Source organism: Pseudophryne corroboree, chromosome 2 (assembly GCF_028390025.1).
Source record: "Pseudophryne corroboree isolate aPseCor3 chromosome 2, aPseCor3.hap2, whole genome shotgun sequence".
NCBI lineage: Eukaryota > Metazoa > Chordata > Amphibia > Anura > Myobatrachidae > Pseudophryne > Pseudophryne corroboree.
Window position 1 is genome coordinate 589104898 of NC_086445.1, and position 144179 is coordinate 589249076.

Sequence of the window (144179 nt, forward strand, 5' to 3'; positions counted from 1 at the left end):
GCACCAGTTCCCAGCACCTTTGCTCCCTAAACCTGGAAGGCCTCACACCGCAAAGCACAGCTGTATGACCTAATGCCCTAGCATGGCATAAAACAGAAACTGCTGTCCTGTACTCAGAAATACGGGTGGGTAAACAATGACACTTTTAGGGGCTACATTGCTAAGGGTCATGAATAGATTCCTATAAGATACCACTGTTTACCACTCTCCACTCTTGCAATCACCCTCCTAGTACCAGTGTGTGCAGCTGGCATAGCCATCACTCTGACTGTCCCAGAGACCCAGGCACTGCTAGTAGCGAGATGATAGATACATGGTGTGTGTGCAGTGCAGTAACAGCCCCAGCAGAACCGCGCAGTCACTTTAGATTGTGAAACGCGGCAGCAGCAAAGTACAGTAATGGGGACAAGTTGTTTATCTTCTCCCTAGTAAGGGCAGCTGCAGCATGTCCGATGCCGATAGGTCCCCGGGCCTCCCATAGCTTCCTCCCGCCCCCTGTGCTGTCACCGCCGCGCCCCCCTCCGGCCGTGGCCGGGACTCGGTGCACGGGATGCCGGGATGTTTGCCGCCCCGCTACCGGCTCCTGGACCTGTTGCTCGCCCTGGTGGGAACCTTCGCCTTCTTGGGGGACCTCTGCGCGGACGTGTGGAGCGCCCTGCGTTACTACCAGGCCGGGAACCCGCTGTGGGCAGCGCTGCACCTCGGCCTTTTCCTCCTCTCCTCTGCCGTGCTGCAGCTGCTCAGCTGGGGCTGGTTCTGGGCAGACAGAGCGGACTGGACGCGGCACGATGAGGATGTGCCAGTCTCGGAGATAAGGAGCAATGGTACCAGGCACCAGGAGGATAGCACGGTGCCCAGTGCCACAGAGAGCGCGTCCAGCGCCGGGGGATGCTGCACAGACGGGGCACTGGCCGCCGGGAACTTGGCCGGAGGTTTCCCTGAAGACATGACGCCTGCCAGTGCCGGGCACTCACCCCATGCAGCGGCTCTGCCCGCCGCCACCAGTAACGGAGAGACTGTCCCTGTCCAGCCGGGCGCCTGTAACCCGGCACCTGGCGACCCGGGTACAGAGAAGTGGGTGTGCTGCCAGCCTGGTGTGGATGCGGAGTATGAGCACTTCATGGGGCACTTCCAGACATCTAAAGTCATACTGAGACCCTCCTGTCTCCTAGTACCGCACATTCTCCAGCTGGGTTATCTGCTCAGGTGAGGAGGCTGCGCCCTGGTTAGTGGGGCATGTCCCATGCAATCTCTATAAATGTTGCAACTTCTATGGGCCCCATTTATCAACAAGTTTCCTTGCTGGAAACTCGTTTTAAGTGGCAAGTGGGATCAATTTCTGTTTAACAAGGCTAATAGCGCTGTTAACGAGCAGCGCTATTAGCCGTTCATTTTCCCTATACTGCTGCACACTAAACTGTATTTAACAACGAGCGCTATTTCTGATATAGCGCTCGCTTACCTAAAATTGCTTCGTCTGCTCAGGCCAGACGTTATGGTTGTGTCTATGTTGCCTTCGTGCTAAGGACCTGGACGTGACAAAGGGGTCTATTCCAGAGGCGTCACTAGGGTTGGTGTCACCCGGTGTGGTAACTCATGGTGTCACCCCCCATGGACGTCCTCCTGCTTTACATGACACGTAATACTTAGTAGAGATGTGCGCCTGGCCATTTTTCGGATTTTGGTTGTTCTTACAGTATTATTAACCTCAATAACATTTATTTCCACTAATTTCCAGTCTATCTTGAACACCTCACATCTCACAATATTATTTTAATCCAGTTTAGGCCAAAAGGTTGCACCGAGGTTGCTGGATGACTAAGCTAAGTGACAGAAGTAGGTGGCACAAACACCTGGCACATCTAGGAGTGGCACTGCAGTGTCAGACAGGATGGCAGTTTTGGAAACTGCCCAAAAAAATGCTCCAGGGAGCACATAACGCAAAGAAATAAGGTGCAAGATGAAATTGTCCTCCCACCCTCCCTTATGTTGTTTATATTAAACAGGACATGCACAGTTTAACAAACCAATCATTACAGTGACAGGGACCGTCAAATGATTGGTTTGTTTGGAGCCCCACAAAACAATTTTTTTAGAAGGATTTCCTCCATTAAGAATTACTCTGAGGATGTTGATGATGTGTTAATTGCATTATAATCTTGTTCAATAAATTTCACGTCTTCGCCGCAAATGACAGAACATGGTGTATGAATGCATGTATACGCCGTGCGAAAATTTCGCTAGACAGTTGCAAATCTGTTTGCAACTCAATCACCATCAAATAATTTTTCCAGTGTGTGCAGTCTGTACGTAGCCCAGGACTTAATCCTACAGTGCAATAGAAACAGGCTGATAAGGGCCAGAGCTGATGTCAGACACCCTCCCTGAAAATGCTTGGGAATGCCTGCGTTTTTCCTGACACTCCCTGAAAACAGCCAGTTACCACCCACAAACATCCGCTTCCTGTCAGCTTACGTATGCTTTGTGATAAAATTTTTTGCACCATCCTGTCGCTGTTTGGCAACACGTCTGCGCATTGCGTTGCATGTGCAGTCATTTGATAATTGGCTACTGTGCGAATTCGCACAACATCGATGAGGTCTGAATCGGGCCCTTAGTACCCCTATCCCACCACTATCATGCAGCAGCTCAGGAAGGTGCATTGTTTTCATTAAATAGCGGATGTCATCTTGTTAGAGCAAGTAGAGCAAGTGACTATTGTACAGGGTTTCAGCAAAATACAGTGGATCAGCACACACAGATTACAAGTGAAGTAACAGATAAATTAACACAAATACTGAATACACAAAACACTAAGGTCCATCTCACAGCCCCTCCAGCTCCCCTTATGTCCAACTCCCATCACCTCCGGCTATCTCATGTCCACCTCATAGCACCAGGCACCCTCATGTCCACCTCATACCACCCCAGGTCCCCTCATGTCCACTTCATACCATCCCAGGTCCCCTCATGTCCACCTCGCAGTCCGCCCCCCGCCCCCCCCCCCCCCATAGCCAGAAAACTAACTTTACTGCTGTCTTGGATGTTGACAGCAGTTTGCTTCCCTGCACGGATGTTATGGACTCAATGGTGGCTGATTGATAGAGCAGAGCGACCGAGGTCCGGGAAGCATACACTTGCTCTCTGCAGACATCCCACAGCCAGCCGCTCTGCCGGATAATCGGAGATGGCGGATGAGGCTGGCGGGCCACGGGCCCCCCCTCGCCCGTCCACACCCATGCACCCCGCCACTGCTACCCGCTGCATACTGACCTGCCCGATCGGAGCTCCGGACCCGGCCGCAGCGGTGTTATGCTGGCGGGTGTGCGGGCCTGTGTGCTGTACTACCGCTTGGTGCCAGGGAGAATGGGGTGTGGTCGGAGCCGCGGTGCGCGGACCTGGTAATGTCAGTGGATGGATTGAGGGTGCGGGTGTGAGTGCGCGGCTCGTTTTGGTGTCACCCCATTGAAGGGTGACACCCGGGTGCGGGCCGCACCCCCCGCACCTCCCTCATGACGCCACTGGTCTATTCATGTAGAAAACGAAAACAGAATTGCCACTTATCACTATACATCGCATCGCTTCGATGCGATGTATAGCTGTGATAAGTAGCAATTCATGTATACTTACCCTTCCGACGATGCGCTGCGGTGTCTGGGGCTCCTGCGGTGAGGTTATCTCCAGCGGTCCTTCCCAGCGATGTGCGGGGTCCAGCGGCGGGTCCCTTTGCGCATGCGCAGGGTGTTGACCTCCCGGCCGGCCGCAGTGGTTGCTGGGAGGTCGGGGGGCGGAGCCAGCGCGAGGTGCGGAGCCAGCGCGAGGTGCAGAGCAGCGATCAGGGAAGCATTGAGCTTCCCTGATGTCTCCGCACCACAGTTCAGGTTACGCCGTCCTGAGATGGCGAACCTGAACTCCATGGAGAAGCGGAAAGCAGAGCTTTCCGCACCTTCATGAATCGCACTCACCATACAAAGGTATGGTGATGCGATTCAGCCACAGAGCGGGGGTGCCGCTGGAAAAGTCAGAGACTTCTCCACGGTAACCCGCTCTGTGAATTGCGGTAAGCAGAGAAAAGCCCTGTTTAACGCAAAACAGGGCTTTTCTCTGCTGCATGAATAGACCCCAAAACGAGAAGAGAATCTAGACGCTACCCAGACGTTATGGACACCGCTGCCGCTCCCCCCCTCCCGCAGCAATCCCGGCATGCATCACGCCTGCTGGGTTGCTATAGTGACAGAAAAGCAAAAATGGCCACCGCGTCCGGAAATCACTACCGCGCATGTGCCAGGAATTAGCATAAACCGGCGCATGCGCGGTAGGAGGCCAGTCCGGGGACACAGGTCATTCGTCAGCGCTGATGTAAGTTAAACATCAGCGCTGATGCGGCAAATAACGCTTTCGCTCGCCATGGCATATGCTCTTCTTAAATAGAAGAGCGCGATGCCACTATAGCACGGCGAGTGAAAACGGTATTTACCACTTCACTAGCTGCTGCTTCATAAATGGGGGCCTATGTGTAATATTTCTTATGCTTAAATCGCACACTTATATCTGGGGAATTGTATACAGTGTTTATGCTTCAATAAAAATATAATAAAAAAAATTGAAAAATACAAAAAATATTGCAACTTAATTACTACGTGTACCCATTGCAGCGTAGAATTCCATGTACAGATCACTGACACATAGGGGTCTATTCATGTAAGAATGCGATGTTTATGTTTAACTTATCACTAAACATCGCATTCTTATTTCAGGTTTTTTTTCAGATGTTTAACGCAATTCATTAATACCTGTTCCCTGATGCGATGCGGTATCCGGCTGTTCCGCGATCCCGGCTTCCCCAGTCTTCTCTCTTCATACCGCGGCTGGGATCTTCTGCACATGCGCAGTGTCCCCCTCCTGCCTCCAGATGTAATCTGCGCATGCGCCGGGGAAACAAGACCTCCAGCGGCGGGCAAGGGCAGCAAGGAGGAGGTGACCCGGCATATGCAAATGCATATGCCCTGGGCTCCTCTGATTGGCTCTTGTCATGGAAGGGGGCGGGGAGAAGGCAGGAGATGGACGTCTTCACTGCTCTTCTCCTGTACAAGCCTCCCCATCGCCTGTCTGAGATGGCGATGAGATTTTGCGAAGGGTAACGGAAAGCTGGGCTTTCCGTTCCTACATGAATTGCAGTCACCATACAAACGTATGATGATGCGATTCAGCCACAGAGCTGGGGTGCCGCTGGGGAAGTCAGGGACTTCTCCACGGTAACCCGCTCTGAATTGCGGTAAGCAGAGAAAAGCCCTGTTTACCGCAAAACAGGGCTTTTCTCTGCTGCATGAATAGACCCCATAGTGAGGAATAACACGTGTTTTGACCTTTCCTTCTCACTTGCGCTTGTGGGCCCACCATTGGATTAACATCAGGGTGATTAATCTAATCAGGGCCTCCTCACATAGCTACATTACCAATGGTGATCTGGGGTTTCTTGGGTGGTGTAAGTAGAACTGGGGGCACTACTTTGTGTTTAATACCTTTTGTTGTGTAGGGAGTATGTAGACTATGGGGTCAGTTCCATTGATTGTGAAGTGAATAGCGCCGGGAAGGTGCTCCTGGTGCCATTCAATTCAGCATGCTGCTTTGGGCAACTAGCGGATTTCTTCTCGCAACCAATGGGGGTGCAAGCAGAAATCCAACAAAACTAGGCAGCGGAAACAGCATCACGTCAGGGCACTTATGTCAGAGAGTGTCTATTCTCCCGCCTAAATACCCTGTTTAAGGTACGAGAACAGGCATTCTCTGATAAAGCAGCTTGCTAAATTGAATAGCACTGGGACCTTCTTCCCAGCGCTATTAAATTTACAATCAATTGAATCTACCCCATTGTCCTTTTTTAATACATCGCCAGGTATAGCTTATTAAGAATTTTATTGGTAGGTTCCCGTACGAACCTTAATTCAGCTTCTCATGTGCAGAATAACATGAACAGAAGGGATGGGTGGAACATCACACCTGCCGAGGGGGGAAGTGACCATTAATTGATGGCGATGCTCTCCTCATATTCTAGAACAGTAAACACCATCTCTTTTTTATTTTTTTATTTATCATGCTCCAAAAAGCTAAGCGCAACTCATTGGGCCTGACTGCAAATTATATGAGAATTATGGGGACCATCTCTTGCATTTAGCTTTCAGTAAATTGCCTCATTAGTAAAATATTCGTAAATATAGAAACAATAATTACCTCCATATAATTCCCCTTTAGAACGTAAGCTCTCACGAGTAGGGCCCTCTTCCCTTATGTGATTTATCCTTTTCTTTAATAATCCTCAACTGCCCAAATCCTGCAGTTCTCGGTCCCCTTGATACTTACCTCAGTGTCGTCTACTGATGTAGTTATGCTTAGTTACTCTGTACTTGTCTTATATTGTCTTCAACTGTAAGTCACTTTTTTCCTGTTTTGATTATGTGCATACTGTATGTACGCTGTAATTGGGCGCGGCGGAACCCTTGTGGTGCCATAGAAATAAAGGATGATGATAATAATAATAGGTTTCATAAATAGGTCCCATATAGCACCATCCTGCAAATAGTCATTCAAAGCGTGTGTGCATTTATGTATGTACACTTGTAACTCACATTTATTTTTAGTTTGTAAATTACTGTTATGTAACATGAGATCAGAATGGCAAGCAACTAATATGGGAATGCAGTATATGCAAAAAATTATTGGCAGAAATCCAATTTGTGTTTATTCCTGGATTTTAAGTACTATTTTTTTTTTTTTTATATTGTTGTATATCTATGACAGGGCTTGAGTGTTTCAAAAGAGGTTGTTCTATTTAGACACTATTAATGTATGAAAGAAATGCAGTCACAATCCTGGCAGTCGGGATCCTGACAGAAGACAGACTGCGGGATCCCAGTGATAAGTACTGTGGGGTTAGAGTAAGAGTATGGTAGGAGGCCAGTCCGGGGACACAGGTCATTCGTCAGCGCTGATGTAAGTTAAACATCAGCGCTGATGCGGCAAATAACGCTTTCGCTCGCCATGGCATATGCTCTTCTTAAATAGAAGAGCGCGATGCCACTATAGCACGGCGAGTGAAAACGGTATTTACCACTTCACTAGCTGCTGCTTCATAAATGGGGGCCTATGTGTAATATTTCTTATGCTTAAATCGCACACTTATATCTGGGGAATTGTATACAGTGTTTATGCTTCAATAAAAATATAATAAAAAAAATTGAAAAATACAAAAAATATTGCAACTTAATTACTACGTGTACCCATTGCAGCGTAGAATTCCATGTACAGATCACTGACACATAGGGGTCTATTCATGTAAGAATGCGATGTTTATGTTTAACTTATCACTAAACATCGCATTCTTATTTCAGGTTTTTTTTCAGATGTTTAACGCAATTCATTAATACCTGTTCCCTGATGCGATGCGGTATCCGGCTGTTCCGCGATCCCGGCTTCCCCAGTCTTCTCTCTTCATACCGCGGCTGGGATCTTCTGCACATGCGCAGTGTCCCCCTCCTGCCTCCAGATGTAATCTGCGCATGCGCCGGGGAAACGAGACCTCCAGCGGCGGGCAAGGGCAGCAAGGAGGAGGTGACCCGGCATATGCAAATGCATATGCCCTGGGCTCCTCTGATTGGCTCTTGTCATGGAAGGGGGCGGGGAGAAGGCAGGAGATGGACGTCTTCACTGCTCTTCTCCTGTACAAGCCTCCCCATCGCCTGTCTGAGATGGCGATGAGATTTTGCGAAGGGTAACGGAAAGCTGGGCTTTCCGTTCCTACATGAATTGCAGTCACCATACAAACGTATGATGATGCGATTCAGCCACAGAGCTGGGGTGCCGCTGGGGAAGTCAGGGACTTCTCCACGGTAACCCGCTCTGAATTGCGGTAAGCAGAGAAAAGCCCTGTTTACCGCAAAACAGGGCTTTTCTCTGCTGCATGAATAGACCCCATAGTGAGGAATAACACGTGTTTTGACCTTTCCTTCTCACTTGCGCTTGTGGGCCCACCATTGGATTAACATCAGGGTGATTAATCAGGGCCTCCTCACATAGCTACATTACCAATGGTGATCTGGGGTTTCTTGGGTGGTGTAAGTAGAACTGGGGGCACTACTTTGTGTTTAATACCTTTTGTTGTGTAGGGAGTATGTAGACTATGGGGTCAGTTCCATTGATTGTGAAGTGAATAGCGCCGGGAAGGTGCTCCTGGTGCCATTCAATTCAGCATGCTGCTTTGGGCAACTAGCGGATTTCTTCTCGCAACCAATGGGGGTGCAAGCAGAAATCCAACAAAACTAGGCAGCGGAAACAGCATCACGTCAGGGCACTTATGTCAGAGAGTGTCTATTCTCCCGCCTAAATACCCTGTTTAAGGTACGAGAACAGGCATTCTCTGATAAAGCAGCTTGCTAAATTGAATAGCACTGGGACCTTCTTCCCAGCGCTATTAAATTTACAATCAATTGAATCTACCCCATTGTCCTTTTTTAATACATCGCCAGGTATAGCTTATTAAGAATTTTATTGGTAGGTTCCCGTACGAACCTTAATTCAGCTTCTCATGTGCAGAATAACATGAACAGAAGGGATGGGTGGAACATCACACCTGCCGAGGGGGGAAGTGACCATTAATTGATGGCGATGCTCTCCCCATATTCTAGAACAGTAAACACCATCTCTTTTTTATTTTTTTATTTATCATGCTCCAAAAAGCTAAGCGCAACTCATTGGGCCTGACTGCAAATTATATGAGAATTATGGGGACCATCTCTTGCATTTAGCTTTCAGTAAATTGCCTCATTAGTAAAATATTCGTAAATATAGAAACAATAATTACCTCCATATAATTCCCCTTTAGAATGTAAGCTCTCACGAGTAGGGCCCTCTTCCCTTATGTGATTTATCCTTTTCTTTAATAATCCTCAACTGCCCAAATCCTGCAGTTCTCGGTCCCCTTGATACTTACCTCAGTGTCGTCTACTGATGTAGTTATGCTTAGTTACTCTGTACTTGTCTTATATTGTCTTCAACTGTAAGTCACTTTTTTCCTGTTTTGATTATGTGCATACTGTATGTACGCTGTAATTGGGCGCGGCGGAACCCTTGTGGTGCCATAGAAATAAAGGATGATGATAATAATAATAGGTTTCATAAATAGGTCCCATATAGCACCATCCTGCAAATAGTCATTCAAAGCGTGTGTGCATTTATGTATGTACACTTGTAACTCACATTTATTTTTAGTTTGTAAATTACTGTTATGTAACATGAGATCAGAATGGCAAGCAACTAATATGGGAATGCAGTATATGCAAAAAATTATTGGCAGAAATCCAATTTGTGTTTATTCCTGGATTTTAAGTACTATTTTTTTTTTTTTATATTGTTGTATATCTATGACAGGGCTTGAGTGTTTCAAAAGAGGTTGTTCTATTTAGACACTATTGATGTATGAAAGAAATGCAGTCACAATCCTGGCAGTCGGGATCCTGACAGAAGACAGACTGCGGGATCCCAGTGATAAGTACTGTGGGGTTAGAGTAAGAGTATGGTAGGGTTACAGTGAAAATACTTACCAGCACCCGTTGGGATTCTGGCTGTCAGGATCCTGACTGCGGGGATTTCGTGCCCATCCCGTTTGAAAATCCAATCATTGGGCAACAGCTGAGTCTTCACCATTAGAAATTACACCTTTGTTCAAAACGTCTGACGAAGACACTAATCTAATATTCTGAATGGTATTGTATAGAAGTAACAATAAGAGTGTAAAGGTTGATGCAGTATATTACTTCCCGAAAACTTTGTGATACAAAGGACTCTATTCAGCAAGAAAGTCAATATTGCCCCGATCATTGGCCCTCATTCCGAGTTGTTCGCTCGTTATTTTTCTTCGCATCGGTGCGATTTTCCGCTAACTGCGCATGCGCAATGTTCGCACTGCGGCTGTGTCAAGTAAATTTGCTAAGAAGTTTGGTATATTACTCACGGCATTACGAGGTTTTTTCTTCGTTCTGGTGATCGGAGTGTGATTGACAGGAAGTGGGTGTTTCTGGGCGGAAACTGGCCGTTTTATGGGTGTGTGTGAAAAAACGCTGCCGTTTCTGGGAAAAACGCGGGAGTGGCTGGAGAAACGGGGGAGTGTCTGGGCGAACGCTGGGTGTGTTTGTGACGTCAAACCAGGAACGAAACTGACTGAACTGATCGCAGTGGCAGAGTAAGTGTCGAGCTACTCAGAGACTGCTAAGAAATTTCTATTCGCAATTTTGAGAATCTTTCGTTCGCAATTCTGCTAAGCTAAGATTCACTCCCAGTAGGTGGCGGCTTAGCGTGTGCAATGCTGCTAAAAGCAGCTTGCGAGCGAACAACTCGGAATGAGGGCCATTATCGGGCAATATCGGCACAAAAATAAATAAATAATGTTAACACTTTTTTTAATCAGGCTACTCCGCATATTACACTAGAGAGAATATTAGCAAAGCTGGTGTCAGGAAAGGCTGTGTTTGTGGACCGAAGGAGCAGATGCCCCTGAGTGCTGGAAACAAGGAGGACGAAGATAATTAGTTCTCATATGTTTATTTAAGACAACAGATCAGAATGAGACTGTAGGAAAGCTGAGGCAAAAGTTCAGGATTTAGGGAACTGCAGGGAATGAAGTCACTGAATAATACAAGACGTGGATGAAGAACTGTGAAGACTGGTTTGCTGGATGATATGGAGACGTGGATGAAGAACTGTGAAGACTGGTTTGCTGGATGATATGGAGACGTGGATGAAGAACTGTGAAGACTGGTTTGCTGGATGATATGGAGACGTGGATGAAGAACTGTGAAGACTGGTTTGCTGGATGATATGAGGATGTGTATGAAGAACTGTGAAGACTGGTTTGCTGGATGATATGGAGACGTGGATGAAGAACTGTGAAGACTGGTTTGCTGGATGATATGAGGATGTGTATGAAGAACTGTGAAGACTGGTTTGCTGGATGATATAAGGACGAGGATGAAGAGCACGGCTGAAGCTAGTGAACCGCCACGAGAATCCTGCGGAATCCGAAGGCACTGGTGGGAGAGTGGACGACTGCACACTGATGAGCTTGCGGGCGATGTGCAGCGAGAGTCGGCTGAGAAATCGGAGATCCTGATGGCACGAATTACAAGAGATGCACAGAACAAACTGCGGGAGCACAGAGCTAAGGCACAGAGTAACCACAACAAAGCACTGGCACAGAATGCCAAAATCCTAGCCTATTTATAGGCAGCAGGAAAACAGGATTGGCTGGCACTCACCCTTCACGCTAATTGGTGCTGCCCTTGGTCTCCAACATGGCCGCTCCCAGCACTGCAGACACGCCAGGGAGCTGCTGGCCACTAGGTCCTGCCTCTAGCCCCCAGTAAGCCGTTACTCATGCCGCCGACCCAGCCGCATCCCCGTGCGGCCACAGAACGCCGCAGGCAGCTCACCGGTAATGGATGGACCGCGGGACCCGCAGCGGTAAGCACACGCTGCGTGACAGATGGCAGGAGTTGACAATTTGTTTTATATACTGCATAGATTCAGACAAGATGTAAAACACCTCTGTATGTGGAACACCATATAGGCAGAATACAGGAACCCAGCATCAGAAGCAGTGTATCTATAGATCCCAGGACAGTACTTCTCACTAACAATATGAGTTGTTAAATATTAATTGCTACATTAATAATGACATTATTCCCAAAACTCTTCCCCAAACTTTGAGTAAAAAGCTCTTGAGGAGATGCAGATACTTGCCCTGCTGCAAGGGTTATAGCTAAAACCAAGTTGGGGAAAGGACCTCTGACGTCACCAGGGGGGGGAGCAAGGCCAGAACATGGAACCTGAAATGTATCCTTGTGTGCTTGCTGCGCGCCGCTCCACTTCGCCTGCCACCAGGTTACTAAAGGTAGTAGTTGTCATGAATAGTGAAAGTACTATCCCGCCCAACCTTGCTCCTCCCCCTGATGTCGGAGGTCCTTTAGCCCACTTTGTTCTAGCCTGTACCCTGCTGCAAGGGCAGACGGATAACTTTATTTACATAGTAACATGACATCGTTTCTGAGGTTGAAAAAAGACAATTTATCCATCGAGTTCAACCTGTTAGTGATCTCCTACACTGTAATATTTTTAAGACTGATTTTAACTGTGGTGAATGCTTAGCCGTTATGTCTATTCCTCTATTTATTTATTTTTTTGTATTACTGTAGTGCGTGATTTACTCATCATAACCTTGTATATCTTTATCCATTAGGAATTTATTTAGCCCATTCTTAAAAGCAATGGCCGAGTCCCCCCATACTACTCTCTCAGACAGGGAATTCCAGATACGTATTGTCCTTACTGTGAAGAAACCTTTCCGTCTCTGTGTGCGAAATCTCCTCTCCTCTAACCTAAGAGGGTGTCCGCGTGTCCTTAGTGTTGGTCTTACTAAAAACAAATGTCCACTTATATATTTGTAGTTGTTAATCATGTCCCCTCTTAATCTCCTTTTTTCCGTTGTAAACATGCCTATCCTTGCAAGCCTTTCCTCGTATTCCAGCATCTCCATCCCCTTTTGTGGAGCAATATTTAAAATCTCACAACGTTTTTGTGCTCAGGACTTCACAGCAGACCCACATAACCAGCGAGGATGAGTTGATGATCTCTACCAAGTATCTGACATGAATATTGCTGTTATTTACATATATTAGCAATATTCAATTTTAATATTATTGACCTTCAAGCAGCAATTCTACATAATTTACTATTTAAAGAGAAAAAAAACTTAAGAACCTTTTAAGCATGCATCAGTCACTTTTCTTAGTTACAAACCATTATCTCTGGCAAACAGTATTGGCTGTCAGAGGATCACAGCTCTTTCACGTGAGGCGAATCTGAGAACCTCTGTCTGTGTAGCAGACTACCACTTTTACACCAAAACCCAGGTTCGACCCAGGTTTCCAGACACATTTCCAACCAGGGTCAGACCCTGTTTATACCCATTTCACACCGCACAAATAACCCGGTATCGACCTGGCATATTGCCGCGTTGGCATGCGGTGTGAAAGCGCCATAGTTGAAATCCCGGGTTGCCTGACCCGGAAATTCAACCCAGCAATAAAGCAGTGTTATACCCGGGTTGAATACTGGGTCAGTGGCAGCGTAAACGGGCTCCCACTGCAACAGGGAGAGGCGGCGCGGAGATGATCTTATCTCCCAGGTCCGCTCTGCCCCTGCTGCCAGCTCCGCCCCCCGCTGCTATGGCAACTCGCCCGTCATATTGCCGGGTCGGGGAAGCCAGCAGTAGCGTCCAGTGCCGGATCCCACCTGGGAAGGACCCGTTTACAATTCCCGGGTGGGATCCGGCATTGGCGATGTGAAAGGGGTATAACACTGCACATTGGACGCGGGTAATTCCCGCTTCAGTTCAATTTACACTGAACCTGGGTCTGCCCTGCATGTCACTCACAGACTTAAGGCGGACCACTACATACACAGTCAATCAGCTGCTTTTAAGCATAATCGAGCTGTTTACACTGCATCATTACCTGGGTCCAAACCTGGTAGCTACCAGGGTCGGATTCCCTGGTCACTCGACCTGGGTTATATTTCAAGGACCCTTTTACATCAAGCTGTGACCTGGGTAGACCCATCAATAACCCGGGTCAAAAGCTCAGTGAAAAAGGGGTATAACTGATTGTCGGCATGTAATGTGAAGGCAGAAAGTGGAGAAGAAGTAGGAGATTGTTCAAAGCTTCTGCGTTAACATTTGTCAAGTGACTGTGGTAGCTATTATAGTGGGAAAAAAAAATCGTAATAAATATTAACTAGGTGATTCAACGCGCCCTACGGGCACTCTTCACACCGCCGTAAGGTAAGGAGCTACGCCTCCTTAACCCTTGCACGCCCCTATGGCGTGCAATATTTTTATTATATGAAGTATTACCTCCAATCATAATTGTGTGAGTAGTTAAATATTGCACGGACAAAGGGCATGCAATGGTTAAGGGGCCGAAGCCCCTTGCAATGGCGTGAACAGCGCACGCAGGGCCTGATGAATCACCTAGTAGGTGCTGTGGTTGGGGGATTGGCAGGTGCGGGGGAGAGGCGAATGGACTCTGGGGGTGCCGTGGGTGGGGGAGGGGCGGTTGCGGGTGTGTAGCGGGTGGTGGAGGGGCTGGTGCTGCGGGTGGGGGTCTGGAGCCACTGCGGGTGGGGGAGGAGCGGTTGCGGGGGTGCCTCGGGTGGGAGAGGGGCGGGTGTGGGGGTGCTGTAGGTGGGGGAGGGGGTCCGAAGCCACCGCCGGTGCTGGAGGGGGTGTGTGGGGGTGTCGCGGATGGGGCTCCATCTGGAAGCGGCTAAGCTGCTGTCCTCCCTTTGGCAGTGGCTCTCCCGGAGACTCGCACAGCAGCCAAGCAGCCAGTCACTATTAGCATCGGTGTCCAAACGCGCCGCATTACAGGGAAGAAGATGCACTCAATAAACTACAGCTCTCAGCAGCCCTAAGGACTTCAATGCTTTGGCGCTAAGGGCTGCTGGGAGCTGTAGTTTATTTAGTTTGTCTACTCTGTAATGCAGCGAGTTGTGACACCGGCGCTAACAATAGTGACTGGCTGGCAGAACTGACTGACTGGCTGGATCAATGTAAAAGGTGAGAGTGCTGTGCAGTGTCAGTGACACTGCACACCCACTGCACTGCACGGCATTGTCACCTTTTACATTGATTCAGCGTCCAGACATTATCCTCCGCGATATCACCCACTCTATCCATGACATTAGCCATCGTGGGGCTTCCAGGCCGGCAGCCCAGGTGCTGTGTTGCGGAGTCAGGGCCTGTGGGGATCTGGGCGTGGCTGTGGCGGGGAGGCACTTCTGTGACATCACGCGCAGAGGAGGCTCCGGGGCTCAGAGAGTATGTGGCGCAGGGAGGGCTATGTAAGGCTTCTGCTGCGCCGCTTTCATACACATTTATGCCGGTGGCCGCAGCAGCTTTTGTTCCACCAGCGCCGCGGCTAGGGAGGGGGGACTGTTGATGCCGGAGGGGGCAGGCGGACTGGCAGCAGGACATAGGACGCTGCAGTAAAAGGATTTTTTTCCCCCTATCTACAGCGCAGAGACTTGCTGCAGATGCAGTGGCATACCCTCCAGCTGTACCTTTTTGGCAGGTACAGGACCTTTTTTTTTTTTTTTTTTTTTTTTTTTATGGTCTGTACCAATTTTTGGCTCTCCAAACTTCCATTAAAAGTATAGGAAAAGGGGTGTGGTCACGCCCCTTTTGGAATTTGTAGTGATTTTTATGTGTAAATTGTTGGAGGCTAGGTTGATGCAGATGCAGTGGGCCTATTTTAGCGTGTGGGCCTGGAGCTGCAGCGCCATCAGCCCCATTGTTAATCCTGCTCTGGGAACACACAGCAGCCAAAGGGCAGAGCCTCACATTGGATGTAACCTGTGTGGGAGAGCGTTTCTCACCCAATCAGCTGTTGACTGAGTGTGATAGACATGCTGCTAACCCAATGAGAGCTCTTAGCCACGCCCAGCGTTATCCACACAGGCACAGAGTCACAGATCTGGGCTATTATATAGGAGATTGCAGTCTGAAGACACATACCAAGGGAAAAACTGCTTCTTGCAACTTCCTATAGTAACGTGTGGATATAAAATATATATATGGAGGTCTGGATTTGGAGTCACACTCAAAATTAAAGTGGAAAAACACAATACAGGCTGATCCAACTTTGATGTAATGTCCTTAAAACAAGTCAAAATGAGGCTCAGTAGTGTGTGTGGCCTCCACGTGCCTGTATGACCTCCCTACAATGCCTGGGCATGCTCCTGATGAGGTGGCGGATGGTCTTCTGAGGGATCTCCTCCCAGACCTGGACTAAAGCATCCGCCAACTCCTGGACAGTCTGTGGTGCAACGTGGCGTTGGTGGATGGAGCGAGACATGATGTCCCAGATGTGCTCAATTGGATTCAGGTCTGGGGAACGGGCGGGCCAGTCCATAGCATCAATGCCTTCGTCTTGCAGGAACTGCTGACACACTCCAGCCACATGAGGTCTAGCATTGTCTTGCATTAGGAGGAACCCAGGGCCAACCGCACCAGCATATGGTCTCACAAGGGGTCTGAGGATCTCATCTCGGTACCTAATGGCAGTCAGGCTACCCCTGGCGAGCACATGGAGGGCTGTGCGGCCCCCCCAAAGAAATGCCACCCCACACCATTACTGACCCACTGCCAAAACGGTCATGCTGGAGGATGTTGCAGGCAGCAGAACGTTCTCCTTGGCGTCTCCAGACTCTGTCACGTCTGTCACGTGCTCAGTGAGAACCTGCTTTCATCTGTGAAGATCACAGGGCGCCAGTGACGAATATGCCAATCTTGGTGTCTGGCAAATGGCAAACGTCCTGCATGGTGTTGGGCTGTAAGCAGAACCCCCACCTGTGGACGTCGGGCCCTCATACCACCCTCATGGTGTCTGTTTCTGATCGTTTGAGTAGACACATGCACATTTGTGGCTTGCTGGAGGTCATTTTGCAGGGCTCTGGCAGTGCTCCTCCTGTTCCTCCTTGCACAAAGGCGGAGGTAGCGGTTCTGCTGCTGGGTTGTTGCCCTCCACGTCTCCTAATGTACTGGCCTGTCTCCTGGTAGCGCCTCCATGCTCTGGACACTACGCTGACAGACACAGCAAACCTTCTTGCCACAGCTCGCATTGATGTGCCATCCTGGATGAGCTGCACTACCTGAGCCACTTGTGTGGGTTGTAGACTCCGTCTCATGCTACTACTAGAGTGAAAGCACTTCCAGCTTTCAAAAGTGACCAAAACATCAGCCAGAAAGCATAGGAGCTGAGAAGAGGTTTGTGGTCACCACCTGCAGAACAACTTCTTTATTGGGGGTGTCTTGCTAATTGCCTATAATTTCCACATGTTGTCTATTCCATTTGCACAACAGCATGTGAAATTGATGGTCAATCAGTGTTGCTTCCTAAGTGGACAGTTTGATTTCACAGAAGTGTGATTGACTTGGAGTTACATTGTGTAGTCTGTGTTCCCTTTATTTTTTTGAGCAGTGTATATTATATATATTTATATAATGTAGTGTTAGAGTAGGTTTGGATACCAGTACTATATATTTTAGTGTGCCTCCACCTAAGAAGAGGATGTGTAAAAAGAAGCACAAGGAAATTCAGTGTGCTGCCTGTGATAAAATCTTCTCTTCTGTGGAGAATACTAAATTCTGTGAGAGATCGTTTGTTACCAAGCAGCAGCTGTCTGAGTTGCAGGGAAGTAAAAGGTCTAGGTCTTTGACTAGCATTGATTCAGTGGAAGATTCAGTCTCACATGATTGTAGTTATGATGACGAGTATCAAGTGCTTTCTAGCACGGATTCAGAAGAAAAACAGGAGGAGGATAGAAAATTAAATTTTGAATTGGTGGACAGTCTGTTAAAGAATATTTCTAAGACTATGATTATAAAGAGCCTGAAGAAAAATGTAGTGATGAAGATATACTGTTTGCAGAGTGTTCGACAAAAACTAGGAGTTTTCCAGTTCACAAAGCATTAAAAGACATTGGGGTATATTTACTAACATTCGTAATTTTCGGAAAAAGGTCAAAGTTCAATCACGAATGACATCGAAAGTGTAAAACTGCAACTTTTTGAATTTATTACGCCTAATTTACTAAGCTGTCGTATTCGGATTTTTCATTTGTTCCGATGTCGATGTCATTCGTGTTTTTTTCCCGTTTTTTACGGCAGTGATTAGCAAAACACTGCCGACTTTATCACAATGAATCTCGGCCGGATCTGTGTGATCCGTGCTGGGGTTCATTTTTTTTTTTTAAATACTGTAAAACGGAGAAAAAAAATGCGTGGGGTCCCCCCTCCTAAGCATAACCAGCCTCGGGCTCTTTGAGCCGACCCTGGTTGCAGAAATATGGGGAAAAAAAATAACAGGGGTTCCCCCATATTTAAGCAACCAGCATCGGGCTCTGCGCCTGGTCCTGGTTCCAAAAATACGGGGGACAAAAAGAGTAGGGGTCCCCCGTATTTCTAAAACCAGCACCGGGCTCCACTAGCTGGACAGATAATGCGACAGCCGGGGGTCACTTTTATATAGTGCCCTGCGGCCGTGGCATCAAAAATCCAACTAGTCACCCCTGGCCGGGGTACCCTGGGGGAGTGGGGACCCCTTCAATCAAGGGGTCCCCCCCCCAGCCACCCAAGGGCCAGGGGTGAAGCCCGAGGCTGTCCCCCCCATCCAATTGGCTGCGGATGGGGGGCTGATAGCCTTTTGTGAAAATGAAAAGATATTGTTTTTAGTAGCAGTACTACAAGGCCCAGCAAGCCTCCCCCGCATGCTGGTACTTGGAGAACCACAAGTACCAGCATGCGGCGGAAAAACGGGCCCGCTGGTACCTGTAGTACTACTACTAAAAAAATACCCAAAAAAAGACAAGACACACACACCTTGAAAGTAAAGTTTTATTACATGCATCCACACAAACATACATACATACTTACCTTATGTTCACACGAGGGTCGGTCCTCTTCTCCAGTAGAATCCATGGGGTACCTGTTGAATAAATTCTACTCACCAGATCCAGGGTCCCAGGCTCCTCGGATAATCCTTTTGTAATCCACGTACTTGATTAAAAAAAAAAAACGGAGAGCCGAGCCACGCACTGAAAGGGGACCCATGTTTTCACATGGGTCCCCTTTCCCCGAATGCCAGAAACCCACTCTGACGTCTAAGTGGGTTTCTTCAGCCAATCAGGGAGCGCCACGTTGTAGCACCCTCCTGATCGGCTGTGTGCTCCTGTACTGTCTGACAGGCGGCACACGGCAGTGTTACAATGTAGCGCCTATGCGCTCCATTGTAACCAATGGTGGGAACTTTGTAGTCAGCGGTTGACCGAAAGTGACCTCACCGCTGACTACAAAGTTCCCACCATTGGTTACAATGGAGCGCATAGGCGCTACATTGTAACACTGCCGTGTGCCGCCTGTCAGACAGTACAGGAGCACACAGCCGATCAGGAGGGTGCTACAACGTGGCGCTCCCTGATTGGCTGAAGAAACCCACTTAGACATCAGTCAGAGTGGGTTTCTGGCATTCGGGGAAAGGGGACCCATGTGAAAACATGGGTCCCCTTTCAGTGCGTGGCTCGGCTCTCCGTTTTTTTTTTTTAATCAAGTACGTGGATTACAAAAGGATTATCCGAGGAGCCTGGGACCCTGGATCTGGTGAGTAGAATTTATTCAACAGGTACCCCATGGATTCTACTGGAGAAGAGGACCGACCCTCGTGTGAACATAAGGTAAGTATGTATGTATGTTTGTGTGGATGCATGTAATAAAACTTTACTTTCAAGGTGTGTGTGTCTTGTCTTTTTTTGGGTATTTTTTTAGTAGTAGTACTACAGGTACCAGCGGGCCCGTTTTTCCGCCGCATGCTGGTACTTGTGGTTCTCCAAGTACCAGCATGCGGGGGAGGCTTGCTGGGCCTTGTAGTACTGCTACTAAAAACAATATCTTTTCATTTTCACAAAAGGCTATCAGCCCCCCATCCGCAGCCAATTGGATGGGGGGGACAGCCTCGGGCTTCACCCCTGGCCCTTGGGTGGCTGGGGGGGGGACCCCTTGATTGAAGGGGTCCCCACTCCCCCAGGGTACCCCGGCCAGGGGTGACTAGTTGGATTTTTGATGCCACGGCCGCAGGGCACTATATAAAAGTGACCCCCGGCTGTGGCATTATCTGTCCAGCTAGTGGAGCCCGGTGCTGGTTTTAAAAATACGGGGGACCCCTACTCTTTTTGTCCCCCGTATTTTTGGAACCAGGACCAGGCGCAGAGCCCGATGCTGGTTGCTTAAATATGGGGGAACCCCTGTCAATTTTTCCCCCATATTTCTGCAACCAGGACCGGCTCAAAGAGCCCGAGGCTGGTTATGCTTAGGAGGGGGGACCCCACGCAATTTTTTTAAAGAAAATAACCACTTTCCCACCCCTTCCCACTGATATACATGCACGGATCTCATGGATCCCTGCATGCCTATACAATCACGGATTAAAAAAGCAGGTCTGTTTTTTTTTAGCACTTTTTTACGAGTTGTAATTTTTCACGGCAGTGTTTTTTTTTAAAATTTTTTGCTTTGCACTTCTTAGTAAATTACCGAGATTCATACTTAAACAGCCGCGTTTTGACCGATGGTGTATTCATTCGTATTTTTTTTGTTGGACTTCCAAAAAATTACGAATGCCCTCATCACTGCCGTGATTATTGCTTAGTAAATTACCGAGATGACACTTTGATGAAAAAACGGCATCTCGGTCAAAATCGTGACCTTAGTAAATATACCCCATTGTCATTAAAGAGTGGCAAAATATTGATAAAAGGCTTGGTAATATTAAAAAGACTGACCGTATGTTTCCTATTGAGGATGAGCAGGTTTTAAACTGGTGTATGGTACGTAAAATTGATGCCGCAGTTGCTGAGGTAGTTTCAAAGACTACTATTTTGTTGGAGGATGGTACAGTTCTAAGGGACGGTATGGATAAACAGATGGAAAGTGCCCTAAAAAAGCTACATATTTCCTCAGCGGTGTCGTTAGTCAGGTGTAGCAGTTGCATCAGTAACCAGAGCATTAAGAGTCTGGGGGTCGGCAATGTCTACAGACTTAGAGGAGAAAATGTCAAGACAATGTCTATTGAAAAGTTTGAATATAATGATGAAAGGAGTAGAATATCTGTGTGAGGCCTCCTTAGATGTTCTAAATTTCGCTGCAAAGTCTATGGCAGCAGGAATAATGGCAAGTAGAGCGCTGTGGCTTAGACCGTGGGCAGCAGATACCCATTCCAAGAATAGACTGGTGTCCCTACCATTTGAGGGATCATTGTTATTTGGCAATAAATTGGAAGCCATTATACAGAAAATGTCAGAAGATAAATCGGCAAAATTACCTCAAGATAGGAGGAATAGATTTCCTGTTCCCTCCTCCAGGCAACAATTTAAAGAGGCCAGGAGCTATAGGCCAGGTCGTGGTTACATGAGCAGATATTCGTCAGGGACGAATCATCACTCCTTTCGTCAGTCCTACAGAAGAGGTCGCAGACAATGACTATTGTGGAGTTCTGGACTCCATTCCAGTAGGGGTCAGACTTCGGGAATTTATCAGTCATTGGAGAGAGTCAATTCAAGATATGTGGGTGTTGGATGTCATAGCCAATGGTTACAGAATAGAGTTTTCAGTAGTTCCAGACAACAACAATTTTCTGGTATCAGAAACACCTTCTCTGGCTCAAGAACTAGAAGCCCTAAGGGACAGATTAAAGAAATTGGTCAGAGCAAAGGCATTGGAGGTTGTCCTGAAGTCACAGATAAAAAGCGGATTCTACTCAAGAATATTCCTAATAAGAAAGCACTCTGGCGAGTTCAGAACTATTCTAGACCTCAGACGCCTAAACAAATTCATAAAAACAAGAACATTTCATATGGAAACCCTAAAGTCAATTCTGATAGGGGTAAGGAGGGAAGATTTTATGGGGTCCATAGACCTAAAGGACGCTTATTTTCATGTACCTGTAGCCAGTCATCACAGAAAGTATCTAAGATTCTGCGTGCTCGGAAAGCATTTTCAGTTTACTTGCCTTCCGTTTGGTCTAAAGACATCCCCAAGGGTGTTCACGAAAGTCCTTACATCACTCCTGCCGGTCATAAGAAATCAACAGGTGGCAATTTGGTCATATCTGGACGATCTGCTAATATGTGGGGGATCGGAAGGAGAGTGACGGTGACGTTGGATAAGACGTTACAGATTCTTCAGAGTCATGGCTGGCTGATAAACTGGGAGAAGAGCCAGTTAAAACCAGAATAAAAAATTCAGTTTCTGGGAGTACAACTGGATACTTGCAGCTATGTAATAAGTCTGTCGGAAGAGAGGTGCAGAAAAATACAGGAGCTGGCAGTTCTGGTAAAAAGGTGCTGTCACGATCCGGGTATCTGGACGCCATTACTTACCTTTCAGATGCCTTCTAAGGCTGGCTCAGCGCTCCAGGACCGGATCCCATCTGTTATTCTGATGTCCACATTCCTGCCTCCTCTCCTGTCACTCTGAGACGCTGTCACAGCGGCGCCATGTTACATCCTGAATGGCGTCTCCCGTGGCCTCCGCCGCCGTCCCTGAGTTTCTGCATGCAGGATGTCAGAGTGGTGCTTACGTCAGCCGCGGCCTCCGCTGTTGCCCGCGTGGTTCAAATGTGCACTCATCAGTCTGGCGTCTCCTGTTTACTGTTAAAGTTCCCACATGGATTACAAACCAATCTTCCCTCCAAGTGTCTGCATGGGCGCAGCCATGTTGGATTCTGTCACCTGTTCATTTCCACCAATCTGTTACCATTGTAATCTGCATAATTGCCTAGCCAATCCCTTCCTTGCTGCAGGTATAAGTATTCTGTGCCTGAGCAAGGAAGGCGTCAGTGCTTTGGTTGTCAAACCTAGTTCCAGTTTGTCTCTCTCTCCTGTGGTTGTTTTCCAGGTTCCAGTTACCATCTCCAAACTTCCACTAAAGAGACCCGCTCCAGTTTACCATCTGCGGTGCAGCCTGACTCTCCAGTCCTCTGGGACTCATCTGTTTCCAGTTACAGAATTACCTGCTTCCAGCCTAGCTTCCAGCAGAGTTCAGCTTTTCTTAAAGTGCCGGTATCATTTCTGCAGATTACCTCTCACCACCGGTACTATTATTTCACTGCTCTCAAGCTCCATATATCCATCATATTTCATCGCTCTCAAGCTTCATTTATTATTTGGCTGGTTCCATCCAGCAATCCACTCCGTGCTAACATCAGTCTGGTTCCAGCCAGTACCCACAGCAGCCATTTTACCCACAGCAGCCCAGCTTTTCCAGGAACACCAGCTGGTACGATCCTGGGCTATCTCCATTGCTACAGTCGGGCCTGGTAAGGATTTTCCAACTAGAAGATAATAAGAACTGTCTCATACTACCAGAGCCCTGTGGCCCTTGCCACCCTGTAGGACCCAGGAACTGTATTATTTCACTGTTGATTTTATGTTTTCCTTTTATTGCTGCTGTGATACGGAGTATGTCATAATAAACATCATTGACTTTTATTCTGGTTGTCGTGGTCACGCCTTCGGGCAATTCTTCTACGTGTAACTTACATGTCTAGGGGTCTGATACAACCTCCCAGGTTCCACTACACCTCAGCCCCTACAACTGAGGCTGCCTCCCGTCAGCTCAGGCCCTCAGTTGTGACAGGTGCAACACGGTGATGTTACGTCAAGCGATGAGTCTGTTAGGAGTGATGGCGTCCACCATAGATATAGTCCCTTGGGCAAGATGGAGAATGAGGAAACTACAGATGGACGTTCTCCGGTTCAGTTGAAAAGGCTGTTCTCTAAACTGTCGGATAGGGTTGCGTCAAGACACAAAGCGGTCCCTAGATTGGTGGTTGGAGGCGGAGCTGGTCGAAAGAAGCATGTCTTTGGCCGGACATCAGTGTCTAGTGTTAACAACAGACGCAAGCACAGTAGGTTGGGGAGCACATTTGTTGCAGCTAAATTGCCAAGGCCAGTGGAATCAGAAAGAGAAGAGACTATCTTCAAATCACAGAGAAATGAGGGCAGTTTGGAATGCAGTAATATTTTTCCGGAATCAATTATGTGGGAACCATCTCAAAGTGTTTTCGGACAACGTAACGGTGGTGGCCTATCTGAATCGGCAAGGGGGCACCAAGAGTCAAGCACTAATGGTGGAGGTGTCAAGGATACTTCAGTGGGCAGAGAGCCACCTTCGGCTGGCATGTTCCAGGCGGAAAAAATCTGGTAGCAGATTTCCTCAGCAGACAACAGGTGCTAGCAGGAGAATGGGAACTAAACGAGGTAGTGTCCTGGGACATTATTCAAAGGTTTGTACAGCCTCAAGTAGACCTGATGGCCACACATATCAATGCGAAGGTGTCCCTGTTTCCCCCCCGTTATCATCTACCAGGAACAGGGGGAGTTGATGCCTTCTCCCGTGGAATTTCAGACTGGCTTATGTGTTTCCTCCGTTTCCGATGATTGCCCGGGTAATAAAGAAGATCAGGGAGGAGAATGCACAGGTGATAATAATTCTTCCCTTATGGCCAAAGAGAGTTTGGTTTCCCTCAGTGATGAGAATGGCGGTACAAGGACCTTGGATACTACCTCTGAGGAGAGATCTGCTACACCAGGGGCCACTGCTACATCCGAACCTTCAGCAGCTTCATTTGACGGCATGGAAATTGAACGGCAATTGCTTAGGGAAAAGGGCCTGTCCGAACAGGTCATCGATTTGCTAATTCAGGCAAGGAAGAAGGTGTCTTCAAATGCATATTATAGAGTCTGGAGAAATTTTATTTCCTGGGCTAGTTCAAATTTCGACACTCAGAAAGCAGATACATCTCACGTTTTACAGTTCCTGTTCGAGGTCTTTGAGAGAGGTCTGGCGGTGTCGACTATCAAAGTCCAAATAGCAGCACTCAGCATGTTCCTTGACCGAAGGTTGTCGGAAGACGATTTAATAAAAAAGTTTTGTCAGGCGATAAAGAAGATACGCCCTAGAGTTAGGTCAATCCTTGCGCCGTGGGACCTAAATTTGGTATTAAATGCCTTAATGGCACTGCCTTTTGAGCCAATACAGGAGATCTCAATAAAGTTGTTAACATGGAAAGTGTTTTTTTTAGTGGCTATTACGTCGGCCTGGAGAGTTGGTGAGCTACAAGCCCTGTGGTCAGAAGAGCCTTATTTAAATTTCCTTCCGGATAGAATTGTTCTTAGAACTAATCCAAGTTTCTTACCTAAGGTTGTTTCAGAATTTCATTTGGGTCAGGAAATTGTCTTGCCATCCTTTTATCCGGAACCACAGAACAAGGAGGAAGAAAGGATGCACAATTTAGATTTAACCCGAGCAATCTCGTCCTATCTGGAAAGAGTGAAGGAGTTTCGGAAGACCAAACACCTGTTTGTGCTGCATTCAGGACCAAAGAGAGGTGACATGCCTACTAAGCAAACCATTTCCAGATGGATTAGGGAACTGCTAATGTTCGTGTATGAGGAAAGTGGTCGTGAAGTTCCAGGAGGACTAAACGCACACTCTACCAGGGCTGTGGCAGCTTCATGGGCTAGGAAGGCTCAAGTGTCGGCAAGGGACATATGCGTAGCAGCTACCTGGTCATCTATACATTCGTTCTCTAGTCATTATGCGTTGCATGTTGGAGACTCCCACTTTGGGAAAGAAGTCCTTGAAAGGGCTTAGGAATAAATAATTATTACTATTCAACATTAAACTGTAGTCGCTTTCTAATTTGTTACCCTCCCTGTATTGAGCGTTGGTATATCCCAGAGTAATGGCTGCCATGAAGGAACGCAGAAGAAAAAAGCAAATTATACTTACCGATAATTTCATTTCTTCAAGATACTTCATGGCAGCCTATGATATACCCTCCCTATAGTTTTTTTTTCACAGAAAGTGTTGGTAAGGAGACATTCAAAAGCCTAGGGAGGAGGAAGAGGAGGGTCACTTTATACCCAGAGTGGGCGGTACTTAGCTGCTGAAAAAAAACTACCTGTCTAATTATAGGAGGATGGGATACAATCTCAGAGTAATGGCTGTCATGAAGTATCTTGAATAAATGAAATTATCGGTAAGTATAATTTGCTTTTTTCCTTAGCGTCACAGGCAGCAGGGCTTCCAATGACTGGGCACAGGTTCTACCCCTCACCGTGCACCGCCTCCCTACATGCATTGCTCGTTTACACTACTGCTCACAATGCAACCCATCCACACATACACTGCTCTTCTACACTATTGCTCACACTGCACACACTGCTCTCCTACACTACCCCTCACCCTGCACTCGCTCACTGCTCTTCTACACTACTGCTCACCATGCACCACATCCCTGCACATACTGCATTACACTACTGCTCACCATGCACCACATCCCTGCACACACTGCATTACACTATTGCTCACCCTGCGCCCCCTCCCTGCACACACTGCACTACACTACCCTTATTCTTGCACCCACTCCCTGCACTCCGACACTATCGCTCACCATCTACACTACTGCACACACTGCTCTCCTAAACTACCTCTCATCCTGCACCCCCTCACTGCACACTGCTCTTCTACACTATTGCTAACCATGCACCCCATCACTGCACCCACTCCCTGCGCACACTGCACTCCTACACTACCGCTCACCATTCACCACATACCCACACACTGCTCTTCTACACTACTGCCTACACTGCACACACCTGCTCTCCTACACTACCCCTAACCCTGCACCGCCTCCCTGCACGCTGCTCTTCTACACTTCCACGCACCCCATCCCCACACACATTGCTCTTCTACACTGCTGCTTACACTGCACACACTGCTCTCCTACACTACTGCTCACCCTGCACCTCCTCACTGCACACTGCTCTTCTACACTGTCGCTAACCATGCACCCCCTCCCTGCACACACTGCATTACACTACTCACCCTGCGCCCCCTCCCTGCACACACTGCACTACACTACCCCTATTCTTGCAGCGACTCTTTGCTCACCTGCGCTCCTACACTACCGCTCACCACGCACCCCATCCTCACACATACTGTTCTTCTACACTACTGCATACACTGCTCTCCTACTCTACCTCTCACCCTGCACCGCCTCACTGCACACTGCTCTTCTTCAATACTGCTCACCATGCACCCCATTCCCACACACTGCTTTCCTACACTACCCCTCACCCTGCACCCCCTCACTGCACTTACTGCGCTCCTACACTACCGCTCACCATGCACCCCATCCGCACACACACTGCTCTTCTACACTACTGCACACACTGCTATCCTACGCTACCGCTCACCCTGCTGTCCTACACTACTCCCTCGATGCACACTGCTCTTCTACACTACCGCTCACGGGAGTTTGGACGCCTAAAGCAGGACTTTAGACTGGTTTAGCTGTTTTACACGGCTAAACCCAGTCTGTTTGGGCGCAACATGCGTGAAATGCATGTGCGCCTAAGGAAACATTTAAATTGTTACAATTGTTTGGCCATCTAAACAGTCCCGTTTTAAACGGGAAAATTGGGTGCCCAAAACAATTCAATCAGCCCCATAGTGTTTGACGTGAGCAATTACAGAAAATTCCTAAATTTGCACTTATTCAACAAGTAAAAAAATATATATAATCTTTCCTCTTTATTTCTTTGTTCCAAGTGTTATATTTCTGGGCTACTCCATCCTCCCCATACCTATTATATGTACCTTGCTGCATTACATAGGTGAAACTTATTTTGCAAGTCCTGCTTCCATTTTCATCTAGCGATTGTTGTAGTCACTGCTTTTATTGCTGCATAGCTTTGCTCCCTAATCATGTGCTGTTTGCTTTATGGGGGTCATTGCGACCTGATCGCACGCTGCTGTTTTTCGTAGCGCAGTGATCAGGTCACTACTGTGCAAATCAGATCGTTGTTGGGCGATGGATTTAACAAAGAATCCATTCGCACAGCCGATCGCAAGAAGATTGACAGGAAGAAAGGCGTTCATGGGTGTCAACTGACCGTTTTCAGGGAGTGGTTGGAAAAACTCAGGCGTGTCCAATCGATTGCAAGGCGGGTGTCTGACGTCAATTCCGGGACCAGACAGGCTGAAGTGATCGCAGTGGCTGAGTAAGTTCAGACTACTCAGAGACTGCACAAACTATTTTTGTAGTGTTCGGCTGCACAGGCGTTCGCACACTTGCAAAGCTAAAATACACTCTCCAGTGGGTGGCGACTATGCGTTTGCATGGCTGCAAAAAGTAGATAGCGAGCGATCAACTCGGAATGACCCCCTATGTTTGTTGCTGTTGCTACTGCACAGTTTTGAAACTTTAAATAAAATATATTTTAAAAAAAATCATCTGTGATTTGTAATGGTTTGTTTGCACATAACCTATTCACAGTAGTATATGAGAATTACACATCTCATGAGAGATTTGTTTCAAGAACAAAAAAATATTTTGATATTCCTCCATCACTCTCCAACACCTGTTCCATGCAAGAAATGTTTCTTTTTCTGTTTATGTAGTAATAGCTAGCTTGTATTTCTCCACAGGTGTATACATTCGCTAGAAGTGGGTATAGCAGCATACAGAAACCCGAAGTCCAGCCAGTATCAGGACTATGCCTACTTCCTGACTCATGATATCAGCATGATGCGACTTGTAGAGACCTTTCTGGAGAACACACCTCAGCTCATCCTAGTGTTGTATATAATCATCCAGCAAGAAATGGTACACACCTTTCAATGTGAGTACACAGCACAAATTAATTCATTTCCAATTTAGGGGTCTATTTACCAAGCTGTGGGTGGAGATAAAGTACCAACCAATCAGCTCCTGTCATTTTTCAAACACAGCCTGTAACATGGCAGTTAGGAGCTGATTAGCTGGTACTTTATCTCTGTCCACTTTATCTCCATCCAAAGCTTAGTAAATAGATCCCTTAGTTCTTTCTTTGTTCCTCACTAAAGCAGGATGCTCTCTACCTATTGTTACAGCTTGTGCTTTGTGCTCTCCGGAGTATCCTGCATTTACAGATTGCTGTCCTTTCTATCTAATGAACACTTCCCTATCTAGTTTCTCTCATTTTGAATCCCATATTTTACACAGAGAATGGAACAGCTGTATGCAGGAAAAGCAGGATATTAAGGCTAATGTTAGCAGCATGGTTACATGCTTAGGTAGAAATTACGCACACTACGTAGACGCACATGAAGGCACTGCTGCTGTGTTGCAATACCTCTGTCACTCATTCTTTCCACTACCTCCCTCTTGTGTATAATGTATAGACTGCTCATTGGTGCAGGCATAATGTCTTCATGTTGTCCTGATTTGCTGTAGATATAGCTGTGGTTGGAGGTCTCAGAACATGGTGGAAAATATTTTACATTTCCTATTTGATCATATGAAGTAATGGTCGATTCAGTACAAAATGTGTGTATACTGTATAGCAGTGACGGGCTACTTGCAGCCTCTAGCTCCATAATGCTTTGACCTACTTGTACTTTGCTACTTTATATACCACACACTTCACAGGTCATATTATCAGTGGAGGAAGATCAGTGAATCATTAAACAAAGAAGAATCCACATCATGGGACTTCCTCCACCCTATGCAGGGAGGTCAGAGAGCACCACCAGCATGTGTTCTTCCCCCTTCCTCCACCAGAAATAGCTGTGTGGTTCATGCTTGCTTCATTAAAGCAATGCCAGGATATTGTATAGATCTACTGTTATACACCAGATTGCTGCAGTGTATTTATATTTGCTCCATAGAATTGTGTGGTGTATTTTCCCCCTCCTGACATTCAAAAGCTGGTAAAAAAAAAAAAAAGCTCAAGTCTTCTTGAAGTGTCAGATTAAGAGACATTTCTTTAAGGGTGAGAAGCCGACTATCTGGTGACCCCTGGCCCCCGGCGAGATCCCCCAATAACTTGAGACCACAACGATCTTGGGCAAACTTGGTCACAGCTTTATTGAAAACACACCAATACAGAATAAATCGCAGGGCAAGGAAAGAATGAGTGAGCAAGGCTCTTATAACCATGATCGTAAAAAAATGGGTGGAGGCGTGCCCGGCCCAACCGCGTGGGCGCGCCACATCCCGCCCCCCCCCCCCCCGTATACCTATGGGTGGAGGCGTGCTCGGCCCAACCGCGTGGGCACGCCACATCCCGCCCCCCCCGCCTACCCGTGTATGTGGGTGCGTTCGGCCCAACCCAGTAGGCACGCAACATCCGCCCCACCTGGGGACCCCGACCCCATGTGCATACCACCTTGAACTGGCACGCAGCCCGTGCGACCCAGCCGTCCCAAGTCGTAGCCAGGCGTGCGGCCTGGTGAATATGACTGGCCGTCTGCCATCCCCTTACGTAACATTCCATACCATGCCTTGCTCATCACTTTCCCCACGCCACACGAGGCCCCCGGCCCACCCGGGGCCGACGCCCCACCCTGCGACCCCACCCCTATATGCACACTCACTCCAACGCCTCCTGCAAAGCGTTGTTAAACAAATCCAAACCCACGTCGGACACCTCTTCCTGGCCTTTTCCACTCCTGCCCCTGCCCTTGCCCCGCGCCAGGCCAACCTAGGGATTATGCTGGACCATAGAATGTGCACCTGGCTCCACCTTTCCCTTAGCCATTCCAAATCCTCCCTCATCCACCTGATTATGTCGAGCGACTTCACCTTCCCTAGGTCGTTCCCTCCCAAATGCAGTACCACTACCTCTGGGGCCTGGCCCGCCGTTGCCTCCGCCCTGAGTACCGCTTTTCTCAGCTGCGACCACCTCATGCCTCTGACTCCAAACCATCTCACTGCCCAATTTACTTGCGGCAAGCCCAGGTCACGGCCGTAAGGTCTGGCGGCGGCCCGCTCTTCTGCCCAGTGGATGAACGAATGACCCATAATCCATACTTGCTTAACACCCGCGCTGCCTAAAAAGAAAAATGGGGAAAAAGACGGGTGGGTGTGAATGACAATGCACCAACCTATTCGCAGCCCGAGCTTTTAGGGACCACGGGCCTAACGTACCTCTTGTAACAGCTTGACTTCCACCTCCCCAGTTTCTTAATATCCTCTACACTCCCCCCCCCCCCCCCTCCGCGGCCGCTGACGTGGCTGCGCCTATTCTGAAGGAATGCGTGCCATATTTACTCGCGTCCCAGCCCAGCGCCACCACACACCTTTTAAAAACTGCGCTGAACTGATGTTTCGTTAATGCCGCTGAACTACTGTGCACCAGGAAATTACCGCCCCCGGGCGGCCTGCGCTTCGCGAAACTCTGCACCGCCACCACTGGGCAAACCCCTGGATCCGCCTGCTTCCTCAGCTGGATCCACCTGCCCCTGCCTATCTGGTCAGTCTTTGACCTGTGTATCCTACAGAGGACCGCCTCCTTTGACCGCACCACATTCATGGCCAGCAACCCTGTACCTTCACTCCTGCTTGACTCTGCCACAAGCTCCCCAATCCTGAAAGCCCCAGCAAATGCCATGATAAACGCCGTCCTAAAGAGCGTAATCTCATGCTCGTCGCTACACACCCGCTGCGCAACACTCACCAAATCCCTCAGCCTGTCGATGGTGACTGGCTCGCGCATGTCCGGGGCTCTAACCTCTGCCCTGGCCCACCCCCTCAAAATTGTGCGCGCTAGGAAGTCTTTAGTGTAGTCGCTTCTGCCCTGTATTTTTGAGAAAAATGAGATACCTGCCAAGGTGGAACTTGCCGCGGCCCTTGACACCCCTTCCCCCTTTAGCTTACTCAAAAAAGACAAGAGCTGCTGCCTGGTGTCATTTCGGCCACCTGCTCCTCCTGCCTGGAACTGCCTCCATCTCCTCCAAGCTGCCGCATAAGCTGCCCACGTCCTTGGCGCCAGGGATTTCCTCACCAGCTCCCCTAGATCGGCTCCACTATCTGCCAAAGATGAGATGGGCAAGTCAGGCCTACGCTCTTTGCCAGCGGCGCTTCTGCCCTAAACAATCCCCACTTCTGCCGTGAGAGTGCGTCGCCTATGACGTTCTGCACCCCCGGAACGTGCTTGGCCCTGAACGTGACGTTGTGCCGCAAGCAAGTTAAGACCAACTGCCTCAGTAACCTGATCACTGGAGGTGATGCTGCGCTCTGGCTATTTATGGCCTGCACCACTCCCATGTTATCGCACCAGAACTGTATGTACCCGTTAGCCAACTTCTGCCCCCATATGACTACCGCCGCCACAATTGGGAACAGCTCAAGGGCTGCTAAGTTCCTTGTCAGGCCCTTGCTTCTCCACCTCTCTGGCCAAGCCTCTGCGCACCATTCGCCTTGCAAGTAAGCACCAAAGCCTACCGCCCCCGCTGCGTCTGTGTAGAGCTGCAGCTCATGGTTCGGCGACGCCTTGCTGGGCCACAGCCGCACCCCGTTGAAATCCTGCAAAAATCCCTCCCACATCTGCAGATCCTCCTTCAACTCCCTGCCCAGCCTGATGTAGTGGTGCCTCCTCTTTACCCTTGCCGTGGCCCTCTCCAAACGCCGCTTGAAAATCCGGCCCATGGGGATGACTGGGCAAGCAAAGTTAAGGGAACCTAGCAATGACTGCAACTGCGCCAGTGTAACTTTCTTAGCCCCTGCGCATGCCCTGATATCCACGCCCAGTTTCTCCACCTTATCGGCGGGCAGCCTGCATTCCATCTTGAGAGAGTCAATCTCTATGCCCAGGTAAGCCATTACCTCGGCCGGGCCCTCGTTTTTTTCCTTTGCTACGGGGACTCCGAATTCCTCTAACAAGACTTCCAACTCCCCCAACAGCTGACCGCACTGGCCGGACTGGGATGGCCCCACTAGCAAAAAATCGTCCAAATAATGCGCCACCGCCCTCACCCCTGTGTGCACTTCTAGGCACCACTGCAAAAAGTAGCTGAAGGTCTCGAACAGGGCGCATGATATAGCACAACCCATAGGCAGGCATTTATCAATGAAGAATGCCCCCTCGAAATGACAACTCATTAGCTTAAAACTATCGGGATGCAAGGGCAGCAGCCTAAATGCCGACTCGATGTCCAGCTTTGCCATCAGGGCCCCTTGCCCGTGTTTCCTGACAATCTCTACTGCCTGGTCAAACGACTGATATTGCACGGAGCATTGCTGCTCGTCTAGTGACGCCCCTTCTGGGAAGGACAGGTGCTGAATGAGCCTGAACTTCCCGGGCACTTTCTTGGGTACTAAACCTAGTGGCGAGATAACCAAATCCGTTATAGGGGGGCCCCAAATGGGCCTGCCATCCTGCCCAGCTCCAATTCCTTAGAAATCTTTTCCCTTGCCTCCGCTGGCATCGCATCAATTGAATTCAAATTCCTATTGCACGCTGCTGGGGGCACCTCTTTTTTTACCGGAATCCTAAACCCGTCCCTAAACCCCTCATATAACAGCTGCGCCTCCGGCCGTTTGGGATACTTGGCCAGCCATTACCGTATCCCAGCCAGACTCACCGGGCTAGGTGCTTTTCCCAGGTACGAGCACTCCATTAGCTTTCTGCGCCTGGCTTCCCTTTTTTTTAAAGCAATCCTTGGCCGGGTGGCTTCCGTCGCAAAAAGTGCATGCGTGTTTGAACTTGCATATCGCTTGCGTGCACTGCGCATCGTTAAATGCGAAGCACCTGAGCTTGTCCTGCTTGTGCGTACTAGGCCTCCCTGCGCCTCCCTTAGCCTCTGGGCCGCCCTTGTCTTTGTCAAGAACGGTCGCCTGCGCTTTGAACCACACGTCAACGTCCCTGGTGCAAAACTTAATGGGTTTTTTACCCTGAGATTTCCCTCTAAAGGCTTCATCATAAACCCGCCACAAGGATCCCCCGTACTCCCTGTACACTGAGTGTATAAAATTTATGTACTTCAACATGCTGACTGCCATGCTCGGATAAGCCTCTATGTAGCACCCGGCATAAGCAAACATGCCACTTAACCAGTTATCAAATGTCTTATAAGCTTCCACTAGCGCTGGGCCCTTTGTGGCCCACTTCTCCTTGTCTCTCAGACCCGCCGCTGTAAGCGTGCAGATGTCCACCAGCGCCCCTTTCTCTATCTCCTTTCTGATCTGCTTCGGCAGTTGCTCCGCCAGTTCCCCTAGCGCATAATCCCAAGAGCCGCCCTGCGGCAAAAACCCGCTGTCCTTTTTTTCTGCTATCTTTCCCAACTAACTACTTAACGTATCTACGACGGGAGCGCTAGCTTTCTTTTGCTTGCTAATTGCTCTTGCTGCGCGCAGCTGCTCCTTAAACGCCTTACATGCTACCTCATCCTCAGAGTCCGATGAGCTCAGCGCGTCCTTGCTAGCCGCACACGCCGCCTGCGCCCTTGTATTCCCAGACACCTCACCCCGCAAGCTATCATTACTGCTCAATTGTACATCAAAATTATTAACGTTATTGCTATTATTGTTCTCACCATTCCCGAGCTCCTGGCCTGTGCTGGACGAGGTTCCCAGTGCCGAAGCGATGGCCCTCCCTGCGCTGGACGGCGCGACAGGTGCTCCCGTAAACGCCCTCGCTGTGCTGGTCCCGGCGACAGCTGCTTCCGGCCTTGTCCCCGCTGTGCTCGTCGCGGCGACAGACTCGTGCGTAGCAGCCTTCTGTACGATGCATTTGTGCGCTGCGGCATGCTCTTGGATACTGTATCCTGTCCTTGGAGTCTGCTGCAAAGCCGAAAAACCCCTCGCGTCCTTGTCGTGTGCTAGGGGTCTATGAGTCTGGCCTCCCCGTCCTGAAGAAACTGCGAGCCACTCCTGGGTACGATGTCCCTGCTGCGCGTTGGAGGGCAAATCATGCTGGACATCCCCGCATTGACTGTGGCTGCTCCCTGTAGGCGACGCCAGTTGATATCTTCTCCTTGGTGGGGACCTGAACAGCGGCGAGCGAGCCATGCAGCTATGCAGAAGTTCTGCGATGTGCTCTGCCATTTGCATGGTCGCTCTATCCTGCCGCTGTGGTGTGCAGCTGGGCTCATGGTGCTGGCTACTGAGGGGTTGCGTATCCAACCCCATTCCCCACGATCCCTGCTGGTGCCGGCCCGGGTTTAGGCTGCTTCCGCCGTCCCCTGGGCCCCCCCTGCCTGCTGTGCATAAGTGATGCGTAGATGGTGTCTGTGCTGCAATGGGGAGGGTAATAGTGTCCATCTGCTGCATAATAAAAGTCTGCTCCTCCCCCTCTGCACCCTGGCCATCTGACTCTGTCCCCTCCGGTATCAAGCCCCCATAAGCGTACTGCTGTGCACTCACCCCGTTCAGGTAGCCGCCTTCGTATTGCTGCACCGCACGCTGTGTTCTCACAAACTTCCTGCTACGATCTGGTGCTTTAGCCTGGCTGGACTGCTTCCTCTTGTTCGACCTCCGACCACCAGGTGGAGCCCTTCCTGCTTTCCTCTTGCTCAGCTGCTGCTGCTGCTTCTCGTCCCTTCCTGCTGCCGACTGTTGATGTCCGGACTGAGCTTCCTCCCCCTCTCTAAAACGTGCTGGGAGAGCCCTTCTCCTCTCCGGGCGCTCCAGGCATGGATCACCCTGCTGATCTCCGCGACTCCCGTTGGCAGCCTGGCGCTGCCTCTGCTGCTGCATGCTGATGCTGTGTATGCTGAGCAAGAAGGAGGGAGTCCGCACTGCAACCTTTCCGGTAAGAAGTGACTCCTCTCCCTCCTGCTTGCTCCTTAAGAATGCTGCGCCGGCACTGCCCCCCTGCCCGCGACCGTGCTGCCCCACTGGTCCGCTGGCTACCGTAGGTGCCAAAACGGGGACGGGCTCCCCTGCCCGCCCCCCTGCCTTTCCCGCCGCCAGCCACTCGCCCCCCCGCGGCCCTCCCCCTTAGCCGGCTCCAGGCGCCATTTTGGCGTCCTTTGCACCTATTAGATTGCCTGCTGTGTTATTACAGACTTGTGTCCCTTTCTTTAATTCAGTGTTTTGTATTAGCATTTTACTGAGATTACAAGTGACGCACATGTGGCAATTGCAGTACTGTATATCCAGTTTCCCATCACTGGTATAGATCAGTTTGGAAGTAGTTTTTCAGACTAGCACATACTTTGAATGGTATATTTTCAAGATATCCAGCTGTCGGGATCCCGGCAGTTGGAATACCAATGTCAGAATCCCAACCGCTTGAATACTGAAGGTAAGTATAGGTGCGAGGGCTGGGGTTTGGCTGCTGGGGGATTGGTGGTTAGGGTTAGACTGCAGAGAGGGGGCTCGGGTGGGGAAGTTAGAATACTTACCTCGCCCCTATCGGGATCGTGACCATCTGGATGCTGGTGTCGGTATTGTGACTGCCGGCATCCCGTCCGCCGGTTACGCATACTTATCCCCTTTGAATAACTTGCCTCACAACATCTTCTGTATTCAACATTGTGCGGGTACAAGCACTTTCTTTCATGTTTTAATGTATTTATTCATTTTATGGTTTATCGTCATATTTTCTCTTGCGTCCTAGAGGATGCTGGGGTCCAGATTAGTACCATGGGGTATGGACTGGTCCACCAGGAGCCATTGGCACTTTAAGAGTTTGAGAGTGTGGGCTGGCTCCTCCCTTTATGCCCCTCCTACCAGACTCCGTTTAGAAAATGTGCCTGGAGGAGCCGGTCACAGCTAGGGGAGCTCTCCAGAGCTTTTCTAGAAAAAGTTATTTTAGAGTTTTTTATTTTACAGGGAGGCTGCTGGCAACAGCCTCCCTGCAGCGTGGGACTAAGGGGGGGGAGTAGTGTCCACCCTGCGGGGTCTGAACCACTTACTCCGCTGACAGGACATTGAGCTCCAGAGGGGACAGATCGTCCCACGCCACAGGGGATTGCTCGCCCAAGCAGCATGCCGCCACCCCCTTACAGAGCTGAAGATTGTGGTGAGTAAGACACCGACCCCCCCTCGCAAGCGGGGGGCCGGTGTGAAGATGGCGGCAGTAGGGTAGGAGCGCAGTATTAACTGCGCTCCGGGATGACTCAGTGGTACATAGTGCGGCACATAGAGGGGCGCCCTGGGCCAGCGCTTACACCCTACACTGGCCACAAAGCCTGTCGGGGTCCCAGGATCTCAGCCAGCATCAATCCAATTATTATAATAGTAGTACAGTGCAGCATTTTGGTGACCACCAGTATAGTAGTACCGTACAGTAGTCCATTGCTGTATCTTGCAGCTCCGTGTCACTTCAAGTATCCATATCTGTGCTGCATTGTTTGTGAGCAGTATAGTAGTACAGTGCAGCATTTTGCGTACCACCAGTATATATATAGTAGTACAGTACAGTAGTCCATTGCTGTATCTTGCAGCTCCGTGTCACTTCAAGTATCCATATCTGTGCTGCATTGTTGTGAGCAGTATATATAGTAGTACAGTGCAGCATTTTGGTGACTGACCAACAGTATATAGTTGTACAGTACAGTAGGCCATTGCTGTATCTTGCAGCTCCGTGTCACTTCAAGTATCCATATCTGTGCTGCATTGTTGGAGCAGTATATATAGTAGTACAGTGCAGCATTTTGGTGACTGACCAACAGTATATAGTTGTACAGTACAGTAGGCTATTGATATAATAATATTACAGGCATATAATTCCACACATTAAAAAATGGAGAACAAAAATGTGGAGGGTGAAATAGGGAAAGATCAAGATCCACTTCCAACTAGTGCTGAAGCTGCTGCCACTAGTCATGGCAGAGACGATGAAATGCCATCAACGTCGTCTGCCAAGGCCGATGCCCAATGTCATAGAAGAGAGCATGTAATATCCAAAAAGCAAAAGTTCAGTAAAATGACCCAAAAATCTAAATTAAAAGCGTCTGAGGAGAAGCGTAAACTTGCCAATATGCCATTTACGACACAGAGTGGCAAGGAACGGCTGAGGCCCTGGCCCTGGCCTATGTTCATGGCTAGTGGTTCAGCTTCACATGAGGATGGAAGCACTCATCCTCCCGCTAGAAAACTGAAAAGGGTTAAGCTGGCAAAAGAACAGCAAAGAACTGTGCGTTCTTCTAAATCACAAATCCCCAAGGAGAGTCCAATTGTGTCGGTTGCGATGCCTGACCTTCCCAACACTGGACGGGAAGAGGTGGCTCCTTCCACCATTTGCACGCCCCCTGCAAGTGCTGGAAGGAGCACCCACAGTCCAGTTACTGATAGTCAAATTGAAGATTTCACTGTTGACGTACACCAGGATGAGGATATGGGTGTTGCTGGCGCTGAGGAGGAAATTGACAAGGAGGATTCTGATGGTGAGGTGGTTTGTTTAAGTCAGGCACCCGGGGAGACACCTGTTGTCCGTGGGATGAATATGGCCATTGACATGCCTGGTCAAATTACAAAAAAAATTACCGCTTCGGTGTAAAATTATTTTAACAGAAATGCGGACAACAGGTGTCAAACCGTGTGTTGCCTTTGTCAAGCTGTAATAAGTAGGGGTAAGGACGTTAACCACCTAGGAACATCCTTCCTTATACGTTGCATTCATCAGAAGTCATTGACAAGTTCAAAAACTTTGGGTGACAGCGGAAGCAGTCCACTGACGACAACTAAATCCCTTCTTCCTCTTGTACCCAAGCTCCTGCAAACCATACCACCAACTCCCTCAGTGTCAATTTCCTCCTTAGACAGGAACGCCAATAGTCCTGCAGGCCATGTAACTGGCAAGTCTGACGAGTCCTCTCCTAACTGGGATTCCTCTGATGGATCCTTGAGTGTAATGCCTACTGCTGCTTTCGCTGCTTTTGTTGCTGCTGGGAGTCGATAGTCATCCCAGAGGGGAAGTCGGAAGACCACTTGTACTACTTCCAGTAAGCAATTGACTGTCCAACAGTCCTTTGCGAGGAAGATGAAATATCACAGCAGTCATCCTGTTGCAAAGCGGATATCTCAGGCCTTGGCAGCTGTGTTGGTGTTAGACGTGTGTCCGGTATCCACCGTTAATTCACAGGGACTTAGGGAATTTCTTGAGGTAGTGTGTCCACGGTACCAAATCCCATCTAGGTTCCACTTCTCTAGGCAGGCGATACCGAGACTGTACACATACGTCAGAAAAAGACTCACCAGTGTCCTAAAAAATGCAGTTGTACCCAATGTCCACTTAACCACGGACATGTGGACAAGTGGACAAGTGGAGCAGGGCAGACTCAGGACTATATGACTGTGACAGCCCACTGGGTAGATGTATTGCCTCCCGCAGCAACAACAGCAGCGGCAGCACCAGTAGCAGCATCTAGCAAACGCCAACTCGTTCCTAGGCAGGCTACGCTTTGTATCACTGCTTTCCAGAAGAGGCACACAGCTGACAACCTCTTATGGAAACTGAGGAACATCATCGCAGATTGGCTTACCCCAATTGGACTCTCCTGGGGATTTGTGACAGCGGACAACGCCACCAATATTGTGCGTGCGTTACATGTGGGCAAATTCCAGCACGTCCCATGTTTTGCACGTACACTGAATTTGGTGGTGCAGAATTTTTTTAAAAATGACAGGGGCGTGCAAGAGATGCTGTCGGTGGCCCGAAGAATTGCGGGCCACTTTCAGCATTCAGCCACCGCGTGCCGAAGACTGGAGCACCAGCAAACACTCCTGAACCTGCCCCTCCATCAGCTGAAGCAAGAGGTGGTAACGAGGTGGAATTCAACCCTCTATATGCTTCAGAGGATGGAGGAGCAGCAAAAGGCCATTCAAGCCTATACATCTGCCTACGATATAGGCAAAGGAGGGGGAATGCACCTGACTCAAGCGCAGTGGAGAATGATTTCAACGTTGTGCAAGGTTCTGCAACCCTTTGAACTTGCCACACGTGAAGTCAGTTCAGACACTGCCAGCTTGAGTCAGGTCATTCCCCTCATCAGGCTTTTGCAGAAGCAGCTGGAGAGATTAAAGGAGGAGCTAAAATGGAGCAATTCCGCTAGGCATGTGAGACTTGTGGATGGAGCCCTTAATTCGCTTAACCAGGATTCACGGGTGGTCAATCTGTTGAAATCAGAGCACTACATTTTGGCCACCGTGCTCGATCCTAGGTTTAAAGCCTACGTTGTATCTCTCTTTCCGGCAGACACAAGTCTGCAGAGGTTCAAATACCTGCTGGTGAGAAAATTGTCAACTCAAGCGGAACTTCACCCGTCAACAGCTCCTCCTTCACATTCTCCCGCCACTGGGGCTGCGAGGAAAAGGATAAGAATTCCGAGCCCACCCGCTGGCACTGATGCAGGGCAGTCAGTAGCGAGTGCTGACATCTGGTCCGGCCTGAAGGACCTGCCAACGATTACTGACATGTCGTCTACTGTCACTGCATATGATTCTGTCACCATTGAAAGAATGGTGGTGGTGGAGGATTATATGAGTGACCGCATCCAAGTAGGCACGTCAGACAGTCCGTACGTATACTGGCAGGAAAAAGAGGCCCTGCACAAACTGGCTTTATTTTACCTAAGTTGCCCCCCTCCAGTGTGTACTCCGAAAGTGTTTAGTGCAGCTGGTCACTTTGTCAGTGATCGGCGTACGAGGTTACTTCCACAAAATGTGGAGAAGATGATGTTCATCAAAATGAATTATAATCAATTCCTCCGTGGAGACATTCACCAGCAATTGCCTCCAGAAAGTACACAGGGACCTGTGATGGTGGATTCCAGTGGGGACGAATTAATACTCTGTGAGGAGGGGGATGTACACAGTGAAAGGGGTGAGGAGTCGGACGATGATGATGAGGTTGACATCTTGCCTCTGTAGAGCCAGTTTGAGCAATGAGTGATTAATTGCTTTTTTTTTTGGTGGGAGCCCAAACCAACCAGTCATTTCAGCCACAGTCGTGTGGCAGACCCTGTCGCTGAAATTATGGGTTTGTTAAAGTGTGCATGTCCTGTTTATACAACATAAGGGTGGGTGGGAGGGCCCAAGGACAATTCCATCTTGCACCTCTTTTTTTAAAATGTATTTATATTTGCATCATGTGATGTTTGGGGACAATTTTTTTAAGTGCCATCCTGTCTGACACTGCAGTGCCACTCCTAGATGGGCCAGGTGTTTGTTTCGCCCACTTGTGTCACTTAGCTTAGTCATCCAGCTACCTCATTGCACCCTTTTTTTTCTTTGCATTATGTGTTCTTTGGGGCCTAGTTTTTAAAACTGCCATCCTGTCTGACACTGCAGTGCCACTCCTAGATGGGCCAGGTGTTTGTGCCGCCCACTTGGGTCGTTTAGCTTAGTCATCCAGCGACCTCGGTGCAAATTTTAGGACTAAAAATAATATTGTGAGGTGTTCAGAATAGACTGGAAATGAGTGGAAATTATAATTATTGAGGTTAATAATACTATAGGATCAAAATTACCCCCAAATTCTATGATTTCTCTGACGTCCTAGTGGATGCTGGGAACTCCGTAAGGACCATGGGGGATAGACGGGCTCCGCAGGAGACTGGGCACTCTAAAAGAAAGATTAGGTACTATCTGGTGTGCACTGGCTCCTCCCTCTATGCCCCTCCTCCAGACCTCAGTTAGATTTCTGTGCCCGGCCGAGCTGGATGCACACTAGGGGCTCTCCTGAGCTCCTAGAAAGAAAGTATATGTTAGGTTTTTTATTTTACAGTGAGACCTGCTGGCAACAGGCTCACTGCAACGAGGGACTAAGGGGAGAAGAAGCGCACCTACCTGCTTGCAGCTAGCTTGGGCTTCTTAGGCTACTGGACACCATTAGCTCCAGAGGGATCGACCGCAGGACCCATCCTTGGTGTTCGTTCCCGGAGCCGCGCCGCCGTCCCCCTTACAGAGCCAGAAGCATGAAGATGGTCTGGAAAATCGGCGGCAGAAGACTTCAGTCTTCACCAAGGTAGCGCACAGCACTGCAGCTGTGCGCCATTGCTCCTCATACACACTTCACACTCCGGTCACTGAGGGTGCAGGGCGCTGGGGGGGGGGGGCGCCCTGAGCAGCAATAAAAACACCTTGGCTGGCAAAATAATCACAATATATAGCCCAAGAGGCTATATATGTGATAATTACCCCTGCCAGAATCCATGAAAAAGCGGGAGAAAAGTCCGCGAAAAAGGGGCGGAGCTATCTCCCTCGGCACACTGGCGCCATTTTCTCTTCACAGTGTAGCTGGAAGACAGCTCCCCAGGCTCTCCCCTGTAGTTTTCAGGCTCAAAGGGTTAAAAAGAGAGGGGGGGCAATAAATTTAGGCGCAATATTGTTTATACAAGCAGCTATTGGGGAAAATTCACTCAGTGATAGTGTTTATCCCTACATTATATAGCGCTCTGGTGTGTGCTGGCATACTCTCTCTCTGTCTCCCCAAAGGGCTGTGTGGGGTCCTGTCCTCAGTCAGAGCATTCCCTGTGTGTGTGCGGTGTGTCGGTACGGCTGTGTCGACATGTTTGATGAGGAGGCTTATGTGGAGGCGGAGCAGATGCCGATAAATGGGATGTCGCCTCCTGTGGGCCGACACCAGAGTGGATGGATAGGTGGAAGGTATTAACCGACAGTGTCAACTCCTTACATAAAAGGCTGGATGACGTAACAGCTATGGGACAGCCGGCTTCTCAGCCCGCGCCTGCCCAGGCGTCTCAAAGGCCATCAGGGGCTCAAAAACGGCGCTCCCTCAGATGGCAGACACAGATGTCGACACGGAGTCTGACTCCAGTGTCGACGAGGTTGAGACATATACACAATCCACTAGGAACATCCGTTACATGTAGACTTCTCCTTACTACTAGAACCAACGGCATACCATCTCATCTGTTCGACCCTCATGAGCTCATAATTATTATTATGGACAAATTCTTAAGTTCTTCTACACCAAAACCCCAAAGATATAGGAGTGGTAGTAAACGCGGGGAACCAAGCACTAACTCTCCACCACTGTCCTCTCATCCTGTCTGCCTAGACATCGCGGTTGAATCATCACCTACCATGGCCCCAAAGGCTCCCCCCGCCCCTCCTTCCTATTCGGAAATAGTGAAAGCGATTAAGGAAACCGTGAAACCTCTATTACAAGCTCAGGAAGATAAATTTATGACTGCAGTATCAGACCTGAAATCAGAACTTGGGTCTATGACCCGCAGAATCTCGGTGAACGAGAATAGGATTGGAGTTAACTTTAAGGAAATTGAGGATCTTAAAGAACAGGTCATATCCTTAACATCTTCGCGCCAACATATGATGATGAAGATGGACGACCTAGAAAATCGTTCGATACGTAACAACCTGAGAATTGTGGGCCTTAAAGAATCATTGAAGGGCCCTGAATTTCTAAAATTTCTCCTCTCCGACTTGCCGGACCTCCTGGGTATATCTGAAGAGCTCTCTTCGTTGGAAATTGAACGAGCTCATAGACTGGGTCCACCACGTGACTCTAACCAATCTAGACCCCGCCCGGTTATCTTCAAATGCTTAAATTTCAAACATAAAGAACTGATATGGTCTGCGGCTCGGAACAAAGGCCCACTTCAATGGGATGGCCAACGACTGTTTCTCTTCCAGGACTATTCCGCGGAAGTCTCTAGAGCCAGAAGGGAAATGTCCCCGATATGTTCTCAGCTGGTGAAAAGCGGTATCCGATTTGCCCTCCTTTATCCTGCGCGGCTGCGCATTTTCACTCCGCAAGGTCCGAAGGATTTCACTTCAGTGGACTCGGCTAAGGGCTTTGTAACGGAACTCGGAGGACCCATGCGGTCGCCCTCGACCTCACATCCATCTTCTCCAAGCAGAGCTGATGATAATGATTGAAACCTGATACCGGGACTTAATACATGTTCTTATGCTGGTTGCTATAGTTTATAATCCTCCTATATTGCGGGGTGGATTTGGTTTAACTCCTACCATGATAATATAAGAAATCGCTTCATTTTCTTTCTATAAGGGTCATTATGATGTTTTCTTTAGTTTATTATCTTGGTACTGCCTGTTGGTCACTTTGTTATTTCTTTTTGTTCTACATTACAGCAGGCCCACGCTGAAAGTCTATACTGATGTATGCTGGTATGGACGCTCTCATATATTGTCTTTATCTTAATCTTTGTCTTTACTTTTCTTTCTTCTTTCCGACTTTTTTTGCCTTCTTCTCTATTCCTTCTTACTTGAGGATGCTTAGCCGATTGGGGTGGGGATTGTCTATGTTCATGATACTCTGGATTACTTACATAAGGATGTTTCTCATCTCAAGACCTGTTACTATCCTTCTGTATTCCCCTGTTGATGTTGTAAATGTCACAACTTAATATAATATCGTGGAATGTCAGGGGTATTAATTCTCCTATCAAACGGAGACGTATCCTTACCTACTTAAATAAGATAAAAGCTGATGTCTCTATGCTCCAAGAGACACACCTGACCCCTGCTGAACATGCTAAACTTGCCATGCTTAGACAGGAGGTTGCAGCATCTTCTTCATTCTCCTCTAAGGCGAGGGGGGTCGTTATCCTTATCCGTAAGGGGGTGGTGTTTGACATTCATCATCAGATTATAGATCCCCTAGGTAGATACATTGTTTTAGATATCACCTTGGAGGGCACCAGATTAACCTTATGCAATGTCTATGCCCCGGCTGTCTATGATAAATCATTTTATTTGGAGATAACGAATACTCTCCGCCCGTATTCGCATACCTCTCTCATTGTTGGAGGAGATATGAATATGGTGTCCTCTTTGGTTTTGGACAGGAAGGGTGCCTCGTCACAGAGGACCCGACTTCCCAGGATCAACCTGGATTACATGTCTGCACAGCTGGGACTGGTTGATATATGGCGTCTCCATAACCCTGTGGAATTGGAATATACTTACTACTCTTCATCTCATAATTCCTTCTCACATATTGATTATTTCTTTGTCTCCACCGATCTGTCCCCCAGGATCACTGAGGCAGCTATTAACCCCATAACTATTTCAGACCATGCCCCTATATCACTTGTGCTTCAGGGTAGACTCACTTTGGGTACCAATTCACATTGGAGATTCCCTGCCAAGATGGCGGCTTCTCCGGACTTTAAAACTATGTTGATGACTTCCTGGGACTCTTATGTTCTTACCAACTCTGACCATACGTCTGACCCTGCCTTATTTTGGCAGACTGCTAAAGCTGTTTTACGAGGGAATATAAAAGCATACATGGCGAAATATAGGCGGGACCAAGACGCCGCATATAGGGCAACACAATCTATACTCACTTCCTCATTTCAAAACTTTAAATCCTCTCCTACGTTAGCTAACAAGCAGAAATATAGGGACGCTAGGACCCAGTTTGAACATACTCTGACACATATGGATAATAGATTCCTTATTGCAGGTAAATATAAATTTTTTCAATATGGAGATAAGCCGGGCCGAATGCTTTCCAATCTACTTAAATCCGATAAGGGACCCCAACATGTGACAGCTTTGAGGGATTCGACCTCCGCTGTGCAATCCGAAGGGAAGGCGATCACTGATATCTTTTACTCCTTTTTTAGCGATCTTTACTCACATAGCGATGTTGACCAACCTTCCAAAACCTCCTTCTGGGAAACATTACAGTTGCCTCAGATCTCTCCAGATCAATCAGATTCCCTTACGGCGCCTGTTACTGTCACTGAAGTGACAGAGGCTATTAAAGCCCTTAAACCGCTGAAGACCCCAGGCCCTGATGGTTTATCTGGGGAATTCTTTAAATTGCTCTCCCCTAAAATAGTGGACTCTTTAACAGCCTTTTTTAATTCTATTTTCTCTAACTTTGCTATCCCACACTATTTTAACTCGGCCCTGATTCGGGTTATACCCAAACCTGGTAAAGACCCGCTCCTCCCGTCTTCTTACCGCCCTATCTCCTTACTTAATGTGGACTACAAATTGTTTACTAAACTGTTAGCAGACCGACTAAAATTTATCTTACCTGAAATAATCCACGAGGATCAAACCGGTTTTATCTCAGGCAGACACTCCGTGACCAATATCCGTAAAGTCCTGACAGTTCTACAATCCCTGGGGAGGGCGGAGACGGGTGATCCCACTCTCCTATTATCATTGGATGCTGAAAAGGCGTTTGATTTGGTGACGTGGGACCACCTGTTTGAGACACTCCGACGATTTGGATTTCCTGACCGATTTGTGGCCATTATACGCACCATATACCATAATGCATCTACACAAATTTTCACTAATCGATATCTGTCTCAACCCTTAATGATTCATAGGGGGACTAGACAGGGCTGCCCCTTATCCCCTTTGCTTTTTGCGGCAGCTTTAGAACCACTGGCTATAGCATTGAGACAATTACCGACCTTCTCGGGGATCTTAGTAGGAGGGAGGGAAGTTAAACTTGGACTATTTGCAGATGATATGATCTTATTTGTCTCTAACCCCCGTACTTCGATACCAGCTATTTTTGACACTATACACTGTTTTAGTACCTTCGCTGGTTATCGCATAAATGCCCATAAATCTGAATTACTCCCTCTGACTAACATAAAGGACCCCCTTCTCTATACAGACTTCTCTTCCCAATTCACGCTGACTCCTACTATACTAAAATACTTAGGTATTTATATCCCTTCGGAACTCTCCCGTCTGTATCTCTTTAATTATACACCCATTATTCAACAAATTAAAACACGTTTAGAATCCTGGAAAGACCTCAAACTTTCTCTGCTAGGCAGGATAGTGGTGATAAAGGCTGTTATTTTCCCAAAACTGGCTTATTTGCTTCAAATGCTCCCCGTCACGATCACTAAGCAAGACTCTCTACTTTGCTCGCAAATATTTTCAAAATTTATCTGGAAAAATACAAAGCCTCGCATGCCCAAAGCCTGAACTTATGTTAACAAACGAAAAGGCGGACTGAGTATGCCCAATGTGACGATGTTTGCTAGATCAGCACTATTTAAGTTTGCCTCAGACTGGCTCCTTCGGTCAGATCTATTCACGAACCTGGAACTGGAGGAGGCACTATTTTCCCCATACTCCCCTGCAGCATTGCTTCACACGCCACTGTCTAAACTACCCCAGGAGGTTAGGACTAATATTTTATTTTGGGATACTTATAGGGCCTGGACCTCCACTCATAAACTATTTCGTACTAACCCTTTTGAGTCACCATACATACCCTTATGATGGGGTAACCCCAATTTCCCCTCTTCTTTAGATAATCGTCATTTTTACACATGGAAATGTAAGGGGATATACACTATTAGGGATGTCTTTGATCCTGGTGGACAGATGCTCTCCTTCATGCAACTACGTGACAAATTTTCTTTACCCCACTCCAACTTCTTTATGTATCTCCAAGCGCGCCATTATGTTAACTCCCTTAGTGACCCCTTAGGCAAAATGGCCTCTACTCGAACAATTCTCGACACTCTCACGTTTTGCAGACATAATCCATTCAAGATTCGCTACCTTTACAATGACCTGATTGAAGCGTCAGCCCCCTCTTGGTTCCCTCTCTCTGATTCTTGGCGGCGGGAGCTCCCGGAGGCACCCGAGATGGGCGAGATTTCTGCGAACACTGAATTAGTCCTAGAGGCTCTAAAATCCGCAACATTACAAGAAGTACATTTAAGGATTGTGAACAGGATGTATGTGTCCCCCTCCCAAAGACAACACTTCCGCCCTGGTGAGTCGGGCAATTGCCCTAAATGCTCCATCCCTTGAACACAATCTCTGGTTATGTGGGAAAATTAAACGGTTCTGGTGTAAAATTCTCCAGTATTTATCCCGTCTACTCAAATTAACTCTTCCTGGAGTAGTGGGCCCGTTACTCTTCGCAGACTTCTCGCCCTGGCTGTCACGGTTTGACCTCGCCCCTGTGGTCCCTCTGCTAACTGTGATGGTCACGGTGGCGAAACAGGTGATACTGAGACATTGGATATATAAAACTGCTCCATCGGTAGGAGAATGGGAATCTGCTTTATTAGATGTGCTATTTAGTGAGAGACGAATGGCCACTTTCCAAATTGAAAATGGGAGTTATACTTTTCCATAAAAAGTGGGGAATCTATATAGAAAGTTTACCCCTAGACAGACGCGAATGTATCTGGAAGGTATTCCGGGATACAACGTGGTATTGGACTAGTCGGATAGCGGGAACTATTATTTGACTTTCTGTAATTTGAAGAGTAGGGTTACTTGGTAGACCTCATTTATAACGTCGACTCTCCAAAATTGTGGTACTACATACTACAGTGTTCACTCCAAAACCACGACTTAATCTCCTCATCCAGAATATATATTTGACCAATCCCCCCCCCCCCCCGGCAATATACACGACCTATCTATAGTATCTCTGTACTATTTCTTTTTCTTTACTCTCTATCTCTATCCCTTTTCTTTCCTGTCTCTCCCTCTCTCTAACAGCTGTGATATTCAGTTCACGTTTTATGTCTATTGCTTGTTGTTGGGGACAGTGGTACACCTAGGTGTATCATGCCCCCTATTATTATTGCTAGACAGCTGCGTTTGTATTACTCGATGTGAAATGTTTCTATTTTTTCTTCTTTTCTTACTAAAAAACAAAAAAAGCTGTACAGCCTTCAATTTTCTGTATTCTATTCATTATCAAACTTGATTATTTGTCACTGCTGAACATTCTTGTTAGTTGATTCCTGGTAATTTATGTTGTGACTTTATGGCTGTCTAATAAAGAAACTTATTAAAAAAAAAAAAAAAAAAAAGCAACGGGGCCAGACTGCTTTTGTAGGATTTGTAAAAGTTAGCTGGATAACCATCAGGACCCGGAGCCTTATCTGCTGGCATAGCATCAATAGCCGCCTCCACCTCAGAAAGAGACCAGGGAGCGCACAGGGATCAGCAGGCGGCCAAGTCCAGGGCAGGCAGGCCCAGTCCGTCCAGAAACGCATCAACACCAGAGTCTAATGGCTAGGGGGTATTGGGGTCTGTACGCAAGTTATAAAGCTGGGAGTAATATTCCGCGAAGGCATTAGCAATTTCATAGGGGTCCGAAATTTTACAGCCTGTGGAGTTATACACATGGTGTACCCGTGCTTTTGCGCGTCGTCCTCTCGGTTTCCTGGCAAGAAGGCGACCAGCCCTGTCACCGAAAACATAGAAGCGCTGATTCAGCCGTGCCAAATTCCGTTGAACCTCTTGGAGAGCAAAAGTATTGACCCTTTCTCGTACCTGTAAAAGAAGCTTGTAAAGCAACTTATCTGAGGGGTTCGCTTTGTGTGCAGTCTCCAATCTAGCAGCTTCACTTTCAGCCTCAACAAATTTAGCTCTGTACGCCTTTTTAAGTGTGTCTGCCGTTTGTATGGCCGATCCACGTACTACTGCCTTAAGGGAACACCAGTGATTAAAAACGTTCGTCTCCTCGGGGCAGTTGGTTTGTAGAATCAAAGAAATAGAATTCTGAATGTGCTGCTTGGCCTCTGGCTGAGCTAAAAGGAATCTACCAAGTCTCCAAGGGCCCGGGGTGGCTCTACGGGACACTAAGTCCCAGTTGACAAAAAGAGGGAATGATCAGACCAAGTCATGGGCAGTATATCGGCTTATAGACGGCAGAGTCCATTTGTCTGTCAACAGTAAGTCTATTCTCGAATATGTATGATGGACATTCGAGTAGTAGGTATAGTCCCTAACCGTCGGATGTTTTGAGCGCCATGCATCATATAGTTCAAATTCGCCTAATAAGGTAAGGAACCCCGAAGCAGATTCCGGGGGAGCTTTAGGTTTCAACGCCGTAGATCTAGATCTATCAACCCGGGGATCTAATACCAAATTAAAATCTCCAAGAACCATAACAGCTCCTTTAACATGTTTCTGGAGAACCGCACAAAAGTTCCTACAAAAGGGGAGTTGTCTGGAATTGGGACCATAGTAGGAGGCTATAGTAAAGTAAGTGTCCTCAAGTCGCCCAACCAAAATCAGAAATCTCCCCTCAGGGTCAGCATATTGAGAGGAAACTACAAATGGGCAATGTTGAGAGATGAGAATAACAACTCCTGCTTTCTTAGTGGGACCATTAGCCATATAACAGTAAGGGAATCTATTGTCAAAGAAGCGGGAGGGGGGGGTCTACATTGCGGAAATGCGTCTCCTGAACCGCTACAATCTGCGCTCTCATCTTATGAAAGGAGGATAGAGCCACCTTCCTCTTTTGAGGCGAATTCAGGCCTTTGGCATTGATGGAGACACAGTTAACCATAGTGTAGAATTAGAGATGCTACCCAAGTGAAGCTATCACTATGTGTGCACTTCACTGACCAACACTTAATCCAAATGGGGGAAGGGAAGGACGAGACAACGGACACATCAGGGGAAACATATAAAGAAACGAAACAAATACAAAAATCAAAAGGACAGACTTCAACAGGAGTCATAGCAAGGCGTCCAGCAGTGAACGCCTCACCCAGGAAGAATAGGGGGGTAGTGACCCACCTCCCCCGCACCCACCCAACAAACCTCAATCCAACACGCTAGCCCATACCTGGAAACAGTAGGAAAAGTCAACGGACGCCCTACATTCCTATCAACAGGGAGAAATTAAAGAGGGATGCTAGAAAAATCTTACCAGCAGTAACCACGCTGACAGCACCACAAGAGCAACGCCCCGAAGGTGTCAAACATAATAGACATTACTAAATAGGAATTAGAACAGACTTATATGGAAAACAGAGCATAAACAGAGAATTCCTAGCCAACGGGAATGTTCAGGTACGCTTCCCATCCATCGCCCAGTCCTGCTGAAGGCGGCGGTCGGGTGGAGAAGTTCTCGAATTGCTGGAGAGGCTCCATCTGGTAAGGAGCTTCATGCCATCTTCAACCGTAGCAACTGCCACGGTGGAGCCTTCCCGGGAGATTAGGAGCTTGGTCGGGAAGCCCCATCTATAGGGAATGCCTTCTTTCCTAAGAACAGACGTGACGTGCTGGAATGAACGTCTCTTCTGTAGAGTAGCCTGAGAGAAGTCCCCAAAGAGTTGGTGGTGTCCCAATATTTCCTCCGAGTGTGACGATGGTCTGGCAGCCTTGAACAAAGTTTCCTTAATATGGGACAAATGTATCCTCATTAAGACATCGCGAGGGACCCCGTCCGGGGCATTTCTAGCTTTGGGCAATTTGTGGATGCGATCAATAAGGAGATCTGATGCAGAAGCAGACGGGAATAGCTTCCGAAATAGCTCTAGAGCGGCATCATGTAGACTACTGTTCGAAACGGTTTCTGGGACTCCCTGCAACTTGAGGTTGTTTCGGCGCGATCTGTCCTCGATATCAGCCATTTTGTCACGAAAAAAGGCCACTTTACTCTCCAGTGCCTCGTGGGAAACAATTTGATCATTATGAGAGCCCACCACTTCTCCCATCTTAGATTCTAAATGATCAGTACGTTCACCTAGATCATCTGTGGCATGTTGACAATCTTGGAGCGTTGCATGAAACTTTGTCCCTGAACTGTGCTAGCAAGATTTTCATGGTGCTGACCGTCAAGGCATCACTCTCGCTCAGCTGCAAAGGCTCGGCAGCGCTATAGGCAGGGGTCAGTGATATATCTGCAGCTGGGGGTGGGGGCGGGGGGGGTGGACGCTGTGCCAGTATTCTTTGCATTCTTCACCGCTGTAGTTGCTCGAAGAGGCGAAGGTTTGAAAAAAGCCACCTGGGACACAGACTTGGACACTTTCTGTTTCTTCGGAGGCATAATGCTGACAAATATAGGTAGACACAGAAAAGAAAAAAGAAAAAAAAGGTAGAAGGCGTAAGGTAAAATTGTCTCTCAGGCAACGCTGTTAAGGCGTCAAGGCATCATTTAAAGCATATCAGAGCATGGATGAGTGCAGGGGAAGGGATAGAGGAGCCAATGAGGGAGATAATCACATTTGGAGCTGAGGTGGTTTCAATATTCCAGCCCACTCAGTTCCTCTAGGATCGGGCACAGCAATTCCCCAGAAACCAGTCACAGGTTCGTAATAATAAAAGGGGTAAAGCTTGCTGTGGCTGAGTGTAAGGATGAATCTACTGAGAGGAATACCAGCCCTAAAGCCACTAAGTAGGGGCTTATATTATCTGCTAGTCTGTGTGCACATCTGTTATTGCCAAGTATATGCAGCCTGTAGTGCCCACAGTTAAGATGGCCACCGCAGCTTCAGCAGCCTGTAGTGCCCACAACTAAGATGGCCACCGCAGCGTCTGCTTCTTGGCCTCTCCACAGACCCCCAGCCACTCACCGGCTCCAGGCAGCTCCCTCACGCGGAACGAGGGCCAGCGTGAACCGCCGTACCCAGGCAGAAGCCGCTGCGCTCTCCGGCTCTCTCTCCTCTGCCGGATCTCCACAGCGAACTGTGGAGAAGTCAGATACCGCCGCGGCCGCTCCCGCCACCCAGTCCCCGACTCAACAGGTGAGGGCAGGCCGCAACCCGCAGGAGCCCGAAAACGGGCTCCCTGATTCCGCGGACCCGCTCAAACCCCGCAGCGCTTCCCCCACAGTGTAGAGGGGTAGTGTATGGGCGTTAGGGAGGGTCTTCAGCAAGGCTAGATCCCGGTTTAAGCAGTGAGAGTACGGAGCTCTCACTACAGGCAGCCTCTCACTATGGCGTCCAGGCCACGCCCCCAACATCTACTATTTTTAAATAATTTAACATATCCTGTGCCGGAGAAACACACACAAACATGTAGTTTGGCCCACTCTTCCTGAGCAAACTGCTCTAGCTGTCTCTGGCTTCATGGGTGCCTTCTCCAGACTACATGTTGCAGGTCTTTCCATAGGATTCAGATCAGGGCTCATAACAGACCACTTCAGAACAGTCCAATGTTCTGTTCTTATCCATTCTTGGGTGCTTTTAGCTGTGTGTTTTGGGTCATTATCCTGTCGGAGGACCCATGATCTGTGACTGAGACGGCTTTCTGATACGGATTGTATGTTTCACTCCAGTATGCTTTGATTTTTGTTGGTTTTTAGATTTCATTGTGCCCTGCATAGATTCAAGGCATCCAGTGTCAGACATAGTAAAGCAGTCCTAAAACAAAGGGCCAAATTCAATTAGCTGAGAAAGGGTGGTACCCTGAGCTTTAATGCTTTGCATTCCATTTTTATCTCCCATTAAAGTAACCTGTTTTCGGGCTTTAACACACAAAATCCAGGATAAGTTCCCATGCCTATGTGTAAACACTGTGCAGTACCCGAAAACAGGAAAATTATACCCTTTTCAGGCCGCCAGCAATATCCCGGGGTTATTGCACATGAACGAGCAGCAACCCGAGTTGCGGCACAGTCTGAGAGGGGCCAGTTGAAATAACCCGGTATTAAAACTCAGCACCCGTTCACACTATAGGAAGCGCGGCCTCTGCATGTGACTCAGGGACGTCCTCGACCTGGCAAAAAGCTGGGTCGGGGCCACCAGTCTGAAAGGGGTCTTAGGCGGGTCGCTCTCGGTTGCGACCTGGCAGCTGCGCTCTGAAAGTGGTATTATGGGGATTATTTTTTGCATCTGAAAATAAATCGCTGTTAAGTACTGCCTGTGGGCTGGCTTCAGGGACTAATTGAATAGCCCAGGGGCATCAATTAGCCAGCGGTAAATTGATGAGGCTAATTGAATTCCTCCCAAAGTTTCCTCCATGTTTCATATTCCCTCCTTCCCCCGTTTATGAACAAAAGAGATAATGTGATTTTGCTAAAAAAAACCCCAAAAACAAACAACCTCTGGTTTTAACTCATCTGTTCAATGGACATTCTCCTAGAAGTATTGTGACTTGTCAATGTGCATTTTAGCAAATTCTAGTCTGGCTTTTCTGTTTTTTTTTATTTGTTTGTTTTTTAAAGTGGAGTCCTACTGGGACTTCATGGAGCCCACTATCTCTGAAAAGCAGTAGGTTATATGATATACACACTGACCTTGGAGTTAGTAATACTTCAAAGTGATACCAACAAATCTGTTCAGGCCATTTTTTAATATGCTTAGAGAATAAGCAAGTAGTGAAAAGCCCTGTTTAACTGAAACAAGGCTTTTCACTGCTTTGTTCTATTCAAGAAGGGGGTTAACGTGGAGAAGTTCCTGACTGCTCCATGTCTGGATCGCTTCCCCATACAGTAGTATAGGGAGAGCAAGACATAGAAGAACAGAACGTTCAGCTTTCTGTTTCGGTGCTGTGTATAGATTCGCCATCTCAGTATGGCGTAGTCTGCACATCAAAACAAAATAAAGAGAGCAGGGAAGTATTCAATTCTCCTGCTTTCTGCCAGTCACTTGCTACTTGCTCCGCCCCCTTTTCATAGACCAGCTCACAGTGCAGCAGCTATGTAGACGGTTGTAGTATGGGGGATCTCGGCGGCCAGCATACCGGCGCTGGGATACTGACCACCGGCATACCGACAGCTGGGCGAGCGCAAATGAGCCCCTTGCGGGCTCGCTGCGCTCCCCACGTGGCGTGGGCCCTCAAGAGGGAGAATAGTTGTCGGAATGCTGGGTGTCGGGAGACCGGCGCCGGTATACTGAGCGCCGGGATCCCAACAGCCGGCATACTGAATACCACCCATGTAGAGACCTACTGGAAACAGATTAATAGGGTTTTTACCTCCATTCCCCCCAAATAACTGCAGGCTAATGTTAATCTATCATATAATTATATACATAAAAAAGATTACATTATAAAAAAAAATAATATGGTGCATTTCAGCAAATGGAATTGGGGATTAGGTCAGGATTAATTGTGTCCTCAATGCTGAGAAATACAGGCAGGTACTTATCCATCATGCAGTACCATAAGGGAGGCTCCACATTTATTCTACAGCAGGACAACGACCCCAAACATACAGCCAATGTCATTAAGAACTATCTTCAGCGTGGGGGCATGGAGTAGCACATAAGGTGCAGAGCTCTCCTGCCTGAATCTCCTGGCAAATATCCTGTAGGTCCCCCTGGGGTCTAAAAGATGGCCCACAACTGCCCAACGGTGTGGTGAACCTACCGGAGTAATTCTGGCCTGGACAGCCTCCGAAATAGAGAGCTTGCACCGGCAGGACTGCTCCGGCCTGATGATTGCCATGCCACGTGGGATACCCGTGACGGCGGAGCCTTGAGCGCTGACGCTGCCTCCCCTGGAAAGCTGCCATGAGGGACTGTACGGTAGTGTGAAGGGGGTCCCCGACCTGTCGCTGCTGCCCTGAATCGCTGCGGTAAACGGGGCTCTGGTCCTCTCAACACGCTATTTCCAGCCGGCTACGATCGGGGATGGGGCCTGAGCGGTCGGGCTGGGAGCCTGCTGCCGGACGCCAGGCTGTGTCTCCTCCTTCCCGTTATCTACTGCCTGCGGTTCGCGCAGGTGGAGCCGCGCTTCCTGCCGCCCTGGATCTCCTGCAGCACACACAGGAGTACTGAGAGGGGAGACAACGTCAGTATACCTCCCTGTAATCTTCTGCTGCAGCCTTTGTACACCGCTGCTGGAACTCTTACACTGAAACTTCCTCCCACCAGCCTGCAGGTACAATTCTAAAGTAGGGGTGATCCTCTATAAGGTGGCCCCAATGTGCCTTTGAAATTGGGTGGTGGGACAAACAGAACAGAGGACCCCCTTCCTCTCTTCTCCTTATTTCTCTCCTGAACTAATTGGAATTCTCAGGAGGTGAAGGAAAATGTTTCACCTCTCTGGATCTTTCGGTAGTGCAGTATTGCCTGTGCGAGGGCTCCCTGCTGCAGTAGGAATTTAATGTTGTGACTTTTTCTCCTTTCATTATATATATTCAGCTGGAGGCTTTATGCCCACCATTCGTGTGTTTCTTGATTTGTTGATAAAATACTGACTCTTCTATATTGCATGAGACACTTTCAACTTAGTTCTCCTGCAGTGCAAAAATATTGTGGCATTCTGCATATGTGAACATAGGGGGTCATTCCGAGTTGTTCGCTCGTTGCCGATTTTCGCAACGGAGCAATTAAGGCAAAAATGCGCATGCGCATGGTACGCAGTGTGCATGCGGTTAGTATTTTAACACAAAACTTAGATTTACTCACGCCCGAACGAAGATTTTTCATTGTTGAAGTGATCGTAGTGTGATTGACAGGAAGTGGGTGTTTCTGGGAGGAAACTGACCGTTTTCTGGGAGTGTGCGGAAAAACGCAGGCGTGCCAGGGAAAAACGTGGGAGTGTCTGGAGAAACGGGGGAGTGGCTGGCCGAACGCTGGGCGTGTGTGTGACGTGAAACCAGGAACGAAACCGACTGAACTGATCGCTATTTGTGAGTAAGTCTCGAGCTACTCAGAAACTGCTAAGAAATTTCTATTTGCAATTCTGCTAATCTTTCGTTTGCAATTCTGCTAAGCTAAGATACACTCCCAGAGGGCGGCGGCTTAGCGTGTGCAATGCTGCTAAAAGCAGCTAGCGAGGGAACAACTCGGAATCACCCCCACAGTGTCCCTAGAAGTCTCTGTTTGCTCTGCCATACATTTATACGTCAGTACTGAAGCTCCCTCTAAGAGTGAATATATAGAATACTAATAACTATGGGGAAAACCCAGCAGGCTGTGGCCAAGCTGGAAAAATTCGCTAGAAATCCACCTGCACAAAATAAGAGAGCGTAGGGGGTTCCTCTCCCCCTTCTCCAGCTGTGAGTGCTAGCTCCAGTCCTTCTGATGCTTCAGAGGATGCAATCCAAACAGTCCTGGACGCAGTTAATGCCAGTGAAAGCAGGCTAGCCGAGAAGATAACTCAAGTGCAAACGGATCTATCAATAATTCATCAGGATCTGCAACGAGTTAGAGAGAGAGTGGGGAAGGCGGAGACCCGCATTTCTACCGTTGAGGATACTGTGGCTCCGGTTGGCCGACGCACAACTACTCTTGAATCCCAGATGACTGAGGTGCAGAAAAAGTTAACCGATATGGAGGGGAGTCTGAGGAGAAATAACGTCCGTTTTGTGGGCCTGCCTTAGAAGGAAGAGGGTGATGCACCTGAACAATTTCTGGAGAAGTGGCTTAAAGATTTCTTCGGGACAGATGCTTTTACATCACATTTTGCAGTGGAATGTGCACATAGACTCCCTATGCGGCCACTACCACCAGGGGCTCCTCCTCGTACATTTATAGCGAAATTCCTTCATTACAAAGATCGGGATATGGTTCTTACACTGGCACGTACCAAAGGCCAACTTAAGTGGAATGGTACCCGAATATCATTTTTGCCTGATTTTGCGGTTGATATTCCGAAGGAGAGAGCCCAATTCCTTCCAATTAAGAGACGTCTCCGGGACCTCAGTATCCCTTATGTTATGCTTTTTCCTTCAAAATTGAGAGTGGATGGGGACGGAGAGAAAAAAATTATTTTTGACCGCACGTGAATTGGCGGCGTGGCTTGACCGGCACTTCCCGGTAAGGCACTCTCTGGCAAATTACTGATTACTACTATTGTCCGCTGTCTGGGCTGATATGTATGTAGATAAGTATAAATGTGGATAAATTGTTGCATTGATTGTTATGTAACTTTCCTTCTTTTTTCAGGGATAATATTGATCCCACTGTTAGTGTGATAAATGCTACACTTACTATTGGGCCCCTGAATACTTATGTGTTGAGTGGTTGTTGACCCCAGAGGGGCCAGGTTATGGCAGGGGGGAAACGAGAGGCCTCTGGTCACTGTATTTTTTGTCCTCTTTACAAGTTTTCTAGTTCGTGGGAGGTTATTTGGGATTAGGTATTCCACAGTTTGGGCAGGTATACAGGGTGGGGGGTTGTATGGGGGGTGGAAAGGGTTCTGTTTGATGTTTCTTAAGCATTACTGTTGTGACATGTTTGGTGTAACCTTTTTTGATAGGTTGATTTTTTTAATTTATTTATTTGGATTCACAACGACATTCAGAACGGATTTGGCACCTCATACTATTCTATATCCATGGCATCGCTTAATTTTTAAATTTTGTCCTGGAATGTACGGGGCAGTTATTTTGGAAATTTAATTTGTTTTGGCTTTCACAGATGGGCACTGGAGCAGAGCTTGAACTTGCATGGCGGAAGTTCCTTGAGCTGAACGGGGATACTGCTGGCCCAACAATCCTATGGGATGCATTTAAAGCATTTATACATGGGTCTTTAATTAGAGAGGTTGCCACTTTAAAGGCTGGTTATAAACGCCAAGAACTGGAGCTTGAGGCTTCATGCAGGTCCCTAGAAATAAAATACAGGTTGAGTGTCCCATATCCAAATATTCCTAAATACGGAATTTTTGGAGTGAGAGTGAGATAGTGAAACCTTTGTTTTCTGATAACTCAATGTACACAAACTTTGTTTAATACACAAAATTATTCAAAATATTGTATTAAATAACATTCAGGCTGTGTGTATAAGGGGTGGTCTTCTGTTTGCCGGCGGTCGGGCTCCCGGCGCTCAGTATACCGGCGCCGGGAGCCCGACAGCCGGCATACCGACAATTATTTTCCCTCGTGGGGGTCCACGACCCCCATAGAGGGAGAATAAAATAGTGTGGCGCGCGTAGCGCGCCACCGTGCCCGTAGCGTGGCGAGCGCAGCGAGCCCGCAAGGGGCTCATTTGCGCTCGCCAAGCTGTCGGTAAGCCGGCGGTCGGGCTCCCGGCGCCGGGATGCTGGTCGCCGGGAGCCCGACCGCCGGCCAGCCGTAGTGAACCCGTGTATAAGGTGTATATGTAACATTAATTGTGTGTATGTGCACAAACTTTGTTTAATGCACAAAGTTATTAAGCATATTGGCTAAAATTACCTTCAGGCTGTGTGTATAAGGTGTATATGAAACATAAATGCATTCTGTGCTTAGACTTAGGTCCCATCGCCATGATATCTCATTATATCTCATTATGGTATGCAATTATTCCAAAATACGGAAAAATCAATATCCAAAATACTACTGGTCCCAAGCATTTTGGATATGGGATACTCAACCTGTATTTACATGATGGGCTGGCATCATCTAAAGAAGCCTGGTTGCTTGCGCAGTCCAATTGGAGAGATTGTTTGTCTGATAAAGCCAAATACCGTTTACTGCCCAACATTCATACTGTGCTACAGGTGACAGACTTGGTACTTATCTAGCGCATTTAGCTGCGACAGATAAAACTTCTAACACTGTACTTGCCCTATGCGGGGATGATAATGTTACATGTATATGAAAACCCCTGAAATAGCGTCCCAATTTGTTAGTTATTATAAAAGCCTGTATAGTATGAGATTGTCGGCTGATTTAACAGAAATAAATAACTATCTCGATGGTATTCCACTGCCTTCGCTCTCTAATGAGGCGGCTGAATTGCTAGATTCCCCTTTGTCATTGATGGAGATTGATACAGCTATCAAAACATTTCCTGGAGGCAAGGCACGAGGGCTAGACGGAATACCTATTGAGCTCTATAAAAAAGCATATAGACTTCTGTGGGCCCAAACGGCTTACTCTGTTCAATGACTTATTGGAATTCGGTTCACTGCCTGATTCTATGACAGAGGCTTTGATAATAGTGCTTTTAAAACCAGATAAAGACCCAGAGAAAGCGGACTTGTATAGACCTATCTCGCTGCTATCTACAGACATCAAGATCTTAGCAAAGGTCCTGGCATTTAGGTTAAATTCTGTTATAACTCAAATTATTCATATAGATCAGACAGGTTTTGTGCCGGAGCGGTCCACTCTAACTAACCTAAGGCGTTTATTTACGCATCTGTAGGGCCCTCGCGAGGACGCTGACACTTCTGTTATAGTGGCTCTTGACGCTGCTAAAGCTTTTGATTCAGTGGAGTGGGTGTTCTTGTGGGGGTCTATGGCCCGCTTCGGCATAGGACCACGCTTTATACAATGGGCCAAGTCAAGTTACTGTATTCAACCCCCTCCGCCAGGGTCTGGGTAAACGGTTACATTTCCTCTGCTTTCTCTCTGGCCAACGGGTACAAGGCAGGGCTGCACGTTATCCCCTATCCTTTTTGCCTTGGCAATGGAGCCATTAGCATGTCTGGTGCGTTCTGACTCGTAGGTGGAGGGCTTCCTGGTGGGCCACATCACGGATAAAATTGCTCTATACGCAGATGATATCCTGTTTATATCAGACTATTGCAATACCATGCCATACATGTTGCGTATTATTGACACCTTTGGCAGGTACTCTGGTTTGTCCATCAATTGGGATAAGTCTTGTATCTTGCCCTTTCGTGGTGCTTGTCCCAGTGTCCCTCTCGTGGCCCTCCCTCTTCGCTGGGTAAACTCATTTAAGTATTTGGGTGTCTGGGTCACAAAAATTCCCTCTCAATAGTTCTCCTTAAATATAAAACCTCATATGGATTATTTGCAATTGGACATCCTCACACACCTGCGTGATTCTGGGGGCCTGGCCCTCCCTAAATTCAGTTTGTATTATCTAGAGGCACAATTGGTGCTCATCAGTAAATGGTTACATGATCCTGATAGGGATCAATTGATTTCCCGAATTCTTCATGAAACAGACCAAAACTGTACCCCAATATAACTACTGCTATGTAACACTGTGTCACTTCACAAACTTCCAGTTATCAAACAGGCAATTCTAGTTTGGAGACAGATGCATAGATTGTTACAAGGAGAGGGTTGGGACCCGGAAACACCCTTGGCATACACGCATACCTTAATGAGTTTGCTTCATTACAGGTTAGGGAGGTCTGGCACCGCCATGGGGTACAGTCTCTTGGACAATTATATCAAATGGGTATATTTAAGTCTTTCCAACAATTCCAGGAGGATTATAATATTCCTAGCTTTTATTTTTATCGATATTTACAACTTCACCACGCTTGTCACACTCAATATGCGGCTGCCCCCCTGTTGCTCCGGGACACACCCGTTCGTGAACTATTTTCTAATACCCAAAATTGTACTATTTCAATATTCTATTCGACTCTGCTCCATGCCTACCATGATGTAGCCCTTCCTTCTCTTAAATCTAAATGGGAGGGTGATCTGGGGCCCATTTCAGATGATATTTGGGGGTGATGCTCTAGGTGCCTCTAGACCAGAGGTTCTCAAACTCGGTCCTCGGGGGCCCACACAGTGCATGTTTTGCAGGTAACCCAGCAGGTGCACAGGTGTATTAATTACTCACTGACACATTTTAAAAGGTCCACAGGTGAAGCTAATTATTTCACTTGTGATTCTGTGAGGAGACCTGCAAAATATGCACCGTGTGGGGTCCTGAGGGCCGAGTTTGAGAACCTCTGCTCTAGACTGCCGACCACAACAATTCGATATCAGCAGGTACATCATTTAGTTTTACACAGAGTCTATATTACTCCTGAGAGGTTACTGAGATTCGGAGAGAGAACGGATTCTAAATGTCCTAAGTATGCTCTAGTAGGGAACACCTGTCGGATAGTTAATACATTCTGGCAGGATATACTGTCCCCTTTTGTGTGTGTGCTGGCAGTGGTGGATGAGGAGTTGCTAGATGCCCCTTCCAGAAGTTGTTATAAATTGATGTGCTCTTGCACAGGTATCTATAGCCCGCTCGTGGATGGCACCTAATGGCCCAGATATTGATTCATGGATTGCCCTAGTGAATACTACGATGGCACATGAAAAATTTGTCTACATATCCAGGAAAGCCATCACTAAATGTTATAAAATATGGGATAGATGGCTATCTTCACCATATGCTAAGGGTGCTCACGTCACTATGCTCTAAGATACTGGATCAGTTTCCTCATAGTATTTTATGTTGCTGAATATTATAGAAAGGAAAATGCATTTAATGTTCGTACAGAAATAATGTTTAATATAATTCTCATCCAGGTTAATAGTTTATATAGCTGTTACAAATGAACAGTGCATTATTTGTTTGGTGCCATACATAATCATTATCGCTGGAAAACAATGTACTTTCCCGTCTAAACTCCTTTATTTATGCATCGCTCAAATGTATATGCTAGTACTGGCCCTCATTCCGAGTTGATCGCTAGCTGATGCTGTTCGCAGCGCAGCGGTCAGGCAAAAAATCTGCAATTCTGCGCATGCATATGGGACGCACTGCGCTTGCGCGTCGTACTTTCACAAAAGCCAATGCAGTTTTACACAAGCTCTAGCAACGCTTTTCAGTCGCCATGCTGGCCACAGAGTGATTGACAGAAAGTTGGAGTTTCTGGGTGGTAACTGACTGTTTTCGGGGAGTGGGGGATATCCAATTATCCCCGTTAAAACATCAGGTCCCAAAAACGGCCTGTGTGTTTTCGGGTGAAACAGCCCCGTTTTCGACCACAAACGGGACTGTTTCTGGGGATTCTGCTTCGCCTGCCGGAGGCGTGGCTGGCCGAACGCAGGGCGTGTTTGTGACGTCAAAACAGAAACTAACTGAATAGTCTGAAGTGATCGCTAGCTAGGAGTAGTTCTCGAGCTACTCTGAAACTGCACAATCTTTTTTTTGTAGCAGCGCTGATACACTCCCAGAGGGTGGCGGCTTAGCGTTTGCACGGCTGCTAAAAGCAGCTAGCGAGCGATCAACTCGGAATGAGGGCCACTGTCCAAACAAGATAATGTAAGATCTAATGTTTTGCTAATTGTTGTTTAATTAATGTTAACAACAGTAATGCTCTTAAGTTGTGTTTTAATGTTATGTAACCAAATCAAACTTCAATAAAAATTGTCTAATTTAAAAAACAAAACACAAAAAAAAAAAACCTGTCTTCAGCGTAAAGGACAAGGAGTACTGGAAGTGATGATATGGCCCCAACAGAGCTCTAATCTCAATACCATTGAGTCTGTCTGGGATTGCACAAAGAGGGTGGTATTCATGTGACCGCCGGTCAGCTGACCGACAGTCACATGACCCCCTCCACCAGCCCGACTATCCCGATGGTCGGCATGCCGACCAACAGGAACTATTTCCACTCGTGGGTGTCCACGACACCCATAGAGTGGGAATAGAACCCGTGGCGACCGCAGGTCGCCACCGAGCCCGCAGCGTGGCGAGCAAGGTATGCTGCCGGGATCCCGGCGTCGGTAAGCTGACTGGCGGTCTCCTGACCGCCGGTCAGCAGTACTACACCCGCACAAAGAGACAGCAGGATTTCAGCAAGCACAGAAGATCTGTGGTTCGTTCTCCAAGAGGTTTGAAACAACCTCTCTGCAGAGTTCCTTTAACCACTTAACTGATGATTTATTTTGCAGAAAACCTCTCCGAAATTTTTTTTTTTTTTTTATGAGTGAATTAGGTGAACATGACTTTAACCCTATCCCAAATGATTTGTTTAAAAAAAAAAAAAAAGGAAAAAAATATCTTTTGGATTTTTTTTTGTTGTAAAAATTATTTCCCCCAAACATCGAAACATTGATCGGGTACACCGCGACCATCGGAACATCGCGGCTTTCATTTTGAAAGCCGGTAAAAATAGAGGGGGGGGGGGGGAGGGTCTGGGGGTGGCTTGGGAGGGTTAATTTACTCTCTCCAGCGGCTGCCATTGTCTGCAGCCACTGGAGGGGGGAGATTCTGCTGTGCTGACCGATCAGCAGTGATCGGCAGCACGGCAGACACGGGGAGAGTGCAGGGAGGCAGAGGGACCTTCCGGTCCCTCTGACAGCAGCAGCGGAGGGACGTTTCTCTTCCCTGCCGCTGCTAACACTCTCTATCTGACTGGTCGCATCCTGTGCGACCAGGTCAGATAGAGCACTTGCAGGCATGGTCGCATGTGATGCGACCATGCCAGGCAAGTGGTTAAAAACTGTGTGCAAGTTTTGCACATTTATGCTGTTTTGAAGGCATAGGGTGGTCACACCAAATATTGATTTTATTTAGTTCTCTCTTCTGTTCGTTCACTTTGCATTTTGCTAATTGATAAAAATTTTGCACAGTATTGTACTGTGAAAAGTACATGAATAGACCCCAATTTCTCTTTTCACAGTTTGTTTGCTTTATTCTGTTGCATAGCAAAGGCACACATGTATATATGAGACAATAGCTTTAAATTCAATCAACTTTTTAGCAGGAATGAAGCATTGTTTCAATGAGCTGTCAGGGTGCCAACATATTAGTCCATGTCTGTATTTGCAAAGCAGCAGAGGCTTCTTCTGGTCAGTTTGAACTTGAACGCTACACTAATTAAAAAAACAAAAAACACACACACACACACCAGGCTTTGCAATTATTATTGCTGATTTTAAACCTGCGACATTGTAAATTTTCCTCATATAATTATAGGTCATTAGAATTGTTGCACTTAATAAGTTCCACTGTGTATACACACACACACACTGAACAAACCACATATTTATTTCTGCATTACTATTCCTCTTATCCTGCAATCAGCCGGGAATTGGCTTTGCCTTTTTATTATGCCTAATTAATAGCATTTGCAGATCCATGGCAGCAATACGCTAGAACTGTGTATACCAATACTGAGAGAAACTTGGGGAACAAAAGAAAATCCTATACAACAATTGGAAACATTGTGTTGTGAGAAACCTTTTAATTTAAGTTGAATTTGCATAGAAGTGTGTGTTCCTATTTCTCTGATGTCCTAAGTGGATGCTGGGACTCCGTAAGGACCATGGGGAATAGCGGCTCCGGAGGAGACTGGGCACAACTAAAGAAAGCTTTAGGACTACCTGGTGTGCACTGGCTCCTCCCACTATGACCCACCTCCAGACCTCAGTTAGAATCTTGTGCCCGGCTGAGCTGGATGCACACTAGGGGCTCTCCTGAGCTCCTAGAAAGAAAGTATATTTTAGGTTTTTTATTTTACAGTGAGATCTGCTGGCAACAGACTCACTGCAGCGAGGGACTAAGGGAAGAAGAAGCGAACCTACCTAACTGGTGGTAGTTTGGGCTTCTTAGGCTACTGGACACCATTAGCTCCGGAGGGATCGACCGCAGGACCCGACCTTGGTGTTCGTTCCCGGAGCCGCGCCGCCGGCCCCCTTACAGAGCCAGAAGCAAGAAGTGTTCCGGAAAATCGGCGGCAGAAGACTTCTGTCTTCAACAAGGTAGCGCACAGCACTGCATCTGTGCGCCATTGCTCCTCATGCACACCTCACACTCCGGTCACTGATGGGTGCAGGGCGCTGTGGGGGGGGGGGGGGGGCGCCCTGAGGGCAATATAAGACACCTTGGCTGGCAAATCTACACCATATATAGTCAGGAAGGCTATAGAGGTGTAAAAATACCCCTGCCAGAATTCCAGAAAAAGCGGGAGAAGTCCGCCGGAAAAGGGGCGGGGCCATCTCCCTCAGCACACTGGCGCCATTTTTTCTTCACAGTGCAGCTGGTAGACAGCTCCCCAGGCTCTCCCCTGTAGTTTTCAGGCTCAAAGGGTTAAAAAGAGAGGGGGGGGGCACTAAATTTAGGCGCAATATGTGTATACAAGCAGCTATTGGGGGAAAAATCACTCAGTTATAGTGTTAATCCCTGCATTATATAGCGCTCTGGTGTGTGCTGGCATACTCTCTCTCTGTCTCCCCAAAGGACTTTGTGGGGTCCTGTCCTCAGTCAGAGCATTCCGTGTGTGTGTGCGGTGTGTCGGTACGGCTGTGTCGACATGTTGGATGAGGAAGGTTACGTGGAGGCGGAGCAGAGGCCGATAAATGGGATGTCGCCCCCTGTGGGGCCGACACCAGAGTGGATGGATAGGTGGAAGGTATTAACCGACAATGTCAACTCCTTACATAAAAGGCTGGATGACGTAACAGCTGTGGGACAGCCGGCTTCTCAGCCCGCGCCTGCCCAGGCGTCTCAAAGGCCATCAGGGGCTCAAAAAACGCCCGTTACCTCAGATGGCAGACACAGATGTCGGCACGGAGTCTGACTCCAGTGTCGACGAGGTTGAGACATATACACAATCCACTAGGAACATCCGTTGCATGATCTCGGCAATGAAAAATGTGTTACACATTTCTGACATGAACCCAAGTACCACATAAAAGGGGTTTTATGTTTGGGGAGAAAAAGCAGCCAGTGTTTTGTTCCCCCATCAGATGAGTGAATGAAGTGTGTAAAGAGCGTGGGTTCCCCCGATAAGAAAATGGTAATTTCTAAAAAGTTACTGCTGGCGTACCCTTTCCCGCCAGAGGATAGGTCACGTTGGGAGATATCCCTTAGGGTGGGTAAGGCGCTCACACGTTTGTCAAAAAAGGTGGCACTGCCGTCTTGGGATACGGCCACTTTGAAGGAGCCTGCTGATAAAAAGCAGGAGACTATCCTGAAGTCTGTATATACACACTCAGGTACTATACTGAGACCTGCATTTGCCTCAGCATAAATAGTGCTGCTGCAGCGTGGTCTGATACCCTGTCAGATAATATTTGCTAACAGAGCATATTAAAGACGTCGTCTTATATATGAAGGATGCACAGAGGGATATTTGCCGGCTGGCATCCAGAATTAATGCAATGTCCATTCTGCCAGGAGGGTATTAGAGACCCAGCAGTGGACAGGTGATGCTGCCTTTAAAAGGCACATGGAGATTCTATGGAGATATAAGGGTGAGGAATTGTTTGGGGATGGTCTCTGGGACCTCGTATCCACAGCAACAGCTGGGAAGAAATTTTTTTACCTCAGGTTTCCTCACAGCCTAAGAAAGCACCGTATTTTCAGGTACAGTCCTTTCGGCTTCAGAAAAGCAAGCGGGTCAAAGGCGCTTCCTTTCTGCACAGAGACAAGGGAAGAAGGAAAAAGCTGCACCAGACAGCCAGTTCCCAGGATCAAAAATCTTCCCCCGCTTCCTCTGAGTCCACCGCATGACGCTGGGGCTCCACAGGTGGAGACAGGTGCGGTGGGGGCGCGTCTCGGGAACTTCAGGGACCAGTGGGCTTGCCCACAGGTGGATCCCTAGGTTCTGCAAGTAGTATCACAGGGATACAGGCTGGAGTTCGAGGCGACTCTCCCTCGCCGTTACCTCACATCAGCTTTGCCTGCTGCCCTCGGAGAAAGGGAGGTAGTACTGGCGGCAATTCACAAGTTGTACTTCCAGCAGGTGAAATCAAGGTACCTCTCCTTCAACAAGGCCGGGGTTACTATTCCAAAATGTTGTGGTACCGAAACCAGACGGTTCGGTGAGACCCATTCTAAAATTGAAATCCTTGAACACTTATATACGAAGGTTCAAGTTCAAAATGGAATCGCTCAGGGCGATTATTGCAAGCCTGGAGAATTTCATGGTATCACTGGACATCAAGGATGCTTACCTGCATGTCCCTATTTACCCTCTTCACCAGGAGTACCTCAAAATTGTGGTACAGGATGGTCATTACCAATTCCAGACGTTGCCGTTGGTCTGTCCCCGGCACCGAGGGTATTTACCAAGGTAATGGCCGAAATAATTATCCCGTGCTTGGACGATCTCCTTATAAAGGCGAGGTCCAGGGAGCAGTTGTTCGTCGGAGTAGCACTATCTCGGGAAGTGCTACAACAGCACGGCTGGATTCTGAATATTCCAAAGTCGCAGCTGGTTCCTACGACGCGTCTACTGTTCCTGGGTATGGTTCTGGACACAGAACAGGATAAAAAGGGTTTCTCCCGGAGGAGAAGTCCTAGGAGTTGTCGTCTCTAGACAGAGACCTCCTAATACAAATACAGGTGTCGGTGTATCAATGCACGCGAGCCCTGGGAAAGATGGTAGCTTCTTACGAAGAAATTCCATTCGCCAGGTCCCATGCAAGGATCTTCCAGTGGGATCTGTTGGACAAGTGGTCCGGGTCGCATCTTCAGATGCATCGGCGGATAACCCTGTCTCCAAGGGCCAGGGTGTCGCTGTTGTGGTGGCTGCAGAGTGCTCATCTTCTAGGGGGCCGCAGATTCGGCATACAGGACTGGGTCCTGGTGACCACGGATGCCAGCCTTCGAGGCTGGGGGGCAGTCCCACAGGGAAGAAACTTCCAAGGACTATGGAAAAGTCAGGAGACTTCCCTACACATAAATATTCTGGAACTTAGGGCCATTTACAATGCCCTAAGTCAGGCTAGACTCCTGCTTCAACACCGGCCGGTGCTGATCTAGTCAGACAACATCACTGCGGTCGCTCATGTAAACCGACAGGGCGGCACAAGAAGTAGGATGGCGATGGCAGAAGCCACAAGGATTCTCCGATGGGCGGAAAATCAGGTGTTAGCACTGTCAGCAGTGTTCATTCCCGGAGTGGACAACTGGGAAGCAGACTTTCTCAGCAGACACGACCTCCACCCGGGAGAGTGGGGACTTCATCCAGAAGTCTTCCAAATGATTGTACACCGTTGGGAAAGGCCACAGGTGGACATGATGGCGTCCCGCCTTAACAAAAAGCTACAAAGATATTGCGCCAGGTCAAGGGACCCTCAGGCGATAGCTGTGGACGCTCTGGTAACACCGTGGGTGTACCAGTCTGTGTATGTGTTCCCTTCTCTGCCTCTCTTACCCAGGGTAATGAGAATAATAAGAAGGAGAGGAGTAAGAACTATACTCATTGTTCCGGATTGGCCAAGAAGAGCTTGGTACCCAGAACTCCAAGAAATGATCTCAGAGGACCCATGGCCTCTGCTGATCAGACAGGACCTGCTGTAGCAGGGGGCCTGTCTGTTCCAAGATGTACCGCGGCTGCGTTTGACGGCATGGCGGTTGAACGCCGGATCCTGAAGGAAAAAGGGCATTCCGGAGGAAGTTATCCCTACGCTAATTAAAGCTAGGAAAGAAGTGAACGCAAACCATTATCACCGCATATGGCGGAAATATGTTGCGTGCTGTGAGGCCAGGAAGGCCCCAAAGGAGGAATTTCAGCTAGGTCGATTTCTGCACTTCCTACAGTCAGGGTGACTATGGGCCTAAAATTGGGTTCCATTAAGGTCCAGATTCCAAAATAGAACTGGCTTCACTGCCTGAAGTTCAGACTTTTGTTAAGGGAGTGCTGCATAGTCAGCCCCCGTTTGTGCCTCCAGTGGCACCGTGGGATCTCAACGTGGTGTTGGATTTCCTGAAGTCGCATTGGGCTAAGCCACTTAAATCCGTGGAGCTACGGTACCTCACGTGGAAAGTGGTCATGCTGTTGGCCTTGGCGTCGGCCAGGCGTGTATCAGAATTGGCGGCTTTGTCATGCAAAAGCCCTTATCTGATTTTTTTATATGGATAAGGCGGAATTGAGGACTCGTTCCCAATTCTTTCCTAAGGTGGTATCAGTTTTTCATGTGAACCAACCTATTGTGGTGCCTGCGGCTACTTGGGACTTGGAGGATTCCAAGTTACTGGACGTAGTCAGGGCCCTGAAAAGTATATGTTTCCAGGACGGCTGGAGTCAGGAAAACTGACTCGCTATTTATCCTGTATGCACCCAACAAGCTGGGTGCTCCTGCTTCTGAGCAGACTATTGCTCGCTGGATCTGTAGCACGATTCAGCTTGCACATTCGGCGGCTGGACTGCCGCATCCTAAATCAGTGAAAGCCCATTTCACGAGGAAAGTGGGCTCTTCTTGGGCGGCTGCCCGAGGGGTCTCGGCTTTACAAATTTGCCGAGCTGTTACTTGGTCGGGTTCAAACATTTTTGCAAGAGCCTACAAGTTTGATACCCTGGCTGAGGAGGACCTAGAGTTTGCTCATTCGGTGCTGCAGAGTCATCCGCACTCTCCCGCCCGTTTGGGAGCTTTGGTATAATCCCCATGGTCCTAACGGAGTCCCAGCATCCACTTAGGACGTCAGAGAAAATAAGATTTTACTCACCGGTAAATCTATTTCTCGTAGTCCGTAGTGGATGCTGGGCACCCATCCCAAGTGCGGATTGTCTGCAATACTTGTTTATAGTTATTGCCTAACTAAAGGGTTATTGTTGAGCCATCCGTTTAGAGGCTCAGTTATATTTCATACTGTTAACTGGGTATAGTATCACGAGTTATACGGTGTGATTGGTGTGGCTGGTATGAGTCTTACCCGGGATTCAAAATCCTTCCTTATTGTGTCAGCTCTTCCGGGCACAGTATCCTAACTGAGGTCTGGAGGTGGGTCATAGTGGGAGGAGCCAGTGCACACCAGGTAGTCCTAAAGCTTTCTTTAGTTGTGCCCAGTCTCCTGCGGAGCCGCTATTCCCCATGGTCCTTACGGAGTCCCAGCATCCACTACGGACTACGAGAAATAGATTTACCGGTGAGTAAAATCTTATTTTCTACTGGGGGACTCTGGTGTATAGATGGTGATGAGTGGAGCCTGGCACTTTAAATCTTCAATGATTTTGACTGGGGTGCTTCCCCACATTACCCCCAACTGACTCAGTTGGGGGTAAGCAACAGTGCAGGAAGAAATTAAGCACTGGGCAGGCGCCCAGTAACCTCTACGGACTACGAGAAAAGGATTTACCAGTAGGTAATTAAAATCCTATTTTCTCTTACGTCCTAGAGGAAACTGGGGTCCACATTAGTACCATGGGGATGTACCAAAACTCCCAAAGCGGGTGGGAGAGTGCTGAGGTTCCTGCAGAACTGATTGACCAAACTAAAGGTCCTCAGAGGCCAAAGTATCAAACTTGTAGAACTTAACTAATGTGTTCCAACCTGACCAAGTAGCTGCTCGGCAGAGCTGTAAAGCCGAGACACCCTGGGCAGCCGCCCAGGAAGAACCCACCGATCTAGTAGAGTGGGCCTGTACAGATTTTGGACACTGAAAACCTGCCGTGGAGTAAGCATACTGGATAGTAAGCCTGATCCAGCGTGCAATTGTCAGCTTTGAAGCAGGACACTCAATTTTATTGGGACCATAGAGAACAAACCGCAAGTCAGATTTTCTGTGATGAGCTGTCTGCTTCACATAGATCTTCAAAGCCCTCACGACATCCAAGGACTTTGACGTAGCAGAGGTATCGATAACCACCGGAACCACAATAGGTTGGTTGATATGAAACGCCACCTTTGGATGAAATTGCTGACGGGTTCTGAGTTCAGCCCTATTTTCATAAAACATCAAATAGGGGCTTTTGTGAGACAACGCCCCCAGCTCCGACATGTGCCTCACAGAAACCAAGGCCAACAGCATGACTGCCTTCCACGTAAGAAACTTGACGTCAATGTTCTGTAAAGGCTCAAACCATTCCGATTGCAGGAACTGTAACACCTCGTTGAGATCCCAAGGTGCCATAGGAGGCACAAAGGGCGGTTGGATGTGCAGAACCCCTTTCAAAAATGTCTGAACCTCAGGGAGAGAAGCCAATTGTTTCTGGAAGAAAATGGATAAGGCCAAAATCTGGACGTTTATGGAGCCCAAACGTAGGCCCACATCCACACCTGACTGCAGAAAAAGGAGAAAACGTCCCTGTTGAAATTCCACCACAGGAAATTTCCTGTACTCACACCAAGAGACGTATTTTTTCCAAATACGTTGGTAACGTTAAGACGTTACCCCCTTTCTGGCTTGGATCAGGGTTGGAATAACCCTATCTGGGATCCCTTTCCGGGCTAGAATTTGACGCTCAACCTCCATGCCGTCAAACGTAGCCATGGTAAGTCTTGATATAAGAACGGCCCCTGTTGGAGAAGGTCCTCACGAAGAGGTAGAGGCCACGGGTCCTCTAGGAGCATCTCCAGTAGATCCGCATACCAGGCCTTCTTGGCCAGTCCGGAGCAATGAGAATTGCTTGAACCTTTTCACTATTTAATTCTTTTGAGAATCCTTGGGATCAATGGGAGTGGTGCAAACACGTAGACCATCTGGTAGACCCATGGAGTCACCATAGCATCCACCACTGCTTGCGGGTCCCTGGACCTGGAACAATACAGCTTGAGCTTCTTTTTGAGATGAGAGGCCATCATAACAATTTGTGGCATTCCCCACCGACGTGTCAAGCACCCAAACACCTTTGGGTGAAGGCCCCACTCTCCTGGGTGGAGGTCGTGTTTGCTGAGGAAGTCTGCTTCCTTGTTGTCTACTCCCAGAATGAAGATTGCGGACAACGCCACAGTGTGTCTTTCTGCCAAGAGGAGAATCCTTGTTACCTCTGACATTGCTGCTCTGCTCTTTGTTCCGCCTTGTTGGTTTATGTACGTTACTGCCGTCACATTGTCTGACTGAACCTGAATGGCTTGATCTTGAAGAAGATGCGATGCCTGTAGAAGGGCGTTGTATATGGCCCTTAGTTCCAGAATGTTGATTGGAAGAATGGCTTCCTGACTTGACCATTTTCCTTGGAACTGTTCCCCTGGGTGACTGCTCCCCAGCCTCTGAGGCTTGCGTCTGTGGTTAGCAGAATCCAATTTTGAATCCCGAACCTTCGGCCCTCGGTCAGGTGAGAAGTCTGAAGCCACCACAGAAGAGAAATCCTGGCTTTTGGTGACAGACATATCCTCTAGTGCATGTGAAAATGCGATCCGGACCTTTTGTCCAACAGATCCAGCTGGAAGAGCCTTGCGTGAAACCTTCTGTACTGCAGCGCCTCGTAAGTGGCTACCATCTTTCTCAGAAGGCGAATGCATAGATGCACCGATGTCCGGGTTTGTCTTAGAACATCCCGCACCATCAACTGGATCACCAATGCTTTATCCAACGGAAGGAATACCTTCTGTGCCTCCGTATACAATATCATCCCCAGGAACGGAAACCTCTGTGTTGGTTCCAGATGAGATTTTGGTAGGTTCAAAATCCACCCGTGATCCTGGAGTAGTCTGGTTGAGAGGGCAATGTTGACTAACAACCTCTTTCTGGATGGTGCTTTTAGCAGCAGATCGTCCAGGTATGGTATTATGTTCACTTCCTGCTTGCGGAGGAGAAACACCATCTCTGCTATAACCTTGGTGAACACCCTCTGTGCCATAGAGCAGGCAACTGGCAGGGCCTGGTACTGGTAGTGACAGTCCTGTAATGCAAACCTTAGATAAGCCTGATGAGGCGGCCAAATCGGAATATGAAGGTACGCATCCTTGATGTCCAGAGACACCAAGAATTCCCACTCCTCCAGACCTTAGATTACCGCTCTCAGAGACACCATCTTTAACTTGAACACCCGTAAGTACGGGTTCAACAACTTGAGATTTAAAATGGGTCCTACCGAATTGTCCGGTTTCGGAACTACAAACAGGTTGGAATAATAACCCTGGTTTTGCAGCTGAAGTGGAACTGGAACAATGACCTGAGTCCGTACCAGTTTCTGAATTGCTACCTGTAAAGTCATACTTTCTTCTTGAGAAGCTGGTAAGCCTGATTTGAAGAATCTGTGAGGTGAGAATTCCTGAAACTCCAGTCTGTAGCCCTGGGCTATAAGATCTTTGACTCAGGGATCCTGGCATGACGTTGCCCATATGTGACTGAAGAATCTCAAATGGGCTCCCACCTGCCTGTCTTCCAGGCATGCGATCCACCGTCATGCTGAAGGCTTAGAGGAAGCAGAACTGGGGTTCTGTTCCTGTGAACCTGGGTTTCTGGGTTTACCTTTGTTGCCTTTGAAGGCTGTAGAAGAACCTTTGCTTTTGTTTTTAAATGTCGCTGTCCGAAAGGACTGCAGAGTTGGAGCAGTGTAGGATTTTCTAGCCAGGGAAGCTGCGGAAGGAAGGTATGTAGACTTACCCGCCGTAGCCTTGGATATCCACGTATCCAGTTCATCTCCAAAAAGGGCTTCACCTGTGAAATGTAGGCTTTCCACGCCTTTCCTGGAATCCGCGTCCGTAGTCCACTGGCGTAGCCACAAGCTCCTGCGTGCTGACCCTGTCATGGCAGTGGTGCGTGTATTGAGTAAACCAATTTCCTTTATGGCCTCCACCATAAAGTTAGCAGAATCCTGTATATGTTGTAGGAGTAAAATTATCTCCCCCCTGGATAAGGAATCTAACCAGTCAATTAGATTACCTGACCTTTTAGCAATGAACCTAGAGATCCATGCACAAGCTATAGTGGGTCTCTTGGCCACCTCCGCAGTTGTGTACAGAGATTTGAGAGTGGTATCAATCTTGCGGTCTGCCGCATCCTTCAATGAAACTGCCCCAGGGACATGTAAAACTATCTTACGTGACAGCCTAGAAACCGATGCGTCAACTATCGGTGGGTTTTCCCATTTTTTCCTGTCATCCTGAGGAAACGGGAAGGATGTGAGTAACCGTTTTGGGACCTGAAACTTCTTGTCAGGATTTACCCAAGTTGCTTCAAATAGGGAATTTAATTCCTTAGATGCAGGAAAAGTAGCTGAGGATTTCCTTTTCACATTAAAATAAGATTCCTCCTCATCCTCTGATACCTTGTCAGGGATGTGCAGGACATCTCTAATAGCTTCTATCAGGGCCTGTATACCCTGTGACAAAGCTGCATCCTCCTCCTGCCGAGATTACCTCACCCTCCTCCGGGTCTGATACATCATCATCAGTATCCGCCTGCATGAGACACACACACACAGAGACAGGAAAATAGGTAAAAACAGAGTTAACCCACACACAGCCCTCTAGGGGGAGACAGAGTATAATGGAGCCTGCCACACAGTGACCCTATAGCTAAAGTACAAGTTTAGCTGGGTCACAAACTAAGTACCCTAAATAGGGTTTAGTATACCAAATATTGCTTCCCCCCCCCCCCCCCCCTCTGCTATGACCCCCTGGTACCACTGAGGTGCTCTAGGGTCCTTGTAGAGGAGCTGCCCTTCCCTGCCAGTCTACCTGCGTATAGCTGCAGAGTGAAAATGGCGCTGGTGAGCTGCTGGATCCGCTCATAGTGAAGCCTCTCCCCCTTAATGGTGCGCGCCCTTCCTTTTTTTTTTATATGCTGGCTGAGGTAACCGGGACGCCGGCCACTTACTCACCACTTTTTTTTACTTCCTGCTCTGTTAGGGGAGGCGGCGTGCTGCAGGTCTGTACGCTCGCCGTGGTGGGGCTTGCGAATAGAACCCTCAGGAGCTCAGTGTCCTGTCTGCAGGGAACGGGACCATAACCCTAGGGAGGTTGGCCCGTTCCTCCCCCCCTTCCTAAGTCCCATAAAGCAGGCAGTCTGGTGCCAGCCAGTCCTGCCTGAAAACAATAAAAAGGAAAATTAATGCAGAAAACTCTTCCCAAGGAGCTTCCCAAGCGTGACCTGCTTCTCTGGGCATATTTTCTAAACTAAGTCTGGTAGGAGGGGCATAGAGGGAGGAGCCAGCACACACTATCAATTTCTTAAAGTGCCCATGGTTCCTAGTGGACCCGTCTATACCCCATGGTACTAATGTTGACCCAGTATCCTCTAGGACGTAAGAGTAAGGTGAAGTTTCTATTCCTAGCGGTTTGTTGATTCAAGCCGCATAGTTCTGCAAGACCCATTCTCAATCTGAAGTCACTTATTTGCGACTCCGGAAGTTCAATTTGGAGTCCCTCCATTTGGTGTTTCTCTGCATGGAGGAGGGGGAGTTACTGGTGTCCATGGACATTAGTGAGCATCTCCACATTTGGGAGCATCACTGAGATAAGAGATGCTCATTACCAATTCAGGGCTCTACCCTTTTTGACCTCTCTAAGTCTTCAAGATCTTCATCCTGGCAAGTGGTCTCTCTATCCAGTCGTCTTTCAGGCCCTGTTTAACAGGTGGAGTCTGCTAGACGTGTGTCTGAGGGTTTCTCGTCTTAACCACAAAATTCCACTGTATTACACTATGATGTGGGATCCTACATCCCTCTTGGTCTACATGATGTTCATTCAGTGGGAGCTTTGCGTAATCAATCTTGTTTCCTCTACTGCCGTGGATTCTGTAACGCATCAGTGAGAATAGGGGATAGTCATCCTGGTAACACTAGACTAGCCTCAGAGGTCTGGACCTTCAAGAGAGCCATTTCATCCACCCTGCATTACATCGGATGCGTTTCATGTGGAGATAGCCACCTAGGCTGCCAAGGTGATCCCAGAGTCAGTGCTGCCACAGCACCTTCCTCCCTTTTGGATGTTCCCAGAGTTTGTGTGTCCCAGATTGGAGGTAGGAGTAATCAGGATTTCTCTTATGTCCTAGTGGATACTGGGGAATACTAGATTACCATGGGGTATAGATCGGGTCCACTGGAGCCTGGCACTTTAAGAAATGAATAGTGTGTGCTGGCTCCTTCCCTCTATGCCCCTCCTAGAGGACTCGGTTTAGAAAATGTGCCCAAGGAGGCGGGTGCATTCCGTTTGCTCTCCAGAGAGTTTTCTTCAGAAATTTAATTTTAGTTTATTATTTTCAGGCACACTGGCAACCAGTCTGCCTGCGTCATGGGACTTAAGGGGGTAGGGGACTGAACGAATTTCCTTAGAGTTAATGGTTCGTCATCCCAGCTGTCAGGACACTGAGCTCCTGAGATGTTCTCACGCTCCCAGAGGGTGAGCCCACTCTGGCAGCATGCCGCCACCCCTTAACAGATGCTGAAGACGGTCGTGGTGCGGTGTTACACCAGGGACCTGTTTAGCAGGTCCCCGGTGCATGATGGCGGCATAAGGGACAGTGTTCACCTGGCTCCGGGCCGTGGTGCACACTGACTACCCAGACTGGCAACAAGTAAACGGGTTATATATACTCTAGTTTTACACACAGTATAAGGAGAAGCCACTATAAAAATAATACAGGGACCGCACGCCATTATGGGGACGGGGCTTCCCGGAAAGTGGGACCAGAAGACAAACGGCGCCATTTCCTGCTGCTGCACAGGCTGCACGCGGAGACTGCTCCTACAGGACCCACTGAATCACCATTGTACACTGGTACCAGGGGTTATATTGAGGGGGGAGCTCATTATCAGTGGTTTCTCAGAGTGTAGTGTGCTGGTTCTCATATCTTTCTGTGTCACTCCATTTAGGGTGGTCTGGGTTAATGTGCATATCGCACTAATACTGCTGTGTTTTTCAGACTAATCCGGTGTATTTTCTGCTCAAGCATGTCTGCTAATAAGTCTGTGTGTAAGGCTAGGTTTACACCTTGCTCACAGGGGTCACTTATGTGTACCCAATGCTCAATTCCTTCACAAGGTGGTGATGTGCAGGCACCAGAGTGGATGGAATCATTGAAAACTATGATTTCCAATATTAATTCAGAGTTGGCTATGGCTAAGCAAGAAAGGCAAACCCTGAAACAAACTACGGACATGTTTATTGTAGCTGCTGCCGACCACAGACAGGCTCTTCAGCCCCCCTGTTGGTCTCTCACAAATGCACTCTCCCTCAATTGTTACAATCTGATTCTGAGCTACCAGAGCTTGATGAGGGAAAGGCTGAGGTGAACGAGGATGATTCCCTGTTCCTGGGTGTTGAAGCCCTCATTTATGCAATTAGAGAGGTGCTTTATATCCCTAATAAGGAAGAAGAGCAGGCAGGGGAATTGTAAAGCCAAAGTCCTCTGCAACCTTTCCGGTTTCTAAAGAATTAGATTCCCTGGCCAGGTCAGCATGCATTAATCCTGAAAATAAATTTATTACCCCTAAACGGCTGTTAAATTCATTCTCCTTCCCTACAGAGGATAGGAAAGTCTGGAAAACCCCGCTGACAGTGGATACCTGTGTCCAGGTTGTAACGTAAGATAGTTTTACCTGTACCTGGGTTGTTTCCCTTAAAGACTCCGTTGATCGCAAAATTGAAACCAATTTATACTGCAGCAGGTGTAGCCCAATGCCCTACCAAAGTGTGCTGATGGATTTCTAGAGCTATGGTAAAATGGGCTGATGAAATTTTGCTCACACTACCTCAGGAAGAGATAGTTACATTACTACAACACATTCAGGATGCTGCAAACATTGAGTGAGGCTGTTAAGGAACTTAGTATCATTAATGGCCGTACCACTGCTATGGCAGTATCGGCTCGTAGAGCCCTGTGGCAGCGTCAGTGGTCAGCGGATGCTGATTGCAAAAAAAGGAGTTGAAAACCTTCCTTTTACAGGTGATGCCTTGTTTGGGGAAGAACTGCAGGTAGATCTACATATCTGCCGTCTGCTCCGCCACATGGCAGGCATCCCTATCCTGGACCATCCCTACAGTCCTTTCAGGTGGCCAGATTCAGAGGCATAGCCAGAGGTGCCTCCAATGCTGCTAGAGGATCTCACGGTTAGTCCAGTAAACCAGCTGCTGCTGGACCTGCACACCAGGCCTCAGGATCCTCTTCCACAAAGCCCTCTGCGTGACGGTTGGCCCCAGCAGCACGGCGACTTTTAGGTAGGTGCTCGCCTTCAATACTTCGCCCACATACTGTATGGGCAGAGTCCTGCCGAGATCCTTGGGTGAGGGACCTCATATCCCAAGGATACCGGCTGGAATTCCAGGAAATCCCTCCCAGATTCTTCAGGTCAGGCTTACCAGCTTCACAGGAAGCCAGGGTTTCCTTACAGCAGGCAGTGCAAAAGCTGCTTTCTACAGGAGTTACTGTTCCAGTGCCTCCTCAGCTGTAAACAAAGGGGTTTTACTTGAGTCTCTTTGTGGTTCCAAAGCCGGACGGCTCGGTAAGACCGATCTTGAATCCCAGATCCCTGAACCAGTATCTTCGGGTGTCCAGGGATCCTCCAGAGCCATGGTTAGGAGATCCGAGTACCACGCCCGTCAAGGACAATCCAGGGCAGCGGCAGTACCAGTTTCTTAGACAGTCTGGACACAGACGTATCGACTGATGGGGGGGTTCCCATACCTTCCTGTCCTCAGCCGGGAGAGGAAAAAGTAGATAAAAACCTCTGAGGAGTTTTGAATTTCTTGTAAGGGTTCATCCATGACTCCATGGCCAGGGAGTTTAATTCCTTAGACACAGGAAACGTGGCTGAGGTCTTGGGTCTAACAGTAAAGTAAAACTCCTCATCTGGTTCTGCTTCCTGATCTGCTATGTGAAGAACCTATCTTACAGCATAAATGAGGGCCTCCACCCCAGGGGACAGAGAGCTGTCCTCATCCATATCATCATCATCCACATCAGGCTGGTCAGAATCAGACTGTAGCACCTGTGGCAGGAAGTGTTTTTGTGAAACCAACAGAGGGGGCTGAGAAGCCTTTCTGGTATCTGCTACTTTGGCCATGCAATCAATAGACTTTTAACATCTGTCTCTCCTTCTTAGCTGCAGCTTTTTATGAATTCACATTGTGAATCATGCTCTTAAAGGTATCTAGCCAGTCAGGTGCCTGTGAACTGTGTCCCTGTGTAGATACAGAGCACTGTTCACACATGAGGGACCCCGCAGAAAAAGGGGTAGAGTTACAAGCAGTACACATAACCATGTAAACAGACATATTGTATACAACTGTAATACAGCTCAACTCACTAAAAAACACCTCCACACAGACCCTAGAGAGCCCCTGCAGTGACACAGAAACACAGCAGCGCAGTGTGTGAAAATGTGTATCACCTTATGTATGTGCAGCGGTGTTACCGCTATGACCCCCTGGTACTAGTACAGAGTCTGTAACAGCATGGGTCCATGGAGGAGCAGTATGCATGCAGCCTGGATGATCTGCAGCAGCAGGAAGTAGCGCCTTCCTGCATCTGGTCCCGCTCTTCGGGAAGCCCCGCCCCTGTAATGGCATGCGGTCCCACTAAAGTGCTTATACTGGCTGAAGTAAAAACATACAGTACACACAAAGCCTACTGACAGTGACCACTGTGGAGCAGAAAGCCTGCTGTGCTAGTGTAGTACGCGGCGGGCACCAGAGCTTGTGGCCCATGACCGCGGCGTGACATGCCGCCAAACCGCACCAGGGACCCACTAACCGGGACCCCGGTGTTAACACTCACTGCACCTGCGATCTTCGGCATCTGTTAGATGGTGGGGGCTAGCTGCTGGTGTGGGCACACACAGTATGGTGTATGAAACAGCACCTCAAGAGCTCAGTGTCCTGTCAGCTGGGATTAAGAACCATTAACTCTCAGGAGGTTGGTTCGGTCCCTCTAAGTCCCATGAAGCAGGTAGTCTGGTTGCCAACCAGTAATACCTGAAAATAAATAACTAAAATAAAAAAATAAAGGAAACTCTCTGGAGCTCCAGAGAAATGCACTCGGCTCCTTGGGCACATTTTTCTAAACTGAATCTGGTAGGGGGGGCATAGAGGGGAGGAGCCAGCACACACATACACACACACTAAGGGGTATATGCAATTGCGGTCGAATTCCCGAAAATTGTCGAAAAACTGGACTTTTTCGCCCCAAAAAAAAATAGACAATGCAATTCAGTACTTTCCGTCAAAAAAACGGACTTTCAAAATTCGACTTTTTGAAATTCGACATTTGTCAAATTCGACTTTTCTGCAATGGTACAAATGCGGCAATTCGACAAAAGTATATTCAATTGAAGTTTGGAAATTCGACAACAGTGCTTTTAGACAGTAAATTCGTCATTTTCAATCCGCCACACTTTGGTGGGTGAATCTAATAAAAAAATTTAAAACATGTTTTTTTTGGTGTTTTTTTTATTGGTAATAGCATAACTATATATATTTGAAGGGATTAGGTACTTGGTTTGTCTTTTTGGGAGGCACAAGTATTATTTATATATTTTTTAAAATATATATATATATATATATATTTTTTTAGATGGAATGGTAAAATCCCGGAAAAAAATGGCGTGGGGTCCCCCCTCCAAAGCATAACCAGCCTCGGGCTCTTCGAGCCGGTCCTGGTTCTAAAAATCCGGGGGAAAAATGGACAGGGGATCCCCCGTATTTTTAAAACCAGCACCGGGCTCTGCGCCTGGTGCAAAAAATACGGGGGACAAAAACAGTAGGGGTCCCCCGTATTTTTTACACCAGCATCGGGCTCCACTAGCTGGACAGATAATGCCACAGCCGGGGGTCACTTTTATACAGCGCCCTGCGGCCGTGGCATTACATATCCAACTAGTCACCCCTGGCCGGGGTACCCTGGGGGAGTGGGGACCCCTTCAATCAATGGTTACACATGGAACCCCTTTCCCCGAATGCAGAGACCCCCCCCGTGACTGCTGTCACAGAAAGGTCTCTTAAGCCAATCAGCGAGCGCAACGTCCTGGCACTCTGCTGATTGGCTGCACGTCTGAGCTGTCAGACAGCGCCTCGCAAAGCCTCTCCATTATACTCAATGGTGGGAACTTTGCGTCAGCGGTGAGGTCACCCGCGGTCAGCGGCTGACCACGGGTAACCCCACCGCTACCCGCAAAGTTCCCACCATTGAAAGTAATGGAGAGGCTTTGCGATGCGCTGTCTGAGGTCACACGCGCATACAGCCAATCAGGTGAGTGCAACGAAGTAGCGCTTCCTGATTGGCTGAAGGGACCTCGTGACAGCAGTCACGTGGGGTCCCGGCATTCGGGGAAAGAGGTCTCATGTGTAAACATGGGACCCCTTTCAGTCCACTGGTTCGGGTGTTCGTTTATTTGTTTTGCCAAGTACGAGGATTTATATCTGGACACTGGATTGAGGTGAGTATAATTTGATTCACAGGTACCCCGGATCGTCGGATCAGGAGACGTGGCAGTCGGCGGGTCAACATAGGTAAGTATGTGTGTGTCGGCAGGTGTGCAATAAAGTTTTACTCTCAAGGTGTGTGTCTCCTGTTTTTATTTGGGTATTTTTTTTCCAGTAGTACTACAGGTACCAGCGGGCCCGTTTTTCTCCCGCATGCTGGTACTTGTGGTTCTCCAAGTACCAGCTTGCGGGGGAGGCTTGCTGGGACTTGTAGTACTACAGGAAAAAACAATATTCTTGTCATTTTCTCAAGGCTATCAGCCTCCCATCCGCAGCCCTTGGATGGGGGGGGGACAGCCTCGGGCTTCACCCCTGGCCCTTGGGTGGCTGGGGGGGGACCCCTTGGTTGAAGGGGTCCCCAGTCCCCCAGGGTACCCCGGCCAGGGGTGACTAGTTGGATATTTAATGCCACGGCCGCAGGGCGCTGTATAAAAGTGACCCCCGGCTGTGGCATTATCTGTCCAGCTAGTGGAGCCCGATGCTGGTGTAAAAAATACGGGGGACCCCTACTCTTTGTCCCCCGTATTTTTTGCACCAGGCGCAGAGCCCGGTGCTGGTTTTAAAAATACGGGGGATCCTCTGTCCATTTTCCCCCCGGATTTTTAGAACCAGGACCAGCTCGAAGAGCCCGAGGCTGGTTATGCTTTGGAGGGGGGACCCCACGCCATTTTTTCCCGTGGTTTTACCCGTTTTTAAAAAATCGGAACAAAATCCGTCAAATCGGCCGTTTTTAGTCAGCGGGACTGTCGAATCCGTTTTTTATTGAATATGGTCAATTTCGGCACCCACTTGCCGAAATTAGACTGTCGAATTGTGTCGAATTGAAAAACAGCCGAAAAATTGCCGCGATTCGCCGCTAATTGCATATACCCCTAAAGGTTTTTAAAATGCCATGCTCCAGTGGACCCGAACTATACCCCATGGCACTAAAGTACAGTTCCCCAGTATCTACTAGCATGTAAGAGAAATATTTGTAAGCATGTAACTACATTGTAAAATGTCCCCCAGCTTTCTTCACCCCATTACTTCTCTGAGTGGAGGAGGTGGCGCTTGGTAAGTGTCATTATCACAGAGCAGTGGAGGCAACTTTTAAGTATTTGCAAATCTGTATTCTTCATTTTGTATTCAATTAGAATGGCAGCTTTTTTTTAGTGGCTTACATTGACGTGCTAGTGGAATCTTGTGTGATCTATTTCTAGATAACCTTCCTTTACAAGAACCTGGTACAGCTTATAAATTGATTTGGGCACCTTCCATTTTGTGTTTCATTATCTGTTTCAGTCATTAATTGTATTTTTATTATATTCCAGGTTTAACGATTAAATAAAATAAAATTTGTCTAAATATGTCAAGCATTCTAATGAGCATTTCTTCTCAGCTAATAATCTGTGTACAGTTTATAGAGTAACTATTCTGTGACTCTCTAAGCACATTTGAATAGGAATTTTATTCTAGGTCTTTAATGTAATTTCTCATTCATCCATAGGGGATACTGGCATGTGATATACATTGGGGGGTATTGATGGGTCCTTGGAGCCGGTGCACTTTAAATATTTCAAACTGAGTATGTGTACTGGCTCCTCCCATCTATGCTCCCTCCCATCAGACCAGTTTTCTTCAGGCAGTTTTTCTTGAATTGGTCTGATGGGAAGGGGGCATAGTGGGGAGGAGCCAGCACACACACTCAGTTTGAAATATTTGAAGTGCACCAGCTCCAAAGACCCATCTATACCCAAATGTATCACTATCCCAGTATCCCCTATGGACTTCGAGAAAAGGATTTACCGGTAAGTACCAAAATCCCGTTTTTAAGTGTATGCACCCCTATTACTGTGCATTGCATTCAATGGAAGTGCAGCAGTATATTTTTTGGGTCATGTGAATAGCGTATAGATCGGTCTTCTTTACCCTGTACATTCACTGGTGCATTTTCTCATACCAAGAGAACTGTATCATCTGCTCAAACTATGGATATTTAATATCATACAAAAACACGAAATGAAACAATATAAAATATGGCAAAAGTTAATGATAACATTTGAAATGAACGTCTCTAAATTTGATAAACCTGTTTGTTTTCTAGATGTCAGCATTTCCATATCATTTATCTGTACAAGCTGGGCAATCTTGGACTACCACCAATCACTGAGACTGTTCCTACAGGATAAAAATAAGCTTGGCACATTCTCCTCCATCATCTTCTTCCTATGGAACTTCTGCCTTATTTCTGCCCGAATCCTGTGCATCACCCTCTTCACAGTGGTCTTTCGGTGGCAGATTGGTCTGCACTTTCTTACTCTCTGGCTTGCTTTCTTTATATGGGCAAATCTACAGCAAACAGACTTTATGAAGAGCCATATTCTAGAGTTTCTTTACAGGGCTACAGTGGCTGTAATCCTATACTTCTCATGGTTTAACATTGCTGATGGCAGAACAATTTACAGATGTATTCTGTACTATATATTTATCACTACAGACAGTATGTTGCTTATATTGTCATGGAAGTTTCTAAAGTACCCATCCATTTTGGAGGAGTACGAAATGCCTCTTCTCATGACTGTTGTTCTATGTTTCATCACCGGCCTCCTGCTGAGGTGGATGTATTATAAGCTTGTACACCCCAATGTCTACAGGGAAACCAAACAGCAGTATGATGAACCAGACAGTATTACAGGGGAAGGACCATACAGGATGTTTGTGGCCGCAGTAAAGACTGAGCGACAAAACAATAGAATGTTCTATTTAGCAAAGCAGTTATGTTAAGATGGTATAACATCAGATGTTATTGAGCACTTGATACCTTAACTTAAATAGATTATATTTATTATTACCTCATGCACATAACTGGAAAATGCATTTATATATACAATATATTTTAGGAAGAATGGGTACAGATTTATATGGGCAGGTCAATTAGAAGTGAATGTCCCCCAAACTTCACATACTATTTGTTTTTCTTTTATACTTCATGTGTAGTCCAAAGGTGCACATCAAATTTATTATATCACCACTAGTTGATAATGATGGATTAATGAGTCAATAGGTGATGCTTCAGCGTCCTCTAAAACCACAATTACCAGATCGATAGATATATGTACACACACAGTATCACTGGTCAATCAACTTACAATTTGTGTTGATAAAGAAGCACTTTCTGCTAATGTCTAACCAAATTACTAAGCCTGAGGCTAATGAAAAGTATACCAGTATGTTTAACGTTAGAATACCTACATGGTTAGAATACTGTAAGTAGCAGTACAATCGTATCTGAATCCTGGCGCTGGCATTCTCATTTTAACATAATCAGTGTTGACATAGCGATTGTTGAAATGGGATGTATTCACGATTCAGACAGTCAGCATACCGACACCGGGATCCCGGCTGCCACAATGCCGTCAGTGGGCCGAGGGCTATTCCTGCTCATGGGTGTCCACGATACCCATAGAGTGGGAATATTACTAATACCTATGACTATTGCAGCGAGCCCGCAAGGGGTTGCGTTGCACTCACCCTCTGGCAGCATTCTGGCAGCTGGGCTCCCAAACCGAACCTGTTGAAATAATGTATGTATCCACTTTTCATGGCTCATTAGAAAGATTATACTACTGTACCTCATTTATACCATATTTCAGGCAAGCTTAATGTGTGTACACACGGTGAGATTCGGGCTGACCCCGATTCTCACTATGGGATAGGGGCTAGGTCGGTATCACAAGCACATAATGGGGGAGATTCAAATGTTTCAAAAGTCAGTTGGGAGTCTGTTTCTTCCTATCTAATAGACAGGAAAAAAACAGATACCCAACCGACTTTTAAAACATTTGAATCACCCCCAATGAGAGTGCTTGCAAAATTGACTATGTGCGATTTTGGCTAAGTGTCAATTTTGACTATCTTTTCTACAAGATAGTCAAAATTGACTTGCCTGCACAGTCTAGCTATGCTTGCGATACCAAACACGCATCAGCATCGCAAGGTGACTTTCACCTTGCGATCTGCACTAACTTTTCTTACGATTTTGACTATATAGTCAAAATCGTTAGAAAATATGTACATACCATTATGTTGAGTAATAATGAATGATTTTCTGTGCCCATAAAGCTTGGATTATTGCTCAGTAGCCATTAAAAGGAGTCAGTAAAATGCTTTGGAATGGCATTAACTAAACCGGGAAGGTAAATATTCATTTTTAAGATAAGTTTTGTCAAGAGTAACTTGGCAAAAAAACATTCTTTGGTAATGTTAATTGAAACCAGCGTCTTCCCTCCAATAGTAATCAGCACTTGCGGGCAAAGGGTGCATGTTGCCACAGCAATGGCATGGAACACTGGCAACGAAACTGCTTCTCACCCCGCACAAATTTATATACAGCCCTATGGGGTTGCAAACAAATATGTGCAAGTAAGAAGTGCGGCAGTCGCAGCACTAACTTGCGGGGGTAAAAACATCACCTGATAACTGGATTAACACCTAGTGGCTTTTACTATTGTAAATATACTTTTCAGCTTAGTAACACTAGCCTATATCATTGTAAATGGTGGTTGCTGATGTCTTATCAGTTCCTCTAGATGTTATTTCTCATAATGCCATGTATTTTTACCATCTGAATTTAGTTTAATGGTCTTTTAGGCTACGGCCACACATAGCTGGCAAGAAACGGGACCCGCTTGAAAGGAAGGAGAGTGCACGTGGGCGCCTATGCAGGTGCCCACAGATGTGCGTCAGTCCCGCCGTCGCCGGGTCCGACCGGAGAATGCTGCAGTTGTGCCGGACGGCAGGACAAAGGGATTTAAAAGTATGTGTTCACACAGTGTGGCTGTGCCGGAATGTGTTACATTGAAATTCTGTGTGTCACTGGCCGGATCCTGTTCTGCGGCATCCCGCAGAACAGGATCCGTGTGAACACAAAACCCCCCTCCCGCTCAAGCGGGTCCCAGCCTAAGACGACCGTAACAAATACTGCTAGCTGCTGACTGTTCAACCTGCCTTTACCATAGCACGCCAACTTTATAAGAGCTCTTGTCAGATAATGTTAATGCTGCATTAAGCTAGTTTGGTCATTAGAAACTTAACACAATAAGTAATTTTGAGGAGGTCACAAGTCAACTTGACTATATTTAGATATCTCTGTCAAAATGTTTAATCCTACATTTAGCTCCCATTAATTACAAGTTATAAGCACAATTTCATGCACTTTTACAAGGGAGCTACTGCATCAGATTCTCAGTGTCACAAACACTCCTAAGGAGTCAGGTTCTCTTGGATGCAGAAGAGCTTTGTGAATGTGATCACACTAATTGCAGTGGGAACGGTGACATGTACAAAAAATAGTTCTTGGAATGGGATTTGTATAGTCCCTGAATGTTCAATGTACTTTCCATGCTATCACATTTTTGGAAACAATCAGCATTGAAAGTCAGATATGTGGGGAAACCATACTAACACATCCCATCAATTCTGTGAAACATGGGTGAGCAGGCTGTTGGGTTTTAATGGAAAAGCTGGTAGAATAATGGCCTGCTCACGCTGCCAGCTGCTGCTAATGCTTCTCCTAAAGTGCCTGTGTCGTTCCTTCATGACTGCCAGATTGCGCTCATATAGTGTGGAAAAATACTGGTAATACACATGAAGCTCTGTTAAATTTTAATGAATTTACCTTAAATTTTTTAAATAAAGGCAATGTTAAATATATTAAAGATAAATGACATTTATTAATGTGCTGTCATTTTAAAATGGTTTTATTCATGTTCTTACAGTATTAATATTTTCCTATGAAAAACGCATTGTTATATTGTTTGTAAACATTGCTAATCGTTATGATGTATATTTTATATTACTACTTTATATGCTTGGTTGAAATAAATTTGGGTTTTTCCAATTCCATTTTATTTGCTCTATTGATATTTTTGTTGGTTTGTTTTGCATGGAAAATATTGCACCACTTATATATCTGAGACCTAACATGTGATATTACTGGGATTGGCTAATATCCCCAGGTGAAAGTGCATACTCTTATATGTCCCATCTCACTATATAGACAACTCTTCCCAAGTGACAGCCCTTTGTGGATACATCTTGCCACCTTTTTAGGTTTGATCAGCTGGGTTTGTATCGTGTCTTGCACCTGCTATGTGCCTGTAATCGTAATTGCAAAGCAGGACTAGGAATTACTATTATCTTGCACTACAATAGTTTAAAGGTTTTCATTATACAAGGGGTATGCAGTGCATAGGTAGAATGGACACAGTCTGACTGGTTGTGAACGGTTATCTCTGACTAAAGTTCTTGTGAAATGTCAAGGCACATAACCCATATATAAGCAGCACTGCACACTGAAGTAGCCAGCATGTTTACTTCCTTCACAAACTCGTTATGGATCTCAACAGAGGGCACTGGAGAGCTATGATCTCAGACTACAAGAGTGGTCTGCAATAGCAGAAGAGTTTTGACCAACTGCAAGATGCTTTTTGGGAGGAAGCACCATCCCAAACCATAGTGTTGAGTGGTTTGAGAATTTCGGCGCAGAAAATGATCCTTGGAAGACTAAAAGTAGTACTGCCAACCTGTGTCCATCACAGAGGACAACGCTGCTGCCGGGCAGGCCATAATTGAGGTGGATGCCAGGGTGACTGGCAGAGTTATAGATGGCAATCGGCATCTCATCAGAATTCATTTACCTGATGCTCCATGAAAAGCTTGGCCTGAGCAAGGTTTCTGCATGCTGGGTGCTCTATCAGCTGACTCGAGGGCAGGAAAAGGCTCGGTTGACTTGGTACCGCAACATGCTGGCTAGGTTTGATGGCAGTCACTATAACGGTTGTCAGTGGCAATGAATCCTGCATCTACAAGTTCTGATATGAGTTCAGTGTGGGCAAGCAGATGGTGGCTGTTTTTGTGGCCAAGACTGGTCATGCAGCAGTGTACAGACACTGGGGAATGGTTTGCTCCAAGTACTGGAAGCCATTTCCAGACGCCATCCAGGAACTCACACCTGGAGCCCTTCTCCATCACGGCAATTCACCTGCCCACAAGTCCATAAAGTGTTGGATTTTGTGTCCCATCAACGCATACAGGAGCTTGATCTTCTGCCATACAGTCTAGACCTGGTCCCCTGCAACTTCTTGTTCCCACAAATTGAGTGCAAGATGCATGCGATTTGTTTCGAGTTACCAGAAGCTGCAGTGGAGACCTTCATTCAGTATGTAGAACACATACCTGCTTCAGACTAGTCCAGCTGCTTCACCTATGGCGAATACTTTGAAAAAAACCTAATGTTCAGTTTGCAAATAAAATCTGTGTATCTGGAAACTTACTGCACACCCCTCATACAGATAGTTATGTTTGACTCCAGAAATGATGTATATAATATACACACTGCTCCCTTTACCACTTAATACCACGTAAGAATTTATTCCTGCGAGGGTGTGTGGCCTGGTGGCTGAACGGATAGGAGGCATTCTCAGAGTGCTCCTGAATCCCCCCTTTATACAGTTTATTGCCCCTGCTTTGTGGCCCCCACGACTGTGCTCATATACACTAGACCCCTCTGGTGTTGGTGGACTCCAGCTGCGGAATCGGGGAGCCGATTTCCCGGCTCCTGCGGGTTGCGGCCTGTTCGCCGGCATCAGGCCGGGACCTCTATTACCTGCCACCGGGGGTGCTGCTGCCACGGACGCCGGCGACGAGACCCTCTGGTACCGTGATCCCCGCTGCTAAGCCCGTGCCCGACTGCAAGGAAACACTGTGGACGCCGGCCCTGTGGTCTCTGCTATGAGGCCCCGGGTGCCCGTGAGTGCGGCGGTCTTTTCTGAACGGGAGGACGGAGCTACGAGATCCCGCGACATCATACGGGATCACAACCCGGCCGGGGCCCGCAGGTTTGCTGGGGTGAAGGGATCGCCGCTGGTGCCGGGATCATCTCAGCGCTGATATAGCCGCTCTCTCCAGCGCTGCATAGTCCCTGCTCTCCTCGGCGGGCTGGGAGACAAGCGCCGGAGCCACATAGCTGCCGCTTGCTCCTGGTGCTTCACCCTGCCTGACGGCTGCTTTAAGGGACAGCAGGTCTCTGGGTCACATTGCATTGCCAGCCGCCCTGAGAGGAGCACAGCTCTGGCATACACTGCAGCTGCTGGCTCCCTGTGCTGCTTGCTGACAGCTATATTGCAGTTTCAATAGTGGGGCTCTTGTTTCTCCCCCCTGGTGCCACAAGGTCCTTGCTCCCTCTGACCTGCAAGGAAACGACCCCTGGACCACACTGCAACCACCCATCTTTGGCGATGCTCACCATCTGTTGACTGCCCTACGGAGATTGCGGTGCGTTCATTGATCCCTATTCCCCCCTTCTGACACTGCGTAGTTTTTGCTCCTCCTGGCCAGTAGAGAAACAAGTTCACGGGCGACACTGCAGCCGCCTACTACCTAGGGCACTGACTGCCCTTCATCTACCCGGAATGCTCGCCTAGTAGCACAAATTGTCCTACCTGGACCGCGGTGGGTTTCTTTATGCCTTTCCCATTTTCTACTTAACATACTTCTTACAAGCAACATCTGTGTCTCCTTTTACATTTGTGATTCCCCGTCTGCCCTATCAATCCTCCGTAATGGCGCAAAAAAATAAGAAAAACACAGGCCCCCACAAATTTTTTTGGCTCGAAATCTAAGGGCTCTCCGCCTGCTTTGCTTACGGACTCTCCTTCCTCCCCCTGTTCTTCGGAGATGGGTATAGATCTGCAGATCCAAGCAGTTATGACCAGTTTACTCGAGGGGGTTCAATCTGCCTTTAAACAAGAACTCTCCACGGCTATTGCCAACTTCAAGTCTGATCTTACGGCCCTTGGTACTCGTACAGACTCTCTTGAATCTAAGATGGATGACCTCTGCCGCTCTCAGCAACGTCTTGATTCGGAACTCTCTAGACTTCACGATGAGATGGGAGGATCTCAAAGAACGTCAAGAAGATCAAGAGAATCGCTCCCGTCGCAATAATTTGCGCATACGCAACGTGGCAGAGTCAATTCTTAGCTCCGCTCTACCATCCTTTTTGAAAGACTTTTTTCAACACGTATTGCCTGATCTCTCGGATGGCGACTGTCTTTGTGATAGAGCTCATAGAGCGCTCCGGGCGAAGCCTGCTCCGTTTCAACCGCCCAGGGATGTTATAGTTCGTCTACATTATTTTTGCTCAAAGGAATGGATCCTCATGTCGGTTCGAGACTCCCCAGTTATCGATTTCCGAGATATGCAACTGCAGGTTTTTCAGGATCTGGCCCCGTCTACCATTCAAAAACGACGAGATCTCCAACCAGTTACTAGGATACTAAGACAGCATCAAATTCGCTATAGATGGGGATTTCGTTTTATGTTACAGCGAACAACTCCACTCACTCCGTTAAAACTTTGACTCAGGGTCAGGATTTGTTGGCTAAACTTGGTCTCCTCCCTATCCCGTTAGATGATGGTGAGACTGCCTCCTGCTCTGGGCCAAAACGCCCCATGATTCCTCCCCCTGAATGGACAAGGGTAACTAGTCATCGCAACGGCACCTTGATCTTAGCGGACACTTTTAGAGCTAATCAGATAGTTCTCACTGTTTTAGGGATGTATCCCCCTGTACCATGTTCTATGCTGACGGGTGGAGACTCTGGTCTCCCTGTTGTCTTTTTTTTTCTTTTCTTCTCCCCTTGCGAATGATTATTAGTTCCGATATTGCTTACCAAACTTTAATGTTTGTTATGTGTTATGCTTAGTTTTATGTTATTACGTTGAGCTTGCCCTTTTCGCCTTATTCCCCTTTGCCCCCCCATCCCTTCTTTTGCCGCCTCCCCCCCCTTCTTTATGACACAGTACGTTTTTCTTTTTACTGTATGTTTTGAGTTATCTTGCTGAATTTACGGCCATTGCCGATTCCACTACCGCGGTCCGGGAGGACCGGCTTCTGCATTTGTTTTTTTTTGTTCCCGCTACCCCCGTGCTCCCTTTATTTGTTGTTTAGAGTATAATGTTTAATAACTGTGCAGCGGTCCTTGAATGGGACCCTCCGTTTCAGGGCTTTTTCCCGTATGGGTCCTTTATTACTTTCTCTTTGTCTGCATCTCTACTCCTGATTTCTTGCTGTTCCTTTTTTTCCTTCTTTTCTTTCCCGGGATGGGTTTCTATTGATTCTTTACCATTCCTTGGTATCACATGGCGCTTAAATTGTTTTCTGTGAATGTTAACGGGCTTAACTCTCCCAAGAAACGTACAGTGACATTATCCGCCTGTCGGAGAGAAAAGGCAGATGTGGTTTTCCTCCAGGAGACCCACTTCACTGGTACACACTCTAGGCTTCAAGGTAAACAGTTTACCCAAACTTTTTTTGCTTCTGCTGACTGTAAAAAACGGGGGGTTGCTATATTGATTCACCGTTACATCCCATTTGTACATACTACTACCATTGCTGACCCTGAAGGCCGATATACTATAGTAATCGGCACGCTTCGCACAGAAATCCTCACACTCGTGTCAGTATACGCCCCTAATCAGGATCAATCACGTTTTTTCCACACACTTTTTCTACATATTCTTAGAGTAGCGCAGGGCCATATTATTCTAGGTGGGGACTTTAATACTGTGCTTGATCCTCTCTTGGATAAATCCAACCCCCCAAAGAGCAAGAAAGACGCATCCCCAACTGAAACCTCTCTCACTTTAACATCCTCCCTTGCAAGACTCAATCTATATGACACCTGGCGTCTTAAACATTCCACTGCTAGGGACTACACCCATTTTTCCGCACCTCACCAGCACTACTCTCGTATAGATATGATCCATGTTTCTCAATCACTCACGACATTGATTTCTGATGCAGGCATCACTCTCTGTTCATGGACAGACCATGCAGCGGTATATATTCGATTGGAAAACTACAGAACCCCCAATACGGCACGCAAATGGCGCCTAGACGACACCCTTCTTGCGCATCCCTCCACTCTCTCAGACACCAAATCAACCCCATAATATTTTTTTGAGGAGAATATCTCCCCGGAAGTTTCTCCTAGTCTTGTTTGGGAGGCACACAAAGCCACTATTCGTGGTCATTTTATTTCTAAGGCCTCAGCCATACGTAAGAAAGCAGCACAGGAAATTTCCTCATTGGAATCTCAAATTTCTGCGCTCTTAGCTCAACACAAGAATGCCCCGAGTGATCCTCTACTGTCCCAGATAGACAACCTCAAGGGGCAGTTGAATACTCTTTTGTCACGAAGAGCAGCAGCTATACTACAGAAGCTCGGTCAAAAATTCTATGATAAAGCAGATAAAATAGACAGCCTCTTAGCCAATAAGCTGAGAAGTAAACGAGCTACTGGAATGATAGAAAAACTGCACTCCGATACATTAAATGCGCTCACTTATGACCCTAAACTGATGGTAGAGGAATTCCGGAGCTTTTATAGCTCCTTGTATAATCTCCCTGTCCCTCATCTCTCCTCTGCCGGTCCAGAGGGAGTATGTTCATACTTATTGGACACCCCCTTACCGTGCCTGACGAAGCGGCAGATTTCTCTTCTCAATGAGAATATCTCGTTGGAGGAGACGGTTGCTGCTATCAAATCTATGCAGTCGTCAGCTGCGCCTGGCCCAGGTGGCTTCACCGCCCAATATTACAAAACATTCACTACGGAATTAGCCCCTTATCTCACTTCGCTTTTTTATACTGTTCTAGAGGGAGCATCGTTTGCGCCGGCAACGGTGCAAGCTGCCATCGTGGTGATTCCGAAACCAGAGAGAGATCCCACGCAATGTTCCAATTATCGCCTGATCTCATTACTGAATGTTGACCTTAAGATTTATGCAAAAATTTTGGCCAACCGCTTGGCTCCCCTACTCTCACAGTTGATACACCCAGACCAAGTGGGCTTTATCTCTGGCCGTCAGGCCTCCGATAATACCAGGAGAGCCATAGATTTGATTTATTCTATTGATAAACAAAAGCTACCATCATTGTTACTAGCACTGGATGCCGAGAAAGCTTTTGATAGGAAATCTTGGTCCTTCGCTTTCTCGGTACTCAGAAGGATGGGCTTCTCTGGCAAATTTTTGGAAGGTGTCTCGGCGCTTTATAGATCCCCTACTGCCACAGTCTCGGTCAATCGCCTCACCTCCTCTACTTTCGGAATCACTAATGGCACCAGACAGGGATGCCCACTCTCCCCCCTGCTGTTTGCCTTGGTAATGGAACCTCTGGTAGCTAGGATCCGTGCTAATACGGATATAGCTGGGGTGCGGGTGGGCCCTTCTGAACATAAAATTGCTTTGTATGCTGACGATGTTCTCTTATACCTTGGATCCCCAACTCAGTCGTTGCAACCACTTCTTTCTGAAATTGATCTCTACTCCAAACATTCCGGTTATAAAATCAACACGAGTAAAACTGAAGTGCTGAATTTTTACATCCCTGGCCCGATTAGGCTCAATTTGGAAAATTCCTTTCCTTTTCAATGGCACAAACAAAAAATTAAATACCTAGGCATTTTTTTAACGCATAGCCATCATCAACTTTACCAAGCTAATTTCCCTAGACTTTTAGACCAAATTAAATCAGATCTGTCTTCTTGGTCCAACCTCTTTATCTCATGGATAGGTAGGGTGAACTCAGTGAAGATGAACGTGCTCCCTCGGATACTATATCTATTTCAAACCCTACCGATTTTTATCCCTCCATCTGCCTTTAAAATTCTTACAGTTTCACACATCGCAATTTATTTGGGCAAATAAGCGTCCCCGAGTTCGACTAAAATTATTACAGCGCCCCACATGTAGTGGCGGTCTGGGCATCCCGGATTTTAAAAGATATTATTTAGCTACGCAACTCTCACAATGTGTACAATGGTGCAACCCCGAGTCTCGAAGGGTCTGGGTATCTATAGAAGCTGCTGAATTAGGTCTCTCTACTCTCTCTTCTCTGGCTCACGAAATCCTGCCGCCCTCGAAATGTGTCCTCCCACCCCATAGTTTCCCGCTCACTAACGGTTTGGGACTTTGCCAATAGGAAATTTGGCTTGGCCCCAACTCCCTCCCCCATCATACCAATACTACATAACCCTGGATTTCCCCCCGGTACACAAAAGCCATTATTTGCCCCTTGGCAGGATAGAGGTATATTGTACCTGAATGATATCACCAAAGATTCTAGTTTTCCTCAATTTTCCAAGATTCAGGAAGATACGGATATCCCCTCCAGACATTTTTATCAATTCTTGCAACTTAGGCACTTTCATTCCTCAATGAGCCACGTTCTCTCTAGCAGACCCCTTACTACGTTCGAGTCAGTATGTCTCCGGCGTCATTCTACCAATGGCCTAATTTCTCTCTTATATACCACTCTCAATGGGGAACCATCCTCTCAACGTGATCCTCATGAGAGAGCATGGGAATTGGATCTGGGTTCAACTTTAGATGATGAGGAATGGTCTGAAGTCTGGGATAACGCAGCTTCTAGCTCCATATGCGTTAGAATTAAAGAAAATGTTTATAAACTATTATATAGATGGTATTATGTACCAACTCGTTTAAGCAGAATGTACCCGGATACATCGGATAGATGTTGGAGAGGATGTGGCGCAGAGGGCTCCTTTCTTCATATATGGTGGTCATGCCCTAAAATAGTGACTCTGTGGAAAGACGTGATTGATCTTATTTCTAGCTTATTGCAGACTTCTGTTCCTTACGATCCTAAATATATTCTCCTCCCCTTAAACCTGCCAATGTTATTGAAATCTCAAAATAAACTGTTGCGTCATATAGTCTCTGCACTGACATGTCAATTGGCCGCAGACTGGAAATATCCCGCTCCGCCCTCCATGCAATCTATAATCGACCGCATCTGGTACGTCTACCGTATGGACTACATGACTAGTATCGTAAACTGCTCCTCTAAGTCATTTGATAAAATTTGGAGTCCATGGTTGTCCACCCAACATGCTCCCTCGCCTTTTAATTAGTAAGACCATGTGCTACACCTAATGGAACCCCCCCCCCATATATCTCTCACTCTCCTCTTTCCTCTCTTTCTCTCCTTCCTTCTTTTTTACTCTCTAATCTACATCAGTTGGCCTCTTAGCTAGCTGCCATGCTTTTTGTCTTATACTGCCCACTTTATGGGTCAAAAACAGATCATTTTTGTTCTTGTTAGTCTTCTCTTTATATACCAACTCCTAGACTGTTTTAGTACTGTACTACGTTGTATCTGCTATATGTTGGTTTCTGCTGCTTTCTGTGATCCAACGAATAAAAACTATGTTTAAAAAAAAAAAAAAGAATTTATTCCTGCACTTGATTATTAACAAATAAAACAAAAACAAAATGATTTTGTTTTGGGAAATAACCCAAACACCAATTTCAGATACTGTTATGTCTCTCACCGTGCCTAGACAAGAGTTTGTGTTCTTTGTTGGCCATTAAATACACTGGGAGGGAAACAGTAGAGATGATTATATTAGGTTTTTGTTTTTTTTAATAAGTTACTGACTCTCAAGGTATAATAATGGGAGAACTTTTCCCCTCCCTCATCGAGGTATTTTATAAAGTTCCACAATGGTCATCAAGCAGACAACAACAAAGGCAAGCCAGTATGGACTTGTGATACTGTTAAAAATCCCAGAAAAACGTACACTGTCCTAGGTCTTCAGTCTCACAGACTAGGGGGCCAGGCGAGCTAGGTCTGATGCAGACAGTTTCCATCCTTCGATAAAAGATTGGGTACTTCATTTGACATCAGTATGCAATAGAGTATAAGTCAGGATCCACTGCTACATTATACATCTGATTTAACAAAAAAAAAAAAAAAAAACAATGTGGCTGTTCTTTTTATACGTGTTCCTCCTTTTATGTGAGAAACAGCCTTAACACTACAGAGTTAGTGTCTGGATGAAACGTACATATAAGAAGTCTGAAGAGGTAGGTGGGACATGAAACAGGAAATTGAAGAACCAGGCTGACAAGCAACTGAAGAGGTAGGTGAGATGTCAAATCTAAGTTGGACATTCTTCATGACTGGAGAGTAGATGTGATGGTTTCTCTTCCGAGAAAGACAGAACTGAAAAGATTTTCCCCTTCTCGAAATTTGTAGATGTGAGCGAGTTCATCAGATCAAACAGATGTCTCCGTTCTACACATGTAGATTCCAGCAGATCTGGAGGCTTGTTTGAGTCCATGGTTTTGCAGAGTACCTCACAAAAAGTCCAGTTCCAAAGCTTGCTGTAGAGAGATGAGGTCATTGTGGTTTGCGATTCTCCAGAAAGGCATGTTGTGCTTTGAAGGTGTAAGAAGAAAGAAATATATTGCATTAACAGCTGAAATAATTATTTAATTTTATTGTATAGTAACGTGGGAAAAACATCATACTCTCAGTACTATTACAACATGTTTTTATTTTCTTAAGACAAGAATAAAGTGCAAAATAGGTAATATATCTCACCAGGATTTACAGTCATCTGTTGTCTGTCTGCTCTACAACTCAGTTCACTGGTTGGGGCTTTATTTAACTGAACAATCCCCAGGGGGAAGGTCTGTCACCACCATGTGATGTTAGAAGGTAAAAAAAAAACCCTTGTATAACAATATATATCATATAGCTCTTCTGTTGAGTAAACCAGCAGCCTCTTGTACTGTTGATGTTCAACGGAGAAGTTACTCGCAAAAAGACACACCAACATACTACCGTGTCTAATTAGGCCACAGGAGGAGCTTTTCACAATTAGAAGAGTGAGGCAGCAGCAGTCCATGATATTACTAAATGTGTATCAAGCCAAACGTTTCCACACAAAAGGCCTAATTCATGTTTGTACACCGATGCAATTGTGATTTTGTAGTTTATGGAGCTGCAAATGTTAGCAAGTGAAACGGGCATCCAGAAATCAGAAGAGATTCCCACCGGAGCCATCACAAACTCATTTAAAATTGCATACATATTCGCAGCCTGTAAAAAAAATGAGGAACACTGGGGTTAAGGGAAGGCCTATAGCTATGCAGACTGAAGACAGCAGTAACAACGCAGGCGCCATGTTTTTGGACATAGGAGCTTGCAGCAGCCCCTGAGAATGGCCAAGACACTCTAGCGTTTTTCCAATCTGTCCCTGTTAACAACTCCAAGCGGTCACTTCCAATCAATCACTTTCCCATTAAATCCTCATTGCGAGTGGGATCGTGGAACATGCGCAGTCTGCTGATAATCACTCCGCTGTGTGAACATCGGCCATTGCGTACAAACATAAAATTATTCCCCAAGTTAGAAATATAGTGCAAGTAAACACCTGATTACATTGTCCTTTTTAATGCACGTTTATTCTTGTCTCTGTAATACTGACCTAATACTCAAACCATTATAACATCCCACTGGACTAAGGCTACACAACATGAAATATCCAATAATTTCACACCTCCCTGGTGAAGGGGATCTCTGATTTGTACATACAGATGTGTACACATACATACACCATTGCTGCAGGTGTACCTCTCAATGTCAGGTCCCATGAGACTCTGCTAACATTGGGCATCATTTTTGCAGGTAAAAGAATCTTCATTGCAATGTGAGTAGGAGACTCTGCTGATTCATCTGATATGTGACACTTTTATATTGGATTCCGACAGTGGACGTGGCTTTTCCCCCACACCAAGTTCCGATGTATTTTCTATACAAACTCAGTTGCACACAGATATAAAAGTGCTGCATATCAAATTTAGCACAGTCCTGTGTGTCTTAGCCACATCACATTGCGACTAAGAAGCATTTTCAGCAACAACAACAAAAAAAGAAAAAGAAAAAAAGACACCCGAGTCTAGCAGGGCTGCACGGGACCTGGCGGCTCACTCGTACCAGGCTTCTCTTGGGTAGATGTATAAGGACACATTCTAGGTGGTATATACAGTCTATGTACAGCGAAACACACATCCTACATAGAAGGGACAGGAAGAGAGTTTGAAAAGTAGATGTTTGCATTAATTGTTTGGCACCATTACTAATTTTTTTTCTTAATTTACAAATAAGCCAATATTCATATATTCACTTTGGATGATCTAATTAATTAATATCATACCTGTTTGGCAGCCATTTCTTCATCCCTGCCATCTCCAATTACTACGTAGGTAACACTTTTGCCAAACCTCGTCACTATTCTTTCAAAGCAGCTTTCTTTACCTGAAAGAGCAAAAAACATCTAATCATCCCTGTACAGAGTACTGGGCGCATCATGATGTACACAAAGAGCAGAACAATTGTTTCCTAATGACATCATTGTAGTGACCTAAGTTATCACACAAGTCAACACTGCCAGAATATTGACCGTGCGATTCTACATGCAAGCCTAACCCTAAAATCATGTGACGCTATCCCAAACATGTCGTTCTGGTGTTTACATCATGACTACATAATTACAACATATATATTAGCTTTTCAGGTTTTTACAATACATGAATATAATTTTATGATACTACAAACTGTATCCTAAATTAGTGATTCACTCCAACAATTTTTGGTCTTCATAACTCACCAACCATACAAGCAATTCCCAATTAAAAATAAATAAATAGGAGATTAAAGAAAACAAGAACATAAAAAAGGTACCCCTTTGGATTGGAATTGTAGGTATGGGAGTGCATATATACAGCAATGTTGCCTCTTATGTATATTTCATCTGGCACTCACTCTGTGCTTCCCAATATTCTATGCCAGTGTTTCCAGACTCCAGTTGGCTGTTTGGACTGAAAATCTGCTAATGTATGGGAGCAGACAACAATCTAAATTTAACCAACTTGTCTGACAGTTTTTGCCTGTGCCTGGCGTTGGGAACAAATGGTTGATTGCCATTTGCTCTCATACATTTCCAACCAGCCAACTAATTGGCAGTTTAGAAAGATAATCTGTAGGTACAGTATGTGGCAGCTTTAGCATTTCACAAGGACTGGAATGGGAAACACTGTTCTAATGTAAACCCCATCATAAACCAGGCATTATACACAAATCGCCATGCAATATATGGAATTTAGCTTAAGCATGATATATATTTGGAGATTTGCAGCATCTTAAAGGAATAGACATTTTAGCAAGAAGCAATAACCTTCCAATGTGTTTGTGCAAATGAACAAAGTCCAATATGTACGGTTGCAAACCAGGTAATATTTGAATGCCCACACACAAGTCTTGCTGACCTATCTTGCAGTAGTTTATTCAGGTTTTCCAGGTTTGCCAGGATGGCACATGCAGCGTCACACCAGCAAAAGTATTCCTGCAACCCTTTCACTGGTCCGGCCAACTATCTGGCATTGGATGCCCACCCGGAACACAAGACCTAAACTTCTACCTCCTGCCTAGCACTCACCAGCTAATTAAACTCATGTGATCCACTTGTGCAGCCGTGCTCTGTGCAGGGATATGTGAGGAATTAACCCTGTCATTAGCATGAGTCTGCAGATGCCCATAGAAAGCTTTAGTCTTTTCATAGACCTGTTTGTCACAGTACGTAATAAATGTGTTCTGATTATTACATGCAGATCCCACTCGCTTAGTGTAAACTTTATATTTTCACTAATGCATAAAAAGGTAATTAAGTAACAGCAACAACTTAAAAAGATATTTTGATTGCCATGGCATACATGCTCCAGTGGCATTGCATGGGAAGCAACTGTTTACACTGCTGAAAAATTAGCAAAACAGCACCTACGCGGTAGCAGGCACAGAATCCCTCAGCAGCTGTGCCGAGATAGCTGGGTTCTACATTTACCACCTGACTAGGATTAATCTGGAAAGTCTGGTAATCAGCAAATCTGTCCGGATCCCAGTGGAAACCTAATTCCAGATGTTAAATGTCCAGGCTTGCATCTGTTATGTAGCTGGGCTGCACCAACACTACTGTAGTGCTTATGAAAATGACAGGTCCTGGCACTTCCCCACTGGTGCTCGTGTGAGAGCTGGCAAGAGAGGACATGGCAAGCTACAGATGTGACTTCATACATCCAGCCTCAATACTTCATGCAGCGCGAAATGCAGCTCTGCCAAATTTGAGCACTGTTTTAATCTTTACTGAAGCATGACAAAATGAAGATTTTGCATATGATTACAATGGAACACAATAAGAACATTTATCCAATCATAATAATGTTAAATGAACAATATGTTCAAATCTGGTGTCAACCCAGAAACAAGTCTGGGAAAATGGTGTGAATCCTGGATCCATATCCTCCAACCTCCTTCCATCGATTAAAAAATAAAAAGCATAGATCCACCAAGGTGTTGCTCCACCATAATCTAATCTTCAACAAAAGAAATTGGGGGATCTTGAGCATATCCACGCGTTTCATACCATAAGGCAGTGGTTATTATTATTTATTATCATCATTTAATTATATGGCGCCACATGGGATCCGCAGCACCCAATTACAGAGTAAACAAAAAAGCAAAACATGAAGACAATGACTTACAGTTCAATACAATATAGGACAAATAGAGGGTATATAAACATAGCTACGTCAGTAAACAGCTCTGAAATAAGTATCGGGGTGGCAGAAGCTGAAGGATTTCGTGCCATCAAAGCAAGTATTGAAAAGAAGATAGGTCAAGTAAGAGACGTGAAAGCACATGAGGGATGAGGACCCTGCTCGAGAGAGCTTAAATCCTAAAGGGCAGGGGCACACAAACAGGGGTGACACAGATGGGGTAGAAAGTGAGCATGGGACACAGAAGGCTTAGGACGAGAGACGGCTGGGTTTGGTGAAGCCCGTTTGACGTTTTGTAGAGAGGTGGAGAGTCTGAGGGGGGAGAGTTAGAGAATTCCAGAAAAAGGGAGCAGCACGTGCAAAATCTTGGAAGCAGGATTGGGAGGAGGTAATCAGTAGGCAGGAGAGGCAGCGTGCATTAGCAGAGCAAAGAGGATGGGTGGGAGAGTAAAGGGAGATAAGGTCAGAGATGTAACTGGGAGAGGAGTGGGTGAGGGCTTTGTAAGTGAGTGTGAGAAGCTTGAAATGGATTCTGAGGGGGATGGGGAGCCAGTGAAGGACTAGTTAGAAAGGGGATGTGGATGTAATGCATTTGGTGAGGAAGATGATCCGGGCAGCAGCACTGAGGATAGATTGGAGTGGAGAGATGTATGTGTTAGGGATGCCAGTCAGGAGATTACAGTAGTCCAGTCTGGAGATGACCAGTGAGTGGATAAGGGTCTCAGTGGCATCCTAGATGAGAACGGGTCTGATCCTGGAAATATTTTTGAGATAAAAATGACAGGTTTGTGAGGGGTGCTGAATGTGTGGCTTGAAGGAGAGGAAGGAGTCAAGGATTACTCCAAGACAGTGCACTTGGGGGCAAGAGGAGATAGTAGTGCCATCTATAGATAATGGAATTGTGGGAGATGAGGCTGTGCAGGAGGGTGGGAAGATGATCAGCTCAGTCTTAGACATGTTAAGTTTAAGAAAGTGCTGGGACATCCAAGAAAAGATAGCAGAAAGACAGTTGGATACACGAGTGAGGAGAGCAGAAAAGAGGTCAAGGGAGGAAATGTAAATTTGAGTATCATCAGCATAGAGATAATATTGTATGTCAAAAGAGCTAATGATTTCTCCTAAAGAGGATGTATAGAGAGAGAAAAAGAGAGGACCAAGAACAGAGTCTTGAGGGACACCTACAGTTAGTGGAAGTGTGGTGGAGGTGGAGACATGAGAGGAGACAGAAAAGAAACGGTCAGAGAGGTAGGAGGACAGCCAGGAGAGGGCAGTATCACACAGACCAAAGGAGTGAAGGATTTGCAGAATGAGAGGGTGGTCCAGCGTCAAAAGCAGCAGAGAGGTCAAGGAGAATAAGTAGAGAGTAGTGACCCTTGGGTTTAGCAGATAGAAGGTCATTGCAGACTTTTGAGAGGGCAGTTTCAGTGGAGTGGAGAGGACGGAAGCCAGACTGGAATGGGTCAAGTATTGAGTGGAAGGAAGAAAGGCAGTCATGCGGTTATAGTCAATACGCTCAAGGAGTTTGGAGGCAAAAGGAAGGAGAGAGGTGGGTCGATAGTTGAAGAAAGTGTGTGGATCAAGGGTAAGTTTTTTTAGTTTTTTTTAAGAAAAGGGGAGAAAAGTGCATACTTGAAGGCAGAGGGGACAGTGCCTGATGAGAGGGAGAGATTGAGGAGGTGGGCAAGATGGGAGCAGACAGGGGGAGAGGTAGCGGAGTAGGCGGGAGGGGATATGGTCAAGTGGGGAGGTGGAGGGGGGGTGTGTGAAGAACGGATGAGGGCCATGACTTCTTCACCAGATACATGGAAGAAAGATGTCAGAGTTGCTAAGAGGGAAGAGGAGGGGCGGGAAGGGATAGGTAGTGGCTGGTTGCTGATTTTTTGGTGGGATGCGATGTCCAGACGTATGGAGTCAATTTTGGATGTGAAGAGCAGAGAGTGAGGGGGGGAGATGAGGTGAGGGTGGGCAGAGGAGGTAGTTGAGTGTGGCAAAGAGGCGCCGGGAGTTGGAAGACTGGGAGGATATGACATTTTTGAAGTATGACTATTTAAGCAAGGGAAAGGGCTGCACTGAATGAACAGAGCATAAGTTTCAAATGGAGGAAGTCTGCCTTACAGCGTGATTTCCTCCACTGTCTCTCACCAGTACTTGAGCATTTTTGCAAATATCTGGTGTGCCAGGATTGGGGTGTTGATCTGCAAGGGTGGATGGTGGTTGGTGGACCGACAGAGTCAAGAGCAGAAGTAAGGGAAGCATTGTATAGGGATGTGGCCTGTTCAGGGCATGAGAGAGACCGTATAGGAGAGAGAAGCGAGTCGAGTAGGGAGGATAGGGAAGTGGTGTTGATAGCCTCAATGTTGCGTTTAGTGAAGGTAGCCTTAGGAGGTAGAGATGGAGTAGCAGAGAGAGATAAGTTAAAGGAGAGCAGGTGGTGGTCTGAGAGGGGAAATGGGGAGTTGAATAAATCAGAAATATCTCAGCGGTGAGTGAAGACCAGATCCAGTGAGGTTTCATTCAGATGGGAGGGGCAGGAGGTCCACTGGGAGAGACCGAGTGAAGATAAGGTTAAGGAGTTCAGAGGCAGAGGATTTTGTGGGGATATCAATTGGGATGTTGAAGTCGCCTAAGATAATGGAGGGAATGTCAGAAGAGAGGAAGTGAGGAAGCCAGGAAGCAAAATTGTCAAGGAATTTGGAGGACATGCCAGGGGGGCGGTAAATGATAGCTACTCGTAGATGGACAGGTTCTCAAACTGAGTGCCATGACATCCTGGAGTGCCTCAGGACACTTGCAGGGGTGCCTTGGATTGCTGGTTCAGGAGCAATTAAAATAAATTTATGGTCAATGTTATCCATTGTTTGTGGCTTCCAATCATAAAACATGTGGACAAACATAAGTAAATCCTGTCACTCACCACATAACTGAACCTAAAGGGGGGGTACAGACGAAGATATTCGTGCTTAAATTCTAAGCAATCTGACTTGATTGCTTAGAAGTTAAGCACGGATCTCTCCGTCCGTATGCCCTACAGCGATGCCCTGCCCCACGCGTCGCTATCGCTGGTACTAGAGCGGCCCCCTTGTCCGCGCGCCCCCCCTCGCTCAGCACACACCTCTCCCCGGGGCTTAAGGATGACATATAATACGATTTACGTACTTAAAAAAACCTTTCTAAATTTCTTAATAAGTAACTTTTGGCCTAGGGGTGCTGTGAAAAAAAATCTGATACTCTAGGGCGCTGTGATTCAAGAGAGTTTGGGAAACACTGCCATAAGGTATTCCTAAAACACTACCAGAACTGTTCTTTAAGAGGGCGGGACAGGGTCTCAATATAACTCTCCCATGTTTCGAAAAAATTTATCTGTAAAACTCTCCTTCTGTAGTAAGGCCTCCAACCATTTTATTCTAAAAATATGAATTATATAAAAAAAAAAAGACAAAACCGAGGGGACGCAGATACTATCCAGAGTTGTAGGATACATTTTGTAGCTACAGCTGATATAGCCATCAGCAATTTCTGTACCCCTTGCTCTATTTGGGTGCCTTCCGGTAAGATGTCAAGTATTGCCTATTCAGAGGCATACAATTAAATGACGATTGACATAGTCAATTGTAAAGTGTAACAGCTGCGCTGTGTAAGAAACAGTTATTAATAATAATAATAATAATAATAGCCCCATACCAGAGTCCTAAATCTTATTATTGTACACACCCATAAACATTACATCAAATCCGCCCTTTGAGAGCAGCACCTACAACAGGAATGATCATCCGTCATCCCCATAAGAGGTCTACAATAAGGCGACAAATATGTCCTATGAAATATGTTCAAAAATAATTCAACATAGGGTGCTGCAGGTAGTAGCTTAATATAACTCTAGTATTCGCAACAACTTCTTTGTAGTTAAAAGATGGAAATTGGTCTCTCCATTGTGCCAGACCCGACGCCTGTATATAAACACTGTAATTGAGTACAAAGAAAAGAATAATGGGCTGAAATTGCTCTACAGGATGGATTCTTACTCATGTTTACAGTCATCTGGTGAGAGCACTCTGGAGAGACAAGCAACGTAACATTGGACCTGCAAGAAAACCAAAGCGAAAGGTCTGAGCAGTGGATGTTGCTCCACTGCCTGTGTAAACAATGGCTTCCCCATCACATCATTCAAATACCATTTGACCCATAAAGTAAAGAGATACCCTGCAGCCCCATTTTTAAAGTTTAGAGTGGGGATACGTATGTGTTCAGGAAGCGCTTATGGCACAAAATGTGCCACCCTTTACAGGTGGACATCAATAGTGGATTTTCTTGGACAGTCATTGGTATCGCGCTTTCATTTAGGTGCAAGAACAAGGATAAACTGACAGCATTCAAGAAAGCAGAATCCAAGGTAGCATATATATTTTTGTTATGAAGCCAATCTCTCAAATAACGAAGATGGGCAGCGTAGCAATAAGCACTAATATTGGGTACATTTTCCCCACCATTGGATCGACTTTGTTGAAGCTTGGTAAGGCCAGTCCTAGCCTTCTTACCATTCCAAACAAAAGTGCATAATACCCTCTCAACTTCCCTAGTGTCACACCTAGTCAATAAAATAGAAAGACTGTACCGTGTAAGAGAGTCTTACGAGTAATGGTAAAAATCTTACCTTTAAGTCTTTTTCTTCGAGGTCCATGGGATCCACAGGGTTAAAAATTAGGTATGAATGGTGGATACAAGCACTGGCACCGAACAGCAAAGTTTTCAGAACCTCCCAGGATGCAGTGGGGTTTGTCTCCCCTTATAACCCGCCCCCAGTCTCAGGTACTTCAGTTAGGTAACAAGCCCAAAGTAGGAACTGGAGAGGCGAGAAGAAAGAAAGGTACACACAGGAAACACACTCACTAGTAGGAGAAGGGAACTGGTGACAGAGAAGAGTAACCCATTGAAGCTAGTTTCATCAGGGTGGGCGCCCTGTGTATCCCATGACCTCGAAGAAAAAGAGTTAACAAAAAGTTAAGATTTTACCATAACATTTTCTTCTTCATGGTCCATGGTCTCAACAGGGTTAACAATGGGATGTCCCAAAGCAGTTGTAATAGGGAGGGAATACTCCTTAGCTGAAAGGAGGACATTGCACCCAAATGATGCATCCTGAGAGGCAAACGTCTCAAAGGCATAGAATCTAAAAACGTGTGAGCAGAAGACCAAGTAGCGGCTTTGCATACTTGTTCAGCAGACGCGCCATGGCAGGCTGCCCATGAAGGGCCCACAGAGCGAGTAGAATGAGCAGAGACTGTACTAGGGACTGGAAGATCAGCCTGCGTTTAAGCCTGCGAGATGGTCATGTGGAGCCAACATGCCAATGTTTGTTCATTGACTGGCCATACCCGCTTGTGGAAACCATAGAGAACGAATAAGGAATCCGTCTTTCTAATGGAAAGAGAACGGTCCACGTATATTTTCAGAGCATGGACCACATCCAGTGAAGCTTCCTCTTGTGACAGATCCGGTCCATGGAAGGCTGATACCACAACTGGCTCATTTATATGAAACTTGGAAGACCACCTTAGGTAGGTATCCCTGTTTTGGTCCGAACGACCGCTCTGTCCTAATGGAAAAAAAAAGGAGAAGTTACAGTAGAGGGCCTGCAAGTCAGAAATTCTACTGGCTGCAACAATAGCAAGAGGAACAAGAGGAAGATAGTTTTTGCAGTCAACCATTTGAGGTCAACTGTATCTTATGGTTCAAAAGGAGATTGTTGTAAGGCCCAAAGAACCAAGGAGAGATCCCAAGGAGGCACAAAGGAAGAATGTATTTGAAGCACTCCCTGCATGAATGTACGGATATCTGGTAGTGGAGCTAGTTCTCTCTGAAACCAAACCGACCGTTAAGAAACCTATACCTTCGGAGAAGCCAAGCGAATGCCCATGATGAGGCCTGCCTGCAAAAAGGCTAGGAGTCTAGTAACCCTAAAAATCAGAGGATTATAGTGTTGATGAACACAACACTGAAAGTAAGAATGCCAAACAAAGTAATAAATGCACGCTGATGCAGGCTTACGAGCACTCAGTAGGGTTTGAATGACCACATTAGAAAACACTTTATCCCTTAGGAGGGATGACTCAAGAGCCACGCCGTCACAGACAAGCGAGCTAGGTCCGGGTGAAGACCGGGTCCTTGCAATAAAATATCTGGTTGAAGAGGCCATGCCAGAGCCACTAGGATGATAGTGCTGCCTTCCTCTTTGAATTTGCGTAGTACTCTGGGAAGAGGAGATACTGGAGGGAAGAGATAAGCCAGAAGCAAGTTCCATGAAACCGTGAGCGTCCACGAAGGCTGCGTCTGGATCTCGTGTCCTGACCCTGTACATAGGTACTTTGTGATTGTTTCTGGAGGCCATGAGGTCCACACGAATCCGAAATACATCTGGGTGTAAAGACCACTTCCCTGCATGCACGTGTCTTGGCGACTAAGGAAGTCTGCTTCCCAGTTGAGGACTCCTGGAATGAAAATCGCAGAGATGGCTGGAAGATGAATCTCTGCCCAGGCAAGAATCTGGTTTACTTCCTGCATGGCCGCGGCACTGCGAGTGCCCCCTTGCCAATTGATATAAGCCACAGCCGTGGCGTTGTCAGACTGTACTTGCACAGGAGAACCCTGCAGAATGTCTTGAGGCATTTGAAGGGCCTGGTAAACTGCTTGGAGTTCTAGGACATTGATCAGAAGAACAGACTCTATTGCGGACCATCGCTCCTGAAAGAGTGACTGCCTGTGACAGCTCCCCACCGATGTAGACTGGCATCCGTTGTGAGAAGAACCCAGTGAGGAATAAAAAATGGGAGACCCTTGTCCAGATTGGGGGGGGTGTAACCACTAGGCGAGGGACACTCAGACTTCCTGAGATAGAACCATTGTCTGAGACTTGATGTGCTGGTGGACCCCATTCTATCTGGCCAGCATCAGACGCTGGGGAGCCCTGGAGTGGAACTGTCCGTATTCCATCATGTCGAAGGTGGATACCATGGAGCCTAGAGTCTGCATCACTGAGTGGATGGACACCCTGCGACTGTGAAGCAGGTTGCGAATGCGTAATTGTAGTGCCGCAATCTTGTCCGGAGGAAGAAAGATGCGCTGTACCTGAGCATCCAGCAGAGCCCCGAGATGGAGTATCCTCTGAGACGGAATGAAAGAGGACTTGGCCCAGTTCATTTATAACAGTAGAGAATAGAAAGAGGGCCATCAAAAACTATACCAAAGGAAAAGATGAGGAAACAAAAAATATCCCAGATTTTTTAAGATAGGTAGAATGTTAATAGGGGCAGATGTACTTCATATATCTCGTACACCATCAGTATATATCCTAATACTTAAGTCCCTAGACATTTTTCAGCTCAACTGTGTCATTGAGCCCCCCCAGGTGTAAAGGTTCCCAGTACCTCTATCCAATATGCTTCTCGTTTGCACAGTTGTTTAAATCTAACACCCCCCCCCCCCCCCCCCGTTTGGTTATTCCTATTTGCTCTATTGCTTTCACCGTTACTTTGGCTATACTCTGTTTTTGACAGCTAGAGATATGAGATAAGGGATGTAGTTTTAAACCCTTTTGGATATTTCTTCGATGTTCGGAAAATTGTACATGAAGCGTACGGATTGTCCGGCCTACGTACTGCTTACCGCAGCCACAAGTGATTAGATAAATTACAAAGACCGACTTACAGTTCAGAATTTTTTTTTATTGAAAATGTTTCTGTTCGTATACGAACGGAAATTCAGACTTTTTCTAGGGGAGTACTTACAGGTAGTACATTCAAGTCTCCCACATTTATGAAATCAGACTGGATTTCATAAATGTGGGAGACTTGAATGTACTACCTGGAAGTACTCCCCTAGAAAAAGTAAGAATTTCCGTTCGTATACGAACAGAAACATTTTCAATAAAAAAAAATTCTGAACTGTAAGTCGGTCTTTGTAATTTATCTAATCACTTGTGGCTGCGGTAAGCACTACGTAGGCCGGACAATCCGTACGCTTCATGTACGATTTTCCGAACATCGAAGAAACATCCAAAAGGGTTTAAAACTACATCCCTTATCTCATATCTCTAGCTGTCAGAAACAGAGTATGGCCAAAGTAACGGTGAAGGCAATAGAGCAAATAGGAATAACCAAACGGGGGGGGGGGGGGGTGTTAGATTTAAACAACTGTGCAAACGAGAAGCATATTGGATAGAGGTACTGGGAACCTTTATACCTGGGGGGCTCAATGACACAGTTGAGCTGAAAAATGTCTAGGGACTTAAGTATTAGGATATATACTGATGGTGTACGAGATGTATGAAGTACATCTGCCCCTATTAACATTCTACCTATCTTAAAAAAATCTGGGATATTTTTTGTTTCCTCATCTTTTCCTTTGGTGTAGTTTTTGATGGCCCCCTTTCTATTCTCTACTGTTATAAGATATAATATGGTTACCTCTAGGGAATGTATTATGGTATAATTTGGGTTTATGTCTATGTCTTGGGAGGTCTATTTACAGGGTTATAGAACTGAAAACTCTGGACTGCCCTTAGATTTATATTTATATCTTTTTCCTCATTTTCCCACACACAGGTACACATGTGTATATTGTTAAAATCATATGTGTGGATGTGCATGGGTTTGTATAATTATGGAAATAAAGATATAGGTGGAAAGGAGGTTAATTGATGAATTATATATATTTTTTTAATAATATGACCTATGCTGGGAGTAGTTACTAAGAATTGTAATGGGAACCCAGAGAGATATATAAAGTATAAATATAATGTAGATTAGCGATACACCTGACTGACGATTGTATTTATATATATATTTTTATGCATCTGTGTGTTGGCGCACTTATATAAATGTATGGCCTTTAATTAATGATCTAAGATATCGAAGCCGACGCCTATATATAAAAATGCATGAATGCATAAACGAATGTTTGCAATGGTAATGTGTTTTATTTATTTATTTTTAATATAAATTTTTTATTGAACAATATAACCAATATTGATATAACTGTGTCTCTGTGTTATAAATGTAAAACTGTTTAATTATGCAGAGTAGTAATAAGCTATAATAAAGATATAATGATGCTAAATATGGACCGCATTTAGTAACTAGGTGGAACGCATAATGTATCCATTGCAGGAGGACGTAATTGACGTCCCATCATGAGAAATAGGCTTGGAAAGTAGACACGACTAATAGACGTCATCTATATTCGCTGCGCATGCGCCCGTGGTCCGGCTCGAATCGAGGCGTGGAGAGGGGACGCAGGGCGCAGGAAGGTACCGCTATTTAAATGCGGGCACAGAGACAAACGTTCTTATCGTCTCTGAGGAAGCCGCCAATGCGCTGTAGGCGGAGAAACGCGTAAGACGTCCCTTTGGTCCGGTACCGGTTATCTTTATACAGCACACAGAATTTATCTCAACAGCCCCTCAATTGGACCCTCCAGATATGGCACCGTGTAAGGTTTAAAAGCACCAGGAGCCGGGAGAAGTCTTCAGCCGCCTATTTTAAAGGACTGGCCAATCAGGTGATTAATAAAGCCGCCCATGCTATGCTGTATAGCACTGCTGTCTTTCTGCAAAACAAATGCACTAAAACTGCCAAATAACATACTAATACAGCTTGATTAACATTTGCTTCAATAGCAGTGCACTGATTTTTGCTGTTTGCAACAACTTTAATAATCCTAGGAGCTTTACTAACACCGGGACTAATGCACCTATGAATTTGGATACAATTGTCCATTGAAAAGTTGCCATATCGATGTTTTAATTATATGTATGTGGTCATGCAAGTTTATTACCTGTCTATATGAGATAGTTGTGTAGTATAATTCAATACTGGCCGGTATTGTGATTTTAGTTTTATTTTATAAATGTATGTGTAATTGAATACATTTTACACGATTCTATGGAAGCGCTGTTTTTGCTTTGTGGGGTTAGCCTGTCTGGTGATAGATTGACCGTTTGCCTTGCTCTGGACGAAGGAGTACCAAAAGGATGAAGTCCAAGGCCGCGTAGAAGAAGCTGAAGGTATTTACGCTCTTTTGGAAGTTGCCAGATTGTTGACAATATGCAGCATCCCTGATGTTGGCTTACAGTGTCACTTGCTCCGTGGTAGCATCAGACTGAAAACTGTTTTCAAGGGCCTCGGTGAATATACTGAGTTAAGATGAGCTTCCAATTGTCTATCAAGCAGGTCCTTAAGGGAGGATGCAGTATGTATCAGCAGAATATAACTTCTAATTACACGTGTCACATGGGCATCCACTGTAGGTGAATTTTCCTGTTTAGATCAGTCTTTGGCAACAGATAAAAGGAGCTCAGGAGTTTTCAATGCATCATCCATAGATTCAGAGAAATGATCACAGTGTGGAAACTCAGCTGCTACTACTACATTCTTTAGTTTAGACAGAGGATCTTTAGTTTTGGGGGCAGGTTCAGCATATTCCAGCTGTAGAGAGAATTTGCCCGCCCTGATTAAAGCTGCCACATTTAATTTTGACTGCACTTCATCCTCCCGGGGAAGAGTATGAATCAGAAACCTAAGCTTGATCTACTGCCATAGAAGATTCTTCTGAGTCAGAAAGTGGTGTGGACTCTGAAGAGCACAGTACGTTTAATAGCCATAGGTAGGCAGTGCTACCTGGCCCTGTAACATATCCTGAAATGCAGTAGATGAAGCAGCCAGACTCTGTACAAATTTTGAACATATATCCAACCATGGTGGATAATCAGGCGGGGCTTCTATAGGCTGATAAACAGGCTGTAATGTCTGTGGTAAGCACTGTAATGGCTGTAATGTTTGTGGTAAACCTTGTTATGGCTGCAGTAAGCCTATAGGGGGAGCTTTGACTGGGGTAGCCTTCTGTTCCACAAGTTTAGCCAGCATGTCAGAAAAAGCAGCCCATGGGGACTCTTGTGCTGGGAGTGCTGAAGGACCCGGGGGTGCATAGCAAGTAGTGCACTGGCCATGCTGCAATAAATCATGAGGTAAAACTTCTGCGTTACAAGTTTTATATGACACCAAAGTAAGTGTCCCAGCTTGTTTTGCACACACAATATGGAAATGTGCAGTGTGTAACTTGAGCAAAAAATGCGACAGTGACACTACACAAATACAACAATTTGTAATGTGTGGTAAATAAACCCCATAACCCACCAGTATTCAAGGGTTAATTAAAGTAAAGATACATGGAAAGCAGTATAATGTACAGTGACAGAGAAGTACAGACAGCAGCAATAGCATAAGTCACATACAATGCGGAAAGAACCATTTAACTGCAGTGGGCACGGATATCAACTACTCAACTTGTATGAGAAAGCTGGTAGGATGCAGCGCTCTGTATAACCCCACTCCAAGTGAGAAGCATACAGGGAGACCAGACCCTAGCGTTCCTCCAGACCTGCAGAGCTGTAATGGCTGCCTGATGTCTCTAAGATGAAGGAGGGTGAGAGAGGAGCAGCTCAGGCAGGAAGACCTCAGCAGAATGGCGCCATGAGCTGGGGGAGGGGCTGCTGGGGAAGTTCTGACCTCCCCTTGCTATATGTCAACCACCGGTACCCTGGCCTGTCAAAAAGATTCCCAGTGCCCGTATGTATCGCCCTGGTGGTCTAGTGAAACCCTCAAGTGTACATAATGAACTGGGGCCACTACAGCGCTGCCGATCTGTCTCCTGGACCGACGGTATCGGACTGCAGAGCGTGAGTCCTGTAAGCATGAACCCACCTTACCATATCCCCATGTGTCCGGGTGCAGTCCAGGTCTCCTGCGGCCGCTACTAGTGAAGATATGTAGGGGGACCCCCACCGAAATCACCTAGCTGGAGCTGTACCGGTGGGGTGACGGAGCAGCAGCGCTGGCGTCTCATGGACTGCCTAGCGCTGTCTGCTCTGAAGTAGTATTAAGAAAAATAAAATAATGAAGTTAAAAGTATAAAATAATGAAGTTAAAAGTGAAAAATACAAAGCTTGGGCTGCTACTACAGCCCCACTGTTCAATGGTGACTAGCTCCTGCTGGCACCGAAAAAAAATAAGATTTTACTTACCGATAAATCTATTTCTCATAGTCCGTAGTGGATGCTGGGACTCCGTAAGGACCATGGGGAATAGCGGCTCCGCAGGAGACAGGGCACAAAATAAAAGCTTAAGGATCAGGTGGTGTGCACTGGCTCCTCCCCCTATGACCCTCCTCCAAGCCTCAGTTAGGATACTGTGCCCGGACGAGCGTACATAATAAGGAAGGATATTGAATCCCGGGTAAGACTCATACCAGCCACACCAATCACACCGTACAACTTGTGATCTGAACCCAGTTAACAGTATGATAAACGCAAGGGAGCCTCTGAAAAGATGGCTCACAACAATAATAACCCGAATTTTTGTAACAATAACTATGTACAAGTATTGCAGACAATCCGCACTAGGGATGGGCGCCCAGCATCCACTACGGACTATGAGAAATAGATTTATCGGTAAGTAAAATCTTATTTTCTCTGACGTCCTAGTGGATGCTGGGACTCCGTAAGGACCATGGGGATTATACCAAAGCTCCCAAATGGGCGGGAGAGTGCAGATGACTCTGCAGCACCGAATGAGAGAACTCCAGGTCCTCCTCAGCCAGGGTATCAAATTTGTAGAATTTAGCAAACGTGTTTGCCCCTGACCAAGTAGCTGCTCGGCAAAGTTGTAAAGCCGAGACCCCTCGGGCAGCCGCCCAAGATGAGCCCACTTTCCTTGTGGAATGGGCTTTTACTGATTTTGGCTGTGGCAATCCTGCCACAGAATGTGCAAGCTGAATTGTACTACAAATCCAACGAGCAATCGTCTGCTTAGAAGCAGGAGCACCCAGTTTGTTAGGTGCATACAGGATAAACAGCGAGTCAGATTTTCTGACTCCAGCCGTCCTGGAAACATATATTTTCAAGGCCCTGACAACGTCAAGCAACTTAGAGTCCTCTAAGTCCCTGGTAGCCGCAGGTACCACAATAGGTTGGTTCATGTGAAATGCAGAAACCACCTTAGGTAGAAATTGAGGACGAGTCCTCAATTCCGCCCTGTCAGAATGAAAAATTAAGTAAGGGCTTTTATATGATAAAGCCGCCAATTCTGACACACGCCTGGCTGAAGCCAAGGCTAACAGCATCGACACCTTCCATGTGAGATATTTTAAGTCCACAGTGGAAAGTGGTTCAAACCAATGTGACTTTAGAAAACTCAACACCACATTGAGATCCCAAGGTGCCACTGGAGGCACAAAAGGAGGCTGTATGTGCAGCACCCCTTTTACAAATGTCTGAACTTCAGGTACTGAAGCCAGTTCTTTTTGGAAGAAAATCGACAGGGCCGAAATTTGAACCTTAATGGACCCTAATTTTAGGCCCATAGACAGTCCTGTTTGCAGGAAATGAAGGAAACGACCCAGTTGAAATTCCTCTGTAGGGGCCCTCTTGGCCTCACACCACGCAACATATTTACGCCAAATGCGGTGATAATGTTTTGCGGTTACGTCCTTCCTGGCTTTGACCAGAGTAGGAATGACTTCTTCTGGAATGCCTTTTTCCCTCAGGATCCGGCGTTCAACCTCCATGCCGTCAAACGCAGCCGCGGTAAGTCTTGAAACAGACAAGGCCCCTGTAGTAGCAGGTCCTGTCTTAGAGGTAGAGGCCACGGTTCGTCCGTGAGCATCTCTTGAAGTTCCGGGTACCAAGTCCTTCTTGGCCAATCCGGGACCACGAGTATAGTTCTTACTCCTCTCTTTCTTATGATTCTCAGTACTTTTGGTATGAGAGGCAGAGGAGGGAACACATACACTGACTGGTACACCCACGGCGTTACCAGAGCGTCCACTGCTATTGCCTGAGGGTCCCTTGACCTGGCGCAATATCTGTCCAGTTTTTTGTTTAGACGTGACGCCATCATGTCCACCTTTGGTTTTTCCCAACGGTTTACAATCAGGTGGAAGACTTCTGGGTGAAGTCCCCACTCTCCCGGGTGAAGGTCGTGTCTGCTGAGGAAGTCTGCTTCCCAGTTGTCCACTCCCGGAATGAACACTGCTGACAGTGCTATCACATGATTTTCCGCCCAGCGAAGAATCCTTGCAGCTTCTGCCATTGCCCTCCTGCTTCTCGTGCCGCCCTGTCTGTTTACGTGGGCGACTGACGTGATGTTGTCCGATTGGATCAACACCGCCTGACCCTGAAGCAGAGGTTTTGCTTGACTTAGGGCATTGTAAATGGCCCTTAGTTCCAGAATGTTTATATGAAGAGATGTTTCCATGCTTGACCACAAGCCCTGGAAATTCCTTCCCTGTGTGACTGCTCCCCAGCCTCTCAGGCTGGCATCCGTGGTTACCAGGATCCAATCCTGAATGCCAAATCTGCGGCCCTCTAGTAGATGAGCACTCTGCAGCCACCACAGGAGAGACACCCTTGTCCTTGGCGACAGGGTTATCCGCTGATGCATCTGCAGATGCGATCCGGACCATTTGTCCAGTAGATCCCACTGAAATGTTCTTGCATGGAATCTTCCGAATGGAATCGCTTCGTAAGAAGCCACCATTTTTCCCAGGACCCTCGTGCACTGATGCACTGAGACCTGGCCTGGTTTTAGGAGGTTCCTGACTAGCTCGGATAACTCCCTGGCCTTCTCCTCCGGGAGAAACACCTTCTTCTGGACTGTGTCCAGAATCATTCCTAGGAACAGTAGACGTGTCGTTGGAATCAGCTGCGATTTTGGAATATTTAGAATCCACCCGTGCTGACGTAACACTACCTGAGATAGTGCTACTCCGACTTCTAACTGTTCCCTGGATCTTGCCCTTATCAGGAGATCGTCCAAGTAAGGGATAATTAAAATGCCTTTTCTTCGTAGAAGAATCATCATTTCGGCCATTACCTTGGTAAAGACCCGAGGTGCCGTGGACAATCCAAACGGCAGCGTCTGAAACTGATAATGACAGTTTTGTACTACAAACCTGAGGTACCCTTGGTGAGAAGGGTATATTGGGACGTGGAGATAAGCATCTTTGATGTCCAGAGACACCATATAGTCCCCTTCTTCCAGGTTCGCTATCACTGCTCAGAGTGACTCCATCTTGAATTTGAACCTTTTTATGTAAGTGTTCAAGGATTTCAGATTTAAAATTGGTCTCACCGAGCCGTCCGGCTTCGGTACCACAAACAGCGTGGAATAATACCCCTTCCCTTGTTGCAGGAGGGGTACCTTGATTTTCACCTGCTGGGAATACAGCTTGTGAATGGCTTCCAAAACTGCCTCCCTGTCGGAGGGAGACTTTGGTAAAGCAGACTTCAGGAACCGACGAGGGGGAAACGCCTCGAATTCCAGTTTGTACCCTTGCGATACTACCTGTAGAATCCAGGGATCCACTTGCGAGTGAGCCCACTGCGCGTTGAAATTCTTGAGACGGGCCCCCACCATATCTGAGTCTGCTTGTAAATCCCCAGCGTCATGCTGAAGACTTGGCAGAAGCAGGGGAGGGCTTCTGCTCCTGTGAAGCGGCTGCATGGTGCAGTCTTTTTCCTCTTCCTCTGCCCCGGGGCAGAAAAGAGTGGCCTTTTGCTCGCTTGTACTTATGGGAACGAAAGGACTGAGTTTGAAAAGACGGTGTCTTTTTCTGCTGATGTGGAGTGACCTGGGGTAAAAAGGTGGATTTTCCAGCCGTTGCCGTGGCCACCAGGTCCGATAGACCAGCCCCAAATAACTCCTCCCCTTTATACGGCAATACTTCCATGTGCCGTTTGGAATCCGCATCCCCTGACCACTGTCGCGTCCATAACGCTCTTCTGGCAGAGATGGACATAGCACTTACTCTTGATGCCAGGGTGCAAATATCCCTCTGTGCATCACGCATATATAGTAATGCATCCTTTAAATGTTCTATAGTTAACAAAATATTGTCCCTATCCAGGGTATCAATATTCTCAGTCAGGGAATCCGACCATGCGACTCCAGCACTGCACATCCAGGCTGAGGCGATTGCTGGTCGCAGTATAACACCAGTATGTGTGTATATACTTTTTAGGATATTTTCCAGCCTTCTATCAGCTGGTTCTTTGAGGGTGGCCGTATCAGGAGACGGTAACGCTACTTGTTTAGATAAACGTGTGAGCGCCTTATCTACCCTAGGGGGTGTTTCCCAACGCGCCCTAACCTCTGGCGGGAAGGGATATAATGCTAATAATTTTTTAGAAATTAGCTGTTTTTTATCGGGGGAAACCCACGCTTTTTCACACACCTCATTTATTTCCTCTGATTCAGGAAAAACTATTGGTAGTTTTTTCTCACCCCACATAATACCCTTCTTTGTGGTACTTGTAGTGTCAGAAAGGTTCAATGCCTCTTTCATTGCCGTGATCATGTAACGTGTGGCCCTACTGGACATTACGTTTGTCTCGTCACCGTCGACACTAGACTCAGTATCTGTGTCAGGGTCTGTGTCGACCCACTGAGGTAACGGGCGTTTTAGCGCCCCCGACGGTGTCTGAGACGCCTGGACAGGCACTAATTGATTTGCCGGCTGTCTCATGTCGTCAACAGTTTTTTGCAAATTGCTGACATTATCACTTAATTGTTTAAATACAATCATCCAGTCAGGTGTCGACTCCCTAGGGGGTGACATCACCAACACAGGCAACTGCTCCGCCTCCACATCATTTTCCTCCTCATACATGTCGACACACGCATACCGACACACAGCACACACACCGGGAATGCTCTGATAGAGGACAGGACCCCACTTAGCCCTTTGGAGAGACAGAGGGAGAGTCTGCCAGCACACACCCAGCGCTATATATATATACAGGGATAACCTTATATAAGTGTTATTCCCTTATAGCTGCTGTTATTATCGTTATTTGCTGCCAAAAATGTCCCCCCTTCTCTTTTTTACCCTGATTCTGAAGCAGGACTGCAGGGGAGAGTTAGGGAGCCGTCCTTCCAGCGGAGCTGTGAGGGAAAATGGCGCTTGTGTGCTGAGGAGATAGGCTCCGCCCCTTCACGACGTCCTTATCTCCCGCTTTTTTGTGTAAAAATGGCAGGGGATTAAAATACATCCATATAGCCCAGGAGCTATATGTGATGTATTCTTTTTGCCACCTAAGGTATATTGTTATATTGCGTCTCAGGGCGCTCCCCCCCAGCGCCCTGCACCCTCAGTGACCGGAGTGTGAAGTGTGCTGAGAGCAATGGCGCACAGCTGCGGTGCTGTGCGCTACCTTAGACTGAAGACAGGATGTCTTCTGCCGCCGATTTCACCGGACCTCTTCGTCTCTTCTGGCTCTGTAAGGGGGACGGCGGCGCGGCTCCGGTGACCCATCCAGGCTGAACCTGTGATCGTCCCTCTGGAGCTAATGTCCAGTAGCCTAAGAAACCCGATCCACTCTGCACTCAGGTGAGTCCGTTTCTTCTCCCCTTAGTCCCACGATGCAGTGAGCCTGTTGCCAGCAGGACTCACTGAAAATAAAAAAACCTAAACTAAACTTTTATTCTAAGCAGCTCAGGAGAGCCACCTAGATTGCACCCTTCTCGGCCGGGCACAAAAATCTAACTGAGGCTTGGAGGAGGGTCATAGGGGGAGGAGCCAGTGCACACCACCTGATCCTTAAGCTTTTATTTTGTGCCCTGTCTCCTGCGGAGCCGCTATTCCCCATGGTCCTTACGGAGTCCCAGCATCCACTAGGACGTCAGAGAAAAACAAAAACTAAAAGCACCGGAGGTTGGGATATGAGGGGAGACGGACCCCACTGCATCCTGGGAGGTTGTGAAAGCTTTGCTGTTTGGTACCAGTTCTAGTCCCCACCATTCATACCCATCGTTAACCCTGTGGAGACCATGGACCCTGAAGGAGAAATAAGATGATCTTTACCAAGTTTGCTCGATCTAAGTTAAGGTTCCAATATTTCTCTGCATCCTTCCTTATACTAAACAAAATAGTGCGCAAATTAAGAGCCAATAGATTCCTTAGATTTTTGGGAAGTTACACCTCTAGGTATGTAATAGATTTGGTGGCCCATCCAATGGGAGTCTCCCTAAAAAATGCCAGGCGAGCTTAACTCTGTCTCACGTAGTGCACAGTACACTTTTCAAAGTTAACCTCAAAACCTGACACCAGGCAGATTTCTTTGATATGCGCCATCAATGGTCCGATACACATAAAAGAACATAGGGGGTTATTCGTTAGCAATTGTGCTAAACCATGTTGCACTGTAGGTGAGGCAGATGTAACGTGCAGAGAGAGTTAGATTTGGGTGTGGTGTGTTCAAACTGAAATCTAAATTGCAGTGTAAAAAATAAAGCAGCCATTATTTACCCTGCACAGAAACAATATGACGCACCCAAATCTATATCTCTCTGCACATGTTATATCTGCCCCACCTGCAGTGCACATGGTTTTGCCCAATTACTAACTTTTTTTGTTTGCTAACAACTCTGAATTATCCCCATAGTCCGCAAAAGCTGAAACTTTCACAACCTCCATTCTCACACTTATACTAGTATTCTAAGCATGGAATCCAAAGCCAAATTGAAGAGCAAAGGTGATGCACTGCATCCGGAAAGTATTCACAGCGCTTAACTTTTTCCACATTTTGTTATGTTACAGCCTTACTCCAAAATTGAATAAATTAATTTTTCCCCTCAAAATTCTACACACAATACCCCCAATAATGACAACGTGAAAAAAGTTTCTTTTGAGATTTCTGCAAATTTATTAAAATAGAAAACTAAGAAATCATATGTACAGAAGTAGAGTGGTAGAGTGGCCAGACAAAAGACACTCCTTAGTAAAAAGCACATGGCAGCCCGCCTGGAGTTTGCCAAAATAAACCTGAAGGACTCTCAGACAATGAGAAACCAAATTCTCTGGTCTGGTGAGACAAAGATTGAACTCTTTGGCGTGAATGCCAGGCATCATGTTTGGAGGAGTCCAGGCACATACCATCCCTACAGTGAAGCATGGTGGTGGCAGTATCATGCTGTGGGGATGTTTTTTCAGCAGCACGAACTAGGAGACTAGTCAGGATAGAGGGAAAGATGAATGCAGCAATGTACAGAGACATCCTGGATGAAAACCTGCTCCTGACCTCAGACTGGAGCGACAGTTCATCTTTCAGCAGGACTACAACCCCTAAGCACACAGCCAAGATATCAAAGGAGTAGCTTCAGGACAACTCTGTGAATGTCCTTGAGTGGCTCAGCCAGTGCCCAGACTTGAATCCGATTGAACATCTCTGGAGAGATCTGAAAATGGTTGTGCACCAACACATCCCATCCAACCTGATGGAGCATGAGAGGTGCTGCAAAGAGTAATGAGTGAAACTGTCCAAAGATAAGTTTGCCAAGCTTGTGGCATCAAAATCAAAAAGACTTTAGGCTGTAATTGCTGCCAAAGGTGCATCAACAAAGTATTGAGCAAAAGCTGTGAATACTTATGTACATGTGATTTCTTAGTTTTTTATTTTTAATAAATTACCAAATTCTCAAAAACAATTTTTCACATTGACATTATGGGGTATTGTGTGTAGAATTTTGAGGAGAAATGGGGTATTGTGTGTAGAATTTTGAGGAGAAAAAATAAATTTATTCCATTTTGGAATAAGGCTGTAACATATCAAAATGTGGAAAAAGTGAAGCGCTGTGAATACTTACCGGATGCATTGTATTTGACATCACAAAATCCTCCCCGACTGTTCCAATAACGAATAGTAAAGTGGTGAGACACGTGTAAAAAAAATAAAAAACTTAGCCAAAAGCCCCATCTGTCCAGAATTTCATAAAGGTAGGGCCAAGATACCATGTTAAATGCCTTTGTGGCGTCAAGGTTCAAAAGAATACTTGAAGAACCATGGGGGTTAATTCTGAGTTGATCGCAGCAGCAAGTTTGTTAGCAATTGGGCAAAACCATGTGCACTGCAGGTTAGGCAGAATTAACATGTGCAGAGAGAGTTAGATTTGGGTGGGTTATTTCGTTTCTGTGCAGGGTAAATACTGGCTGCTTGTTTTTACACTGCAATTTAGATTTCAGTTTGAACACACCCCACCCAAATCTAACTCTCTCTGCACATGTTACATCTGCCACACCTGCAGTGCACATGGTTTTGCCCAACTGCTAAAAACTTTCCTGCTGCGATCAACTTGGAATTATCCCCCATGTTGGAGACTAGCCGCCATTACTGATGCAACGGCAGTAAGAATGCCTTTCACAGGCTGCGTGTCCTTAGCGAAGCCCAATTGATGGTCAGTGAGAATAGAGGCAAGAAAGACCTGTTGTCTGTCTGCTAATATTTTGGCCAGGAATTTAAAGTCAACTTTGAGTAGAGTAATGGGATGATATGCTGAAGGGAGGGAAGGATCGATATTAGTTTGGTTTTGAAATAAGGGATGTAAAGGATTGATTAAAACTAGGGAAATGAGGATAGTCTGTTTAATACTACAAAAAAGCGCATGAAGGGCTGGCAACAGATCGTGCTTGAGGAGTTTGTAATATTTTACCGGGTAGCCCTCAGGCCCTGGTGAATTATTTAAATGCATAGCTGCTATAGCACCAGCAATCTCCGCTTCACTTATGGTCTCTTTCAGTGCCTCCCGCTGTGATGGGGTAATGTTGGGATCTCAGTTCCTTGTTCCTTTGAGCAACATAGGACATATGTCCCCTCATAACCATGAGGGGATGTTTCCCAAACCAAGACAGGGTTGTCCCAATGCTCAAGGTTATCGTCTGGAAATTCCACCCATTTAATTTAAGGAATTTTTTAAATTGTTCGGAGCGAAAAAGGCATGAGAGAAATCACCAGAAAGAAGGGCGCAAACAGGGCACCTTTTTTTACACGACACTGCGTCTTATTTGTGCCGATTAATTTTATGTATGACACTTTATATTGTGTGTGACTGAGTCTATGTACAGAGCAGGGCAGAAACAGAACTTGTATTTGAAAAATGCTGTGGCAACTCAGTTGCACACAGATATACAAGTATCATATCAAATTAATCAGCAGTGTCTCCTCTTGCGTCCTAGTCATGTTGTGAATAAGATGCATTTTTGCCAAAACAGACTACTGGCGCTAGGAGATTCTCATGCAACCTGGCATGCTAAGAGGAGCTATTTGGCATGACTGCAGCAAAAGAGGTGCTCAGTGTGGGGCTAGGAGAGTGTCATGCTGCATTGATGGACATCTCGCCTTCCTTACTGTTTGCTCTATATCATAGTGATGCTACAGAGAACTTTAATTCATGTTTAACTTACAAACAGACCTAGTGATAACGCTAAATTAGGGAACATCACAACCTAAAACAAGATAGGACTATAAAAATAGGATTTTAATACCTACCGGTAAATCCTTTTCTCTTAGTCCGTAGAGGATGCTGGGGACACTTCAAGAACCATGGGGTATAGACGGGATCTGCAGGAGACATGGGCACTTCAAGACTTTAAAAGGGGTGTGAACTGGCTCCTCCCTCTATGCCCCTCCTCCAGACTCCAGTTATAGGAACTGTGCCCAGGGAGACGGACATTTCGAGGAAAAAGGATTTATTTTGATTTAAACCAAGGTGAGATACATACCAGCTCACACCTCAAGCAAGCCGTACAACATGGCATTCAACCCAACACATGCAACGGCATGAATAATGACAGCAACAGGCTGCCTATAAACGCAACACAACAGGTGTGTAACCATAACCAATAACTGCAGATACAGTAAGCACTGGGACGGGCGCCCAGCATCCTCTACGGACTAAGAGAAAAGGATTTACCGGTAGGTATTAAAATCCTACGTCCTAGAGGATGCTGGCGACACTTCAAGAACCATGGGGTTTATACCAAAGCTCAAGAACGGGCGGGAGAGTGCAGATGACTCTGCAGCACCGACTGACCAAACAAGAGGTCTTCCTCAGCCAGGGTATCAAACTTGTAAAACTTTGCAAAAGTGTTTGAACCCGACCAAGTAGCTGCTCGGCAAAGCTGTAATGCCGATACCCCTCGGGCAGCCGCCCAGGATGAGCCCACCTTTCTGGTAGAATGGGCCTACACCGATTTCGGTAACGGCAATCCAGACGTAGAATGAGCCTGCCGAATCGTATTACAGATCCAGCGTGCAATAGTTTGCTTGGAAGCAGGAGCCCCAATCTTGTTGGGATGATACATGATAAACAGAGCCTCCGTTTTCCCAATCTGGGCCGTTCTGGCGACATAAATTTTCAAAGCTCTGACCACATCTAGTGACTTCGATTCCTTCGATGACTGGCACCACAATAGGCTGGTTCATGTGAAACGATGACACCACTTTTGGCAGAAATTGCTGACGAGTTCTCAACTCCGCTCTATATTCAAGGAAGATCAAATAGGGGCTCTTGTGACACAAAGCCGCCAATTCAGACACCCGCCTTGCAGAGGCCAACGCCAACAGCATGATCACTTTCCAAGTGACGAATTTCAACTCTACCTCACGTAAAGGGTCAAACCAATGAGATTGCAGGAACTGCAACACCACGTTAAGATCCCATGGTGCCACCAGGAGCACAAAGGGAGGTTGGATGTGCAGCACGCCTTTCACGAAAGTCTGAACTTCCGGAAGGGAAGCCAATTCTTTTTGAAAGAAAATTGATAAAGCCGAAATTTGCACTTTAATTGAGCCTAATTTTAGGCCCGCATCCACCCCTGCTTGCAGAAAATGGAGAAAAACAGCCCAGCTGAAATTCTTCCGTAGGAGCCTCCTAGGATTCACACCAAGACACATATTTTCTCCAAATACGGTGATAATGTTTAGCGGTTAACTCTTTTCTAGCCTGAAGCAGTGTGGGAATTACTTCACCGGGAATACCCTTTCGGGCTAGGATCTTGCGTTCAACCTCCAAGCCGTCAAACGAAGCCGCAGTAAGTCTTGGTACACGCACGGCCCCTGCTGTAACAGATCCTCTCGTAGAGGAAGAGGCCAGGGATCTCCTATGAGCAATTCCTGAAAATCTGGATACTAGGCCCTCCTTGGCCAGTCTGGAACAATGAGGACTGCATGAACCCTTGTTCTTCTTATGATCTTTAACACTTTTGGAATGAGTGGAATCGGAGGGAACACACATACCAACTGAAACACCGACGGTGTCACTAGGGCGTCCACCGCTATTGCTTGAGGGTCCCTCGACCTGGAACAATATCTCGGAAGTTTCTTGTTGAGGCGAGACGCCATCATATCTATTTGAGGAATTCCCCAATGACTTGTCACTTCTGCAAAGACCTCTTGATGAAGATCCCACTCTCCTGGATGGAGATCGTGTCTGCTGAGGAAGTCTGCTTCCCAGTTGTCCACACCTGGAATGAAGACCGCTGACAGAGCGCTTACATGCCTTTCCGCCCAGCGGAGAACTTTTGTGGCTTCTGCCATTGCCGATCTACTCTTTGTTCCGCCCTGGCGGTTTACATACGCCACTGCTGTTATGTTGTCCGACTGAATCAAGACAGCAGATCATGACGAAGATGTTCGCTTGTAGAAGGCCGTTGTAAATGGCCCTTAATTATAGAATGTTTATGTGTAGACAAGCTTCCTGGCTTGACCATTTTCCCTGGAAATTTTCCCCCTGTGTGACTGCACCCCAGCCTCGGAGACTCGCATCCGTGGTCACCAGGATCCAGTCCTGGATCCCGAATCTGCGTCCCTCTAGGAGGTGAGAGCTGTGCAGCCACCACAGAGGTGAGATTCTGGTCTTGGAAGACAGGATTAACTGTCGGTGCATGTGCAGATGGGATCCGGACCATTTATCCAACAGGTCCCACTGAAACACTCTGGCATGGCATCTGCCAAACTGAATGGCCTCGTAGGCCGCCACCATCTTCCCCAGCAACCGAGTGCATTGATGAATCGACACTCTTGCTGGCTTCAGAATCTGTTTGACCAGGTTCTGAATTTCCATAGCCTTTTCCACTGGAAGAAAAACTCTCTGTGATTCAGTGTCCAGAATCATACCCAAAAACGACAGCCTTGTCGTCTGAACCAACTGTGATTTTGGCAAGTTTAGGAGCCAACCATGTTGTTGCAGAATTGTCAGGGAGAGCGTCATGCTCTGCAGTAATTGTTCCTTGGACCTCGCTTTTATCAGGAGATCGTCCAAGTATGGGATAATTGTGACTCCTTGCTTGCGCAGGAGAACCATCATTTCCGCCATAACTTTGGAAAAAACCCTCAGAGCCGTGGACAGACCAAACGGCAACGTCTGAAATTGGTAATGACAATCCTGAACGGCAAACCTCAGGTAAGCCTGTTGTGGAGGATATATGGGGACGTGTAAGTAGGCATCCTTTATGTCGACCGACACCATATAATCCCCTTCCTCCAGACTGGAGATCACTGCTCGGGGAGACTCCATCTTGAATTTGAATTTTCTTAGATAGAAATTGAGGGATTTTAAGTTCAGAATTAGTCTGACCGAGCCGTCCGGCTTCGGGACCACGAACAGGCTGAATAAAAGCCTTCTCCCTCTTGTGACGGGGGTACCGTGACAATGACTTGACTTTGACATAGCTTTTGTATAGCACCGCATACCACCTCCCTGTCCTGAAGAGAAACTGGTAAGGCTGATTTGAAAAATCGTCGAGGGGGTACGTCTTGAAACTCCAGTTTGTACCCTTGGGACACTATTTCTAACACCCATGGGTCTAGGGCCGAACGAACCCAGAACTGACTGAAGAGTTGGAGACGTGCCCCCACCGGTGCAGACTCCCGCAGAGGAGTCCCAGCGTCATGCGGTGGATTTGGCAGAAGCCGGAGAGGACTTCTGCTCTTGGGAACCTGCCACAGCCGGTGACCTTTTTCCCTTTCCTCTTCCTCTAGAAGCAAGGAAGGAAGACGCTTGTCCTTTTTTGTATTTATTGGGCCGAAAGGCCTGCATCTGATAGTGGTGCGTTTTCTTTTGTTGTGCAGGAACATAAGGTAAAAATGATGACTTACCCGCGGTAGCCGTAGATACCAGGTCAGCGAGGCCGTCACCAAACAAGACACCACCTTTATACGGCAGAGACTCCATAGCCTTCCTAGAGACAGTCTCAGCATTCCATTGATGAATCCACAATGCTCTTCTAGCTGAGACTGCTATGGCATTGGCCCTTGATCCCAAAAGGCCAATGTCCCTCGCAGCTTCCTTTAGGTAGGCTGCAGCGTCCTTGATGTAACCCAGTGTCAAAAGAATGCTATCCCTATCCAGGGTATCTATCTCAGATGAAAAGTTATCTGCCCACTTTTCAATAGCGCTACTCACCCACGCCGAAGCAACGGCAGGTCTGAGCAGCGTACCTGTAGTGACATAAATGGATTTCAATGGATTTTCCTGCTTACGATCCGCAGGTTCCTTTAGGGCTGCCGTGTCAGGGGACGAAAGCGCCACCTTTTTGGACAGTCGTGACAGAGCCTTGTCTACAGTGGGGGGTGACTCCCACTTTTCCCTATCCCCAGAGGGGGAACGGATATGCCACCGGAATTCTCTTGGGAATCTGAAACTTCTTGTCAGGATTTTCCCAAACCTTTTCAAAAAGAGCGTTCAGTTCATGAGAGGGAGGGAACGTTACCTCAGCTTTCTTTCCTTTAAACATACAGACCCTTGCATCAGGAACAGCAGGGTTCTCCGTGATATGTAATACGTCTTCTATCGCCACAATCATGTACTGAATGCTTTTAGCCAGTTTTGGATTTAATCTGGCATCACTATAGTCGACACTGGAGTCAGAGTCCGTGTCGGTATCTGTTATCTGGGTAAAAGAACGCTTTTGTGACCCCGAGGGGGTCTGAACTTGTGACAACACATCCTCCGCGGATTTCTTCCATGCCTGGGTCTGAGACTCATATCCAATCTCTTATTTAATAGAGCCACATTCGCATTCAAAGCACTCAAAACATTTACCCAATCAGGCGTCGGCGGTGCAGACAGGGTCACTCCCACAGTCGTTTCTTTCCCTAATCCAGTCTCCTCCTGGGAAGAGCACTCAGCCTCAGACATGCCGACACACGTGTACCGACACCACAAACACACTGGGCATATAGGGGACAGACCCACAGTAAAGCCTGCCAGAGAAACACAGAGGGAGTGTGCCAGCTCACAACCCAGCGCCTATCCCAGTTCTGAAACTTTTTTATATAATGCCTCAGACCTGTTAGCGCTTTTATATCATTAATCCAGCCCAAATTAACCGTGCCCCCCCCTGTTTTGTGAAGAGAAAATAGCACTGATGAGAGCTGTGAGGGCTAAGCCACGCCCCCTTAATGGCGCGCTTCAGCCCCGCTATTTTTTAAATTATTTATACTGGCGGCGGTCCGGATTTAGTGCCTAGGCACTTAATTACCACATAGCCAGTCTCAAAATGAGGATTTTATGCTGCCCGGTGCGGCATATCTGGCATATACAGAGGCATGAGGGGGCTCTGATGCAATATAAATTGATGCTATATATGGAGGCATATCTGGCATACACAGACATGGGGGGGGGGGGGGGGCTCTGATGAAATATAAAGTGCTGCTATATAAAGAGGAATATCTGGCTTACACAGAGACATTGGGGGGGGGGGGGCTCTGATGCAATATATAGAGCGATATCTGGCATATACAGGGACATGGGGGGCTCTGATGCAATATAAAGTGATGCTATATAAAGTAGCATATCTGGCATATACAGGGGCATGGGGGGCTCTGATGCAATATAAAGTGGCATATCTGGCATATACAGGGGCATGGGCGGCTCTGATGCAATATATAGTGATGCTATATAAGGAGGCATATCTGGCACAGACAGGGACACGGGGGTGGGGTGGGGGGATGCTTTGCAGAGATGAGGGTATTTTCATGTAAGGTATATGGCCTTTGAAGCCTATTTTTCCCATCTTCACTCCCCCTTCTGTCAAAAGCTGGCTACAACCTGGAACATTGCACACTTCATGTTTTCATTACTGGGGACAGGTTACCATGGAGAGCAGTGCTTTAGAATATATTGGCTACAAGATGCCAGGTGTTTGGTCTATAAATCACAATTACAGTTATAAGCTGCCACTGATGATGCTCTTCTACAGGACCTCAGGAAGAAGACACAAATGTTGTTACCTATTTTTGTAGCACTGTAAATGTTCTCAATTGGAAAAACTTCTCCCAAGCCGTACAGTAGAACCTTTGCTAGTGCAGGTACCAGCTGTGTGGTGGTTATTAGGACATTAACACAGTTCTTCCTGTCAAAAGAAAAAACAATTAGTCTGCTACAAATAAGTAACAATAGTTGATCAAATTATATATAGTCAGTGTGAAGGAGAAAACCAGTGCTGGCGACTGCCAAATATACAGATGTAGCCACATCGTTTGTGCTACTGCGCTATACAGGTGTCCTAGTCGCGCCATACAAATAGCGCAGGTAGGCAAAGTAAGCCATGATAAGGCACAAGAAAATCTACAGCATGCAATACACAGCTTCACCATTGGGTGGCGATTGTTCCACTAATGAAAAATACAGTACAGTGCTGAACAGCAGCGGATGGATATGGCAATACAGAATACTGAACAATATAGCAAGCTCTGACAAGCGGGCCAGTGCACAGTAAACATACTAGTTCTTTTTTAATACAATAATACTGTAGGGCATAGTACAATATCACTGGAACGACAGGCACAGTGACAACATGCCTTACAACTGAAAGCTGTATAAGAGGATCCTTACATTAAGTAGAAATGTTTACACAGAAAAAGATTTGCTTAGCGTCTCCAAAGCACAGTTTAGAGTTCCACAGCTCTCTCAAAGAAAAAAAAATCAGCGATAAGAGTTGGGACACAAAGCACTATATAAAAAAAAAATTTACAATTAGCGACATCACTGTGTCACTGCAGGTGTCAGTCACTTGTCTTGTATATCTGTGTACACAGCAGCATCTACGGCTTTTTTTTCTTATTCTGAATGTATATCTGTGCGCATGTCTGAGTCTGTATATAAAAGCACAACAGAGCTTGTTTTGGGAAATTTCTAAAAGAGAAAAAAGAAAAAAAACTGTGAAAGCTACTTTTTACACAGATAGTGGATCCTTTGCGTCAATAGAACCCTAGCTCATGGGCATGGTAACCATTGGCGATACCACTATGCCAAGAGAGCCACGGAGACAGGTGACTGACTCCTGCAGTGATGTGTCTTATTGTAATTTTTTTTTTTTATAGTGCTTAGTGTCCCAACTCTATCTCTGATTGTAATGATTGTTTTTTTTAGGGAGCTGTGTAGAACTCTGCTTTTCTTTGTGTGTGTTGGAGACACTGAGACAATCTTTTTCTGTGTTCATATTTCGAATTAATGTAGAGATAAAAAAAAAGTAGTTCTTAAACTACAAGCATCGTTTGACTTTACAATGGAGTCTTCACTCATGCGCAATGGTGGTTTTCAAAAGCAACACCAGGCGGACAAACACAAGTATTGCACCCGACGGAGACTGAATTCATTACACTGTGACTGGATACACCACGCTGTGACAAGGCGCAGGCAAATGTAATGAAACTAGGTTTTCACACTACAAGCCACACGGAGAATAGAAAAGCATGGCTACATGTGTACATGGAGAAACAGAAGCACAACCCTGTCCACCACCACATAACCGAGCCTAGGATAACAGGTAAACACAATTTACTTCATTTAGTAAGTTTGGCTGAATTGCTCACTACAAACTTTTTGGCCTAGGTGTACCATGAAAATATAGCTGAAAGTCTCTAGGGCACTGCGATTAAAGAAAGTTTGGGAACCACCGATATAGGACATAAAAGAGCAAATCATGCAAAGTATAGCAACTTTGTATGAAGAAGTACTGTATGCATAGAATGCATAAACTGGTGTGCACATACAATAACACAAAGTTCACCTTGACTGGATCAGTAGTAAACACTTCAGAGCAGTTCCTAACCAGCCGTCTGTCAGTGTCTCGATGTCGGCTCTTAGCCTTTGGAGGGAGTCACGCCGCTGTGAGCCTAGTAGTCCTGTGACCAAGAAGGAAAACCAATTGCAGTAAATCAGAAATTGTGCACCAAGTCATCGGACAACTGCTCTTACACTCGTTTTCCCTGAGAGGACTTTTATTATGGCTGCCAAAAAAGATGAATTTATTGGTTTGTATATGGCTGCACCATCTCTACAAAGAGTGCTGCAATATCTCTCTGGCCTCGCTCTGTGTTCCTCAAACATGTGTTATACCACAGGCAGAATGGTTTATTGTTGCAGTGACCTAGCTCTGTATGCAGAGAGCAGCTATGTGCTGAATCCCAGGGAGAAACATATAACCAACTCTTCATGTGCATATGAAGACATGGCTGGAAACCAAAGTACAAACCCAACAGGTATCCAATAAATACAAAACGTACCCCATGCAGTGTCAAGGTTTTCTTCAAGTAACCGATAACTTGGTATGACTTGCAAATGCTTCACCAGAATAATGCCACCCTTATAAAAACAGTAAAGGGGGGTACTCACGGAGCGATATTCTAAGCAATCTGACTAGATTGCTTAGAATTTGAGCATGATCACTCCGTGTGTACCCCATACAGCGATAGCGATGCGCAGCCCCGCGCAATCACTATCGCTGCTGCTGCTAGATTGGCCTGCATGCAGGCCAATCTAGCGGGTCGCTCACTTCACCCGCTGGGTGAAGTGAGCGCCCCCCCCCCCCGTCTCCCCCCGCACGCTCAGCACAGATCGCGCTGTGCTGAGCGGCAGGAGAGATGTGTGCTGAGCGGTTCGCTCAGCACACATCTCTCCCACATCGGCCCATCTATATGGGCCTCAACACAGTATGTTTGCATAGCAAAGTAAAACAGCTATCTTTCAGGCAAAGCAATTCATGTGTGCTACTAATTTGCAGTTTACAAGAACTATCTTAGCTCATTAAGGACCAGGAGGGATGAACTACAAAAATGGTTGAACACACAGCAATCAAAGGCAAAGGAGCGTAGCAATGAAAAGAAAGTGCTAGCTTCATGGGTGCATACCACATACAAATTCAAGCACCTAAAGCAGAGAGGTTATTATATATGGTCCACAGATATATTAAAAAGGAAAAAGTTTGATCAGAAAAAAGGGTCAGCGCTGGAAATATGGGAAAAGGGACTATGAATAATAAACGACAAGCGTGGATCATTAGTAATAGCAATATTTAACCAATCTGGCACTGGCTGTTCTCTCACCCCTGTACTGACACTAAATTGGCAGGTTTTTTATAAGTCACATTGCAATAAGAGCAATGAATGTTTTTTTTTTTTTTAAATTATAGTTTCATGGAGTCTGCTACTCCTTAGAATAAGGACAAAACATGTTGATCCAAGAAAGCTACTCTGTGCAGCCATTTACTGTTGTAACCTGCTATATGTTACCTAATACTAATTGCCGGTATACGGATTTGCTGACTGAAGAATATATTTGCCTTGCCAGTCTGTGGTACTGTGAGCTATTATCACTGGAAGTGGGCTCTAGGAAATAATCCGGAGAGATTTTTATTTATTGGAATTTATATACCAATCTGGACAATAATAACCTGGCTATCAGAAAAGTGCCTGACCATTATAATTACTTGCATGATATCAGATACTGGGCATTTTTTACTATATGAATGGTAATTACAGCGTATAGCAACTTATTTTACATATCAAATCATATGATTTGTGCTGTATGCGTGTGACTATAATACTTAATAAATTGCTTTAAATAAAAGAAGCCATTTTATGGTCTATTTATCCCTATGAACAGATATATGAAATTTTGATTATTTGCAAACGTTCTATATTCTTTCCCACTGACGCAATTTATAGTTTAGTATTTTTGTAGTTTCTCTTTTTTGGATGTACTGGCAAGTGGTTCTTATGACTTTTCTGCAAGTGAGTATTTATGATATGTTTTGCAAAATTATAATTTATAACTTACAAATATATTACTTGGACAAGCAGGAGCTTGCATTGTTGATGTATGCATACTCAGAATTGTTTCAGTGAAATTTCCCAGTGAATTTAGCATTTTCCACATTCATAGGGTGGTATTCGTTTGAAAAGTCAGTTGGGTGTCTGTTTTTTCCTAATAGACAGAAAAAAATAGACACCCAACCGACTTTTCAAACAATTGAATTTCACCCATTGACTGTGATCCTACCCCTGAGGAAGTTCCATGCAAGGGACGAAACGCATAAGAGTATTGGTGGTCTGATCCTTTCGCTATTACTGGAACCCTTCACTATTAAGCTTACACCTGATAGGGTGGTCGGTGGAAGTGTATACTATATGTTCCTGTTTTGACGTTGGTTCCCTGTAACACCATTTTATGATGTAAGAAGCATTTCGGAAGCTTTTACTCTGAATATTGTGGATAAAATCAATTCAGATATTTGACTAAAAAGAGCCCACTTGTGCCGTTTTTTTTTTTTTTTTTTTGGGGGGGGGGGTGTCTCTTTCTTGGTGAGATGGTATATTGCAGGTTGCCCAACTCACCCGATTTTATTGGTGACTTAAGTCTTTACGTAGTAATTCCTGTTACTCAGTGAGAGGAAAGGCTCCCTTAGTAATTCAGAGGGAGAAACAATACTGATGAGGGATGATAAATTGCACAGATTATACCAGATGTGGGCCTACGGATCTGATTTACCCGTAGATATTGCTCTTGTATAAGACTTGACAATCTACAGTGGGCAGTACGGACGGTGTAATGGTTAGCATTACTGCCTCACAGCACAGAGGTCATGGGTTCGATTCCCACCATGGCCCTAACTGTGTGGAGTTTGTATATTCCCCAAATACTTGCGTGCGTTTCCCCCGGGTACTCTGGTTTCCTCCCACAAATACTGGTAGGTTAATTGGCTCCTAACAAAAAATGAACCCTAGTGTGAATGTGTCTGTGTATACATGTGATAGGGAATATAGACTGTAAGCTCCACTGGGGCAGGGACTGATGTGAATGGACAAATATTCTCTGTAAAGCGCTGCGGAATACGTGCGCGCTATATAAATAACTGGTAGTAATAATAATTAACAATCTTGAAATCATATCCCGGTTGAATCATATGTGGACATTTGATCCTGTTATAAACAGTTACAGACTAGAGTTTGGACAATTACACTGAACGCCTCAGCGCCCTCTGGTTATCTCCTCCTTGTGCCTATCTATTCTGTTCCCGCTCCACTGTGAGACGCCACTTTAGAACTAACAAGTGTGTGTCAAAGGATGTGTGTGTGTGTATATATCTATCCATCTACAGGACTCTAAATCCCACACTCTAACCCAGCGAGGACCAGCGGTTGGGGTGTCCAATCGTGATCTGGGTGAGCAGGGTGCTTCTGGTTCCCTGTAACTGTGCAGAGTTGCGTATACCTTTATAGAAGGTCCTGGATTGGGACCAAAGCATCTGTACTTTTGGACATGGTATGTTACATTTTTTTCATATGATTTTTTTTCTTAATAAATTTGTTCATTTTTTCCACTTGAAAACTAATGGTCTGGTGAGTGTTATTCTCCCTAGAGGAAATTTTATATGTATCTACAGTATCTCTCTCTGTAGATACATATAGAATACATCCACTGGGGGATAGGGAGAGACAAGGCTGTGTGTGTGTGTGTGTGTGTGTGTGTGTGTGTGTGTGTGTGTGTGTGTGTGTGTGTGTGTGTGTGTGTGTGTGTGTGTGTAGCATGATATGTCCTGCCGCGACCGACCGATGGACATATGCCCTGTTCTTTCACATGGGAAGGAAAAAGGAAAGGTTCTCCACAGGGGGCATAACGCCGATATTGTGGCCAATACACAGGGAGAGATCTCACAGTGTATATAGCCACAATATCTGCAGGGTCTGAGGTGGCCAGATAAAAAAAGTCTGTTAGACCGACAGGCATTTTATCTGTATATGTATACCCAGGATTAGTTGTTTTTCTTTTGTCTTGCAGTTATAGATCAGTCAAATGTTAATAACATATGTGGGTAATATCGGATAAACAGCAATGTTCAATTTTATATTCTTTTTCCACACTATCTAAACATTTGGATTGTACCTTAACTCAACTCATACATACCTACCAAGTGTCATATCTCATGGATCTTGCTATTATCTTTTTTTCTCAGCCTCAATTATTTGCAACCCTAACTATAAATATCCGCATCATATTTGGGATCTAGGAAGTAAAATCATGAAACGAAAACGTGACAATTTGTCTAATTTATCTACAAGAAGCTCATTAGTGATGAAACACATAAGGGCGGTAGCCCCAGCAGTACCCAGATTTGATAAGACCAACCCCTTTGATACAGCTCAGTTCAGGTTGCCCATTTTTTTTTTTTTTTTGGGGGGGGGGGGGTGATGGTGGGGAAACCTTTTTTGTTGGTCAGCAGGAAAAGGCAATATCACATTTGATCACGAGATAATAAAAATTGCCTCTAGTATCTTGTCAGTCATTTAGAATATCCAAAAATAAGGTGGTAGGGCAACTTGAATTAAAAAAAAAAAAGGGGGGAAGAAACAGTGGCATATGTTGGGGAGGCAGGCAGAACTGGGAGAAAAGAGGGTCACCATGATGCACCCCCAGTGAAAGGCAGCAAACGTCCAGTGTCTGTCCTTCCATCTTAATTATTTTTGCCATAGCAAAAATAAATCAAAACTGATGTGTTTTGAATATGAATCAGATTCCTTGTAATCCCAACCTATGAAACCATGTGTCCATAAATTCTGCATGCTTCTGTAATACAGCCAAGGTGATATCCTCCATATAGACCTATAGTCATTAAGCCTACGAAACTAGCCAATGGACATGGAGACATAGAAGTAAATTCACTAAAGCTTCTAAAACAGAGAATTGGTGATGCTGCCCATAGCAACCAATCAGATGCTATCGTTTTCTAAAAGGCAACATAGAAATGATAGACAGCATCTGATTGGTTGTTATGCGCAGCAGCACCAATTCTCTGTTTTAGAAGCTTTAGTAAATTTACCCCTTACACTTAGCTGGGGTAACTGCCTTGGTAACATATTGAAGAGACTTCTTAAGGTGCATACACACTGTGAGATTTTGGCTATCTTCGATTTTGACTATGGAATTTTGACTATGGGCCTAATTCAGATCTGATCGCAGCAGCAAATTTGTTAGCTAATGGGCAAAACCATGTGCAGTGCATGTGGGGCAGATATAACATGTGCAGAGAGAGTTAGATTTGGGTGGGGTGTGTTCAAACTGAAATCTAAATTGCAGAGTAGAAATAAAGCATCCAATATTTACCCTGCACAGAAACAATATAACCCACCCAAATCTAACTCTCTGCACATTTTATCTGGGAAAATAGTCTTCCAGCTGAGTAAATCTATCTTTGTCACTTCACAAACCTGGGCATTTCTTTTGGCACCATCTTGGTGATTTGGGTAGGCTACTACTGCCACGTTATTGGTAAATAGAGGAGTGATTGCATTCCATACTGCTCTCACTTCATGCTGATCTGAATAGTTTCTCTTATGAGGTCCACAGTCCTTGAGCTATGTACTGTAGAAGATGTGCTCCCCATCCTACTGCACTTGCATCTGTCGAAATAGACACTTTGGTTGTGATAGAGAATTTGAACATTTTTCTTAGTTTCACCTTTCTCCACATGGACCCTTTGTGGACCATTTCAGCAGCATGGGAAACTCAGAAATAGGCTGATAATGCCTGAATTTCCTTGCATCCTACCCCTGAGTGTGTAATTCTGTGGCGTAGTGTGTACACCTAAAAACGTTATCTGCTGAGTTGGAGCGAATTGCCTTATATTCAAATGAATGGCCCAAGCCTGGTTCTGCAGAATCAGTATAATCTGATTTATTCTGTTTTGTACAATACCTCTGATTTCCCTGCAATCAAAAGAAGTGTGATATGGCCACACTAATACATTTTATTTACTTAATTGGGCTATAAGGATCACAAGAATTTTTGTGAACTTCCCTGATGTTGCCAGACTGAACAGGAGACATGTAAGCTGGTAGTGGCTGCTTAGTTGTTTGAAATTGTTTGGCAACTGGACTGTGGAAATAGGCACCTTTAGATCTATAGAGGCCAGAAATTCTCCTCTTATTAAAACCTTTACAATTGTAGTACAAAATTGCTATACACAGACAAACTTGTTTACCGCTTTTAAGTCTAGTAGAGACCCAAAATCCTGAGGGTTATTTTTTGTTAAAAGAACAGAAGCATGACAAAGGGCTCTTTCTGCCACCACACGTAGGTAATATATCTGATTATTAACTTTTATTTATTTAGGCACTACAAGGTATACGCAGGGGTGTGGATCATAAGATCGCCAGTGTCTAGGTCGAACACTATAGGTCGACAGGATTTGAAGGTCGACATGTCAAAAGGTCGACATGAGTTTTTTTTGTGTTGTTTTCTCCGTACAGTGACCAGGAAGCCCAATTAATGCACCCTGTCCCCTCGCATGGCTCACTTTGCTCGCCAAAGTTTACCGTTCCAATCGTAGTCCACGTGGATCGTTAAGTATGAAAAAGTAAAAAATAAGATTTTAAACCTACCGGTAAATCTTTTTCTCCTAGTCCGTAAAGGATGCTGGGGACTCCGTAAGGACCATGGGGTATAGATGGGCTCCGCAGGAGACATGGGCACTTTAAGACCTTTTAATGGGCGTGAACTGGCTCCTCCCTCTATGCCCCCCTCCAGACCTCAGTTACAGGAACTGTGCCCAGAGGAGACGGACATTTCGAGGAAAGGATTTTGTTAATTAAGGGTGAGATACATACCAGCTCACACCACAACACACCGTACAACCTGGGATATAACTAAACCAGTTAACAGTATGAACAAACAAGATCAGCAACAGGTTGATCTGAACTGCAACACAACCCTTGTGTAGACTTATCAACAAATATGTACAAGTACTGCAGATTTATTCCGCACTGGGACGGGCGCCCAGCATCCTCTACGGACTAGGAGAAAAAGATTTACCGGTAGGTTTAAAATCTTATTTTCTCTTACGTCCTAGAGGATGCTGGGGACTCCGTAAGGACCATGGTGTTTATACCAAAGCTCCAGACCGGGCGGGAGAGTGCTAATGACTCTGCAGCACCGATTGAGCAAAAGAGAGGTCCTCATCAGCCAGGGTATCAAACTTATAGAATTTTGCAAAAGTGTTTGAACCGACCAAGTAGCTGCTCGGCAAAGCTGTAACGCCGAGACGCCTCGGGCAGCCGCCCAAGTAGAGCCCACCTTCAAAATGGAATGGGCCTTTACCGATTTTGGTAACGGCAATCCAGCCGTAGAATGATCCTGCTGAATCGTGTTACAGATCCAGCGTGCGATAGTCTGCTTGGAAGTAGGAGCGCCAACCTTGTTGGCTGCATATAGGATAAACAGAGCCTCCGTTTTCCTAATACGAGCCGTCCTGGCTACATAGATTTTTAAAGCCCTGACTACATCAGGATACTTGGAATCCTCCAAGACATCTGTAGCCACCGGCACTACAATAGGTTGGTTCATGTGAGACGATGAAACCACCTTAGGTAGAAATTGTGGACGAGTTCTCAATTCCGCTCTATCCATATGGAAAATCAGATAGGGGCTCTTGTGGGACAAGACCGCCAATTCGGACACCCTCCATGCAGATGCCAAACCAATAACATGACCACTTTCTAAGTGAGAAATTTGAACTCAACAGTTTGAAGTGGTCCAAACCAATGTGATTTAAGGAACTGTAACACCACGTTAAGGTCCCACGGTGCCACTGGGGGCACAAAAGGAGGTTGGATGTGCAGTACTCCCTTCACAAAAGTCTGCACTTCTGGAAGAGAGGCCAATTCCTTCTGAAAAAAATATTGATAAGGCCGAAATCTGCACCTTAATGGAGCCTAACTTTAGGCCCATATCCAGCCCTGCCTGTAGAAAATGGAGACAACGACCCAGCTGAAAAACCTCCGTAGGAGCATTCTTGGATTCACACCAAGACACATACTTCCTCCAGATACGGTGATAATGCTTCACCGTTACCTCCATCCTAGCTTTAAGCAGAGTAGGGATGACCTCCCCTGGAATACCTTTCCTAGCTAGGATTTGGTGTTCAACCGCCATGCCGTCAAATGTAACCGCGGTAAGTCTTGGAACACACACGGCCCCTGTTGTAACAGGTCCTCTCTTAGAGGAAGAGGCCAAGGATCTTCTGTGAGCATTTCCTGAAGATCTGGATACCAAGCCCTTCGAGGCCAGTCTGGAACAATGAGTATCGTTTTAACTCTTGTTCTTCTTATGATCCTCAATATCTTTGGGATGAGTGGAAGTGGAGGGAACACATAGACCGACTGATACACCCACAGTGTTACTAGTACGTCTACTGCTATTGCTTGAGGGTCCCTCGACCTGGAACAATACGTCCAAAGCTTTTTGTTGAGGCGCGACGCCATCATGTCTATCTGAGGGAGTCCCCAACCGTTTGTCACTTCTGCAAAGAAGACCTCTTGATGAAGCCCCCACTCTCCTGGATGGAGATCGTGTCTGCTGAGGAAGTCTGCTTCCCAGTTGTCCACTCCCGGGATGAAAACAGCTGACAGAGCGCTTACATCATTTTCCGCCCAGCGAAGAATCCTGGTGGCCTCCGCCATCGCTGCTCTGCTTCTTGTTCCGCCCTGGCGGTTTACATGTGCCACGGCTGTGATGTTGTCTGACTGGATCAGTACAGGTAAGTTGCGAAGAAGATGCTCCGCTTGTCTCAGGCAGTTGTATATGGCCCTCAATTCCAGCACATTTATGTGCAGACAAGCCTCCTGGCTTGATCATATTCCCTGAAAATGTTTTCCTTGTGTGACCGCTCCCCAGCCTCGGAGGCTCGCGTCCGTGGTTACCAGAACACAATCCTGGATTCCGAACCTGCGACCCTCTTGGAGGTGAGCACTGTGGAGCCACCACTGGAAAGATATCCTGGCCCTGGGGGACAGGCTTATCCTCCGATGCATTTGGAGATGGGACCCTGACCCTTTGTCCAGTAGGTCCCACTGAAAAGTTCTTGCATGGAACCTGCCAAACGGAATGGCCTCGTAGGCCGCCACCATCTTTGCCAACACTCGAGTGCATTGATGAATCGACACACTTTTTGGTTTCAGCAGATCCCTAACCATGTTCTGGAGTTCCAGAGCTTTTTCCAATGGGAGAAAAACCCTCTGCCGTTCCGTGTCCCGAATCATGCCCAAAAACGACAGTCGAGTTGTCGGCATCAACTGCGACTTTGGCAAATTTAATAGCCAGCCGTGTTGTTGTAGTACCGTCAGAGAGAGTACCACGCTTTTCAGCAACTGGTCTCTTGATCTCGCCTTTATCAGGAGATCGTCCAAGTATGGGATAATTGTGACAGTTTCAAACGGCAACGTCTGAAACTGGTAATGACAATCCTGTACCGCGAAACTCGGGAACGCCTGATGAGGAGGATATATGGGGACATGAAGGTATGCATCCTATATGTCTAGTGACACCATAAAATTCCCCCCCCCCCCCCCCCCCCCGTCCAGACAGGAAATCACTGCCCGGAGAGATTCCATCTTGAACTTGAATCTTTTCAAAAACAGGTTTAGGGATTTTAGGTTCAGAATTGGTCAAATAGAGTTGAATAAAACCCCTTTCCCTGTTGCAACAGGGGAACCGTGATAATCACTTGCTGTTGACACAGCTTTCGTATTGCAGCTGGAACTATTTCTCTCTCTGGGAGAGAAGCTGGTATGGCCGATTTGAAAAATCGGTGTCGAGGCACGTCTTCGAACTCCAGTCTGTATCCTTGGGTTACAATTTCTAGCAATCCAGACCTGGCTGAAGAGCTGAAGATGTGTCCCCACTGGTGCGGACTCCCGCAGCGGAGCCCCAGCGTCATGCGGTGGATTTGGTAGAGGCCGGAGAGGACTTCTGCTCCTGGGAACTAGCCGCAGCTGGTGTTCTTTTCTCTCTGGCGAGGAAGGATGATCCACGTCCCTTTCAGAATTTATGAGACCGAAAGGACTGCATCTGGTATGGAGGCGTTTTCTTTTGCTGTGGTGGAACAAAAGGCAAAAAAGAAGACTTACCAGCGGTAGCTGTGGAAACCAGGTCCGCGAGGCCGTCCAAAAAACAAAAGTTCACTCTTGTAAGGCAAGGTCTCCAAAAGTCAGCATCACCAGTCCATTGACGGGTCCACAACGCCCTCCTAGCTGAAATTGGCATGGCATTGGCCCTTGATCCCAAGAGGCAGCCTCCCTTAGGTACAACGCTGCGTCCTTGATGTGACCCAATGTCAACAATACACTCTCCCTGTCGAGGGTGTCCATGTCAGATGACAAGTTATCTGCCCATCCTGCAATCGCGCTACTCACCCATGCCGATGCTACCGCCGGTCTGTGCGGGGTTCCCGTAGTCGCATAAATAGATTTCAAGATAGTTTCCTGCCTGCGATCCGCAGTATCCTTTAGTGTCGCCGTGTCCGGAGACGGTAGGGCCACCTTTTTGGATAAACGCGTTAAAGCCTTATCTACCGTGGGTGATGATTCCCACCGTAACCTGTCCTGTGAGGGGAAAGGATACGCCATAATCATGTACTGAATACTCTTGGCCAACTTTGAGTGTAACCGAGCGTCATCATAGTCGACACTGGAGTCGGAATCCGTGTCGGTATCAGTGTCTGCTATCTGGGTAAAGGGACGTTTCTGGGACCCTGATGGGGTCTGTGACACATTAATATCCATGGATTGTCTCCATGCTTGGTTCTGGGACTCAGATTTGTCCAACCTTTTATGTAATAAAGCCACACTTGCATTCAAAACATACCACGTCTACCCAATCAGCAGTCGGCAGTGCTGACGGAGTCACTATTACATTCTGCTCCGCATCCTCTCTGGAAGAGCCTTCCGCCTCAGACATGTCGACACACACGTACTGACACACCCACACACACTGGGATATAGGGGACAGACCCACAATAAGGTCCTTTAGAGAGACAGAGAGGGAGTTTGCCAGCTCACACCCAGCGCCACTGTGGTCTGAAATATTAATAATGTCCCAGACCTGCAAGCGCTTTCTGTATCACACTAGCACCAAATTAATGACCCCCCCCCCCCCCATATTTTGCACCCTGTTACTTGTATACAGCGGTGAAGGGAGTCCGGGAGCAGCGTCTCTGCAGCAAGCTGTGGAGAAAATGGCGATGGTTAGAGCGGAGGGACTAAGCTCCGCCCCCTCGATGGCACGCTTCGGTACCGCTAATTTTTATACTGGCGGGGGTCTGTATATACTGCCCATGCAGTATCTATGCATGCCAGTGAACTTTTATGAGATAATTATTGCTGCCCAGGGCGCCCCCCCCTGCGCCCTCGCTGTGCCTCATGTGTGTGAGCAATGGCGCGCTGCGCGGTACCTCACGAAGATCTGAAGTCTTCTGCCGCCTATAGTGGTCGACCTAGACACTGTTGATCTTCAGACCGGTTCCCATACACAGTACTGTACAGGATAAACATAAAATAGTACAGGTTGTTTCCGATATACAAAATACTGAATTTTTTGAGCGCGACTGAGACAGCGACACCTTTGCGTTACACAAACTTAGCTTCATACACAAAATTATTTAAAAAATTGTATAAAATTACCTTCAGACTATGGGGACAAAATTAGCAGCAGTAATTTACTGGACTCACCAGGGTTATCCTATTAGCCCCAATGCTTGCTGTCCCCAGCCATGCTGCCCACCTTACCCTGCCGTGCTGCTGCTTCCACTCACCTGTCTCGTCGGCCCCACTGCCCACCTTCCCCCGCCACTGTGGTGACTGTGCAGCAGCATACACAGCTCCCGCTAACAACGCCAGTGGCTATAGTCCTTTGTCAGCCACGATACCCAGCACTTATCAGGGATTATGCTTCTGGTGCCTGAGAGCCACAATAACACACGGATCTTATGTATTATCGCACGAAAACGGGACATTTTTCTCCCAAAAACACACAGGCTTTAATTGGATAGCTCGAAAGAAAAATGATTGTGACTATTAAGATACCCCCCTATGAGATTTATGAAACAAATGCATTCTGTGTTTAGACTTGGGTACCATCCACAAGATCTCATTATGGTATGCAAATATTCCAAAATACGGAAAAATCCGATATCCAAAATACTTCTGGTCCCAAGCATTTTGGATATGGGAGACACAACCTGTAACTGAGTGACAACACAAATACAATACCCAACTGGATACCACAGCATAAGTACCATACATTAATGGCACACAACAGATTGGAATACACTTTACAAAGGCTGGTGTAGGGGCAAATCGCTGACGCTAACAGGTATAAGCGGAGGAAAGTTGCTTCAATATTCAGTGATCCTGTACCCAATGTATGGGTGAGCACACAGAGTCAGTCACTGAAAGGGAGTAGAGAAGGGAATGGAGCACTAGTGACCTGTATAGTGCTAGGGAAGAAAAAGAGGATGGATCTTGCTGCTAGTTACTACATCAAGAGACTTCACACCATACGCCACAGCCTTCTGCATAATTACCAAATTTCTAAGCAAGCATCATCTAAAAACCATTTCCTTTCAAATCTGCACGAAGTGATGCACTCCATAATCTGTGGGTCTTTTTTTTACATGTTTTTACAGAAGCACCATCTGATAATGAAATAGTACTTCTATGGATTAATTCTGCCACTGCAGGACTGTACACCAAATTTAAAAAAAACCCTCCTCTTCATATGGATACATGCGGTCAATCCCTGACCACATTCTAAAGAAACTGCACCATATTATAATGGATTAGAGACCTGATCATGAGCAATTACAGGCTGTGCACAATCAACACAAAATACTGCATCCTGATCCATATTGATAGCTTGTCACAAGCTGCTCACATTTTTAAATGGTTAGTATGCTTCTTTGTCATTCCAATCTCTGCAGGCACACTATAAAAAAAAAAATGCCAATTACTACTACAGGTTGAGTATCTCTTATCCAAAATGCTTGGGACCAGAGGTATTTTGGATATGGGATTTTTCTGTATTTTGGAATAATTGCATACCTTAATGAGATATCATGGCGATGGGACCTAAATCTAAGCACAGAATGCATTTATGTTTCATATACACCTTATACACACAGCCTGAAGGTCATTTTAGCCAATATTTTTTATAACTTTGTGCATTAAACAAAGTGTGTGTACAGTCACACAATTCATTTATGTTTCATATACACCTTATACACACAGCCTGAAGGTCATTTAATACAATCTTTTTTATAACTGTGTGTATTAAACAAAGTTTGTGTACATTGAGCCATCAGAAACAAAGGTTTCACTATCTCACTCTCACTCAAAAAAGTCCGCATTTCGGAATATTCGGATATGGGATACTCAACCTGTATTAATTCAGAGCACCCTTAGTAAGTGCTTACCAGCTGACTGGCTGTTTGGGGAAAGGCTCAGAGCCCATTTTAATCATTGAGAAAAAGTGAATAATTGCAGCGAAGACAGATGGCAATAGCAGCGCCTATCCCTGACCCGACCGTTGTCAGTGCGTGTTCTTGCTCAGTCGGCTTGTTCTTTGATCCAGCACCACAGATAATACCTGCACAGTTTGCTGGTACCACACAGATCCTCTGTCCGGGAGCATATCCTGCTTTCTACTTTAGATTTTATATTGTGTCCACAGACTGGGGGGGGATCATTGGCAGGTAAAAGAATGTGAGGTAAGCCTTCATACCGCTGTGACTGTTATTACAAAGTTTTGTTTTATCACTGTTTCCATTTGTAAAGCGCAATGGTATTTGCTGCGCTGTGTAAGAGACTTAATACTAATAAGCCCTAAGCAGCATAAAATAAGAAACTGGAGGAGCTAAGCTATATGCACCAGGTGGGTGGTCCTCTTTTTGAAGTTCCTGTCTCTGTCCTGAGAACTGGTTAGTAACCCAGAGAAATGGCTTAACTGAGCAATATATATTGTGAGGTTTCATGTTCTTATATTATATTTGTGATTTTTATGTTGCCTTTCCCAAGGGTACACTGCAGTGTGTTGGTGTTATATGTATCTATTTTAAATAAACGGATGTATAAAACTGAACCACAGACACAGAGATTGCAATAGTTATATTAATTAGTACCTGTATCTTTATTAATAATTTATTATACCAATCTGTACTGTCCCCTACTTTTCTTGTCTTATTGGAAACAAAAAAATATTTCTTCACTGCATTTAAGAAAATTTGCATTTATGTATGCAAAGCAATATGAATACAGTAATATACACATCTGTTGAGCGTCAGCATTCAAAAATATATACGGATAATGCAGCAAGTGAATTTTAAAATACATATGGAGTACCATAACCTGATTACTCACCACTAACATTGCTCTTGTATTTCTCATACACCTCAATGACTTTCCGATATCGAAATGCCAACTTTCTCATCCAGTCCATACCACCCTGGACTCCGGTGGTAGAGCTGTGATTCCGGTTTCCTGCTGTCCCACTAAATCCATCTGTAGTAAAGCTGTAGTTACTAGAATCAGAGAGAAGGACATTAAAGTGTATAAATAAGCAAAACTATTGCTTGTATTTAAATGTAAACAATAAATAGTCCGAACATACTAGAACTGGCCATTGCCATAAAAACTACAGGGGTCACTTCTGTGCACTTCCCCATTATCAAAATGATCCTTTATTTATAAAGTGACGACATATTAAATGCAGGTGGTGAACGGAGCAGATCACAATGAGAACAAACTGCATACGCCAACATAATACACTGTAAAGGTGCCCTGTACTACCAATGTGAGTGATGAACTTGATATAACAAGGGTTCCGGTATGAATGGTCGACCATGTTATGGTCGACAGTCATTAGGTCGACCACTATTGGTCGACATTGGCATGGTCGACATGGACTAAAGGTCGACACATGAAAATGGTCGACATGAGTTGTTTTTTACTTTTT

General features: G+C 46.4%; 3 protein-coding genes across 5 annotated transcripts in view; 1 reads left to right on the forward strand and 2 right to left on the reverse strand.

The window, feature by feature from the left end:
• Positions 1 to 490: 490 nt before the first annotated feature.
• XKR8 (XK related 8) lies at positions 491 to 86613 on the forward strand. The gene is made up of 3 exons (XM_063954573.1): positions 491 to 1206; positions 28154 to 28347; positions 82850 to 86613. The coding sequence occupies exons 1-3, from the start codon at positions 551 to 553 to the stop codon at positions 83527 to 83529; spliced, it is 1530 nt and encodes a 509-aa protein (XP_063810643.1). The 5' UTR covers positions 491 to 550; the 3' UTR covers positions 83530 to 86613.
• On the reverse strand, positions 29558 to 35335 carry LOC135037597 (uncharacterized). 2 transcript variants are annotated; one of them, XM_063954570.1, is made up of 3 exons: positions 34022 to 35335; positions 31365 to 31517; positions 29558 to 30538 (listed from the first exon to the last, which is right to left on the reverse strand). In XM_063954570.1, exons 1-3 carry the CDS (start codon positions 35181 to 35183, stop codon positions 29967 to 29969), a joined length of 1887 nt encoding a protein of 628 aa, XP_063810640.1. In that variant the 5' UTR covers positions 35184 to 35335; the 3' UTR covers positions 29558 to 29966. The 2 variants fall into 2 exon arrangements, with proteins under 2 accessions (XP_063810640.1, XP_063810639.1); XM_063954569.1 differs by lacking the exon at positions 31365 to 31517 and having other exon boundaries at positions 34022 to 35328.
• An 8616-nt stretch (positions 86614 to 95229) lies between the features above and the next one.
• EYA3 (EYA transcriptional coactivator and phosphatase 3) overlaps positions 95230 to 144179 on the reverse strand; it is a 229895-nt gene continuing 180945 nt past the window's right edge. For both annotated transcript variants that reach the window (XM_063954572.1, XM_063954571.1), the window contains 5 exons: positions 143585 to 143745; positions 129130 to 129244; positions 127349 to 127470; positions 97839 to 97939; positions 95230 to 96054 (listed from right to left, as the gene is read on the reverse strand). In XM_063954572.1, coding sequence (XP_063810642.1) covers positions 95974 to 96054; positions 97839 to 97939; positions 127349 to 127470; positions 129130 to 129244; positions 143585 to 143745 — 580 coding nt within the window. In that variant the 3' untranslated portion in view covers positions 95230 to 95973. The remainder of the gene's footprint in view (positions 96055 to 97838; positions 97940 to 127348; positions 127471 to 129129; positions 129245 to 143584; positions 143746 to 144179) is intronic.

Excerpts from the sequence above, each read along its gene's own strand:
- XKR8 (XM_063954573.1), top strand. The coding sequence starts at position 551 with ATGCCGGGATGTTTGCCGCCCCGCTACCGGCTCCTGGACCTGTTGCTC. Across the intron at positions 1,207-28,153 it reads CAGCTGGGTTATCTGCTCAG|GTGTATACATTCGCTAGAAG; the intron begins GTGAGGAGGCTG and ends ATTTCTCCACAG. Across the intron at positions 28,348-82,849 it reads AATGGTACACACCTTTCAAT|ATGTCAGCATTTCCATATCA; the intron begins GTGAGTACACAG and ends TTTGTTTTCTAG.
- LOC135037597 (XM_063954570.1), bottom strand. The coding sequence starts at position 35,183 with ATGCAGCAGCAGAGGCAGCGCCAGGCTGCCAACGGGAGTCGCGGAGAT. Across the intron at positions 31,518-34,021 it reads AGGCCAGGAGCTCGGGAATG|ATAGTGGAGCCGATCTAGGG; the intron begins GTGAGAACAATA and ends CATCTTTGGCAG. Across the intron at positions 30,539-31,364 it reads GCAGCTCTTGTCTTTTTTGA|GCAGCGCGGGTGTTAAGCAA; the intron begins GTAAGCTAAAGG and ends TTTTCTTTTTAG.